Genomic DNA, 144,179 nt, shown 5'->3' on the forward strand with positions numbered 1-144,179 from the left:
TATAATACAGCACTGCCGCGGATGCTGTAGAATTCAGACTCATCGAAATGGAGCTGCAGCTCCCTCTCGCAATATTTTTTTTTTTTCCGGGGGACGGAAACCCCCCCTTCTAAATCCTGCGTTCGCCCCTGATGTGTGTGTTTGTGCTAGGGAATTTCAGACTGTAAGCTCCAATAGGGCAGGGACTGATGTGAGTGAGTTCTCTGTATAGCGCTGTGGAATTAGTTGTGCTATATAAATTGATGATGATGAAATGAGGTCTTAAGCCAAAAGCACTTTAAAGCATGTGCTTATGTATTTTGTCAGGCACTTACCCATTCAAGGTCACAAGTTCGTCTGCACAGCCGGCCAACAGAAATTCTCTGGAAGGTGTCCTAGGATTTCTATATATTATCCCTAAACAGGAAGCTGGGTCTTTTGGTTTCCTGTGCAGTTTCTGATACCCCCACCCTGCTAGGAATCTGAGAAATGTTGCTCGTTTAGCCAATCAAAGGTGCTAACGCTTGATTGCCCCCGAGACACTGCCCTTTCGAAGTAACATGACTCTTGGTCTTCCTGTATGGAGGACCCCTTGACCGACTTTTTATGGGCACGCCAATGTTCAGGAGGTGTGCAGTCACGCTGATGCCAGAATTTAGCGCCGGACAATTGTACAGACTAAGTCTTGGTACAGCGGTTAGAGGTCTGTCTCCCACTTTTGGTTTTAAGATTGGTTGTTAGCTGACTGTACTGCTCTCGTCGTCACCATAAATAATAAGACTGCAAATTTTAAAAATAAACCGCGACCTTCTGTTGCCAAACAGTAATAACGTCTCTGTGTCTTTATTTTGAGTGAAGTTTTGGTAGGACAAGGAGACTCCCCTCTTTATGATCTTCATTCCAAATAACACATAGGTAGAGTCCCTACCTACAGTCATTTGCCATTACCTGGAGCCGTGAGCCATATGCAGACCACAGCACAATAGGAATTAATCTGTCTAGTTCCCTTAAATAAAGCAGAACAGAAAGTTTCTATTCAGTTCTACTTTGGCACAATACAGCCCCCAGAGGTGTTTGGCTTCATGTAACAGAAAGCCTCAGTGGATTCCCTATTTGCTATATGGGGGGCAGAAAGTAGGGAGGATTTGTCGAGACATGGGCAAACTCATTAAACGTGTGTGAATTTGACATAAATCCATTGTATAAATACATTGTATATGTATCATACTTGCCAACTTATTGCCTCATTATGGCCCTACCTCCTGTGGTACATTGCCGCAATTGAGGTCTCCATCCTGCCCACTTCATTAGCAAGTGGGGAATGTGGTCTATTTTTCCATGAGTCTGGGAGAACTTCCTGGAATTCTGAGGTATTCCGAACAAGTGTGGTATATCTCCTAAACACTGCTGGAATGCATTGGAATAAGTCAAGATTCACAAACAAAAACGTACAGCTAGACAGGGCACGGCAAATGCTAAAATTAAAATTCAGGGGCGAGCAAAAAACAAACCAAGCAAAAAAAACAAAACAAAAACAAATTCCTTAGAAAGTACCTACGAGTCACAAGCGGAAATAAAAAAAGTCAATTTTATTTCAAAGTTTGCTTCTTATATTGAAGCACATATTAAAGCAACAGTACGATGTTCATAAAATATAAGTGTGATGCCGTAACATGTCAGAATACTGATATTTTGTATGTATACTAAAATAAGAATTCTTAAAATTGTACAAATAGATACATTAAAAATGACATAGAAATTGGGTGCGATTCTGGCACGTATTAGTTTAAGACGGGATTATAAGCAAAAAAGATTTACAAGAATCAGCAGTAACAAGTCTGATGCTCAAGAGACATTATAATTGTACATTTTACTGTACATACATTATATGAGTTGAAGCTGGCTGAATATTATATTGGGGTTTTTTTTATTTATTTTTTTCTTTTTTCTTTTCAAGTTTAAAAATGCACTACATATAAAGTGTCCATAGTTTAAGGCGACGTCACAGCTCGAGACTGTTATCCTTTCTAATCTGTGGAAGCTTTGTTTGACATAGGGCCGATGGTTACATTACGTAATTGTAATAACATCCCCCTAATCATCAAGTGTTTCCTGTTTTTATTCTTCCGCGTTATCGGCTGCATTTTACAAGTGGTTTTGTCCCAGATAACTGATAACTTTAACACAGGTTGTAAGGTTTTCACAGTATCCACCACCACTGCAAAAGTCCTTGTTTTGGAAGGAGTTCTATCTGTAAACCTTTTTATGGTCAGAGAAGCCTTTTTATTTTATTTTATTCTTTTCCTTTTAAAAAAAATACCTGTTAATGTTTTCTCTGGGTTTTTTGAGAACATGATAATAGTTCTTAAGGCCAAGTTTAGTGTTTTATCGTTAAGAATCGTCTTCGTAAGTGTCTTTGGAGCCATATAAGTCTGCTAGTTTCTTAAATCGAGGTCCCCAGTTTTGTAGATAATCGTAGTCCAGATCTGAATCGGTGGAGGCCGACTCTAAAGAGCTCAGAGACCCAGCCACGGAGCCTCGCCCTTCGTAGCCGTATATTTGAATGGAATCGTAGGGAGGCGCGGTAGGGTCGTTGTCGGCCTCGTGTATCCTTGTGTTAATGAAATCGTCAACGTCAACGCTGTTCGGAGCTGGTCTGATTCCGAGATCTCGCGGGGAGTACTGGTACTCCGGCTTGATATCTTTACGTGGAATAAACCCGTTGATCCCGTCAGGATTTTGTAAAGTGGCGATGTCGAAAGCCTCTGTGTCTTCCTCCCCTCCACCTTCATCATCGTAAGTTATTATATTCTCACGAATATCTTCCTCCTCAAAGACAATCAAGGGCTCCTTCTTCTCTCTCCGTAGCGCTACGAATAACACCACGATCACTGCAAGAAAAAAAAGAAAGATATATAAGACTTTTCTGCTGCACAGCTGGAAAGATCTCTGCAAGAAGCTAATCAATAACCTCTGGGGAATTTATAGGTACAAAAACTCTTTGACTACAATAAATAATTCATGGAAAAAGATTACATGATGAAATATAATGGACTACTTTGCTGAAAACATGGTGGTGTAAGATAGATAGATATATATGACACACACACACACACACATATATATATATATATATATATATATATATATATATATGTATATATATATTGTGAGTGAATGATGGCCATTCAAACAATATTTTTTAAGCTTTTAGCTAAATCCCACATATACTTTTTTTTCTTTAAATAGCAAGTAAAGAATCTTTTAAGCATGCAGCTTTTTTCTTAGCTGTCTTCCTACAAATCTTGATGTCCTTTTCAAAATCTCTCTGTAGGATACGGCTGCCAGTCACACACTCAGATTCTCAGCATGTTATGTGATGGCAGAGGGGTGGAGAAGGAGTGGAGGGGTTTACAAAGCAGGCTGAGCTCAGAGGGGAATTCCAAAAACCCTCTGCTCACTGCATCATGTGCCATGGCAGTTATATCACTCTGTGCAGAACTATAAATCATTAATAGCTTCCTGAAGAAACAAACAAATGGAAAATGGTAATTACCAAGCTCTTCTTACAGCCCGTCACAGTAATTTATGTTAAGAAAAACACCTAATTTTATCATTGGACTGCTGCTTAAACTTAGTTTATTTTTAGGCTGTTAACTTTCTTCCTGCACCTCGTATTATATATAGCACTTTATATCTCTTGCTCTTTACCGTTATTTTCACCATAGTCTTTACATCATCCCCACAGAGACACTGTGCTGGTAGGGGGAATCCACTTAGTAACTTGCAATATCAGAAAAGTACAAATTGTTTTAAACGCTTCATCATCAAAATTTGAAGTTACTATAATATGCAAAAGAATCCATAAATGCCACTTACCTAATAAAATGACAATGCAAGCCAGAATAGCGATCAACGCCCCTGTACTGAGTCCTGCGTTAAGTGACAGTGGTTCATCGTTGCAAGAGAGGACAGACTCGTCGGCGTTACAGCTGCAGATGCGGACGGTGAGAGTGTTGGTGCTACTCATTGGTGGGGTCCCGCCGTCACTTATTACAATGGGAAGCAAGTGCATTTTCTGTTTTTGACGGCTGAACGATACCCGCCCAACGTGAATGCTCGCCGTGTTATCTGTTGAAGATAAAGGAACAACATTTGTCTTGAGAGGAAAAAAAAAATCATGTTCAGTTTCCCATTTGGAGTGCAAAGTTTGGGGGCAATTTAAAATAAAACAGATCTATTTATGTAGATTGGTTAATCAGTGGAATTCTAAGACAAAAAGGTATATTTACTAAACTGCAGGTTTGAAAAAGTGGAGATGCTGCCTATAGCAACCAGTCAGATTCTAGGGGGGGGAATTCAATTGACCGCGGGTTTCTTATTTCCCACCGGGTTTTGAAAGGAAAAAATACCCGCGCGGGTTTTGACCCGCTAGCGCGACCGTTTTTAGCTACCGCCACGTAAAAAATTGTGCAATTCAATTCTAAAACAGATAAGCTAGCCCCCACGAGTTAATCATAGGTGCTTGCAAATTTTTGGGGGAGTGAAGGGAGGATTTAACGCGGTCATCTATAATAAAAAATAATGCATTGGCATACATTTGAATTGCATTACACAACCTTTCTATTTTATAATATGTACATATAGTTCTTTTTTTACTATATTTTTTTATTTAACTTTTTTTTTACTATACAATCATCTATACCATGACAAAACACATTAGTACATGCATATTAATACATATAACATACATACATATATTAATTAGTGCATTTATTATTTTTTTTACATGCTCTTTGTAAAATAAAATCACCCTTTTCATGTAATGCATTACTGATAAACATAATTTTTCTTTTTTTTTTACATTATTAGATGATTTCAAATAGTTTTCGTATGTTTTTAATTTTTTTGCACGGCCATGAGAGGTGTGAGATAAAACTGGACATTTGACAGTTTACCGCGCCAAGTTAAAAAACAATCGAATATCTTTTAACGCTTCTCCCTCCCTCCCTCTACTTTCAATGGATCTTCTACTTGTCTGCAATAGGACCGTTTGTGCAAAAAAACCGCTGCGTTAAAAATGCAATTGAATATCGGTTAAAGTTAACCCGCGCTAAAATGAGTGAAAACCGGAAATAGTTATTTCTCCCATTAATAAATACAATCATATTATGGGACATCACTGAAGGCAGCAGAAAATATCTTTCGATTAAAGGTCCTTTATTTTTCATGTATTCCGTTTCATCTGTCAAATATATTTAAAACCAAACAATAGCATGTTAAATAAAATGTTATGTGCATGCAGATGCCCAATTAAAACCTTTATAACACATCCAACTGCAAAAACAGTTAGCTCGGTCTAGAAACTTACATTTACATGCTCTGCGAGTTACCATTACTGCCTCCTACTAAGGCAATGGTGTTACTGGTCCCCGGAGTTACATAAACTGCATTTTCAGGAATGTGATTCAGAACTCAAGCACTACAGTTAAGTAGTGTTTAACGAGCGGGGTGAAATACCCTCAGTCCTAGATGATGGTGCACATGACATATATAGAATTATGAGCAAAGTGTATATTTAAGGGGGTTTCTTATAATTTTTTGCAATTACTATTAGTAGTAGTATCATTAGCTTTATTATTTAATTTATTGTTTCAATTTCAATTTTAAAAATGACAATTTATTGTTTACTGAAATGAAAACAATAAAAGGTTCTGTTGTTGTTAGCTTTCAACTTGTGCATAGTATCAACTCTGCTCCTCATCATAAGGTAAAATATATCTCCAGATCTACATATACTGTCCTTTTATTTTTGGGGTTTTAAAAATAAATCTTTAGGGTTAAACTTCCCCATTAGCTGGCAAAAGTGGATTATAAAAGTTATAATAGTACCCTGCTTCATCCTTGTGGGGTGGATTTATCAATCCTTCTAAAAAGGAAAAGTGGAGGTGTTGCCCCTAGCAACCAATCAGTTTCTAACATTCTAGAATGCGCTAGAACATGACAGCTAGAATCCGGTTGCTATAGGCAACACCTCTACTTTTCCTTTTCAGAAAGTTTGACAAATCTATCCTTAAGTTTGCTTAGGCCATAAAATCCCCCCCACTATACATCCAAATTTTAAGTCCCAAATAAGGTAAAACAGATAGAGGAACCTATTCCATGCAGTCCTGCTAATTTGAGTTCATCGGGAGTTTAAATCATGGGAGATAAGCTTTCTGAGTTAAAGATTTTGAGTCAAATAAAGGGATCGGTCATGGGAAAATCAGCACGCAGGGAATTCTGGGAATAATACCCAATAATTTACTCCTGCCAAAACTAATCTACTAAATCCAAGCGGGTATATTTACTAAACTGCAGGTTTAAAAAAGTAGAGATGTTGCCTATAGCAACCAATCAGATTCTAGCTGTCATTTATTTTGTACATTCTACAAAATGACAGCTAGAATCTGATTGGTTGCTATAGGCAACATCTCCGCTTTTTCAAACCCACAGTTTAGTAAATATACCCCTATATAGGGGTATAGTCATGCTCATATAGGTGTGCATTTTATCATTTCATATTAATTCTAACACGGGTACTTCAAACATTCAGCGTTTAACGTCTCCGTATCTAGTACTCTGCATAAAGAGGTTCTAGAGCGACACCTATAGGTTTTATACGCATCCCTCAATCAAATGTAATGTAAAACGTAATTTAATTTTTCTTAGACGTGTCCTTGTAAAACTAAGGTTTGGCCACTTTAAGAAAATGTGCGCACAGCTTTAAACATGCACGTCAAACCCAGTCGTTCACACTTCATGCATAAATATGCGTTTTGGACACAGAATCTGCTCGGAGGAAGGAAACATTTCAGCAATACAAACCTCTCTGGTCTCTTATGGTGAAATTTGCATTTGAATTTTCTGGTGGGAAACTGAAGTAAAAACGGAGTCCGTTTGCGGTGTCATCTTTATCTACAGCGGTTATTGTGAAAAAATTCTATAGAAAAAGAAATGAAAAGTGACTATTAGACATGGAAGGTTGTAAATATATAGTGATCAATAAAACAACTACCGTATGTGACTATTGGGTTTACTTTTCCGTGTTCGTCTACTATATACAGTATATGTTTTGTAATTCAAGTATCGATGGCTCAACACTCCTGTCACATGACTCATTGTGCTCGTGTTCCGTAATGGAATAGATTAAAGTCGGAGCGGTAGACCATGGCGGGATATGAGAAGACTACATTGCGTATTGAAACATATGTCTAACGATGATTCAGAGATCCACTGCTGTATAACACCTTGGATACACTAAATGTGTTTTTATATAGCGGTTTATTTGACTACACAATAATCCTGCATCAATTTGAAAGGTTTCAGCAAATCATAAGATATATATATAATACAAACTAATTTAGTAAATACAACAATACCTTGTTAATGGGTGCATTTTCACATACAAAAGCCTCATAGGGTTTGGGAAATTCTGGAGCATTGTCATTCCTGTCCAGAACTTTAATTTGTACAGGAACTGCATTTGCATAACCATTATGAGCTGTACAGAGGAGACAATCGGTATTAGTTTCAGGTGAAAGACAACAGAATCCATGTGTGAAATAGAAACGTTCTAGCCGACAAGATAAATTAGAGATTGATGAAAGATGAATCATTAGCACTAGGGGTAGATTTACTAAAATGGAAAAGTGGAGGTAATGCCCATAGCAACCATTTAGATTAGCTGTCATAGTCTAGAATGTACTGGATAAATAAAAGTTAGATTCTGACTTGTTGCTAGGCGCAACACCTCCACTTTTCCTTTTTAGAAGTTTTGCTAAGTGTACAACCAGGCCGATTATTGCAGTATCTGCAAAGATTATTTGTGTTTAGATGACTGTATGCTTTTGCTTTATACTAAGAGTACAGATGGAGTAGGTTATAGCTTGCAGAGCTGTCTATTTCAAACCAAAGGCCATTTGACAAATTATGTTGGTCAATAATAAAGCACAAGGAGTTTGAGATGAAATCTCAATAAATATTATTGAGTAGGCGGCCTTTGGCAAACAAGAGAAGGAAGGTGTTTAGTTACCAAAATTTAGGGTCTATGGGCTAGATTTACTAAACTGCGGTTTTGAAAAAGTGGAGATGTTGCATATAGCAACCAATCAGATTCTAGCTGTCATTTTGTAGAACGCACTAAATAAATGACAGCTAGAATCTGATTGGTTGCACAGAGGTGAGCATATAGCATAGGTTAGGACGAAATTATAAAGACTGAACTCTGAAGCTTTTCCATGTATTAAATTTAAAATTAATTTGAATCAAAATTGGGCTAAATTCAGCCAATTTGATGGAGGAAACTTCTAAATATCTTGATGCTTTTGAATGGACCTTTTCGAATCCGAAATCTGATTCGCCAGCCACTTGTGGGTGTTAATTCTGTCGTGAACATTCCCAAATCTCTCCTGTTCTGCTTAGTCTTCTCTGCTCTGCTATCCTACTATTATGAGGAAAGGTTAGCCAGTTTAGGCATGTTTACTTTAGAAATGAGGCGTCTAAGAGGAGATATGATTACTATGTACAAATACATTAAGGGTCAATACAGAGAACTTTCATGGGAACTTTTTACCCCAAGGACTATACACAGGACACACAGTCACCCCCTAAGGTTAGAGGTGAAGAAATTTCACAACCAGCAAAGGAAGGTGTTCTTTACAGTAAGGGCAGTCAGTGTGGAATTCACTGCCAGGGAAGGTTGTGATGGCAGATTCAATAGATATGTTTAAGAAAGGGTTAGACAATTTTTTAGCGGAAAAGTGTATCCAAAATTAAGGATAGTCCTGGATATAGGGTAAAAATAGGACTGCAATATTGGGTCTGGGGGAACTTTCACAATTGAAACAGATTGGCGGTTGCTTACTCTGGATCAATTTTTAAATATAAGTGAGGGATCGCAGGAGATCCAAAATAGGTTGAACATGATGGACTGGTGTCTTTTTTCAACCTCATCAACTATGTTACTATGTTACTCTCTAGCCACTAGTCTGCATTCTCATTCATCAAGCCCTATCCACTGTGCTCTGAATGACGGTTTTGGAAGATCCCAAATTGGGAGTTCCAAGGGTCACGTCCAGGGGGCATTATGACCCAATCTGTGTCATCATGGCCCCGCCCCATTGCACAATGGCAGGTCCCGCCCCCCACCCCCACTGCACAACAAGAGGGCCCGCCCACTTCAGAAGAAAGTGGTGCTGGATCTGGGAGTGTGGCATATTCTCTAGGACTCCAAGAGTACTCCTCAAAATCCGTGAGTCTCAAAGACATTCCATGAGTATAAGGAAGTATGAATTAAAGGCAAAACATACCTAAATATGTGTCACCCAAACAACTTGTCTTTTTGTATAATTAAGTCAGGTCAGACTATTCCACAAATCAATTCAAGCTAATCAATTCACTCATCTCTTATAAGTGATTTATTCCCAGACTTTGAATGCAGGAAATGCTACTTGGTACAGCTGTACACTTTACATTCCTGTCTGAAAAGGGACGCGGATAATAAATTCAGGCCATCTTGGGAATACGTACATGCTTCAGTTGCTATTACAGAGATGTTGTGCCAAGCCAGTTCCTCTCTATCCAAAGGCTTTGTGGTTTTGATGATACCGTCATCTTGGATGTTGAAATATCTGTCAAGGTCAGTGTTCCGATCGATGGAATACCTAAAGAGGATGGTCGCAGAGTAATTAGACAAGGAAATTACTAAGCAGGCTGATGCTCAAGTGTTAAGATATTAAAGATTAATTTGAGAGTAGTTTCCCAGCAGCAGGCATGGCAAAAATCAGAATATTAATGGAATCTATCAAACAAATTTTAAAAGGAAATTTAGCTTCATCATTTATTCATGTCTGCATGTAGGGAACATTTGCTACATCAGGATCTTCTTTCTTGGCTATTAATGAACAAAATAATAACGTAATGCCAAATACAAGATAGCGCAGGCGAGTCAATGAACTGTTGTTGTACTTAATGCTCTCTCTGCCAAGATAGTCGATGTTTGCACAGATGATCATCTATTGGCACTTGATTTAAAGGAGAACTCCATGTAAAAAGTGTAACGCCGCCCCCTAGTGTTAGAACAAGGTGCCTCATCTCCCATGATCCTACAGCTTGTGAGCCTAGAGGTGTTGAACCATAGATGGCTCAGTGCACGATTCTCAGTAATCAGCGGATGAGGGAAGCTAAGGCTAGGGATGGATTCACTCCATTCCACTGCACTTTCATGCCTTCCTGAAGTAAGCATCTATTACATTTTAGCCATTCCCGTGATGGGTGGAGCTATTGTTAAAATGGGAGGAGCTACAAAGTCAGACAATTTATGTGTGCAACTATTGGAGTTAACCCAAAGGAGTGAGGTTAGTGATTTATAGCAATGTAAGTATAACTGTGATGCAGAAGAGCAGGTTTCTTGATTGCAAAGACCAGACTCTGTCACGCATATAGTTAGATTTTATCGCTTTTCAAAAAAAAATTGTAGAGCTGTGCTCAATTAATTAAACAAGCCTACTATCAGCACCATTGCTTTGTGATGCAGCTTCAATTGGTATCAATATAGATATAACATTCTATATTTATTTTACAGTATGCTAGTTCTACTGGTTTCCGAGTTGTCTACGCAGCAGTGACCTCTGCAGGGTAAGGAGGGTACTGCACTGTGCTAAAAACATGTTACTGACATAGGCAAACCAAAGGGGGTTTCCTAGTGCCTGGAAACCCCCCTCCAAGACTGGGGCACTGTATAATTGAGGTGGCTGGAACCTGCTGCCACTTCACACAGCTCTGCTTGAAAAGGGAGAGCTGTGTGCACCAAACAGTAGTGCACGCAGCATTGCCCATGTATATTATGGGGATAGGAAGAGTTGGAGAGCAACCAAGCACTGTCTAAAATTATAGCCACGCCCCCATGCATGCTGGTCACGCCCACTGGTTTGGAAACCCCTCTACAAATCCTGCATTTGCCCCTGACTGAGAAGAACCAGAATGATAAATCTAATAAAAACGATGCTTTATATTCTAATCAAATAAATGACAATATCAGTTCATATTTAAATTTACACAAGATCTTTAAAAAAATATATTTCAATTTCTACCACCCTTTTAACATGTTATTTCTCCAATTAAGATAGACAATTATCACTATCAGATTAATGTCATCATGATAATGATAATTGCCACAACCTGGTTTATATGAATAAGAATCTTGTAAGAGCAACATATATAAAGCATATGAAAATCTTTGTATACAAAAGCAAATTTTTAAAGGGTGTTCCAATTTCATTTATTTCCTTGCAAATGCCCTCCTGCAGCTTTTACTGAATATATTGGGAGTTTTTTCTTTTTAAAGTTCTTTCGGTGCTTTTTAGCTGTCTTACTATGAGGTGGCTGAGATGTTTATATAGGTTGCCCTTTGATATGGTGTAGAACTGCTCTCTAGATAGAATTGCAATGTGTCATATCCAAGAGCAAATTAGAGAAACTCACAGATGTTATAAATAAAAGGCTAAGACACACACAAGGAAGCTAAAACTCTAAAGTAACATATGTAGCTTCAATATGTTAAAGTCATATTAAGGTGTAAAACATAGCTTTCTGAGTGCAAGTAAAACTTTATTAGTGTCTCTGAGCCACTTATTGGCTGTGAGAATCCACATTGTGGTTTATAGACATTTAACGGAGAGTTTTGCGGAATCTCTGTAATATCCCAATATAGCACTTTATAATTCTAATGTATCAACAATATTAATCACATTGAGCATGCGACGGAGCTATAGGCAATAGCAATAGTTTCCTGAATACGTAAGACGGAACTCAAGGGAAAAGAATATCTCCTAGGCATTGAAATGTCAGTAAAACATATCGAAGACCTTTCTGCAAAAATTAATTTCACGGCCATCGTATGGGGCGGGTCATTTATTAGACTGGGAACAAATGAAAACATTAATAAAGGGCTGTTTACATCCACAGAAGACACAGCCAACAGGCTGGAGAGATTTGTTACTGACAAACTCACACTTCAGTTAAAACTGGGAAAGAACTGAATTTTCTCAGACAAAAAAAAAAGACAAACGAAGAGTCTAAAAATGTTTAGGCCGCAAGACTGAAAACTCTTTAAACTTTACTTTTAAATTGGGAATTCCATTGAATTGTTTTCTGCTATAATATTTAAAAGATGTATGTCGTTTTAAATAAGATATTTTTTGTTTTGTGAAGATTCTGAAAGCTATCTGGAGCTTGGCCTCTACCCTTTCAGGTATCTCCATTTCACGTTCAGTCACCTCTGGCAATCAAGGCCAGCATTACATAGGCAAACCGAGGTGGGGGGGGGGTTTCCTAGTGCCTGGAAAACCCCCTTCAAGCCTGGCGCACTGTATAATTGAGGTGGCTGGACCCTGCTCCCGCTTCACACGGCTCTGCTTGAAAAGGGAGAGCTGCGTGCATCTAACAGTAGTGCACGCAGCATTGCCCATGTTTATTTGGGGATAGGAAGAGCTAGAGAGCAGCCAAGCACTGTCTAAAAATATAGCCACGCCCCCATGCATGCTGGTCACGCCCACTGACGGCGTGGTCTGGAAACCCCCCTCTACAAATCCTGCGTTTGCTCCTGCATTAGGACAATTAGGATACAGCATATAAGTATGCCAGGTATAGGTATGCCGACATCATCACTAAAGGCTGAGCTGTAGATGAGCTATAGACAGAGATACCTGCAGAACTTCTTGCTAAAAAAGTTGGCGCTAGATCAGGGTCACCATACAAAATATTTGTACGTTACATTTGATTTTATTTTTCATTAACGGTAAATGATTATTTCATTTGATGGTAAGTATAGTATAATACACTACTGAAGGATGTAAGAGGAAGTAAACAAAATAAAACAGGCATTTAAAATAAATGTAGTATATAATCAAACCTCCAAAAATAATAAATGAAGGAACAATAAATGAATGTAGCTTATATAGATTTGTTCTGCTTTATTCTGCTTTTATTTCTGGGAGTTGATCTTGCCTTAGAAGGGAGAACTATGTATAAGTTAAATGCAAACAAAATGATATGACTACATGTTCATATCAATTGCAAAATGGATATGTAAACTGAAAAAAAGAATAATGTTTACTCAACCCATGTATCTGCACCCTAGAGAAAGGTCATGCTTTAAAATTTACTTTTTTAAATGACCGTGCTCTATAGTTGCCTATTTTTGGGACCAAGGTGGATGATTAAATTTGCATAATCATGGCTCCGCCCCTGCCGCTCCAGGTCAAGATTTGCATCATTACTCATTGGGGCGGAGTCATGATGAAGTGAACTGCAGCGAATTACAGCATCACAGCTCCACCCACTTTGCATAAGGATTGAGCAGGATCTGTGAGAGTGGCTTACTCTCCCGGGAGTCCCGGACAAGCACCCAAAGTTCCAAAGTCTCACAGACATTGCAGAAGAGTATATGCCAAGCACATGAACACTCCACTTATGGATCATTGATCCCTATTACACACTCCATTTGTGCTCCGTTCACCGCAGGGTGAATGGAAGTAAGGTTCAGATGCGGCAATAATGGGATCAGGAGAGCTTTGGTTTTCATTTTCCTTCTCAACTTAGAACTTTGCAAATACTGCATTCTTATGTCTAGGAAGCAAAAGAACTTTGGAAAGTTTGAAATCTAGTTCTTGGAATCTCCTCAGATACTGAGGATCTGTCAGTTGCTATTGACAGGGCCGTCTCTTCCATAGGGCACGATGGGCAGGTGCCCGGGGGCCCTGCAGCCCAGGGGGCCCGTCAGAGGCAGCTAAAAAAAAAAAGTTCCTCAAAAAAAAGAAGAAGAAAATACTTACCTTGCTCTCAGCTGGCGATCCGGCTCCCTCCCTGGTCTCCTCCTCCATGCGGCGCTCGAAGTGCATGTCGGGCGTGACTTCATCTCGCCCGCCCGACATCCATTGCGGAGCGCAGCACGGAGGAGGAGACCAGGGAGGGAGCCGGATCGCCAGCTGACCGCAAGGTAAGTATTGTCTTCTTCTTTTTTTCAGGAACTTTTTTCTCTCGCTGCCTCTGATGGGACCCCCTGGGCTGCAGGGCCCATATATATAATCATTTTTTTTTTTATATATATATATAGGGGCCCCGGTGCACTGCTTTGCCCGGGGGCCCCAAATGTTGTTAAGAGGGCCCTGGCTATTGAAGTCTATGAATTTCTACCTTTGCGACCAGAGCCCATTTCTCAATTTGGCTGTGTATCAGTTTAACTGAGAATCATTTTGTTTGTGTACCAGATTGAATTTGACATGTTTTTAACTTGTGGTGATATATTGAATCCACACTTAATTTTACATGACACAACGGGAAAGGCAAAAATAGCATCAATATAATATTTTGCATGATTAATCACTATAGTGTCCTTGAACTTGGTTTCCCTGAACCAAAAATGAATCATTCATGGCCACATTATTGGTACCCCTTAAACATGACTGCCATATTTGGCACACGCATTTTTAAAGTCTCAGTTGCCCTCCACACCTTTGACGAACGAACATCAAGTCTGGTGCGTGAGTTATGGGCCCTAAGCTCCCCCACTCAGGAGCCACCACTGTGTCCCCCCAATTAAGTACTATTAGTAATAGTACTAATGACAAATCGCCTATACAACATACTTGCCAACTCTCCCGGAATGTCCGGGAGACTCCCGCATTTTGCGAGAGTCTCCCGGACTCCCGGGCGAGTGTGGCAATCTCCCGAATTCTGCCCACTTCACTAGGAAGTGCCCACTTCCTAGTGAAGTGGGCAGAATTAGATCCCAAACGCCGCGATTCCCGATGAATCGCGGCGTTTAGCCCCGCCCCCCGATGTCAAATGACGCAATTTGCGTCATGACGTCACAGGGGGCGGGGCCGGAATGACGCGATTTTGGCCGCCCCGCCCCCTCACGCCCCCCTCCACTGGCTGGCTCCCGGAAGAGAGCTGAAGAAAGTAGGTAAGTATGCTATACAAACACAATGGGGTAGATTTATCGAACATTTTAAAAAAGAAAAATGGAGGTGTTGCTCATAGCAACCAATCAGATTCTTGCTATCATTATTGAGTGTACTAGATAAATGAAAGCTAAAATCTGATTGGTTGCTATGGGCAACACCTCTACTTTTCCTTTTTAGACAGTTTGATAAATCTACCCCACTGTGAATTATATGCATTTTAACATATGATAAAAAAAATGCATTAGTACCAGTGGGAATGTATTCTATGGATTAGATAATTATAGAAATATGGTGCAGCTCTAGACTTAGTGGAGGCCCAGGAAAAATATATAATTAAATAGAGATGACAGCTACAATCTAATTGGTTGCAATGGGTTTCATCACTTTTCCTGTGCATCAGTTTTCCTAAATTCCCCAATAAATTTGAATACAACCCCCTGGTTATAGGCTTCTACATAATTGGCCTGAGTCATTAAGGAGAGCAAATCATAAATAAAGGAGTAACTTTGCACCTGGGCAAAACCACGTTGCATTGAAGGGGGAGGTAAATTTAAAATGTGGGGACAGATTTATAGTTGCGATAGAGCATGTCCTAGATCAACTTTAAATTTCAGTTTTTAAATAAAGCTATTGTGTATTTGTGTGCTAGATAAAAAAAACAGTCAGTATTTAACTTATGTGCAAAATGATAAACTACCGGTAATTAGCACCCCTTGCATTGTAACATGGTTTGTCCCGGAGAACATTTACTCCTTTTTTTGCCTTACTTTCCTCAATGGCTCAGGTCCATTATGTCTAAACCCAGCCCTCACTGCATAGTAAACATCTATTGGAAGTGTTATTTGGAGGAGGGGGGTTGTTAATTCATCCCATCTGATGTGTTTTTAACGATTTTTGTAAACACCACAAATGCGTGTTGTTTGTGCGTTAATACGTGTAATTGGATAATCAACCTCTGCTCCTGATTATCAATAGCCGGGCAGCCAAATACGCTCCAAATTCACCAAGGAATCCATTAATGAAACGGGAGTTGGGTTCGCTAATCTATAACCCCGTCAGTCTGTCTGCTGTGTCAGACCTAAGGTTAACAGCATCAATTTGAAAGATGTAATGTAGTGCATGTTGGCAGTCCTGTATAATCTCAATGGGACATTAAGTGCCTTTCATTTTCATTGTAAGCTCTAACTAAATGATACCAGCTTAACAATCTTGTGACTGAGTGTTTACATTTACTAAGCGGTTTAAGATTTAAGTACCGTGCAAAATACATTGGCTTCGGAGACAGAAGATTTTCTGGAGCAGCATCTTTCTGTTTGTCTGGGTGCATGTGTTATTTATTCATGGTTGCAACTGTGTTTTAATGATTCCAGGCTGCAGTTACTCTCAGCCCTAGTCTTTGCTCAATGCTGTCATAACAACTGTTAAAGTTATTGGCATGCGTATACTGGAGCGTGTCACGCTTATATGATCCATACAGGCAGGTGCGCAGGTTAAGAAGTTTATTCACTAGAGATTAATGCTATTTTAACAAGACAAAATCCAGTTATTTTTTTAAAGGGCATTTAAGTAGGGGTTAGCATTTTTAATGCTCTATTCGTTCATTGTACCCTGTTTTTTGAAGAGGATGAGATCACCGGAAAATTCACATTACCACAGACTATTTCAGCAGATGACTGTGCTGATCTTTGGGGGGCGAAGGAAGCCACAGACTGAGTTAGATCGCAGAATAAGCACAGTCCTCCAACAGGACCGACTATGGATGTGAGGCTTCTGTCAAACTTATAGGGGCAGATTTTGGCATCAAACGCACCTCTATCCGTACATGCAGCATGTCAACAATTAATTCACTACTGCCATTAAATCAGACGAAGAATGTTACAAAAAAAGTTAAAGGATTTATTTTGTTTATTTCTTTTAGAAATAACTATAGGTTACCCTACTCTGGAAGCCCCAGAAATACAATATATGGTCAGATCTCCAGCTGTCATCACCATGGAGCACTCTGAACGAACACAGTGATCAGTGCAAACCTATTCATAGTACTGACTGGACAGCGTGACAGGGGTGAGTATATTGGGAACGGCAGCTGGCATCGGGAATCCCCACAGTTAACCCGTTTTGGGTTTGATTTATTAAAAAATTATATATACTGTATATAAGTGTAGTTCTGTAATGTTTTGGAGATATAAGTCACTAAAAAGTATATGATGAGTTGAATTCTGATATATGCAGGTGACTTGACTCTGCCAATCATAATGATCAGTTTTGACAAGGCTATTACATTATAAAGATAATATAATACACAAGTAATGGTAATATGGAATATGATCAGAATTAATGACTAGTATTGATGCAATCACTTAGTCCAGTGGTTCCCAAACTTTCTCAGCTCGAGGCACCCTTAGGGTCACCATCATTTTTCCAAGGCACCCATAAGCAAAAATAATTACCGGTTAGTCCCGTTTTTTAAGTAATTGGGTCAAAATGACGTAAAATGTATTTAGACCCCTTCACCATCACATTGTGCCCCTTTATCATATCACTCTGTATCACCTTCGCCATCTCACACCCTGTGTCCCCCTCTTCGCCATCTCACACTCTGTGTCCCTCTTCATCAGCTCACACTCTGACCCCACCTTCAGCGTCTCTCTCTGTCCCCCTCCTTCAGCGTCTCTCTCTGTCCCCCCCCTTCAGCCTCTCTGAGTCCCCCCTTCATCCTCTCTCTGTCCCCTTTCAGCCTCTCTCTGTTCCCCTTCAGCCTCTCTCTGTTCCCCTTCAGCCTCTCTCTGTCCCCCTTCAGCGTCTCTCAGTGCCCCCCTTCAGCGTCTCTCAGTGCCCCCCTTCAGCGTCTCTCAGTGCCCCCATCAGAGTCTCTCAGTGCCCCCCATCAGAGTCTCTCAGTGTCCCCCTTCAGCCTCTCTGTGTCCCCCTTCAGTCTCTCTGTGTCCCCCTTCAGCCTCTCTCTGTGTCCCCCTTCAGCCTCTCTCTGTGTCCCCCTTCAGTGTCTCTCTGTCCCCTTCAGTGTCTCTGTGTCTCCCTTCAGTGTCTCTCTGTCCCCTTCAGCCTGTCTGTCTCCCTCTTCAGCGTCTCTCTGTCCCCTTCAGCGTCTCTTTGTCCCCTTCAGTGTCTCAGTGTCCCCCTTCAGCGTCTCTTTGTCCCCTTCAGTGTCTCAGTGTCCCCCTTCAGCCTGTCTGTGTCTCCCTTCAGTGCCTCTCTGTCCCCTTCAGCCTGTCTGTGTCTCCCTTCAGTGTCTCTCTGTCCCCTTCAGCCTATCTGTGTCTCCCTTCAGTGCCTCTCTGTCCCCTTCAGCCTGTCTGTGTCTCCCTTCAGTGCCTCTCTGTCCCCTCCAGCCTGTCTGTGTCTCCCTTCAGCGTCTCTCTGTCCCCTCCAGCCTGTCTGTGTCTCCCTTCAGTGCCTCTCTGTCCCCTTCAGCCTATCTGTGTCTCCCTTCAGTGCCTCTCTGTCCCCTTCAGCCTGTCTGTGTCTCCCTTCAGTGCCTCTCTGTCCCCTTCAGCCTGTCTGTGTCTCCCTTCAGTGTCTTTCTGTCCCCCTTCAGCCTGTCTCTCAGTGCCCTCCTTCACTTCCTTTACTTACCTTCTTCCCTGACGTCTTCTCTGCTGCAGCTCCTCACTGAGGCTGCCGGACATGATGACGTCACGCCCGGCAGTCAGTGAGGAGGAGGATCCGACGCTGGATGATGGGTAATTTTTTTTTTGTTTTTTTTTCTTGTTTTTTTTCTAGGGCAATCGCGGCACCCCTGTGACAGCGCCGCGGCACCCCAGGGAGCCGCGGCGCACAGTTTGGGAACCGCCGACTTAAGCTATTAATTAGAAATACTTATGTAATATTAGTGCTGATATAACCTCTACTGTAAACTATGGGGATATAAGAAGTCACCGGTGAGCTTGTTACCCTCTTAGACTGTGATCTTGTATGGTATTTGGTCTGGGAATCCTTGGTGATTTCTATTTTACTTATCAGTGGCGGAACTACCAACACTGCAGGGGATGCGGCTGCTACAAATCTCGGAGGTTATGGGGGCACGATAATACGGGGTCACCCTCACAAGGCCCTACTCCTAATCATGTTCAGGTCCAGACCATGGGTAGTAAAGACCCTCATCCCAATTTCACTGTCGATTCCAGCAACGCCATGTTCCACCCCCAATACCTATATAAATATAATTATTACCAAGGGTCCATTGACCTAATGATATAATCTATGGCAGCTTTTCACTGTATTAACAATAGTCATGTCTGTGTTTTACAGATGGTTTTCTCCTCTACATCACATCTGTACTAGGACAGTAATCATCATCATCACCATTTATTTATATAGCGCCACTAATTCCGCAGGGCTGTACAGAGAACTCACTCACATCAGTCCCTGCCCCATTGGGGCTTACAGTCTAAATTCCCTAACACACACACACACAGAAAAAGACTAGGGTTAATTTTGTTAGCAGCCAATTAACCTATCAGTATATTTATGGAATGTGGGAGGAAACCGGAGCACCAGGAGGTAACCCACGCAAACACGGGGATGACATACAAACTCCTCACAGATATGGCCATGGTCGGGAATTGAACTCATGACCCCAGTGCTGTAAGGCAGAAGTGCTAACCACTACGCCACAGTGCTGCCAATCTCACATCTGCACTAGGACGGTAATCTCTGAAAATTTTAATACAATCTCTTTGATTTGTACACATCTAATTACAGACATATTTCACATAGTAAACTATTTCACTTAAAAACATTTGAAATACTGGGGGTGGGGCAAAGAAATAAGAGGATCCCCACCTTATAGCAGTGCCGGCTGCATCGGGGTCTTTAGCGTGAACTCTTCCGACTATGGTGTCCGGTGGCGCATTCTCATACACTTCTAAAGTGTAACTTGGTTCCAGAAATATTGGCGGCTCATCCGCATCTTCTATTGAGATCTTCACAGTGGCAGTGTCCTTGAAAGGTCCTCTACTGAGGAATCGGGAATCTATGTGGACGTTAGCGGCCTCCACCTTCATACTGTAGAACTTCTTTGTTTCATAATCCACCGTCTACAGCAATAGAAAGTAAGACGTAATACACAGCACAGTAGGTTGCACAGCTAAAGTATGTTGTTAACACAGTTTACAGTAAGGTAACATGGATTATAACCATATAGACACATGACCACTGGGTACAATGAGGATAAATGTGTTTGAGTAATAAAATTTAACATCTTACTGGTTGAAATTAGCTACAGTCCATTTGTGATATTCGCAAGATGTTATTTAAACCCGTGAAGTGCACCCAGCACATGCACAAAGTGGTGGCGACCATTTTGTTATCTAGACAATATTCATGCAATTATTTAGGAACGAGTGACATCACTGAGGCAAGAAGTACATAGGAGTCGATTTATTATTGGGAGATAAGGTTAGGGTCTCTCCCAATGCATAAAGGGATCGGTGGTAATCGTTTTTACGATTACCACCGAAGTCGCACTGACGTTAAAATATCTTGACGGACACCTTAGTAGTCAGACTCATTTGCGGTCAGGATCCTGCGCCAATCGGACAATATTCCGCACAGAGAACGCGTACCCCACCCATATATACTAAACAATGGGGATGCCACATAATGTAACCAGCACAGAGAGCCTAACTAGATTTAGTTACTGGTTTATTTGGTGTAATGTTTTATATTCGTTCACCTTTCTAAGTTTCACAACTCCCTCCTGAGTTTGATAATCCGTTGTGATTTCAAATATTTCAGCCCCATCTCCATCAAGAATACGGTACTTTATTGAGGCGTTTTCTTCCAAGTCGGGATCTTTGGCTTTTAGTCGTCCAACCTCGTCTCCTGGAACGGATGCTTCGGACACTGACATGGGGTACGCACCTGTGTATATACATTTCAGATATTAAACACGGTCTGCAATACATCTTCACAGACATCCGTAAAACCAAGCATTTTGTATATCTCAGGTCTGTCAGCCATTTTATGGAAACGCTTTCACTTTGCTGAGGTAAAACTTCACAAAATGGCTGCCGTTGGGCTTGCACAACGCTGCCGGCGGCCATATTGTGGATGGCAATGTGGCTGTCAATGATGCATATATCAATTACGCTATATCTAAAAAGAACCACTCACTTTGGGGGAACTTTGGTGGGTTGTCATTGACGTCTGTCAGAGTTATTGTCACTTTGGTTGTCCCTGAGAGTCCTCCCATGTGCCCTCCCATGTCTTTCGCTTGGATCACAACGTGGTATTGCTCCTTGGCTTCCCTGTCCATGTTTGGAAGAGCCGTTCTAATGATTCCTGGGTTAATGATATAAACATTAATTAAGATGGTTATTATCATTTCGGTGAACACACTTTGCAAGACCTCTTCTGTCTTGACCACAACATTGACTGACAACCATTGTTTTGTATGTCACATGTCACATGACTAGATTCACGTGAAATAAACAATCATTGTCGCTTGTAGATTATTATTTGATAAATGGAACAACTAATTTATAAACACTTTTTCTAACCTTAAAACATCTTCTTTTGACAACTCAATTTCAATATAATTCACTGAACTGAACCATTGGATTAAGTTTTTGTTTCTTGCTTAGATCGCTCAGAGCAAATACTGTACACAAAATCATTTTAAAAATACGTATTTGTATATTTTCAACAGGCTTATTCTGCAAAACTACATTGTTTTCTTAATCAGAAATCATTCTGGACAAAACAAAATTGCCCAAATAAAAATCAGATTTTTAATTTGGGACCTGTACATAACAGAGTAACATAATAATAAGTGAATTTGAAAACCGTATGTTGACCGCCACTATTATTTGGTTCTTAGATCACCATGGTAACCAGGGATAAGAATACACACAAGACTAATCCACCAACACAGTGAATTACAGTACTTTTGTTCAATAGCTACAAAAGCTGGGCTTTATTGCAATTAGTATATAATGTAAAAATAATAGAATGGCTTAGATAAGACTGGTTGTTTATGTTAGTTTACAGAGAAGAACGAGTGCCAAATAGTTCTGAAATGGATCTTTATTTTTGTAAACCTTACTTTCCACTAGAGCAGAGTAAGAAATATTTCAAAGTTAATCTCTGCGTATTTAGGTAGTGTCAGACGAGCACTTGTCCTGCTTCCTGATTCACAAGCCCACATGCCTAATTTTTACAGCGTTTTGTCACAGCTGGAAAAGGGCAGAGCTTTCAGCACACACAGCTTTTAATGAGGGCTTAACGCCCTGTGTGACGAGGTCTGCTAAAATATCATGTAGTTCTCCATTGTGATGTGATCCTGCTCCCATTGCGACATGGCCACACCTCTGCTCCTGATCTGGATACTCACATTTTGGGAGGTAGGATGATGTGTATCTAGTGTAGAGTGGGGAAGTGTAGTGAGGTGAAGTTTTTGGGGCCAAACGTTACGTGTCTGTAGATTATGTGAATCCAGCCTAGCAACGCCCTATCCTAAGGCATAGTTGCCAACATTATGTAGCTGGCATCCGGGAGATCCTAGGGAGGGGGTGTGGTGGGAAGACGGGAGGGGGCAGTTCTTGTCATTTTGGCCCCGCCACCGTGACAAAATCGTAATTTTGACAGCCGCGACGGGAAGGATGCCGGAGACTTGTCTGTTCTCCCAAGAATCTGGGAAACCTACCCAGAATTTGGGAGTTTCCCAGACATTCCAGGAGACCTACCCGGAATTCGGGAGTTTCCCAGACATTCCAGGAGACCTACCTGGAATTCAGCAGTTTCCCAGACATTCCAGGAGACCTACCCGGAATTCGGATGTTTCCCAGACATTCCAGGAGACCTACCCAGAATTCAGGAGTTTCCCAGACATTCCAGGAGACCTACCTGGAATTCGGATGTTTCCCAGACATCCCAGGAGACCTACCCAGAATTCGGAAGTTTCCCAGACATTCCAGGAGACCTACCCAGAATTCTGGAGTTTCCCAGACATTTCAGGAGACCTACCCAGAATTCTAGAGTTTCCCAGACATTCCAGGAGACCTACCCGGAATTCGGGAGTTTCCCAGACATTCCAGGAGACCTACCTGGAATTCAGGAGTTTCCCAGACATTCCAGGAGACCTACCCGGAATTCGGATGTTTCCCAGACATTCCAGGAGACCTACCTGGAATTCGGATGTTCCCCAGACATTCCAGGAGACCTACCCAGAATTCTGGAGTTTCCCAGACATTCCAGGGGACCTACCCGGAATTCTGGAGTTTCCCAGACATTCCAGGAGACCTACCCGGAATTCGGGAGTTTCCCAGACATTCCAGGAGACCTACCTGGAATTCAGGAGTTTCCCAGACATTCCAGGAGACCTACCGGGAATTCGGATGTTTCCCAGACATTCCAGCTGACCTACCCGGAATTCGAATGTTTCCCAGACATTCCAGGAGACCTACCCGGAATTCGGATGTTTCCCAGACATTCCAGGAGACCTACCTGGAATTTGGAAGTTTCCCAGACATTCCAGGAGACCTACCCAGAATTCTGGAGTTTCCCAGACATTCCAGGAGACCTACCCAGAATTCTAGAGTTTCCCAGACATTCCAGGAGACCTACCCAGAATTCTAGAGTTTCCCAGTCATTCCAGGAGACCTACCCGGAGTGGGCAAGTATATGCAAAGCTGATACCAACAGCACCTAATCACTTTTCTTAATACAGTTTAACCCCACCCAGCCACCTTTGTGTTTTAATTTGTGCTCCTTTCCCATTCTAAACTCAGCTTGATTAGTGCAATTTGTCTTCCTCCGGTTCGGGGGCTGTGTAAATCAGTGCCAAGGAGAATGCACAATGAAGATATGTGCAATAGGGGAGGGCTGCGCAATGGGTTCGATCATCAATGTGGGTTCTGTGTTAATTTGCAGGATATGGTTGTCTGTATCATAAGGTAGGACTGTGCAAGGAGGGGGAGGGGTTTGTGGAAAGTAGCTGGCCGTAAGACCTGAGTTATTTAGTAGAGTCAGTATGAGGATGAGGTACTGGCACAATCGCACATAGAGGCACAGAGGGGATATGATCTGAGGAGGTGGGGAGCCCCAAAAGTGCCTCCCTGCCTAGAGCTCCAATTGGTTACATCCGTTCATTAATGCTTTAATTGCACCTATGCAATAAAACCTGTTGACTATCACACATTTCTACAACATGCATTGAACAGTATTTAAGGGTTATTTAACCTGAAAAATGTTATAATGGAATAAAAGGTTTTCCTAAACAAGGCTGTCAATGTAAATATTGGTAACTTGGAGAAGCTCATGGTGTAAGCGAGTTCAATCATTCCCCTGGTACTTGTTTATTGATCATCCATCTTACTGTTATGTGTAATATATTATTGTTATTATACCTAATTATTGTGGAAGCCCCCCGCCCCCCCCCCCCCCCCTCACACACACATATTTAAAAAAAGTGAAGGTGTTGCCTACAGCAACCAATCAGATTCTAGCTATCATTTATCGAACACATTCTAGAAAATGGTAGCTACAATCTGATTGGTTGCTCTGGACAATACCTCCACTTTTTCTTATTAGAATGTTTGCTAAATCTTCCCCTAAGAATCTGCAAATGCTTCCGGTTTGGTACTTAATTATTTTAACTGTAGTAAAATGACTGCAGCATGGAAGTGATTCACATAGTCTATTAATATAGATATAAGTGTTTCTTTACCTGTTTGTGCTTCCACTGAGAAATATGGTTGTCCTTCAAGAATGCTGTAGACGAGACGGGCACTGTTACCATATGTGGGGTCATCTGCATCTGACGCTGTGACCTGAATCACTGACGTACCTATAAGGTATATAGAAAGCATCTCATTATCCTTAACAACGATTCCTTTAACAGTATGAAGCAGTTTAATTAGTGTTGATAGGCTTTTCAGAACTATATATATATATATATATATATATATATATATATATATATATATATATATATATATTTATATATCATCCTCTTTAGTAACTAATTACAGTTATACACCTTCCCTAAGCACTTGGCACCCGTGAGCTTAAACATGCCTGATAGTGATTAAGACCATTGTCTCTCTTGGAAAAATCAATGCAAGTGCTGGCAATTGTATTACAATGTAAGCTGTAATTAGTTCAAAATGTAGCTGAGCGTTTAAGATCATAAAGTAATACTAGTAATTATGTAACAGGAGCCCAAAACCCATAAACATCTATTTTCTGTACTCAGTTCATGTTATGGTTACACGTCTCTCTTTTTTAGGTGGTTTGTAAAAGATTGCTGCAAATGGCCGCTGTTGGTCTGAACTCCACAAAACACGCTCTTCTTAAATGGGTTATATGACTACTTTTTACAGTTCTGTGGGAAAATGGTTAAATGCAATTATAGTCCAAATACTTCAGGACTGTCATACATAAATCCGTGATGTAGTTTCTGAAGTCAAAGGGCTAGATTTACTAAGCTGCGGGTTTGAAAAAGTGGAGATGTTGCCTATAGCAACCAATCAGATTCTAGCTTTCATTTATTTAGTACCTTCTACAAAATGATAGCTAGAATCTGATTGGTTGCTATAGGCAACATCCCCACTTTTTCAAACACGCAGCTTAGTAAATCTAGCCCAACGTGTTGTGTGTTTTGTTTTTTTTTAAAGATTTTGGTGCAGATTTATCAAACATTCTAAAAAGGAAAAGTGGAAGTGTTGCCCATAGCAACCAGATTCTAGCTATAAATTATTTAGTACATTCTAAAAAATGATAGCTAGAATCTGATTGGTTGCTATGGGCAACAATTCCACTTTCCCTTTTTAGAATGTTTGATAAATCCACCCCTTTAAATAAAAGCAACGAAGACAAACGAAAACATAGATTTCATATTCGAAGAATGCGATTAAAATACCCCTAAACCCCTAACTTCCCATTGACATTTTGTTTAAACGCCAGGCTTGTGTTTCAGTGTGCTGGTCATACCACTGAAAAATCCATGAAGATCGTTTCTGTTACCTATGAGACTGCAAGCCAACCATTCAACTTCAGCTTTTGTGCATTGTTCCCCCTTTCATTTTCTATTCAAGATAAATAACCTTTATTATATTATTTATTAATGCAAAGGCTGTGATGTCAAAATTGGGTCGTGCTAGTATATTTTTTTTCCTAAGTAGAAAGTTTTAAGGATATTTTTCAGGTACATTCACCTCTATTCATACTCCATCCCGTCCACTGCGATCGACCAATGATCGTCGCCTCTCTTCCCCTCTGATTACCTGTTCTCACGCACGTATCCAAGACTTTTCGAGCGTCGGCCATCTTTATTGGAACAAGCTCCCCCGCTCCATCAGAACATCCCCTAATCTGTCCAGTTTCAAACGGACATTAAAAACCCATCTTTTCTTAAAAGCCTTCCAGTCACCTGCTTAACCACCCACCTGTCGGCTACCTCTCCCTCTCTTCCTTTCTCCCCCCCTCCTCAACTCTGTCTCCGTTTCACCCTTGTGTCTCTGTCTGTCTACCCCTCCCTTTAGATTGTACGCTCCTTTGAGCAGGGCCATCTCTCCTCCTGTTTCCACCACTTTTAACTTCGCTCTCCAGCTACTCAGCCCATCTACTCTTGGACCTTCTGCCCTCCGACTCCTCTCGCTTCTCTCTGTTCCTCTCAGTGGTTCTTAACCTGCCATCCGAGCCCACCATTTTGGGCTCAGGTTACCAGCCTGTCCTGACTACCCCTCACCCTCTCTTTCTAGCTGTGCTTTGAGCTCCCAGGGTTATAGTGCTTACTGTTACTTGTACTGTGCTGTTTCACCTTGTACTTTACTATTGTTTGTCCGTGTACGGCGCTACGGACACTTTGTGGCGCCCTATAAATAAAAATTAATAATAATAATACATTTTCTTACAAATAGACTATTTATCCACTAGTGTAGTGATTTTGGAAATAGACCTACCCACACTGGACATCTCTGGCACATTCGCATGATAGTTCTCATTCAAGAATTCTGGCGGATTATCGTTTATATCCTGGACTTTCACGATAAATTCCGAAGGTGGCTCTAGTGGTTTATTTGTTTCCCGGTCGACCGCCTGTGCCGTTAGCGTGTACTGGGCTCTCTCTTCCCGGTCCAAGGTCTTGGTTGCGTGAATGTTTCCTGATTTGTCATCGATTACAAAAATGGTCCCAGCACCTTCCCCTGAGAGTATGTACTTAATCTTCCCGTCACCGGAGTCGACGTCTGAGTGAAGCTATAACAAGACACAAACATATGAATAAAACGGGTCATGAGGGGGAATCCGGTGAACGTTATAATCAGCACATTATTATTACATATCAATCAAACAATTTACATATATCTGCAGCAGATCATTACTACATAAATATTCGAATGCAAGCAGCTTTTAGGATTATTTCATTACATGGTGTAAGTTGCAAACACGTCATGTAACCCACAGTTGCCTAATCTCCCGGAATGTCCGGGAGACGCCTGAATTTTTGGGTCACTTCATTACTTAAATGATGGGGGCGGGGTTTAGGATGTTATTCACACCTTATGCCCGCCCCTTACTGTAATAGTTTAAGAATTGTGATGTAAGTTTAGCAACTGGAGCCAAATGAAGCAATTTGCAGAGCCCCCCCACACGCCCACCTCATCTCCTGGAGGCCAACTTGCCAATTATCATGTAACCCATTCCAGACATTATGTATCATCATCATCACCATTTATTTATATAGCGCCACTGATTCCGCAGCGCTGTACAGAAAACTCACTCACATCAGTCCCTGCCCCATTGGGGTTTACAGTCTAAATTCCCTAATATACACAGAAACAGACAAACAGAGAGACTAGGGTCATTTTTTTGATAGCAGCCAATTAACATAAAAGTATGTTTTTTGGAGTGTGGGAGGAAACCGGAGCACCCGGAGGAAACTCACACAAACACGGTGAGAACATACAAACTCTACACAGATAAGGCCATGGTCGGGAATTGAACTCATGACCCCAGTGCTGTGAGGCAGAAGTGCTAATTCACATCAGTCCGATTCCCCATTTGAGCTTCCTTACCAGACACACACACACACTAGGTTCCTTCTTGTCAAAAATCAATTCCCTTATAAGTATGTTATTGGACTGCCTGCAGATAGTGCCCTGGTCGGAATTGAATTCATGACCCATTGCATTGACTCAGATACGATAGCCACTGTGCCTTCATGTTGCAGAGTGGTTAGCATTTCTGCCTCAAAACATTCATTTAGAAGCATAAAGTTGTACCAAGCCTAAAAAAACGTAATATCTCAACAACGCCCTACAATTCTCATCAGCATCTAACCAATAGTCACTCCCTGATGTCAGGAAGAAAGCTACAGCGGAGTAAAGCGCTATGGATACAAAGCCTGTATTCTGTGCCACCATATGGGATGAATGTCAGATTGAAACTAAATGGGGTTCAGTAACTTTTAATGGCTTCTTTTCTGTTCCATCAATGATTATTTGTCTGTCCCTTTACATGCCATGAACTGAAGTCATTTTGATTGGAAAAAAAAGATTTATCTTACAGCTATGAAGGGATGGTTCATTCATTCATTTAATTCACTAGATGTTTGTACTGTTGGAATATGTTGGCAGAATATTATGTAGATAGAATATAATTACACTGGTATTTGTATATTTCGGTTACGTTTCGGGAATATGAAAAACCGTCCTCATGGACTGTTCATTAGATGCTTTTTGATGGCAGCGGGGGTTTGTTGCCAGCCTGTACAGTTAAACCTCTGTTTTTACACCTATTCTGTGATGGTTTGATGATTGGGGTGTTCCTGAAACATTGACCATGTATCACCTTTATTTCATAATAAACCTTTAGCACTTGGAATCGTGGTATTGACGTCAACTCTACTTCATACTTGTCTACTCTCCCGGAATTCCTGGGAAGTCCTCTCAGACTCCCAGAAGAATATGCAAAGCTCCCACATTTGCCGAAATTCACGGCAATGAATGGAGGGGGTGGGGCTTAATCACGTCATTAAGCCCCACCCCCTCCGTTCAATTTTTACAGTGGGGATGGAGCTATGGTGACGCGATAATGTCACCAAGTTGGCATGTATGCTCTACTTCTGCCAGGAGGAATGTCACACTGTAACATACTTGTCCACTCTCCCAGAATCTCCGGAAGGCTCCTGAAATTCGGAAGCAGGCAATCCATCGCATCACCACAGCTCTGCCCCTAATATAAAATGCAGAAATTCACTGCACTGAATTGCAGAGGGTGGGGCCTAATGGTGCAATCAGCTCATTAGCCCCGTCCCAATATTCACCTACCTGTAATAACATAGCAGGTATTTAAAATAAGTAAGTGTTACAAGCTATAACAAACAAATCTGAAAATAAAGCAGAAAGGAGCTGAGGGCCACAGGTGAAGGTACGAAGGACCACATGTGGCCCTTGGCCATCACTGCTGTAGAGTGTGAAACTGGCCAATCACAGGGTGATTTATTTTCTGTTTTGTTTCCAAATACCGCCTAATGTTATCTTAGCTGCTGTCCATCCAGCCTACATAAGGCCTCTATTGGTTCTAATGACTCCCTTCTCTAACCCCAAACTTTCTTGATTTACACGGGACAGTCACGATTCTGGACGACTGTCCCACCGTTCTAGGACGTTTGTCCTAACTGCTGATAATGTCGGGAGGAATGTCACAGGTTCTTGCAGCTGTGTTAGGTTATTTTTGGGAGGAAATGAAGGGGGGGTGGGGGTGCCTCAGAGGCTTTAAATAAACTGTACTTTAAAAGCTCCAGTTTAAATATCTTTTTCAGGGGCATTTAAACCCAGGCATGACAGCACATGGTGCCAACTGGACAAAGCTCAGTCGTTACTAGCTTATATTATATAGTTAGAATATCATCTTATTGTGGGTTAAATACCCATAGCAACCAATGAACACTTAGCTTTATTTGATCCAGTGCTAGTTAGGCAATGAAAGCAAGAGTCTAATTGGTTGATGTAAACTACTGTAGAATTGCACTTTTGTACTTTGTAAGTGAATATATCTCATAAGCAGGAGGAATAGTTTTCATGGTGATAACTTGGAACTGCACCTGGAATTCAGGGACATTTGGCGAATATGAACATGGTCAGTTCCTGCATAACTAGGGGACAAAACTGCAAAACTGGATTAACTAAATTACACCACCAATAAATCCTTGCCACTTTTGATGCAGGAAAGAAATGGTGGTAATGGTATTTACGATACTGTAAACACCGACAGTGATTGTATGTAAGTCATATTTGCCAACTCCCTGAAATAGGAGTGATCTCCCTCACTCCCTGAAGAGTCTGGCATTCTCCCTGATGCTGAGCCAGTACAAGAGGTGGTTGGCTTCGCCATCTGTGGCATGATGACACTGTTCAGAAATTGTGTCCTATGTCCATGTAATGATGCCTATGGAGGAGGCCATTTTCATGGAGACCAAGATTTAATGAAAGACTGACAGGTAAGACAACATGACTTCAGTAATGGAGACAGAAATATAAAAGACACTTCAGTCTCTAGAGATTCATTAGCTGCTTTTCTATAACAAATAGTTGCCTACTCTCCAGGAATGACCGGGAGACTCCCATAGGGCGGGGGAGAGCAGGGCAACCTCCCGGTTCTCGCCCCTGAAATAGATAAGTGACGGGGGGCAGGGCTTAATGACACAATATTGCGTCATCGTAGCCCAAAAGTTTAGGGGCGGGGTCAAAATGATGCGATTCATCAAGCCCTGCCCCTGCACGCACACCTCTCCCGGGATTTCCCTGAAGCCAACAAGGAAAAGTTGGCAAGTATGATGTAAGTACTACCTTTACGTTACTGGCTAGGGTTAGGCAGCGGGGTAGGGTTAGGGTTAGGCTGCGAGTTAGGATTAGGAATACAATTAACATTATCCTTCATGAAATGGGTCCGTGCGTTGCCGCTTTAAAAAAAAAATCCAACTCGCGGTTGCAAGTGAGGTCATTTGGAAGTGCCGCCCTCTCCTCACATCAGATCTGTGTCTGTTTAGAGGTAAGTAGGTATTTTTTACATGTCGCTGTATTCAGTACCGTAATAAATAATCATGTAGCTGTGAACACTGTCGGTGTTTACAGCATCGTAAATTCATACTACACCCGAAACCGTAAAAAACTCGGATTGATCCACTAAAAATCTGAACTTTTCCTGGGTTGCGATTAACAGGAATTCAACTATCGCCCATCCAAAGTTTTGATAGAGCCTCCCCTTAAAAACAGTACAACATGAGACCGAGAAAAATTATGTTTCAACAAGCCCATTTTACTGCATGCAAGATATTTTTGCTTATAAAAGCCATTTATATCGCATATAAACATTTACTGGCCGGAAATCATTTTGCTGATGAACATTTTACTGATCTCCAGCTGAGAATAAGCAACAAAACAATGAAAACTCAGATGTAAAGCGGTTTGGAACGGCTGAACATTGTATAAACAGTGCAATCTATTTATACTGACACGGTGGAGGATTGTGCAAGGCGTTGTATTGCAAATACATGTATTATTTATACAAGCACAAAAATCAACACGTGCACATTACGGGGTAGAGTTATCAAACATTCTAAAGTGGAAAAGTTGAAGTGTTGCCAATAGCAACCAATCAGGTAGCTATAATCTGATTGGTTACTATGGTAAAACCTCTACTTTTTCTTGTTAGAAGGTTGGATAAATCTACCCCTTTGTTTTCAATTGCTCTGTCCTGTATTAACGTCTTTGAAAAACTTCACTCGCTAATGCTGCTATTAAACATAAATATATATTTTGAAGTGCTCTAGAAGTTTCAATATATATTGACGATTCTAGCGTTAGTTTTCAAAACTAAACTTTGTCATGTAATGTTATAAATGTCTGTTTGCAGATTAGGGGCATAATTTATCAAAGGCTTAAAAGTCCCTTTGCCAGCAAAACAGGGCATTTAATCTGCATTGGAGCTTGTTTTAGCTCCTCCTTATATACTGATAAGGTGACCACCATGTTTTCGCTGGCGATGATCCAATTTCTGATGTTTTCCACTATCCCTATAGAGTTCAATAAGAGAGGAGATAACATATTAATTATCAACTGTCAAAATCCTAGGGGTATATTTACTAAAGTGCGGGTTTGAAAAAGTGGAGATGTTGCCTATAGCAACCAATCAGGTACTAGCTGTCATTTTGCAGAATGTACTAAATAAATAACAGCTACAATCTGATTGGTTGCTATAGGCAACATCTCCACTTTTTCAAACCCGCACTTTAGTAAATCTAGCCCCTAGTCTTTTTGCCTCTATACACTCCATGTTTTTCTCCAAAAATTAGCAACAGCTAAGCATAACATTTTTGGAATAAAGCACTTTTTTAATGCTGTACTTTTCCCCTTATTTTCCTTTCTGTTGAAAAAAACAAACAAACAGAAAGTTTATTAATTTAAGTTAATGAAAAAAATACGACATGTATATAATGTTGTTTATATGTTTCTGTGTATAATTTTTATTGTTTGTTTTTATAAAACACTATTTTAACTTTGTTTTTCCTATTAAAACTATTTTATAAATAACAGTTATGGAGAAGGTAGGGCAATACAAACAACTTGTTGAGCTACCAGATATCATCATCATCATTTATTTATATAACGCCACCCATTCCGCAGCGCTGTACAGAGAATATTTGTCATTCAAATGAATCACTGCCACATTGGAACTTACAGTCTAAATTCCCTAACATCCACACATACACATTAAGCTTAATATTGTCTGCTGCCAATTAACCTACTATTATGTTTTTAGAGTGTGGGAGGAAACTGGAGCACCCGGAGGAAACTCAAGCAAACACGGGGAGAACATACAAACTCCACACAGATAAGGCTCTAGTCAGGAGTTGATCTCATGACACCAGCAGTAATGCTAATCACTGTACCCACACCCTCTGAGACAATGTAAAATGCTTTGAGTCCCATTGGAAGAAACACTATATAAATAATTATTCATTATTATTCAAATATTTTCAAGGTCAACACAAAAAATGTGCAACATTATCATACACAGGGTCATCCACTGCTACTAGAGTCAAGACATTCTTTTCAAAGTCAATCCTACCTACCATTGGGGCAACGTTTGCCATAATTCATAATTAATTTAAACCATAATGAAGCTTAACCAAGCAGAGAGGGCTTAAGTGGTAGAAGGGTGATGAGCACACTTTTCACAAAGAGCCTCTTCAGATCTTCCCATCTCACTGCAAACCTAGATGCACTACTAGCTTTTGAGAGTAGACGTGTAGCTGGAAACGCGTTGGGTATACCATCTAGACACACCCGGTACAGAACTAAGCAATCCTGCACTGTGCAGCCCTTAATGAGTTTTTAATGCTACAGATATTTTGAGAAACATGTCTAGCTAAAAAGCAGGGGCAAAACAGGATTTGTAGAGGGGGGTTTCCACACCACGCCGCCAGTGGGCGTGATCAGCATGCATGAGGGCATGGCTATAATTTTAGACAGTGCTTGGCTTCTCTCCAACTCTTCCTATCCCCATAATATACATGGGCAATGCTACGTGCACTACTGTTAGGTGCACGCAGCTCTCCCTTTTTAAGCAGAGCTGTGTGAAGCGGGAGCAGGGTCCAACTACCTCAATTATACAGTGCCCCAGGCTTGGAGGGGGGTTTCCAGGCACTAGGAACCCCCCGCCCCCTCGGTTTGCCTATGAATAGCTACGAAGATTGTCTATGTCATCCTCTCTACTTCCATTTAGTAGACTTAAAATAAACATTTTATTAATTCCGGTAAATGACTGCCAAATGTGTGAAAAGCATTCACATGAATTTTTGGCATGTTTCAGCAGATGCCAGCAAATTAGACTAAAACAGTTAAGTGGGTAGACTCCCTTACCGGTGGAAAGCAGTTTAATTGACATACATTTAGCTGTCTGGCTGTCAACGGTATTCTCTGAAACGAATAAAATTGAATACTAAGCTAATCAGGAGTCAGACCACTGTTAATTAAGGCAGGTGAAAGAGATCCTAAATAGAGGGCAGATTTCTAGCGTGGTTAAATGTAGTTTATCAGGAAAGTTATGGACTAAATATTGCTTGAAAAGCACTAACAAGATGTAGGGTCCATCGTGAGCAGCTCATAGGTTCTGTAACCCATGATCATTGCTCTCAGCGACGATAACGCTAACGGCAGTATGGGTGAGAGGTATGATATATCATATGTATAGTAATGTACCATAGATATTATAATCCTTTAACTATTCCCCGAGCCAAACAAAGGTCGTCTCATAAATGGTTGACTATCCACTTGACCAAAATATCATTATAGATACATTTCTGCTAGATGAATGTAGATGAATATCATAGGGAAACCGAGGGGGGGGGGGGTTTCCAAGTGCCTGTAAACCCCCTCCGGGACCAGCCACTTTGCAGCTTGTGTGCAGATCGTTTCTGTCTGCACTGTTCACAGCCATCTCTCCCTAACAAGTATTGAAAGCAGCAAGAACAGGTAGGAGAGAGCAGGACAGTCTGTCAACTGTTCTGACACACTCAGTCAGGACTTTGTCCTGATTGTAGGGACAGTTGGGAGGTATGTCCCGCTTCACACGGCTCTACTCAAAAAGGGAGAGCTGTGTGTCCCTAACAGTAGTGCACGCAGCATTGCCCATGTAAATGATGGGGATAGGAAGAGTCGGAGAGCAGCCAAGCACTGTCTAAAATTATAGCCACGCCCCAAAGCATTCTGGCCACACCCACTGGCGGCGTGGCATGGAAACCCCTCTCAACAAATCCTGCATTTGCCTCTGAATATAGATGAATATTTCTGTAGCTGTAATGTCCCCACCTCTGATCTAGAAAACCACATTCATTGTTATCCAGATGAGGAAGGCTAGCAAACAATATGCTATATTTACTGTCAAATCATCTTACAAGTGATAAATATTAATCACGATGTAACTTTATAAAGAATATTATCAAGTAAAACTGAATTGTCTCAAATATAAGGAGAAAAAAGAAGTAAATTTAGAGCCAATAAAAATTACTCACAACATAGATTTAAAACGAACATAGACATGAATGAAAAAGGCCCTTGACCTAGTCATCATTTGGACATTGGGAATGAAGATTCGCTTTAAGATAACATCATGATTGTTTTCATCTATAGGTGGCACTTGTCCATTATCAACGATAGAACAATAAAATTTCAAGTCAACATTTTTCTGTCTATTTCAACGATTTGGAATTATAATGCAGACGTCATTTATAAAAGCACAAAATTGTTGGCGAACGCCACAGAAACAGCGTTGGTCTTTGTCACTCAATTTGCGCATGTGTTTAGAGTTGGGCGAAATGAGGGCGTTCCTGGGTGAGGACAGAGTAGATGCGTCTGTGGACTACTTCTGGGTAGCAGCGTGAAATGAGCCACAGTCAACCTCACCGCTATCCAAATATGACAAGCAACATGATATAAGTGGAATGGATCCTTATCAGTGAAAAGTTCTAAAAGGGTTATTCATGGGTCTGATTGAATGTAGAGGCCCAATACGACGATTAATAATGTGAAAATTTCTTTCCAGTAGAGGTCGATAGAAGCACAAGACCACCATACATGAGCAGAGCTGTGAGTGGTATTATATTCATTAAAATTCGAGGAAGAGCAAATGGGGGAAAAAAAGATCAGAACTGCATTTTTGTTTCAAGAGATAAATTGAAAAGTTCAGATATATTAATTGTGCACAACAAACACAGAGGAAGGAGCCATTTTGAAGAGGCAGTCTGTTCATTTAGTATGAATCAGTGACATCACAAAGAGAATTTGTCTCAGTGATTTCTATACCTCCCGTCTCTACTGATTTTGACACGACTGACCTCAAAGGGGGTGGGACTTGTGTGAAAATGGGTGGGGTTTCACACAAAAGTGGGTGTTTTGGGAGGTTCTGGGTGGGGTTTGTGTAGATTGCAGTTGATTGTTGGGAATTACGGTGGCGAGTGGCTTTAACAAACATTTGTAAATGTGTGCAACTAAGACTTTTGCATTTTTATCTACAGTAGAAATGGCAGATCTGTTGCTGGCTATACCAGTGTGCTGGGGGATCTCTCTGTGTGTTTGTTCCTTTCAGGATACTCCCAACCTTTCAAGCACCTGCTATAGCCTATAAATTGATTGAGCAGCCTCCAATTCTATATTTGTCTGAGAGGCATGTTGGTGTCAGTAGCTGAGAGGGGGTACTGGCGCTGAATTGCTGTTTGGAGGCTTCTGGGGTACCTCTTTGGTAAGTTAGCTCTCAATTTAAAAACACATATGTATGGCCCAAATATATGGGACTCTCACTGTTTAGAGTTAGGATCACCCTATTAGCAAAAGTGCCTTGGAGTGGTGGGTGGCTTTAACATACATTTGCAAATGTGTGCAACTAAGACTTTTGCTTTTTTATCTACAGTAGAAATGGCAGGTCTTTTGCTGGCTACAGCAGTGTGCTGGGGGTAAATTATGTGTGTTTGTTCCTTTCAGGAGAACCCCACCCTTTCAAGCACCTGCTATAGCCTTTAAATTGATTGAGCGGCTTCCACTTCTGTAGTTACGGTGATGTCACTGGTTCCTAGTGAATCGACAGGCTGCATTCACATGACTATTGGTTTAGGGAACAACATGGATGCCCCCACTTCATGTAAACAAGGGTGTAGTGTAAGCCTACTTGCCTACTCTTCCGGAATGACAGGATTGTGCATCATTAAGCCCCACCCCTACAATGAAATTTTTGGTTATTTCAATGTCACCACATCCTGTCACTTGACCTCTCCTCCCGGATCTTTGAAAACTGGACAAGTATGACTTTAAGATACGTGGTAAACAATCACTTGTTGTTGCTTTACATCTACGTCCATAGACATGTACTCCCATCTCGTAAGACCTTTGGATCCAAGTCAAACACAAGCTCACTGTACTAAGCCACAATTACTACAACGCACAAAACACACAATTATAACCAGAGGGGGCGCAATTATATAGGGGCCAGAAAAACATGACTGGTGGTGTTCTCCACAACGGAAAGAGAAAAGAGAATTCAAAAAAGGACTATACCTCCAATATGCAGAAACATACTACTTAATATAATTTTGATTTGCTCTATCATGACCTCCAACACTTTTCCACACTGCTGCTCAGCACCACTGAAATTATTAGGGATGTATTGGAAATCCATACATACAACAGAGAGGAAAGAAAGGATATCCATTTGAATAAAACTCTAAATTGAATATATGAAAGATGAGTATCGGCACAACACATGGACAAAGCAATATCAACTAAACATGTTTGCAAATCATCATGATAATTATTGTTATATTATTTATTGGTAATGACCATGATCAGTGTCTACAGCTGCTATCAGGCTGACGCTCGATACGGTGAAAGCAAAATAACATCATTAACCCTGCATGCAATAACACAGATTCTATTTGGCAGAACAGTGACACCTAGAGGTCTAAAGGTAATAATACACTACAATAAAAAAGGCTGTAGATGAGCTCATCATTTTTAACTATTTCTTTCAGACAATTATCCAAATGAGTTTGAGTATATTTACAAACATATATGCCATTAGTCTTCATTTTGTTATGGTCATAGTACAATGCCAAGTTGCTTTACATTATTGCCAAAGTAATCTGTTGGAAAAAGAACTTTAGCTTTTCATACAAAATGTATTGCTGTGACTTCACATACAGCTGTTTGCCTAAGCATCCCAAATGGCTATCACATAACCCAGAACATATTTATGAAAACTGGTGAACGGGAAAAAGGTACTGTAATCCAGCCCCATAAAGGAGTTTTCTGGTACTGTAAGCAAACATCTGATTGGCGATTATGGGTTACAACTCTTTTGTGCATCATTTTCATAAACTCCCCCATATGGACTCCATAACATGACATCACCCAGCCATTGTCATAGGACAAATGCCAAGCCCCCACACTCCCAGAATCCTTTGCTAATGTGTCAGTAGCAACCTGAAATACCTTAATAAATAAATGCCAAGTTCTTACCCGTCCAACGAGCACAGGATCTGGTCCAGTATATTCCTCTATTACGAAAAATTGATTCCATACCCATCCCCTCTTAGACCTATGTAAGACTTGTCCTTCCTTGCCCTTTTCATGGTGTCCGTGATATGATTGCCGCAGTTTACTGCTTCTTCTGGCTGTTGTGATGTGACTACAGTATGCAATGCCCAGGCATAGAAGAATCCCACGCAAACATAAGTCCTTCTTCATTTTTGGTAACGTTAATTCAACAGTCCTTGATCCCAAATCCAAGAACAAAAGCAAAACAGCAGGCTAATAACAATTCCAACACGTAAATGCTGTCCCGTAGATTATACCCATAACGCACTTCTCTTTTCTTTCCGATTATTCTTCGTTGACCCTGAATGAAAGACAAAAGACATGTCAATATTTTTTTAGGAGTTCAGAGGAACATTGGTTCGCAATGGAAAACTGAAGGCACATTATACGTTTTACTGCTTGACTTGAACCTGACCAAGTAATTTAAAGCTTTCTGACTCGTAATATATTAAAAAGAACAATCAATATCATTGGCGTGTTTGTTACCAGTAATATCAATAAGGTAAGGAATAATGTCCAAGGGATGGTAAGAAAGCAGGAGAGTCCCGATTTTAGAGCTCTGTCCTGCTGGCCTGACCAAGGACATGTTTGTTGGGGGAAGGAAGGTATCAAATGGGCAGTCCAATGGGGGCCCCCATCATGACATGCATATTCACACCCCCATCATTACAGGACCATGCGCCCACAGTCCCGCTGCCGGGGACAGATATGTTGATAGTATGTAGAAATAGTGTCATCATGCATCTCCCCCTACTGTGAGATGGTAATGAAACACAGCATTGTGAAGAGCGATGGTGGTAGCATGAATCACTTTGGGGTTTCCTCGAGGGCATAGGCAAACCCGAGGGGGGTTTCCTAGTGCCTGTAAACCCCCCTCCAAGCCTGGGGCACTGTATAATTGAGGCGGCTGGACCCTGCCCATGCTTCACACGGCTCTGCTTGAAAAGGGAGTTGCGTGCACCTAACAGTAGTGTACGCAGCATTGCCCATGTATACTATGGGGATAGGAAGAGCTGGAGAGCAGCCAAGCACTGTCTAAAATTATAGCCACGCCCCCATGCATGCTGGTCACGCCCACTGGCGGCGTGGTGTGGAAACCCCCCCTCTACAAATCCTACTGTCGACACTGGACAGTCATAAAGAGGAATGGAAGGGTAATTACAGAATTTAAATTCTGCCTATACAAAGCAGTTAGCTTAAATCTATTTGGAGTTCATTTTGAATACCTCAGTGTTATTTATTTTAGATGACCAGTTCAAAAAGTAGAATTACACTGTGCGCATAGGCAAGACGTATTTTTCTTAGAGGATAACTCAGAATCAGCAGTGGAAGTGAGGCTGACAACTAGTGCAAGTCCGTCTGCTCATTTTCAGAATTCTACAGGCAAAACAGCCTGGAGAACAGACTGAGGGGAAGGGGTTAGGGAGATCACTACATACAGGGAATACTATCTTCCAGGCCAGCAAGGGGCAAACTTGGAGATACAGTTTGGGGGCCACATGGTGCAACGCTGTAACCTTCGAAAGGCCCTCATATTACCTTTAATCTTATTAATAAAATAAAACAGTTAATCAAAGCAAGAGACACCTATCTGTAATAACACACCAGCAGGCAATTTAACTAAATCTTACAAATCTGACAATAAAGTAGTGAAGGGTTGGGGGCCATATTCGGCCGTAGGGCTGTCTGCTGCCCATCACTATTCTAGGCAGATTTGTTTACTTTCGTTGCCCTGAAAAACAACAGACTTACTGCATTGATACCGTCATTTCCACTAAACAGAACTTAGCTTAATTGCTGCTGAATCCAATAATCATGTACAAGCTTCCACGGAAGAAAGGGGCTGGCTGAGATGGGGAGCGGGCTGGCCCCCATCTGCATTTTTTTTTTTCTTTAAAATGTTCCTAATAGGCTGTTGAGCCGAGTCTCACCCTAAAATTAACTAGAGATGATCAGGCTCGGTTTCTCGAGAACTGAATGTACCCGAACTACGCAGATCTGAGTACCGACTGAGCGTGTTTTTTCGGATTTGAAAACGAGGCAAAATGTCATTGTGATGTCCTCGGATCTCGCGATTTTTGGATTCCTTTTTAAGCTCCAACATAACAGTGGGTGGGAGATTTGGCAAACCCCCATTTTTCTTTTCTGCCACTGCTGTGTGCCAATGTGTCCTAGGAACTGTCCTGTGTTTGTGTCATTGCTCTGTCGCTTACCATCCAGCCAGGTCGCTGCAGTATTTGTCCGAAAGTGTATGAAAATAATATTGTGATCTGTGAGGTGATCATAATTGACTGCAAATGACTTGCAATCAGTGTTATTGAGGTTTATAACAATGTAGGAACAAAAAAAGAGCAAAATTATGCGATTTTAGCATATTTTAGGATTTTTTTAAAAAAATCCAAAACCAAAACCAGAACACATGAGGGCGGTTTTGCCAAAACCAAAACCAAAACACATGAGGGCGGTTTTGCCAAAACCAAAATCAAAACACGAAGCTAATGCAGATCCAAAACCAAAACTAGTACACAGGGGGTCAGTGAGCATCTCTAAAATTAACCAGTCCTTCCCTGCTGGATGATATATTGGACTGAAACTGGAGTTCCCCTTTAACCCATGGAGAAGGGAAAAAAATATTTTGGCAAGAGCTATCCTTTCAATGTGGTTTTGCAGGCTCTTCTTGGTTTGAATCAATATCATGAACTTATTATATAATTAGACACTTCTCCTATCTGCATATATTTCCCCTCATTTGTTTGTACATCAAATAAGCTTCATTGACAACACAATAAATGGAAGCAGCTCTATAAACAAGGCAGGTACATTTTATGCAGACGCTAATGGGCTGAGTGTTAAGGCTCAGACATGTCGGGTGTCACTAAGAGGGTCAGCCTAATGCATGGATCCCACTTCCTTTTTGTTGGCGTTAATGCAATGAACAAACAAGCATGACAAGAGCCGTATTATGCATAAAATACTCAGGGAAAGAGAACTGTATAGATAACTCTCTCATGTGTAACAAGGATACGTGAGTTTCAAGCTCATAACAGAGTACGTCTATGTACACAGTGAACGTCCATCGTCCCTTCAATTCTACCTAGAATAATAATACTTACCAACAACAAGAAATTACATTTATTGCTTCCAGTTTCAAAGCAGATACCAGTCTAAGTAGTGTGAAAGATGACACATAAAAATGCATTCAGTGGGTAACAGTAACAGAGCAGTATCATATTGCTGAATAAAATGACATTAAATAATTTGGTGCTTGCCTTAGGGAAACTGCGCTGCCTATGGCGTGAAAATGTGGGCGGTGTAGATATTGGGTTGTACGTGCCCACCTGCCACCTTTATTAATAGATTGCGTTTTCTTTTAAGCTTTTTTTTTCTGTGATTTTGGGCCACGCATTTATATCAGACAGAGGTGCTTGTGACAGGATGGACCGCCTATGCCACCCTGTCTGTTGTGGCTTGAAGGTACTAGTGTGATCAGGTCAGATGAAAATCAGAAGAACAAGTTTCAAATACAAGCTAGTGCCTTTTATACATTTCAGACACGGCTATTTTTAGCATCAGGATGTATCCTATTTACACAAACACAGATTTACATGCATTTCAAGGTTAACAAAATTGACGCTTATCTATGAAATTCACTCTGGACAAAAAGCCACACAGTAACGGCCCCCTGCTGGGCCTTTGGCCAGAGCAGACATGACACTTCATCACACAACTTCCTTAGCACTTACTGCTATCAAGCTCACCATGCCTAATTGGAGGTTTCCACTAGCAACCTTATAAATCCCACACAATGACACTTCCATACTAAACACATCCCAATACACAAAAGACCTCCATCCACAAAGGCCTATTGTATTAGATATATACATCAAAAATAAGGCATATCTTTTAGTAAGGTCAAAACAGGAAAAACCCGTTTCTAGCCTGGTCTCAGAAATAACGATTTCCTATCTCAGAATATATACAATATAAAAAATAAGTGCATATGAAATTATATAAATAAGCACCCTGCGCTATTTCCTTTAAATAAATTAATACCATAAGTTATTTATAGGTGATCCAGTCAGTTTATTTCCGTTACAATGGCATACCACGCACCTCTGCTGAGCTCTACAGCTGTACCGTGAAAGCAGGTTTGCGTCGTATCCAAGGGTAACGAAAACAAGCAGTTCTACCGGATGATATAGATCAGTGATCGGAAATATGACCTAAAAAGACAATTTCACTAATTGAAAGTTATCTTTAAACATTATTTATGCACCCTTATATCTGATTGATGGAGCCCCTTGGGCACAGGGTGGGGGAGGGGGTCGGCAAATTTTAGCCCGGGGGCAAGACTCGATTTAGGAGCCTATTAGTAACATTTTAAAGGAAAAAAATGTAGGTAGCCCAGTGATCCAGGCCAAGGTAGCCCACTATAGAGAGGTACTGAGGGGCTGGGTATATAACATTGTTTTCGGATTTATTTAATTTTTCTTTTACTATATAGCACATTTGCTAAAAACGTTGGTTAATTTCTCAATTGCTTGAAGAATTATTATACGGTTTCTTTTAACAACCGCAACAATTCTTGTAAAAATTTATATTTCTGATCAATATCTAAACAGTGAGACATATATGTTTCGAGTCGAATGGGTATTCACATTTTCTGGGTTAAAACGTGTTTCTTATATAAAACGGACAATAGAAATCATTCACTGAGATAAATATTATTCGCATTTCGAATATACACAATCCGATTCCCCACGGCCATTCCACAGCTGCTAACTCCAACCTGATAGATTTAGCTATTGGGGTCAAGTTCCAAAAAGCTAGCTTGATAAATTGCTGGAGACAGCAAGTTCCCTTTGGGAATTTTGGGGACTGTGGTATTCCGTGTTATTTTACCGAAACCCGGAGACATCTCTGATCTCTCCTGCGTTAGTCTTTTCTTAAATAGCCACGATATGTAAATTTGCCAAAACCATGTGCTTTTTGCATGGTTTTAGGCTCGATAAATGGACCCCTGTGTATTTCATTCAACCTTTGCTGCAAAATATATGGAACCCTTCCTGGTGTGTAATAATTTTCGATGACAGAGAATGATGTAGCAATTTTATGCAAATTGGTGCAAAGAATAAAATGCAGTGTAGTTACAGCAACCAATCATATTTTGCCATTTACTAGCGCTGTTCAGAAGACGACAGCAAACGTATGTGTTATGCTACGGGTATATGTTATAATTGTCTCTCTATGTAACCTCACCTATAAGTGAGTTAGTGCCATCTCTAGCATGGCTTAAGGCTTCAGTGACATGCGGCTCTCCTACAGACGGTGCAAGGCATGCTGGGAATCATCGCTCCACAGAGTCTGAGAAGCCAAGCATTGGTCTCTTCTGCCTTATAGTGAGAATAAAAGTCAGATTTGCCCTCACCAGGTTTTCGGGGAACTCTGCAAGAATTCTACAACAGGGACTTTGTTAAATAACTCCACAATACACTTTAAATGCTCATTAAAATCATCATACTTTGTAGACGCATATTACAAGACCAGTACCCTTGAAATGCACATTAAATTCACCATATTAAACAAAGTCACTGAAGAGAACAGCACCCTCTAAATGCACATAAAATCACCATATTTAGCAAAGACGCCTTTGAAATAGCAGCTTAACAAAATGACTGTGGAATGCATCCACCATTTACAATGCTGATTTAATTGTCTATGTGTGACTAACACTAGTTTAAAGCTTGTGTTTCTTTTTCAGAATAATTTGAAGCAAGAAACTGTTTCATATACGTCCAATACAGAAACACAAGATGACAAATAAAGCTACTTCCAATTACTTCTGCTACTGAATAATTTATCTTTCACTAAAACATATCTCAAAACTCACTCAAAGCTTAAATGCACAGTAACCCAAATCAACCAAACAGACGTGTGCTTTAATCTTGTAGTATACAGATGAAAGCTAATTGCTGATTGGTAGTTATGAATGAGATAGATTTGTAATAGGATGCTATTGGTCTGTGCTGTCATTTCTCCCCGCCCACTACCGAGCTCGGATTGGGCTATAAATGGGTGAATGGAACACAATCCCTATTTGCTCTAACCATGCACACCACCATCGGTCCCTATGAAAGGCCATACTTGCCAACTCCCCCTGAATGTCAGGGAGACCCCCTGAAATAGGGGTGATCTCCCTCACTCCCTGAAGAGTCTGGCATTCTCCCTGATGCTGAGCCAGTACAAGACGTGGTTGGCTTCGCCATCTGTGGCATGATGACACAGTTCAGAAATTGTGTCCTATGTCCATGTATTGATGCCTATGGAGGTGGCCATTTTCATGGAGACCAAGATTTAATCAAAGACTGGCAGGTAAGACAACATGACTTCAGTAATGGAGACAGAAATGTAAAAGACACTTCAGTCTCTAGAGATTCATTAGCTTTTCTTTAACGTATAGTTGCCTACTCTTACTATTCGTCAAGCCTTGCCCTCGCACGCCCACCTCCCCCGGGATCTCCCTGAAGCCAACGAGGAAAAGTTGGCAAGTATTCGGAAGGCCCGTGTACCTTGTACCTGCTCTCTTCCTTCTAGGTGCCTCTGGATAACACCATATCTTGTTCAGTTAAGTGTTGAATGTTTTTCAGAACCCCCACATTTTCTATGCTAAATACCTTCCAAAATTCAAGGATATTTTTAATCAAAACCTGATCACCCCCCCCACCCACCAATCCACATACAGTGATCCTCCAAGCACACCTCAACAAAAACACACCCACAATTCAAAGATGCTGACTATTGTCAGCTAAGCCAGTGATGCCATTGGCTCCCAGGAAATTCATAGTCTGCCTTCATTGTGTGGGGTTAGAGGTGCACTTTAATTCATGCAATTCATTCATTGAATGGCTAAGGATAAACGCTTTTAAGTGGGGTTAGCAATAAAAATAAAATAAAATAAGATGTATATCTGTAAATTGGATTTTATCCTGTAAAGGACTGCAAATTTAAACATGAGGTGGTATAAATTATTATATATTTAATTATTGCCTAGTAGTTGCAGGCTCTTGTTTTCATTGGTTTGCTGTGAGATTTCATCCTCTCTTTAGTTCCTAGGCTGCATTTCTCCTCAGCGGTAGCCTGTTAATTAGGAGATGTTGTCTACAGAATGACGGGAAAAAAAAAAAGAAGACATTTTGGATGGGAAACTTAAATTAAAAGCACACTTTAATGTACTTGTTGGTCACAATGGAAACAGCTTCTTTCAACGATGGTTAAGAAGCTGACACACTGAAACGTAGAATAAATGAATCAGAAAATGGAATGCGTGAGGTGGTGAGAGGACAATAAAAGGAGTCGGTATAATGAGAAGAGGCTTATACTGCTATTTGGCCTGAACTGACTGTGCAAGGCCTGGCCAACCTGTAACTCTCCAGGTGTTATGAAACTACAAGCCCCAGCATGCTTTGCCAGTAAATAGCCAAAGCTTGTAGCTGGCAGAGTATACTGGGACTTGCAGGTTTACAACACATAGAGAGCGACAGGTTGACCTGGCTTCACCATTTCTTTTCACTTCGGTATTCACACGTCTCAGACAAAGGGGCCGGTGGATTTAGGCTTCACCTGCATAGGTTACGCCTGTGGTTTGTTAATCAAAAGCATAATAGGGTGGGTTAAGGATGTGCTCTGGGCTGACCTGGAATTTAACTCAATGTCAATAAATGACAACAGTACTGATTTTCCCAGGTCAATACTAGGTTTTCAGCATCCAAATGGGCCTAATCTTGAACGTCCAGAGACTAACAAATTTCAGGGAATTGTAGAGGACTCCCTAAAGAGGAGGGTACCATTCCAGATCCCGCCCACTTCCCTTGGGAGGTGGGGCTTTATGAAACGATTCTCTGCCATTTGTGTCATCGTGGTTCTACCCCCCCCCCCTGCTCTACAATGATGCCAATAGTGGTATTGCTGGAAAAAATATCGGCAAGTACGCTCTAGCCTATATATGTGTTTATTTGAGACTGATGAGCCTCCCTCTAAAATGAAAACAAGCCTCACAATTTGAGATTTATTTCACTAAGGTAATTGAGGATTTTTACGGATCAAAAAAAGGAATCTTACTAATGTTCTGACTTTTAGCACCCCTGCTATATATAACGGATAAATGTGCCCTTTACAATACCAGAAAACAAATGATTCTGGGAAACAAATGGAGGGCCGGTAGCCTGTCAATCAGGCAATTTGTAATCGTTTTGCACACACATAATGAAAGGCATCTGAGCAGTGCTTAAAATCCATAACAATGACCCCAAAACATCTTTCTGTAGAGCAATTCTTCTTCCAGAGGAGCATCCTGGCACGTCTCCAGAAGAAGATTGTCAGACTACATTGTGATGTAGAGAGTGATGGAAATTGCGGAAGATTTTTTCATTTGCTATTTTCGGTATTGGCTTTTTGAGATATTTCACTCTGGGGATTTGCATAAAAGCACACCTGTGCTCGGTATTTCTTTATACAGATCAATCAATTTAGCTCATCTTAATTCTAGTCTGTTCCTCATGGTACACCAACAGGGAAAGGTTATTATCTTTCTGAGTGCAGTACAGGCAATAGAATAAATGTAAGGCAAGCGGAATGCTAAATTCTAATTTTCTGCTGCTTCAGAACCTCTTCTAAAACAGAATGGCAGCTAATTGCCACTTTAAAGTGCAGTACTACTCATTTTGAAAAATACATTGAATGAAACATGTAGAGGGAGGGAGAAGGAGAGAGAGAGAGAAGGAGAGAGAGAGAAGGAGAGAGAAGAGAGAGAGAAAGAAAGAGAGAGAGAGAACGAGAGAGAGAGAGAACGAGAGAGAGAGAGAGATCGAGAGAGAACGAGAGATCGAGAGAGAACGAGAGAGAGAGAGAGAACGAGAGAGAGAGAACGAGAAGGAGAGAAGGAGAGAACGAGAGAGAGAGAACAAGAGAGAGAGAACAAGAGAGAAAGAAAGAGAGAGAAAGAAAGAGAGAGAAAGAGAGAGAGAGAGCAAGAGAGAGAGAACGAGAGAGAGAGAACGACAGAGAACAAGAGAGAGAGAGAACAAGAGAGAAAGAGAGAGAGAAAGAGAGAGAGAGAGAGCAACAAAACCTAAGTTGCTGTTTAGTAAACAAAATCTATTTTGTGCCACAAAATGTAATTGTTTCAGTACAAAACTGGATTTCTCGTATCAAATTGTATTATATTCTGCAATTAATAACTAAGTATAGATAAAATGAAGGCTTCCCATTACCATTCTATTGTTTCATTAAATAAATATAACCCTTACAGCAATTCATTGTTCAACTATTCTTTGTAATATCTATAAAGATCTCCATTGCTAGCATAGTGTTTGTACCCACAGAAGTGCAACAATTTATTGCAAGAGACCAAAGAAAATTTATGCTATGGAAAACCAACTGATCCAAAAAAAAATAGAAAGAGCAAGCAATTGGAAGTGCATTCATTCCTAAAGCTTAATATTTCAATAAATGCAACTCTTCAAAATATGTCACAAAGTTTATTGAATGAGGTCAGGATGTTGGATAAACATATGGATTTTTAAATAAAAATAAAACTTAAAAAAACAAACAAAGGGGATTCAATTTGTTAGAGAACGAAAAGTAACACTTCTGAATGACAATATATATTGTTCCAAATTGTTGCAATCAATAAATTGCTTAGAAATGGTAATATATTTGTGTTTACCTGCTAACCTATTATGACAAGGTGTTCCCGAGATAGCATGCAAATGTACAGCAAAGTGTTTTTACAATTTCTATCACCTCCGCCAAAAGGGTGAGAACATGACAGCTTATCAGAAGTGCACACTGCGTTCCAGTCATTACAGGTAGGTGTTTATGTCAAGATCCAATTTAAAATTAGATTGTATTGAACTGTTTTAAAGGATTAAAATAATGTATTGATGCTAAAGAGAGTCCATCCATTAAAATATAACTTCCAGGTTGGCTGTTACACAGGCAGCTACGTTGGTGGAAAATGTAGCCTTTCATTCATTATAGACCTATGACACCACAGTTCTATGACAAGATCCTAGTAGGGATGTTCACTGACCCCTGTGTTTTGGTTTTTGTTTTGGCAAAACCGCCCTCTTGTGTTTTGGTTTTGGATCTGTATTTTTTTTTTTACAAAAAATTGCTAAAATCACATTATATGGCTCTTTTTTTGTTTCTACATTATTACTAACCTCAAAAACATTAATTTCCAGTCATTTCAGTCAATTTTTGTCAAGTGACAAGAACACTGCTACCACTCCTGTTTCTGTGTGAGTAATGGCACTGAGCAATGGCCCTGGAGACTAGAGAGTGACAAGAACACTGCTACCCCTCCTGTTTCTGTGTGAGCAATGGCACTGAGCAATGTCACTGGAGAATGGAGAGCGACAAGAACACTGCTACCCCTCCTGTTTCTGTGTGAGCAATGGTGCTGGATCTCCTGGGGAGGGAGGTACTTATGGAATCCAAAACCTGCAAGATCCGATGATGCAACAATGATGTTTTGCCTCGATTCAGATCTGGCTTGGCTTGGTACTCGGATCTGCTATGTTCTGGGAGGTTCGGTTTTCGGAAAACTGAGCCTGAGCATCTCTAGGTCCTAGTGAATCGATAGGTTACATTTTCAAATATGAATTCAGACCACAAAATGATCACCCCCCAATGTGTGTGTCTCAACTGAGGTCATGGTTCAGTGATTTGACCATCTCATACCAAATTGAGAGATTATATTCTCAAATATTGTATCCCCCACATGCTACCAATACTAGGCTAATTCCTGGCATCATATAAACACACAATGCAAATTGGCCAATATTAAATTAGTTTTGCTTCTTTGGTTACGTTGAATTTCTGACTGTGCCAAAAACATACTGGTAGGTTAATTGGCTGCTATCAAAATTGACCCTAGTCCCTCTCTGTCTGTGTGTCTGTGTGTGAGTGTGTTTCTATATTAGGGAATTTAGACTGTAAGCTTCAGTGGGGCAGGGACTGATGTGAGTGAGTTCTCTGTACAGCACTGCGAAATTAGTGGCGCTATATAAATTGATGATGATGATGATGATGGGCCGTCATTACACTTTTTATCAGCAATGCCAACTGGTACCCATATGTTACAGGTAGAATAATATTAAAAACTTTCTCTCTGAGATTCTCTTTGATGTCTGCACACAATTTTTACTTTTAAAGTACATCAAACTTCCTCCTTTTCATCTCTGTAAAAATCACAGTGTTGCAATGAATACATTACTTTATAAAAGTGACATTTGATAAAATAAAATGATGATATATCATCATTGCTATTTCACATTCAATTTCAAACTAGATGTAACTCTAGAGGAAAAAGTAACTTACTTAATTAACCACTCCGCCAAATACCAGAAGTCGTCCAGTCACGGCTCTTAACACAAGAGACGTCAGCAGCACTAAACCACACAACACATATGTTCAGTATCTGGTGGTGAATGGTGTGAGGGTAATTGGACCCCAGTTTCGCTACTTGTAAGGTGAAGGGGTTCACAGGAAAATAATTAGTTTTATTAGTTTTATTTAGATATGTTGGCATTGTAGCTATTGTGGAATTACTGTACAGTGATATTTGACCACTAGGAGCTGTAGATAAACTAGAGATACAGCCAATTGTCTGTAATTCTAGCTTTACAGAAAAGTAATTGCAAACGTTCCTTTCCTTACAATGTGCAAGGGATTGGCTTACTGAACTATAGTGACTCTATATGCATCATTAGCAACTGAATACACTACTCGAAGTCCTATCTATTCAATTAATGCATACTTGCCCACTCTCCCCAGTGGCGGATCCATGGGGGGGCGATCGGGGCATTCGCCCCCCTAGAGGCAAAAAGCTAGGTCCCAGCCGCCAATAAAAACGGGATGGGCGCGGCTAAGGGCGAGCGTGGGGCGGGGCTAAATGTGGGCCAGCCAATCAGAGTGGTCCCAGCCGGCGACCACAACGGGAGGGGGCGGGGCCAATCGTGGGCGGAAGGCAGGGTTAACGCAGGCCAACCAATCAGAGGAAAGGAGAGGGCGTGATTATGCAAAATCGCCCACCCTAAACATAAAGTCTAGATCCACCCCTGACTCTCCCGGATTTCCGGGAGGCCCCGGAATTTTGGGGAGTCCTCCCGGACTCCTGGAAGAATAGGCAAAGCTCCCGCATTCGCCGAAATTCACGGCATTGAATGGAGGGGGGTGGGGCATATTTGCGTCATTAAGACCCGCCCCCACTATTCAATGCCGTGAATTTTGGCATTTTATAGTGGGGGCGGGGCTATGGTGACGCGACAATGTCACCACGCTCCCCTCCTACCCCTTGTCACAGGACTTCTTCCCTGGATCTCCCGGGGGAGAAATCTTAAAGGTCGTCATGTATGAATTAATGGCATTATCTTCGTAAAGCTGGCCTATAAATGTCTCTAAATAGCACTGACAGGGGCAGCAAGGTACCTAAAATTTTGAGAAAGACTATTTCTCTGTAAGTAACCCATATACTCCGAGAGGCCTAATCTCAGATGACACCATTGGCCTTTTGTTTTGTGTTGCTAGCCGGTTTTAAAAGCACCTCGTAATGGTGGGTATTATTTTGGAATAACTGATGTTAAATGGACAGTCCTATGCACAAAGCAGCAGCTGAATCCTGCATTGTACTCGCACGATAAAAAGATTACTGGGCCTGAAAATCACAGCGGCGAAAATCTCACAGCTTCTTAGACTTGTAACTGAAAGAGCCATTGTAACGTCACTACAAATCCCGCGCTCCCCAGACACTTCACAACTAAACCAACGGTCAATAGAATTTTTGTGTGGAACAAAACTCTCCTTGTCTATCAAAGGGCTTATCTGCTTAATTTACAAATGTCTTTTATTGTTCCCCATATAATTCCCTAGTAAAAAGCCGCGCTACATAGATTCGGTATCTGCCATAACTCGATGTATTTAAAGAATGTATGACTTTGGATAAGTGATCTACACTTATGTCTGACCTCTGTATAAGATCTTCAGTCCAACAATATTCTTATATTCTACTGTATTTCCATTGTACATACATCATATTCTTTAAAAAAAATAAATTATTGTTGATTGCATGTAAGGATAATTTTATTCCTCATGGGACTTTTTTAGAGGGGGTGTCACCTATTGGATAATCCACCTTAATATAATTACCAGCTCTATTAGCAAATAGAGTGTCCTCTTTGGGCCTGAAGAGTGTTACAGGTTCCCAGTGTGAAAACCACAGACAATAGTTGTAAATGCCAACAGAGTGTCTTTATTTAGAACACCGGTCACACAGGTAATACAGCTATCATAGGTTCATAGGTACAACAGGCAATGCTGGTTACATATTTGCAGACAGGAACAAAGCACTTGTCAATGCACAATAGGTGAGGTGCAGGCATCAGGAGACTGGATGGCACCAGGTTAGCCAGGAGGTAAGAGGAACTGGATGATCCATGGGAGAATCAGGCAAAAGGAGGGTCAAGCAAGCCAGGGGTCATAAGCCAGAGAATCCACAATATACCTAGGCGTATGGAATATGCGGAGTAAGGTCAAATGAAGCCGGGGTCTGGGTCACAAGATTAGGTGCAAAAAGTAGGAACAAAGCAGGAATCAAATGCCAGTAGAAAGTCAGGATCCAAGCAGGAGTATCACGGAAACCAGCAGCAACACAGAAAAAAGAACTGGAAAAGGCAGTCTTAAAAAGGCCAGCCACTAGTCTCCTATAAAGGTGCTTTTTGTAAAGTCGCTACTCTGTACTGTGAACATTTAGATGCTCTGATTGGTTATATTATGGCTTTGCCCCTCCCACTTCAACCTTACCTACATGTGGGCATGCAGGATTGGCTGAGCTGCTATCCAAGCCCCACCCACATAATATGTTTGTCCCCTTACTTGAAGAGTGAATACAGTGGGTGCTTTGACCCTATAAAAATTGACCCTGTTATGGAACTTGATGAGCAACCCCAAATTTTTTCACTTCTTATTTTGATAGCGGGTAATTTTAAATTGATATTAGAAGAACACTCTGAATATCTCAGCAATTTCATTGCATTCTCTTTGCAGACAAGCACACATCTGCAGCAAGCTTCTAATGAAAGCGATATACTACTCTGTGTAATAGATCTGCTGTTTGCAATCTTCAACAACCAGACCCAAATCTGTCAGGAATCTCAAGCAAGCGAAACAGCAGTTGCCCCAGTGACTCCATTTTAAGCGCTAAGGATTCATTACCTGTCATTTACTAAATAATCATCCTGTAAGACAAATGTCTCCATCACAGTAAGAACAATAATAATTTGCATCCTGCGTGTTGCCTTGTAATTCTATTCAGTCAGCAACCCGTAGCATTGTGCCAGCCTGTAATTTCTGGAGCTAGGAGTGTTATTTTTAAAAATAATAAGGGGTATACTTACTAAACTACAGGTTTGAAAAAGGGGAGATGTTGCCTATAGCAACCAAACAGATTCTAGCTGTCATTTATTTAGTGCATTCTATAAAAGGACAGCTAGAATCTGATTGGTTGCTATAGGCAACATCTCCATTTTTTTCAAACCCGCAGTTTACTAAATATACTCCATGGACTCATTTAGGCACTGTAAAAAAAATGTATACCCGCACTGCTTCGTTATATGTGCAAGTGGCATACCCCCCAACTAATTCCTGAACCTCAAAAGGGGTGTAGCTTCTGCAGAAATGGGTGGAGTTTCACCTAAGAGTGGGGGTTTTGGGCTAAAGGAGCAGACCACCAGAAAATCACTCTGCACATAGTTTTTAAAGATTGTGAACCACAAAAATGCGCAGGGGTGCAGATAAGGTCCATAAAAATGTTCTTGTGTGGAGAAAAAGGAGGTGTGTCCGTCTGGAAATCAGAGAACACTGTCCTAAACGCTCCTTCTTTATCTCTGAATCTCATTAAATAATTTAGTCTTGCAAAAAACAAATCTCATTTTTTGCACATGGGTGCAGCACTCAGCAGTGAACGTCCACCCCAATTCCCCAACACGTCCCATCAGACATTTGGAAACCCCCAGACACGGCAATCGCCAATTAGCATGAAACAAAAGTGTTTCAAGTGAATGAAGATATTGGGCCTGAGTCATTAAGGAGAGCAAAGCATAAAAAAGGAGTAACTTTGCACCTGGGCAAAACCATATTGCATTGGAGGGTCGGAGGTAAATTTAAAATGTGGGGACAGATTTATAGTTGGAGTAGGGCATGTCCTAGATCAACTTTAAATTTTAGTGTAAAGATAAAGCTATCAATTATTTGTGTGCTAGATGAAAAAACAGACAGTATTTAACTTATGTAAAAAATAATAAAACTCATTTGCACCCCTTGCATTGTAACATGGTTTGCCCCAGAGAACATTTACTCATTTTTTTTCCCCTTACTTTCCTCAATGACCCAGGACTCATTGACTTTATCTTAAAGGGCATTTTGAATATATTTGTTTTTAGGCTGATGATGTGTTACAGGGAAGGTGTAGATTCTCTTACCTCTCTGTCTGTATGTATTACCCAGTATTGTCTTATTAATGTTTGTTCCTAATTGTAAAGCGCTATGGAATCTGCTGGCGCTATATAAATAAATGTTGATGATGATGATTCCAGGCTTTCTATACCAAGGCATAATTGTTACTAGGCAAATTCCGAAATAGAGATATTTTATAAAATAAAAACAAGTCGTGGACATGAAAATTGCTATCCACCGAGCATGCACAGTCTCAAACCTGATCTTTGTGCTCCCAAACAATCTTCCCAACGCCTAGGCATACTCATGAGACAGACAGCGAGCTTTCAAGCATAGCTGCCTTGTCATTTTCAAATCAAATCACATTAAAAAAAAAAAAAAGGTGTTAGGATTAGAGTCAGAGTTTCATGAAAATGACACGTTCCTTGGGAGCGTTGCCGAGTATACCAGGTGGGTGGGAAGAGTTCTTGGGTACATGAAAAATCAGATCAAAGGGGACTCATACAAATTTGATAGAATATATATTTTTCATGCAAAAATAGTCCAGCCACTAAATGCAACGTCTAGGCATTTGTAAAGTTTGCCTGTGACATACAAACATTAAATTCACAGGGGCTGATTTTGAGTAATAGATCTCATGCATTGCTGTCACACCTGGTTTCACATCAAGAAGCCTCTTTGTCCTTCTGCCTATTCCTTGCCCTCTCCTAAGCAGCGTTAATGATCGGCAACATTCCGCATTGGTTCACTGCGCTACAGGTGGAGACCAGGTCAAATCACCACGGTAACAGCGATCCTAACTCCTCTCTGAATGACACTTAGCATCTCATTCATAAAGGAGTTAATGATGGACAGATGAGGTCAGTCACTGCGAATGCAGACGCTTAGATTGCAGGTGTTTATTTATAAAGCACACACATGCTCTGAGCTGCTGTACTGCAGAGAGATATAGTCATAATAAAATATGGCAAGAGCTGGGAATAATCAGTGACTGCAGTTAGTGCTTCCTTATTAAGGCAAAGCTGCGTTGGTGTTCCATTAAAATTCTGGATCTTCATGCAGTATGTTCATAGCTAGGTATAAAAATCTACAAGAATTTCCCCAAGAGATGGGTGAGGTGGGACACGGTTCCTTGTACATTTAAATATTAATAGAAATAGTGGACTGAAATATACAATTAATGTCACTCTTTTTTCACACTAATGTACATGTGCCGGAATAAGAATAATACAAGTTGGGCTTATCAGTTCGCCTTGGGGGTTGTCTTATGTCCGTATAGAGTGTAATAGAATAGTATTATAAACATGTCCAATGGTCACGTCATGTTAGCTAGGTGTAGTGTCCTATGGCATAGGCAAACCGGGAGGGGGGTTCCTAATGCCTGGAAACCCCCCTCCAAGCCTGGGGCACTGTATAATTGAGGTGGCTGGACCCTGCCCCCGCTTCACACGGTTCTGCTTCAAAAGAGAGAGCTGCGTGCACCTAACAGTAGTGCACGCAGCATTGCCCATGTATATTATGGGGATAGAGAGAGTGGGAGAGCAGCAAAGCACGCTCTAAAATTATAGCCTTGTTCCCATGCATGCTTGTCACGCCCCCACTGGCGGCGTGGTGTGGAAACCCCCTCTATAAATCCTGCGTTTGCCCCTGCTTCTATTATTAATTGATTTTAAGTCTTCTATATTTATGCAGAATATTCATTTGTTCTAACAACTCTTGACCAACAAGTCAGTTTATTAATCTGCTTTGTATTCTTTAATATAGTTTTTCCTATCACAAAAGATTGTAAGCTCATATGGTTAGGGGTCGGATTTATTGACCTCATGTTTTGTTCTATGTATTGTGTGTGGTTCTGTTTGGTGCCATATTTATACTTTGTAAGAACAAATAGTAATATTCTGCACAATAGGTTATTCTTACAATGCAGGAACAGCCTAAAATGCATTTATTTTATCCCTCCCGTTCCATAAAATTATTTACCACATAAACTGTACGTTTCCTGCCTCCCCTGCAGCACCGGTACATCACATCACCAGGCTAAGAGGTAATAACTAGCTGCAGTTACTTAGGACGGATCTGTCGCACTCTATCACACCACAAAATGGATTACAGTGTATTGAACATGTATTTCTGTATGTGACCAACAGACCGTATTAGCTTGTTTAATCCGTGGTTCAAACAGCATTACATGTGCTGCAAGTCAGAAAAACCAATCAGATATCTGCTGTCATTACTGCGCTACTACAGTGATCAAAATCAACATTATCCGGGCATACAGCTTAGTGCACGTAATATAGTATTTACCATTAAAATATTCAGAAATATGACATGAAATAAAATAAGTTTTAAAAATATTAATATTTATTATTATTATTAATAATAATAATAATAAATATTATAATAATAATAATAATAATAATAATAATAATAATAATAATAATAATAACGGATGTTATTATTATATAAATGTATTTTCATTAGAGATGCTCACTGACTCCCATGAACTTGTTTTGGTTTTGGATCTGGATTAGCTTCGTGTTTTGATTTTGGCAAAACCGCCCTCGTGCGTTTTAGTTTTGGATTTTTTAGAAAAAATCCTAAAATATGCTAAAATAACATAATTTTGCTCTTTTTTTGTTCCTACATTATTAATAACCTCACTAACACTAAATTCAAGTCATTTGCAGTCCATTTTGACCACGTCACTGATCACAATATTATTTTCATACACTTTCGGATAAATACTGCAGCGACCTGGCTGGATGGTAAGCGACAAAGCAATGACACAAACACACGGCAGTTCCTAGCGCATCTAGGACACATTGGCACACAGCAGTGGCAGAAAAGAAAAATGGGGGTCCGCCCTCCCTCCCACCCCCCGCTATGTAGGAGCTTAAAAAGAAATCCAAAACTTGCGAGATCCGAGATTCGATGACGTTTTGCCTTGTTTTCAAATCCGAGGGTGAGTGAAAGTACTGAGTTGGCTCGGTACTTGGATCCCCTAAGTTTGGGTGTGTTCGGTTCCCGAGGAACCGAGCCTGAGCATCTCTAATTTTCATCTAACCCTCAGTGACATAAGCAATGAGTGCTTAATGAATATTCTTGCACCTGGTGATTGTGTCATTAAAGTGATGGCACACTTCGATTGATCCAAGCAAGGCATCGCAAAAGTTAAGCAGCAAAATTCCTTTAGCAGGATATATGATAATGTAAGGGGAGAAGGAACTGAGCTCTCTTTAATGAGAGGGGAGCTAAATTTAAGATTATACTATGTACAAAGCTGGCATGATGCCACTAAAAAAGGTGCCCCAATCTGCACCATGCAGTAATAAACTGTGCCCCTGTTGGATGCAAAAAAACAGCACCCGCTAGTGGTGGGTTAAATACCAATTTTAAAATGAAAAAATTCTTCTTGACATAGCATTTAACCTTGTTTGATCTACGGCATTTCTACTGCTTTTAAAGTGGATCAAGATTTTTCTTAGTTTTTGTGTTGCTAGAGACTGTTAGCCAATGTATTACAGAAAAACTAATGTACTTTGCCAACTTCACCTGTGTGGAGTTTAAGTATGCTAAATTTGTAACGAGTATAAACCAATCAACAATCAGGAGAATATATCAAACAGTCCTCATTGCTGATGGGGAAAAATGTTCTCATCTTGCTTAAATCTCAAATACTATAATTAATATAAAGAAATTAAGCATGAAGAGGTCATTTAAGACATTCCTGGAAGGGAATGATACATCTTCCCCACATCATCCTCCTCTTCCAGTAACAGAAGATATCCTTTTATCACATAGGATATATAATAATTATATTAGCGTTTATTTGATGCTGTTGTCCGGGTGCACCTAAATACACTGTATCCGAACAGATAGGAAGCAAATTGTGTGCAAATTAAACTAAATACCATAAGGAGGATGGGATCACCGTTGCAATTGTTGTATCGCTAAAGACCTTAATGCAAATCCCTACGTGCAGTTTATTCGTGGAAAATAGATACAAACAGATGATACCTATCTATCCATCAGGAGAGAGGATGAGAGAACATTTACAGTAAAAGATCACTTATGCCTATATTAATACGAATTCAGGCAGCAAACTTCCAGTAAACTTCTATTAAATTATGCACCTAGGGCCGAAATCAATGAAATGGATTTCTCCTCCTGGTTGCGCTATTTGATTACATAAAGCACCTCTGAAAAACTTCTGCTTCCGTCAATCACTTGTAAAATCGCTTTCTGCAGAGGAAACTTTTCACAGCAGAGAGAAAAAAGGTCTTTGAATTGTGTCACTCAAATCAGGGATATGGCGGAAGAAGCCATAAATGAACACTTTCCATTGCAAGAACGATACAGGTGCCATATTTGTGTATAATAAATATCTTTCACGCAATATTCTGCAGCACTGTAAAAACATGTATTGTACTGAGACATACTACAAAACAGAACTTGAAAAGGCCCTGGTCATTAGAGCTCGCAATCTAAAATAAAATGTCCACAGTCCATCCAGAGCTGTAATCAGTTGCAAGGAGAACAGAACCTTAGCATTATTTTAAGTAGGAATCATTGATCCCTTAGAGAAAGTACATAACGCATTTGTACCACTTTATACATACTTGCCGGAATGTCCGGGAGACTCCCGAAATCCGGGTAGGTCTCCTGGACTTCCAGGAGAGCAGACAAGTCTCCTGCATCCTGAAATTTGCTAGCCAAAATAATGCAATTCGCTGTGAATTCGCATCACAAATGACACGATTGGCCGCGCCCCGCCCCTTCCCACCCTCTAGTCACACCTCCTGTCCGGGAACTCCCGGGCTTCACTTTTTAAAAGTAGGCAAGTATGACTTTATATAGATCCTTCCACTTATAATAATAGTTCATGCAAATTAACAATGTATTAGGGGTAGATATATCAAACATTCTAAGAAGGCAAAGGTGTTGCCCATAGCAACCAATCAGATTCTAGCTATTATTGATCTAGTACAGTCTAGAACAGTGATGGCTAACCTGTGACACTCCAGGTGTTGTAAAACTACAAGCCCCAGCATGCTTTGCCAGTAGATAACTAGCTGATAGCTGGAAAAGCATGCTGGGGCTTGTAGTTTCACAACATCTGGAGTGTCACATGTTAGCCATCACTGGTCTAGAACATGATAGTAAGAGTCTGATTGGTTGCTATGGGCAACACCTCCACTTCTCCTGTTTAGTTTGATAATTATACTCCTAAACTGTAAAATGTTAAGACTGAAAATCACCATGAGACAACCCTTCATTTTCCTTTAAGCTACAAACACCACAAAGCACTAAAAAAAGAATTGTAATACAAAGGGAGATATGGTTGATCTTTTAAACTTAGGAGAAAATTATTTTAAAGGACCTAGCTATTTCGTTATATACCTAGAAATTTGAAATAATAACATGAAAATAATGTTTCAGGTTCCCATGTCTAAAAATATATAAGTACTTTTCACGTTTTCGCTCATGTTACGTTATTACAGATTACACCACAAGCAACGACATTCCCATTTTCAATTGCAAAGATGGCTTGTGAATTTCTATCTTATATTTAGTGTCATAACAGCAAAATGAGTCATAAAGGGTACGAGAGAGAATCATTTTACTTTTGTATGGCAGCGGTTTTAATTAATATACAATTCCCCAAGATCTATGTCACGTAACCTGCTAAATTATGGAGAGCATGTGATATTCGCATTTTGATGTTTCGAATGTCATAAACCTATAAATCCGCTTACGCTGAAAATGCACCGTACAATAAAATGCTGAAATATGTTTGTAGCACATTTGGAACAAAATACAGTGTAGCGGAAGCTTATACTGTTATAATCCACATAAGTATAACAATAAAACAATTTACTAACTGCTTTGAAAAAATTCAGTCTTAAAGCTGCGATACATCAGATTAATTTCTGTTAACTTGGCTATAACAATAACGCCTGGGGGCACATATATTATTTGGAAATGGATTTCAAAGATTTTCCCCTCTCTTGTACTGAAATCATTTACTGCTGTCTGAAAATGTCCGTAGTTCCTAGTAGGAGAAGACCGGGGTACCCGTGTTTAACAGGAAGGGAAATTATTGAACACAGCCATTAATAATTAATCAGTTTTAATGAGTAGAGCATAAGAAGAAAACATGAATATAAAATAGCGAGGTTTATCTAATGTAGAACAGGGTTGGTCCAGCAAGCAGCCTTTGGGATCAGATTTGGACCGGCTTTTAAAATCAGAATAGGATTTTCCTAAGGAGCATACACCTCCTCAGGGGCAAACGCAGGATTTGTAGAGAGGGGTTTCCATGCCACACCGCTAGTGGGTGTGGCCAGCATGCTTCGGGGCGTGGCTATAATTTTAGACAGTGCTTGGCTGCTCTTCAACTCTTCCTATCCCCATCATATACACGGGCAATGCTGCATGCACTACTGTTAGGGGCACACAGCTCTCCCTTTTCGAGCAGAGCCGTGTGAAGCTGGACATACCTCCCAACTGTCCCTACAATCAGGACAAAGTCCTGACTGAGTGTATCAGAACAGATGACAGACTGTCCTGCTCTCTCCTGGTCCCAGCCACTTCAAGCATACAGTACCCCAGGCTGGGAGGGGGGTTTCCAGGCACAAGGAACCCTCCACCCCCTCAGTTTGTCTATGCTCCTCCAACAGCTAATAAAAAATACTTCATATATTATAATATATTTCATGGGGGGGGGTGAACACATTTTTTTTTTCATAGCATCCTGCCCACTTCACTAGGGAGTGGGCAGGATGCGGGACCTGCTCTCCCGGCAGTCCTACCCGCAATTTGGGAGTGGGCATGTATTGTGTGCAGATAACAAGTACACTTTAAACAGCATCAATACTTCAACCTATATTTATAGTGGAATCAAAAATTGTATTTATAGCTAAATATTAGGCAATAGTTCAATGTATACAGTATGTGTTTTACTCTTTACAATATTGTTTTAACAAAGCACACACCTTCTAGATATACGTACAGCGCCGGGCCCCAGATCTGCATCCATCACTGAGACTGTATGGAGCAGCCTGGGGAGGGCAGTGAAACTTGCATGTTTTAGGCAGCAGATAGGTGATGAACGGCCCTGAGCATGATACTATTAGCTCACAGACCATCTCTCAGCACTGGGGGGACAAGTATGTCCAAAAGCTGGGGTCTGGTAGCTCGCTTTGCCCGACGACAGAAATTCTTTTGAAGATTTAAATGAAAAAGATTTCTCTTTTGCAGATACATATCTAGTTTTTCATTCTCCTGTACTTCAGGCTCTGACTTTTTAGCGAGGAGTTGAACAATATTTTATTCTTTATTCAGATATGTTGAATACTCTTCAAAACGTAATCTGAAATGCAAGAGTCAGATACGTACAAAGCACAGACCTAGCAGGGGAGCTGTAGAACAAGGCACAGTGCATTTATTAGGAAGCTTGCGTCTCCTCTCTCTTCCTGATACATTACAGATAAAGTAATGATCTGGTCATTTTATTTGATATGTGGCTCTATCAATCCACTTTACAATCTGCCTTGGGAAAATATGAAAGTGTTGTATATATGGAACATATTAGAAACTGTGACAGAATGCATAATATTTGTAATTACATACAGTATGATCTAATGGGGGGCACTTTTATTACACACCCTACACTTTAGCCATATGGCCGGTTCCGAAGTAATGGCAGTGAGTAGGGCCCTATTAATTGACGTCATGACTCTGTGTTTTCGGAGAAAAAGTGTAAATAATTAGGGATGGTCCTGGTTAGCACTTTTGCCTCACAGCACTGGGGTCATGAGTTCGATTCCTGATCATGGCCTTGTCTGTGTGAAGTTTGTATGTTCTCCCCGTGTTTGCGTGGGTTTCCTCTGGGTGCTGCGGAATCAGCGGCGCTATACAAATAAATGGTGATGATGATGATGAATGGGGATGATAACGCAGAACGATGGAGGCTTGGTACTAGGTATAGCAGGTGCAGTTGTATATAAATAGAATAGTCTGTTCGTCAGATGAGCAGCTTAATATTACTCGCTATGTATATCACAGATGCGACCTTCTGTGACCTCTACACTGACTACTAGTGTTTCCATTAATGCCTGTGCACAGAGAACGCCATAAGGAAGAGAAAAGCAGCATTCTTAAGGGAGCGAATCTGCGCGTTGACATGTCTCGTTCCTATTGCGTCTCCCAGTGCTCCCCATCTGATGGGTCTGCAATGTATTCCAAATCCATTCATCTCATGTCAGCATACATTGCGCTTCAAAGCCTGGTATAAATAGCTGCATCGTAATAATACATCCCCAATTGTATAAAAAAAAATCTGCAGTAAAAATTAAAAGAGTTTCCTGCAGTCACTCGGAGAGAACTTTTATATTCCCTCGGCTGTGCAGGCTGCCTTGTAAATTTGGAAAGTTGCTTAGCAACGCATCCCGAACGTGCAGCTGTGATGTCTGTTAACAGGTGTTAGCCCAGGTTTCTCGTTTTAACCTCTTGTCTGCCGGAGTAGGGCTAGACAAGATATCACTGTGCAGGCCTCTCTAGCACATTTTATTTTTAAAGCCTGGGGTACGTTGTTTCTCCACCCAAGACAAAAAACAAAAAAGGTGCTGGAACAGAAAAGTGCACTAAAGTGAAGCCTCCTGGAATAAAAGACTACTGTGCTGCAAGGCTAGAAGGAACCACTTATCCCTGGTACTTCCTGGAGCTTCACCCAAGGGATTGGATGATCAGTTTACCCAAAAAGGGGTGACAGTGATGGTGCCAGAAAATGTAGGGGCCACACAACTTCCCCTAAGTCTGCAAGGCTGGAGTCTAAAAGGCATACCTCCCAACTGTCCCGATTTAGGTGAGACAGTCCCGATTTGAGGTCTTTGTCCTGCCAACCCAATCAGGATGTCCCGCAGGTGAGAAAGTTGGGAGGTATTCTGTTCACCGCTGCTTTGCACGGTGCACAAGGGAAGGTGTCTGTAGAGGAGGGGATGGGAGGAGAGAAATGGGCAACCTAGCACTAGGCACGCCCCTGAGGAGCCACGCCCCCATCATATGACCATAATCCATTGGTCCCACCCCCATGATTTTGAGGCTGTCTATTTCACACAGAACTATTCGGGACAGAGGTTTTCTGCTCAAATGTAGACCAATTTATAAACTCATTAAAGTGTTAAAGAGAGCTACTTAACTACCTAGGAACAGCATGCAAAGAGGCAAATTAACACAAAAGAGACGGCTTTGAGAAACGATATGCTCCAAATATCCATTGCCACAAATGGCATCAAGAAACCTTTCCCAGAATTCTCTTCTCCTGAACAGCAGCTGCTCATTTAAAACCACATTGGTCATATTGACAGAATTGCAAAGTGGTGATTGATGCACTATCACATTAAGCAAAACTGAGTCACTTCTTAAAAAAAGAGAAAACTTGGACTAAAATCCACAAGATAGAGAGACAGAAATGATTGTCGGCAAGAAAAATGCTATCGCTGCTATCTTACCCTTGAGAAAAGTGCATAAAAAAGGAAAAGTGAATACTATTAAGTTGGATAAAACACAGTGTTCAATAACTTTATGTGTGCATGCACAGAAAACAGTGGGGTACTTGTGCTATCTCCCAATAGGAGGCTAGTCTGCTCTATCTAAACCACTCACACCCCAAATTAATGTGCATTGTTTTTATTCTAAACTGGCACTTGATTTTCAGGGCTGAAAATCCTACTATTGCCAACATTTGAATGCAATTTCCAGGTAGATATTTTTGCTATCTTATCACATCTTGTGCAGTCTAGATAGACATCGGAACACTAAACTTTCACTACTTGACCTGAACTCTAAACAGTGACAGTGTAAGGTATTTTGGTATCCAAGACAAAGGGCTAGATTTACTATACTGCGGGTTTGAAAAAGTGGAGATGTTGCCTATAGCAGCCAATCAGATTCTAGCTGTCATTTATTTAATGCACTCTACAAAATAAAAGCTAGAATCTGATTGGTTGCTATAGGCAACATCTCCACTTTTCAAACCCGCAGTTTAGTAAATATACCCCAAAGACTGCAAACTGCACTCTTCACCTCCTGTCTCCATACATGAACATAGTATTAATCAATGTATGCTGCAGTAAAATTGCTATCACAACCAAATTGCATCCTTTTGCTGTTCGGATATACAGAAATGTATCTAACAAGTTATGGAAATATATTTAGGTAGTGGTGTCATAAAAACCTGGCTATGAAAACCATTCTGGGGTAAATGTAAGCTGCGAGTTTCCGTCGAGTTTGAAAAGTGGAGATGATGCCAATAGCGACCAATCGGATTCTAGTTATCGTTTTGTAGAATGTACTAAATAAATGATAACTACAATCTGATTGGTTGTTATAGACGACACCTCCACTTTTCAAACCCGCCGAAACTCGCATCTTGATACATTTACCCCATGATGTTGATTCTCTAGAGCAGCTCATTACGTTCGATGCTTGTGCAGTTGGCCCCCTAATTTTGTTACATCCACATGACCATGACTCAGAGAATGTTAACATATATCGCATAATTGCAATTAGTACAAATGCTTGTGGTCAATATTATTTATAAATATGTTTAATGTCATAGACAATAACTTCTAGGGACACGCTTCAAAATTCCTATCCATTTCTAAACTCTGCCTCTGGAATTTCAAAACAGTTTGGTAAATAACAAATTTTAAAATGATTTTCAGAGATGTCATCCTGTATTTTACATATTGTATATTTATGAAGATTACGTCTTTCTCACCCTTGTAGGTGAAAGCTCAGAAACTCTAGTATAACATGAATGAAGATTACTAACTTCAGGTCTGCTGATAATTGGATTTCACATCTTAACAACAAAGCTTAAACATGTTATTTTTTTTATACATATAAAGATACTGCAAATCACAAATGTATTATGTGGGGAAATAGTAATTTTCATGATTGGAACCCCGGGGGTTATGAGAAAAAAAACAAAAACTTGTAAATATTCCAGATCATAATGTCGCTACTCTTAAATTTTGAATGCACCTTTGTTTATGGCCTAGAAAGACATAACTTCGCTTTATACAAGAATGCCAAAGAAATGCGAAGAGGTCATTAACTTTAAAGAAAATCAAAGAAAAACACAAAAGGCGTGTTTGTGGTTTACTGACTCACCAGATGTACATTTATTTTAGTCAAAGGACCTGGGTCATTAAGGAAAGTAAGGCAGAGAAATAGGAGTAAATGTTCTCTGGGACAAACCATGTTACGATGCAGGGCAGGGGCGGATTGGCCATAGACCTTACAGGGAAGTTTCCCGGTAGGCCGATGGCCTAACGAGGCCACCTCAGATTTTCCCGGGGGGGCGCGTTTGGATGCGGCGGGGGGAGGCATGTACAGGAAAGCGATCTAAAACATTGGTGTTCAGTGGGGAGCAACAGGCAGCCAATTGCTAGGCTCCCATGGTGCTGTTCGGCAGACAGGAAGTCTGACTTCACTTCCTGTCTGCCTGATGTGAGAAGAGACGCTGCTCAGAGCAACTGAAGGTAAGTGAAGGGGGCTTAGTATACTATACTATACTAAGGGGGACTACCTATACTATGCTATACTAAGGGGGGCTGCCTATACTATACTAAGGGGGACTACCTATACTATACTAAGGGGTGCTGCCTATACTATACTATACTAAGAGGGGGCTGCCTATAGTATACTATACATTTGCCCTGCATGGCTTTAGAGATGACTCACTGTGTGTAAAGTCATCACATCTAGGTTTTCCTAATTGTTACTACAGCCAAATTCCTGTAGTTCTAAATCCTGCCTACTTTTGTGTTGGCCCCACCTACAGTTATTTTGGTCCCGCCGACATGAGGCCCCTTCAATAATTTTTTCCAGGGCCACTTTAAGTTCCCAATCCGCCCCTGATGTAGGGGGTGCAAATTAGTTTATTAATCTGCACATAAGTTATATACTGGCTGCTTTTTCATGTAGCACACAAATACTTGCTAGCTTTATTTTTACACTGAAATGTAAAAAATGATCTAGGACAGGTCCTAACCCAACTTTAAATCTGTCCCCACATTTTAAATTTACCTCCCCCTCCAATACAACATGGTTTTGGCCAGGTGCAAAATTACTCCTTTTTTATGCTTTGCTCTCCTTAAAGACTCGGGCCCAAAATCTCTATTTATTGACAGCATGTTAGGTGATGGCAATCATTCTCTTGAATAGTATTAAATCTGCATGCTTTACACATCTTATTGTGCATACTTGCTCTTTCTCTCCCGGACTCCCATAAGAGTAGGCAAACCTCCCGGATTCGCCAAAATTCACGGCATTGAATGGCAGGGACGGGGCTTAATCACGTCATTAAGCCTCACCCCCGCTATTGAATGCCATGAAATTCTCCATTTTAGGGTGGGGGTGGGGCTGTGGTGACGTGACATCTTCACCACGCCCCCTCCTTCCCCCTGTCACATGACTTCTCCCACGGTGATTTCTCGTGGGAGAAGTTTTGAAAGTTGCATTTATGCCTTTGTGCACCAGCTGTACTGTTACAACTTAGTGCAGTATGTGTGCTTGCTGCATTTTTAAATAACCCAGGTGCAGAAAAAGCGTAAGAACCCTTCACCTGTGTCCAGGGACCTGTCAGCTGCTTTTTTCAGCCAGAAAAGGGCTACGGGCAAATGCAACGTAAATTAGCAAACATCGTTCAGCATCCATTTCATCAGATGACCAGATATCTCCATCAGCAATTCAAAGTCCTATACACTGTATATTTCCCTTTAAAATTGTGTTAGCATGCCAAACGAGTGCTGCGTTACTGCAAATGCCACAGGCCACATATATGAAATCCTGCCTGGCTTATTGAACCCTTAATCTGTCAGCGTGGACAACACAATTTACAAGGCTGCTTTACCAGCGATGGTTCAGACTTTCTCTCCCCTCAAATGGACTTGATTTTTAGATCTGTTCTCTTCGTACCATAAGCATGGTACACATTCTGTATCCTCCCAGTTGCACTCACCAGTTGACACACTTCAACTAATACAAAAAAGGAACATGTAGTCCTAATGTCCCCTCACTCTCGTGATTAAATGAATGAAGGGGGAGATCTTAAAATGTTAGTAGCTATATAACCTATCTATATTAACCTACCTTCCTGGTGACCATTACAGACCACTAGGAGGTCTATGCATCAATGGAATGCGGTGCTCCTAAATATGCATCGCTGCAAACCGCAACGATGCATCTTTCTTGCACCGCACCAGGATTGTAATCCTTAGATGGCGTTATATGTCTGCGCAATGCAGAGCTTATCAAAGCTTTATGCATTGCAGAACATCGCAGTCCCCATAGTAATATTTGGGGACTGCGATGCTGAACGGTGTTTGCCTAAACGGGGGAGATTTCACAGAAATCGCCTACGATAGGCAGTTAATGCATGTCAACTTTACTTAAGAGATGCGGAAACAGTAGGGCCTTTTTACAGAGAGGTAAAAAAAAGGCCCTTCTCACAAGCCTACAATCTATTGGACAATAGTTTGATACACAAGGGTAAGTGCTACATCATATTGAATATTTGTCCGGCTGGAATGCAAAGGTTACAAAGTATTTAGTGGGCTGTATGATCAGTCACACAACTATGTTCGTCAGAGGGTTGTTGTCTTGTGTTAGCTGTGTAGAGAGTGGTAATAGGGTAACCTAGGGAGATTAAGAGGGTGGTTGAGGAATATTATAAGCTTGTCTGAAGAGGTGGGTTTTCAGAGAACGCTTGAAGGTTTGAAGACTAGAGGAAAGTCTTGTGGTGGGAAGGAGTGAATTCCATAAAGTAGGTGCACCCCGAAAAAAGTCCTGTAACCGAGAAAGGAAGTGATGAGACCAGAAGAGAGAGACGCAGATCTTGTGCAGAACAGAGGTGTCGAGCTGAGAGATATTTTGAGACAAGTGAGGAGTCGGTGCATTTTTGTTGATGGCCTTGTATGTTAGTAGAAGAATTAAGCATCTTAATTACTGTTTGTTTCTGCCCGGATCATTGTACTGAAAATGTATTTAGCATGAAAACAATACAGGGTCTATATATTTGAGTAATACAAGTACAGCCATCTCTTGGTTAAAACGTTATCAGATTAAAATAGAAAGAAAAAAAATCTGCCATTCTGGAATTTTTTCATATTTATACATAATCTTGATTATGTTCATTTCCACTACAGTGCGTTCCCCGTAAGCTATACAGCTGGGCCCATGTTTGAATAATTTGTAAAGGGTGGGTGCCCGCTGTTTGTTGTACATAAGCAAACAAGTGGTATGTAATAAAATAATGCAATAAGAAGTTTCTTGAAATCCACATTTTTGATTATCAAACAAAAAGGTCATATTAAAGTAGAGTAATGGGCAGGGGGAAAAATAGAGGGAAATGTAGAATATTATGCAAATGCCCAACCACAAGCTAAACCAAATGAATAAACTTTGTGCTCTTAACACTTTGATTACAGATTATTCAGACAATGTAATTTACAAAGTACGCTGCCTGATGAGTGCAATGAGAGGGAATTATGTAAATTTCAGCACATTAGATTGATTCGCTGGAAATGAAACCAGTTACACTTGATGTTTTCAGAAAGAGGCACAATTATTATGATTGAGAAACAGCAATGTTAATGAAGTGTGGTACTGTTAATCAATTCCTCCCTCAGTAGCAATAGCCCTGGATTGAGCACTTACAGCTGAGTTACTTTTCGGCAGGAAAACTGGGACGTCAAGTTTCCCTCCTATTAAACACTTGCACAGTCAATTAGTTGGGGGGGGGGGGGGGGGGTTGGGAGAGAGGGGGGCTTTCAGAGAAATTTCTAAAACAAAATTCTACCATTAAAAAATGATGATTGCTGTCAATTAAGGACTGAGGGGGTTCTAATAATGAACGCGCAGTTTCAGTAATTTAAAACAATATTCTGTTGGAAGATGGATAAATAGTAGAGATACTCGGATCAGTTCCTCTGTAACTTTTTTTTTTTTATTTTTCCTCGGTAACCGAACACATCCGAGGATCGAGTCGAGCCGGCTCCGTACTATTGCGCAACCTCGGAATTAAAAAACGAGGGAAAACGTCATTGTGACGTCGTCGGATCTCGAGAGTTTTGATTTCCTTTTTAAGATCCAAAATAACAGTTGGTCCCAAGGACTATTCCATCTTGCACCATTTTTCTTTTCTGCCACTGCTGTGTGCCAATGTGTCCTAGATGTGGTAGGAACTGCCGGGTGTTTGTGTCATTGTTCTGTCGCTTACCATCCAGCCAGGTCACTGCAGTATTTGTTTGAAAGTGTATGAAAATAATATTGTGACCTGTGAGGTGACCTAAATTGACTGCAAATTACTTAAAATTAGTGTTATTGTGGTTAATAATAATGTAGGAACAAAAAAAGAGCAAAATTAAGTGATTTAAGCATATTTCAGCAATTTTCCTAACCAATACAAAACCAAAACACACGAGGGCGGTTTTCCCAAAACCAAAACCAAAACATGAAGCAAATCCAGATCCAAAACCAGTTCACGGGGGTCAGAGAGCATCTCTAATAAATAGTTTGCCGATTGTACAGATCTCCAGTCTCACCTGGATACAGTGTTATTTATAAGAACAAACATAACCACACCCCTTACCCATACTTTCCAACTATCCTGATTTAGGTCCGATTTGAAGGTTCTGTCCCACCGTGCCGATTGGGGCAGTATTACCCAGCCGGCTGAAAATTAAATCCCGTTCACTGCTCTGATGTAAATTATCGTATATGTATGAATTTAATACTAACGCAAGACCAATGCAGAAACAGTACCAAAAACTATATAAAAAAAGTGTTCTTAAACATTAGTAAGTTTAAGAACACGAATAGTGTCACATTTTTCTCTATTATTATATTAATATTATTATAATTATTATTATGTGCACCAACAAAAAATACATCGCTAATTTAAACTTTTACAGGAAGAATATTAACTTTTTTTTAAATGAGCTTCCCAACCCTTTGCAGCGCCCCACAACGTTACGCCTGATACAGCTGCCTCAATTTGGATTATTATAGGCACAACTATGATTGCCCCAGAGCATCGCATACATTTTGATTGAAATTATATCAGATATATACTGTATATGCCATATTCTTTTCACCTGATTACTGTCCCTAAACCAAACACTGAAGGTGGGCAGCTGAAAACTGGGTGAATTTGATCTTTCTGTGCTATACTTAGGCTGTGTTATTGACATTGACTGTAGATTATTATGTTAGGGTCTGTATGGTTTCTTTGTAGAATCCCCATTAAAGTTAATACATTGGAATTTGATCAATCCTCGGCTGAATGTCATATAGATCATTGCGGTGCTGGTGTTTTTTTTCCATTACTTGTTGTACATTTGTCTTAACGCTCTTTCCCACAGATATGTTGTTGCTCGGGCATCGGATGCTAAAGTGGTTTCAAGATACAAATAGAAACATATCGGTAACATGTCTATGAGGCACTAATGGATGGCTCAAATTGAATACCGTTCATTAAACCATTATCTTGTGGTTCGAAACATTACTGGCAGGGATCAAAGCTAAAATAGTAGGAAATTATTAAGGGTAAATAATATTGTACCTTATTTTCTAAAAGAGAGGGGTGCACTGGAATGAATATAAATATATATATATATATATATATATATATATATATATATATATATATATATAGTTTGCTTTTACATGATCAATATTAGACATTTATTTCTCCAGTCCAAAGCCCTATAGCAGTGGTCAGGGAATAGGGGAAAATTACCCCAAATGGGGTAAAAATGAAATTCCTGGGGGTAATGCTGCAGATTCACATGCTGTCAGTTGGATTGTAGACCCCTTTAAATGTGAAATTGCTGTTGTACCAGAAGAGCCTCAAGGGTTGGCAGAGGCACTTCTTGAGCTTCAATGCAATAATGAAGCACGTATTGCATTTGAAAACAAAGCAGATCTGTCATATTTTTGGATGTCAACAGCTGCAAAGGCATTCAAAATTGCACATGAGGAGGCAGTCAAAAATTTGCTGCCTTTTGCAACAACCTACCTTTGCAAACAAGGATTTTCCACTCTAACGAACATAAAAACAAAGCAGAGAAATCGATTGGACGCTGAAGATTGTATCCAAATTGCTCTGACATCAAAATGCCCCAATATTGATGCTCTCGTATCAAAAATGAAGCAACATCATTTCTCCAAAACCTGACGTTTTGAAGTTGAAGCTTTCAAAGAAATTTTGAATAGATTCAATAAAATTTTGAATTCCAATAATTGATGATATATGATTTCCTTCCTTTCAAATCAAGGGGGTAATATCGGCGTATCTAAATATATTTTGGGGTAAAAGGTAAAAAGTTCCCTGACCCCTGCCTTATAGGAAGGAGAGATTCGATCCTATAAAAAGCATGTAAGTAACACAAGTGGTGGATATTCAATTAATATGGCACAGTGCAGATATGGCTCTTGTACGCATAAAACGTGCTTAACTTAATCATTCTCATTCTTTGCCATTTCCTGACAAAGACACGCCAAAAAAGTTAATGATAACATGTGGGGATCTTTTGTTCAACCATAAATCTTTAATGCCAGCTCCATTCTGTGAAGAGGATACGAGGATGGTCAATATTTAGCGACCTTTCACCTTCTAGAAATAAACATGGTGATGGAAATACATGATAAAGCGATTCGAGATTAAACACATCGGCTGGTTTCATTTCCTTTCTCAGAGTGAAACTCTTGGGATCAATATAATTTTTTGCTCAATCTTACAACGCAAAAAAAATTTGAATAGAGCAGAACCATGAACCTATAAAGTGATTCATGTATATGTTACATATTTTATCGCTATTCTTGTACTAAAAATGATTACTCCTATTTATTAAACCTTTATAGATTTAATTGTTCCTATACTTAGTTTATCAATGTCTTTTCCTCCTTGGGGGGGGGGGGGGGGTAAAAAAACTAATGTTGTTCTTTGTTAGCATCAAATCTGTGTGCCAATGTGTCCTAGATGTGCTAGGAACTGCCGTGTGTTTGTGTCATTGCTCTGTCGCTTACCATCCAGCCAGGTCGCTGCAGTATTTGTCAGAAAGTGTATAAAATTAATAAGGTGCCCTTTGAGGTGGTGAAAATTGACTGAAAATGGCAATTTAGTGTTATTGAGGTTAATAATAATGTAGGAACAAAAAAAGAGCAAAATTATGTGATTTCAGCATATTTTTGGATTTTTTCACAACAAATCCAAAACCAAAATACACAAGGTTGGTTTTGCCAAAACCAAAACCAAAACCAAAACACGAAGCTAATTCAGATCCAAAAACAAAACCAAAACCAGTTCACGGGGGTCAGTGAGCATATCTAGTTAATATAGTACTCCTATTCTATTAATACAGTGAGAAATAACTTTATTTACATCAGCATTTACTATTAATAATAATAAAATTAGTTACATTTTATTTAATTATTATTATTATTATTATTATACAGGCATTTGCTCATTTCTGTACTACATCTAGCACACATGACACTTTTAATAAATCAACTAAATTGTCAGGCCAAATTAAAACTAATAATTAAACCAGTTATAGTACTAAAAGGGCAACTACGGAAGCAACACATTGAGCAATGCATCTTGCGATTGAATGGAGACAGATGGTGGCACTTTTAAAATGAGTTAGTTGGCGATTGTAAATACGATGAGTCACATTAATTCACGGAGGGGCCTTCGGACTCAACGGGCCGCACGCAGAATCCGAATCTTCCCGTCTGGGTTTATAGGCCCATCGTTCTCCTGCAGCTGTGAGAGCAATCAAGTGGTCACACACTAAAATGGAGATTCTGCCTTGGCAGTTTTTTAAATTCGTTTTTGAAAAGGATTGCTATAAAAAGATGCCAAACGCGGCAGACAGTCTTTCAAAGAAAAGTGTCACAGGAAATATACAGCCACCAATTGACAAGGTGCAGGATGAAGGCTGTGTTCTACATGTGATAACAGCATCACCCCGTGTCTTTCATTGAAGGTCTGTTGGTAATTTAGAGAGAAAGGAGATGACAGGAGAATTAGACTCACAGGCTCATCTCAGTGCAGACCACCTACTCCAATACAGGCTTCACGCTCACCCAAGCCTGACCTCTCCTAAAATTGTTTAGTCTATAAGAGCTCTCTGCTCTTTTACAGATTCACAGAGACTTTATATTAGACAGATAGTTTACACTTCATGTTCTGTAAAGGCGACTGCATACATATAAAATAAACTCCCCGGCATATATTAATTCTCGCTTTTCTTTCTGCATCTTAAACCTCATACCCACAGAACGAGCCTGAGTCAAGTCCGAAGAACTTCAGCAGAACTCCCACCGTGTTCAAATCCAAGCTTATCTCAAGATGCGTTCCCATCTGAATCTACGGTCTACCTACACGGTATTTGCTCTATGTAGACACACATAAAAGACTGCAGAATACACACAAGTGTATGTGCAATACAAGGTCACATCAGAATGCCTACATTTATATTATAAAATAAATGAACAACTCTTAACGGTATAATGATTAATAAAAATATGGATTTAACTTTAAATTTTTAGATATTTGTCTTTTTACATTAAATACATAAAGATGCTTTTAATGCGTACCGGGGGCAAACGCAGCATTTGTAGAGTGGGGTTTCCACACCACGCCGCCAGTGGGCGTGACAAGCATGCATGGGGGGGCGTGGCTATTATTTTAGTGCTTGGTTGCTCTTCAACTCTTCCTATCCCAATATACTTTGTCAATGCTGTTACTACTGTTCACTACTGTTAGGTGCACACAGCTCTCTCTTTTCAAGCAGAGTCGTGTGAAGCGGGGGCAGGGTCCAGTCACCTCAATTATACAGTGTCCCAGGGCTTGGAGGGGGGTTTCCAGTCACTAGAAACCCCCCCCCCCCTCCCCTCGGTTTGTCTATGCGTACTGTTCATGCAATGCCTGTTTATGGTCTGGTTTACTTGCATACACATGTTCTGTGCTATCTAGTGGCGCGCATACGTGTAGTTTTTAAAACAAAGGCTATGTAATGACAGTCATCACTATCAGTCGGCACCTGCTTTGTAGCTGGGGCTAATGATACAGGTAAAAGAGGCATACTTAAAAGAAGTCAGGGACTTGAATCAGCTGCATCTGCGTCGGTATACCCTACTATACATTGCCTACGTAGTCCATCCCTTCTATCCCACCCGTTCCATCTTTCAAGTTGTAGGCAATCATATCATTTGCTTTCGGACATGAATTACATGTCCTAAAACTGAATGAGGAGCATTAGCTAGTTAAATCTATCATTGACAGGGCATGGCCAATTTGTCACGATCAGCACTCACCTGAGCCTGTGTGACGGGTGTGTGACAAAGGGTTAATCAAGAACAACCCACCTGGTCTGTCTAAAATGATTAAATCGTTCCCTATCTATGCCACACACAAGTTTTGCCTTACCAATTATGCCACTACCAAGGTTTTTTGTGAAGTGCTGACACTCTTTATTTAGGAAGCCTTCGGTTCTCCCTTAAAACTAATCTATCACAACTTACTTTAATCAAAGTTAATATAAACCACAAAGTTCTCCCCTATTTCAACTATGTAGCGTTTTGACCAATCTGTCGCGTGCATGGGCAGCATGGTGGCTTAGTGGCTCAGTGGTTAGCACTTCTGCCTCACAGCACTGGGGTCATATGAATTTGATTCCCGGCCATGGCATTATCTGTCTGGAGTTTGTATGTTCTCCCCGTGTTTGTGTGGGTTTCCTGTGGGTGCTCTGGTTTCCTAATTACATCCATTGCAATGTTTTATTAAATGGTATACGTTTATCATAAAAAAAAAATCCTTTTTATTTTAACTAAAGACATTTTTGCTAATGTACCTCTCTTTGTATTGCAGATGAATGAACACAATGACATAGTGAGAATAATAAAAACAAAAAACACTTTCCTTTTAATTCACGGTTACAACGCCAGATTAAAAAAAAAATGATGTTATTCAATATCTTCAAATAACCAATTAAGGCAAACTGGGAAGAATACATGAGTCATCAGATAAACAAGGTTATGAATCCACTGTTTAAAGAGTAAAATTATCTCTATTACTAATTTGAAATTGCAAGCAGGTGGAGAATATCATTTTTGAAAACAAACACAGGAGTGTTAAGTCAGTTAGTAGACAAACGAAGGCAGGGAATGATTCATTGTATAACATGCATTCCGACCAATAATAGAAGCTCTTAATACCAAACATTGAGTACATATTACAGATAAGACGTTAGGGAATGTATATGAGCACATTTCATTATAAAGTCAATTACAAACAAAGATATTTGCTCCTCCAAACACCTTCAATTTAATCAAGCCAGTTCAAGTCAACTGAAGCTTTGAATCACAATCAAATTTGCACTGAGATTGTGAATGTAATTTCTTTTCTCAGAGAATTACAACCAAAATATGAGCTAGATTAATTCCAGATCCTCTAATCTGATTACACCTCCGCTGTTACCATTTGCACCATTTCATCACGTCAGAAATGGAGCAAGCTGGACATTTTTTTGAACACAGTTTAAGAAAGAATTAATGTTGCTCGGTCTCTGTTTTTAAAGATATCTGACAGTAAAGATTTAACAGAGTACAGATTGATAGCGGTGTAGAGGGTAATATGATGTATGCGGACAATCTGTTTCACATCTCTTGTAGAGAGTGGCCTTGCGGACCCTTGGATAATGGGTAATTACTGCCGCAGGCACCTTGCATGACCTTGATCTATCCCTAAAAGAGAGGTGGCTATAGCAGTACAGTGTCACATCTCACCAGGAACCACACTTGGCAGCTGTGTTACAGCAGTCATTATTTCAGAAAACTCATCTCTTCGTTTCGATTCAAAAATTAAAGCTATATTAAGGCAACTTCTTGCCTAGCTTCATGTGTGAGATGAGTACGCAAACCACGGTGACCACCGAGCATACTTTAGAGGAGGGCACCACACATGTTTGAGCTCGCATGCTGATGCACACTTCACAGCGGCAGCCATTTTGTAGCAGTTTAAGTGACAATGTAGCCCATCACAGGGGCAAACGCAGGATTTGAAGAGGAGGGTTTCCACACCACGCCACCAGTGGGCGTGACCAGCATGCATGGGGGCGTGGCTATAATTTTAGACATTGCTTGGCTGCTCTCCAACTCTTCCTATCCCTATGATATAAATGGGCAATGTTGCGTGCACTACTGTTAGGTGCACACAGCTCTCCCTTTACAAGCAGAGCTGTGTGAAGCGGGAGCAGGATCCAGCCACCTCAATTATACAGTGCCTCGGGGGGGGGGGGGGGGGGGGGTTCCAGTCACTAAGAAACCCCCCTCGGTTTGCCTATGCATCAATTCACAGAGAATTAGTACCTCATGAATATCGGTTCCGACGTGCCGTGGTTGTCCCCTACAGCAAAGAGTACCACGGTAAAAAAAAAACTAAATCACTGAGCCATTAAATATTATGGTAACTTGGTCATTGACCATTGACAATATTTTGTCAGGGGAAATAGTACCACAGTAAATTATCAGAGCAATCATGGGGCGTCCTGTGCCTATTTTCATAAGGACTACCTTGGTACTTATTTGTAAAAGGACATCACACTAATGAACGGCATTCTATCGATATTGCTTGACTTCACAAAATGGATGCCACCTCTACGTGTAGATGACAGAAGCTCAATAAATAACTAATATGATAAGGTTTGAAAATACTACAAACTGTTCCTGGATTGGTTTAAAAAATAAAAAAAGAATCATTAATTATCAAAAATCTGAAGTAAATATTCAAATACTAATATCATACTTGCCAACTTAAGGCAAGAATGAATCCGGGAGCTGTTGAAGGAAGGTGGGTGTGCAGGGGCGGGGTTCCAAAAACCGCACCATTTTGACCCTGCCCCCGTGACGCAATGACGCAAAACGCGTCATTTTGCAGCAGGAGCGGGGTCGAACGCCCTGATTACTGGTGAATCGCGGCATTTTGGACCAAATTCTGCCCACTTCACTAGGAAGTGGGCAGATAAGGGAGATTGCCAGACTCTCCCAGGAGTCCGTGAGACTCACCCGAAATGCGGGAGTCTCCCGGATATTCCGGGAGAATTGGCAAGTATGACTAATATGTACAAAGAGAGATAGGAGATGGAAGAGAGATACAGGCTAGGTGCATTACATCATCCTTGTTTCCAAGATATCAAATAGCCAGAAAGATACTAACAATTTGTGAGGAAGGACTCACTTATCTTACATCTCAATAGACCTTACATAAAATGCAAAATAAAGCAACGGTCACAGCAGGGTGCTAAGAAATCCCCACTGGATAACATTCATTTGCAATCTCGAAGCCAGACGTTTAAAATAAATGTCTTGGGTGTATCCATAAAGACCTTTTTCAAATAAGCACTCTATCTATTAATCATCGCCATTTCCAGAAATCAGAAGCAACTAATGTCTATACGTATTTTCTATGATACCACAATGTTATAAAATAATGAGTGCCAGAGTAGATAAAATGCTGCAACAATTCATATCCCCAGCAGTTAAAATGTCATATTGTGTCAAACCAGAGTGAAGGGTTTTTGATTACATTAAGCCCTGTAGGTGTCATAGCCATGATATAGGTGAGGTTAAAAGGTACTTTATAGCCATATAAGTAAGAGTGAGATTGTCACTAGTTACGAAGTACAAACCTAGAGGATTTTTTTCAAGGGACGTTTTGACACAACCAATGAAATGTTTTCGTTCGTTAGTGCAAAGAAGCGCCGCTAAGTACTCATTAAAAGTTTCAGTGCAGACACTGTAGGTTTTCGAATAGACTTGGGGGGGGGGGGGTATATTTATCAAGCTGCGGGTTTACAAAAGCGGAGATGTTGCCCATAGCAACCAATCAGATTCTAGCTTGGAGACCATTTTTCTTGCGTTCGGTATCTCGTTTTACGACAGTTGTGACAGTGACTATACAAAGACCCCCAATCCTATGTTAATTTCTGTCAGTGTTTCAAGGGTAGGCCAGAAATGTATTTATACATTGTTCAATAAATATTATTATTAATATTAATTACCAATGGCTGTTAGAAAGATAGATCAATTCAATTGATCATCTTAAAAATGTACATTTTTCATAGTCATTAACCTAGTTTTTATTCAGATTTCGTTGACAGCCTAATCTCATTTGATTGGGAGTATTTTTAAATCTATTAATCACTGCCTCACTGGTTATGGTATGTGTTATAAATTTAATTGCTATATCCGATGTTTGTTACTGGACACACCGCATGAAATTCAGGGTAAAAGTAAAGTCAATAGTTGTTCATCATCAATATAGGTTATTTATTAAATGTTTATGAACGCAACACTTAAGAGTTTTGTAAATAAACAAGTCAATCAACCTTCAATAAATCTATACTAAGGCAATCTATATTAAAGAACATTTGGTAGTTATACCATAGTTTGCTACTCTCTCGGAATGTCTGGGAGACTCACGAATTTCTGTGAGTCCTCCCGCACTCCCAGGAGAGCAGGCAAAACTCCCGGTTGCTGGCCCTTTATCAAGCTAAACAGCAGGGGAACAGGGCTTATGACACGATTCACGACTCATCCTGGCCCCGCTCCTTGCTGTAATAGGCTATGCAGTGTGATGTCAGTGTAGGGGGTGGAGCCAATGTCGCAAATTGCTGAGCCCCGCCCCCACACAACCTTTTATAATAGAATCATTTATGATAGCTGTCAAACCTAGACTGAGACAGAGACTATGATACGCCCAAGCCATAATTGACATTACTTTTTGCCAAGTGCTTCAGCAGCAGCTTGTCTCTCTGTCCGATGTTCTGTCTTGGTCTACTTAAACACTTTTCTGTCTTTTCTTATGTACAATGCGCTAATTATCTGGGGATATATTTACTAAACTGTGTGTTTGAAAAAGTGCAGATGTTCCCTATAGCAACCAATCAGATTCTATCTGTCATTTTGTAGAATGTACTAAATAAATGATAACTAGAATCTGATTGGTTGCTATGGGCAAAATCTCGACTTTTTCAAACCCACAGTTTAGTAAATATACCCCCTGGTATCTAGGCCAATGGACTGTCACTCTTATGAATACCTTTGTGAGTCAATCTCTGCAATAATGATAAGCTACATAGTGCTTTTTCAGCAATGCAAAAACAAACAGTTTGCACTTTTTTTTAAAGGAGAAAACTGTAAAAAAAAAGCAAATCTCGCATATATTGTTTAGTGTTTTGTATCAAGTTCACTAGTAAAAATATTTCAAAACTTCAGGCAAAATGTAAAGAACATGCAAAATAATCTACCAAAAATGCAAAAGGATCCAGTACGCCTCCCGCTTCCTGCTATCTGAAGATGTCAGAGAAGCTGGTGGTCATTCATGAAGTAAAAAGATAAACGGATTAGTGAAACAAGCCAGGTATCCTGATTTGCAGTGTCACATGACTTACTTTGCACAACTGCTAGATGATGTGTTTTGATAGGTAGATTTTCTCTGGTAAATAGATCATACTTTTATTCAGTATTGATTAAAATTTAGCGAAATATGGGTTAAAAAGAATAAAAATACTCGCTATCTGTTTGTATATTCTCTATTAATGTTAGGACTTATGCTGGTAGAGGTAGTAGTATCGTAGCAGTATTTATTACTGCAAATGTGACCGCTACGCTACCACTATTGCTACTACTGCTTAGTATTCAATCTGGCACTGATTAGCAATACTACAGCCTAATTTTACATCAGGAGAATGTTAGCAAGGAGTGGCTATAAATAATAAGCACATTTGCTGTAATAAATACTGCTACGATACTACTACCTCTACCAGCATAAGTCCTAACATTAATAGAGAATATACAAACAGATAGCGAGTATTTTTATTCTTTTTAACCTATATTTCGCTAAATTTTAATCAATACTGAATAAAAGTTATATCTCAAAATTCAACATAATCATCTGAAAGTATTAGTGCACCTACAATATAACTTTCTTTTCTTTTTTTCTTCTTCTATAATATTAGTATTTAAAGTTTAGGTTGACATACAAATAAGATTACACATTTATTGGGGTTACATTTCCAGATGACAACTAGTGCGATAGAACCTTTCTCTTTTCAGTTCAAATAGATCATACTTGCCTACTTTCCGGCAGTGCAGTCCGGGAGAGAGGCGTGGCAAGAGGGAGGGGGAGGGGCCAAAATAGCGCGATTCACCGCAAATCTCGCTATTTTGGCCAGGGAATTGCAGGATGCAGGAGAATTGCCTGCTTTCCGGGGAGTCCGGGAGACCGACCTGGATTTCGGGAGTCTCCCGGACATTCCGGGAGAGTTGGCAAGTATGAAATAGAGTGATAAGAGAGGATGGAGGTCTTCCTATGGTTTATAGCTATTGCAATGTTAAGTTATTTAATACAATAACTATGGTGAAATAAGCAGCATTTGGGGAGAAATCAGTAAAGATTAAAATTAGAGACTAGAGAAGTAATGGCAAAATTTTGTGCGAAAATAGTTTTGCGATACAGCCTGAGTTCCGCTTTTGGTGTCATTTCTAATGTGCAAATACAAATGGGATGATGACAAGTCATTCTGCCCTGTGGGGTGCTTGGGTTAGGACTGGGTAAGAGTGGGAAGGTACGCTGACATGAGCAATGAAAGTAAAAATAAGCAGCTAGAATAAATATGTAAATGCTGTCGGTACTCACAGTACCTATACATTGCCGAATGTTGGTTTAATACACAGCTTGCTAAACAGTGCTTTTTTACAACTCTAGCAAACAGAGCATTCACTAGTCAAAAACACTTTCAGCCAGTGATAAAAATGTGAGAGCTAAGTGTAGCGATACAAAGGGGGGGAGAGGCAGCAAATATTTTGCTGTCAATAGACTCTGCATATTTTAATACATTTTCAGGAATCTGTTATCGGTATTAGCACTTGTTAAAGAGCCAGTAGCAAATAATGACAATTAGAAGGATAGAAGTGATCATCAAACCATTCTATACATCTATATAAACAGTGTCTGAAAGTACGCCTCTTTGTCAAACCTGCAGCGTACCCCAAACTGGCATGCACCACGTTGCAGCTTTTTCTATCGTAAGATGACGTATTTAACCCATTTCATGCTGCTCTGCTACATTAGGAAAGAACGGGTGTTTCTTTTAAATCAGTTTTATGCCTGCCTGCACAGTCACGTGGCTGTCTGCTGGAGGATTTGTAGTATGACTATGCTCATTCACTCCCACTGATCTACAAACTATGTTTACAGTGTACCTGACATTCTGCCCGGAGCGGAAGTCTGGGGGAGGGCGGAAGGGGGTGGGGTGCAGAGAATAGCGTCATTTTGGCCCCGTCCCAGTGATGAAATCGTCATTTTGTCGTGGGGGCGGGGACAAAATGACGAGATTCACAGTGAATCGCGTCATTGAGGCTCCCATCGGGCAGGCTGCTGGAGAATTGCCTGCTCTCCTGGGAGTCTGTGAGACCTACCCGGACATTTCGGGAGAATGGGCAAGTATGTGATAGGATGATTGCTAATGATTATTGGTTCATCTTACAATATGGCTGCCTCCACTGTGTGTACACTTTATGCAATAAAATTGTTACCTTAAACACTACCATTTATTTTTAAAAAAAGCTACTTTACGTCTCTAAAGTTATCAGAACATTCAAGTAGCATTTAGAAATCAGAGGGTTTAGAGTGGTTGCCACTTTAAATAGTCCTCCAAAAAATAAACATGGCCTAGTTAAAAATGTAACCGATTCCTGAATCAAGAGGTTCTAGATTCCAATCTCACCCTTTGTCCTTTAAGAAGCACTTTTTACATCCCACCAATCTTCAGAGCGTACGCTCTAGTTGTGCGTAGCGCATGCAAGGAAGGAATGCCTATCCTGAGTCATACTCCACCGGACGCCTTTCAAAGCTCCCCATACAAACACCTCCCCGGCATTGATTTCTTCCGCTTCAGCTCCGAATTCATTAAAATACTATTAACAGCCCTGATAAAATCTTGTGCTGATTCAGTTGATCGACTGCTTTTACTCTCAGAAAAAGAAGCAATGCAGCTTTTATTCAGCAACTAAATAGGAGCCGAGATGTGTTCCCCATGTTCAGCCACCATGATAGATAACCGTCCACCTCATATCCGCACGGCACAAAGACCCTTCTCCAAGACTAGGTGGGAAACAATTTTGGCTTTGCTCAACAGAAAGCCAATCATCCAAAGCTTAATTTACACCATAAATCAGACATTCGTTATCAATAGTCCAACTTGCACAAGATCAAAGAAAACTAATTGCTGATTGGTTGCTACATGTTATTGTTCATTTGCACTATGTTACTAAAGAACGCACACAAGTCATGTACATCACATGATCATATTTATTAAACAGATGCAAAAGCAAATGTGTGCAAAATTTCACTGCAATTTTGCCTATCTCTTGTTACTGCACATTTCTGTTATCTGCACCATATTAACCAGCTGATGACAGCCTTTATCCAATAGACACAGTGAGCAGTCCTGCCCATTCTTCCTGGCCGTATAATGGCGGCACAGAAAGCATGTGATGCGCACCAACCTACCAGTTAGTGTGGAGTCTGTACTAACTGCATGAAACCTTGTGCAAAGTACACATAGGGCCTCATTCATTAAGGGATCTATCTGCTGAATTTGATTCGTATGTAAAATCACTCTGCCCAGAAACGGGACATACACTAGAAACTCAACCATGTCTACAAAGTACACTTACTACAGGCTACAATTTTGGGGAGTGAATGCCGCAGGGAAGGGGGTCTTTGACCGTGGTCAGTTTACAGTAAGGGGTGCCAAATTCAAGAGCACGCAGCCACATCCAATCCAGCTTTGGGCATGGCAAAGTTATTAGGCTTTTCTGCCAGCTACAGGGCTAGTCTAAGTCCTCAGTACTAGTGATGACAGTCTCATATGCATGCTATAACATGTGTTTGCAATCAGGAACAATTGTAACAATTTATTTTGTGTTTAGTAGACATTAAGAACATCCTAATAAATGTATTTCATGGGGGGGCGGGGGGCTGCATTTTTTTTTTATCGTTTTATCATTAATGCCTTTATTATAAACTGGTAATATTATTTCTATGTTTTTTTGTTGGCGTTCTTTTGCACATTTATAATTCACACAGGCTTTGGCCGTATCGTGCAGTGTCTTGTGTAGACCTACGCCCGGATTCATCAGCGCACATATCTTGACATTGGTACTTTAAAGATTGTTTATAAAAACGTTTAACGTCTTAAAACAAAACTCACGTTGCGCTCAGTGTGCGTGCCTTGGTACATCAGACCCATAGGGGCATATTCAATTGTTGGCGGTATAGCCAAAATAACGGGCCGCACGCACTATTACCGTCATTACGGTAATTGTGCGCGTAAATACCGGTAATAGTTTTTCCGCGGCGGAAACCGCAGATAATTGAATATGCCCCATAGTGTCTTAACTACCATAAAATAAAATATATGAAATGTAATAGCCCTATCTGTCCTAACAAAAAAAATGTAGAACTCATTTAGATAGCGTTTGTTGTAAACAAAATAACGAAAATAATTGTTCTCGGTCATTATGGGGTCAGTCGCTACCAGTTATGAGGAGCTCTTTAGATAAAGGAAATAATTTATTACCATGACGAATGCCAACAAGAGGTCTCAATCTGTTTACCAAACGCAAGCACTAAACCAGGAAGAATCACCCGCAGCATTCTTGGAGAGTCTGATTAGCAGCATGGAATTGGTTAAAGAGCGTAAACTGTAAATCTAGAAAGCAGGAAAAAGGTTATATTGTATGAATTCCATGGTCTAATCCGTAGTTGGGAAGTGAAGTAAACTTAATGGGTAATTTCAGGAATTCTTATCAATGTTTTACGGTCATAGAATAATCTGTAGCAATTATGCTGTTCTGTAACTGAATAGAGCATATAACATACAAAAGGCCTCTCCGTCACATCTCCCGCAAGCACATGTATGTATGGGGTCATTATAGGCTTCAAACACATACCCATTTACATCATCATCACCATTTATTTATATAGCGCCACTGATTCCGCAGCGCTGTACAGAGCATCCTTGCCAACTATCCCTGAATGTCAGGGAGACTCCCTGAAATAGGGGTGATCTCCCTCACTCCCTGAAGAGTCTGGCATTCTCCCTGATGCTGAGCCAGTACAAGACGTGGTTGGCTTTTCAATCTGTGGCATGATGTCACAGTTCAGAAATTGTGTCCTATGTCCATTTATTGATGCCTATGGAGGTGGCCATTTTCATGGAGACCAAGATTTAATTAAAGACATGACTTCAGTAATGGAGACAGAAATGTAAAAGACACTTCAGTCTCTAGGGATTCAATGTCCGGGAGACTCCTGCATTTCTGGGAGATCTCCCTGGCGAGCAGGGCAACCTCCCGGTTCTAGCCCCCGCACTAGATAAGTGGAGGGGGCGGGGCTTAATGACACAAATATCGCGTCATCTTAGCCCACCCCCTGCTGTAATTAGCCAAAATTGTGACAATCATTTAGGGGACGGGGCCAAAATGATGCGATTCGTTAAAACCCGCCCTCGCATGCCCACCTCACCCGGGATCTCCCTGAAGCCAACGAAGAAAAGTTGGCAAGTATGGTACAGAGAACTCACTCACATCAGTCCCTGCCCCATTGGAGCTTACAGTCTAAATTCGCTAACATAGACACACAGACAGACAGAGAAAGACAGACTAGGGACAATTTTTGATAGCAGTCAATTAACCTACTAATATGTTTTTGGAGCGTGGGAGGAAACCGGAGCACCCGGAGGAAACCCACGCAAACACGGGAAGGACATACAAACTCCACACAGATAAGGCCATGGGCGGGAATTGAACTCATGACCCCAGTGCTGTGAGGCAGAAGTGCTAACCACTGAGCCACCATGCTGCCTATACTAGTATTAATATAGTTAGTCATTTTTTTTTTTAACAACTTCTAAAGTGGGTGAGGGGTACTAAAGTGTAAGGGCTCCATCTTTCGTTTGCAAACTATAAATTAAGGGGAACATCTATTTAATTGAAGGGAACTCTACAGTACAGACAGACAGCTACTCGGTGGCTGTGTTCATATTAAGGAGAATGCAGCCTATCAATTCCCTTGGAACTAGTGACATTGTTTAGGCACGAGGCACAGCACACAAAATATCTGCCTTCGCTATGACTAGGAGCAGGTAAACTTTAGTATAATGATCATGTGACTTATTTCAAGAGGGTCTATTTCCCAGTGACGTAACCGTAAGTAGCGACTATATCTAATCGGTCTATATTTATAGATACATGACAGAGATCTTGAAATCCCCATATGTTATTGAAAAAACTTGCAAAGCTCCATCAAGCCGCCAAAAAACGCTCTATACACGATATGCAGCTTGAATATTTTGAAACCAGTTCATCCAGTTATCCGTAATTAAATTACAGCACTAAAACTTCCCCAGTGCCAAATAAGGAAGACATAACAGCAGAGATGAAGAGAAGCTGGACAGCGGCAACGAGACTCAGGTCACAGCTTAAACTTGGGTCAAAAGTACAATGTGACTTTGAACCTGTCCGCTACAAACATTGATGTCACAATCAGGCCTCCTGGGGCTGTTTGTAGGGAAAATATATCACGGTTTTGCAGGACGGATCCAAAAGTGCAAAGCTCCAATAGGCCAATTGACCTTTACTAAGAGCTCAAATGTAAGGTTCTAAAGCAGCCCGAAGAATTTAATGTACCATTCATCATTAAAACTTTCTGTCAAACAATATTACTTGGGTGTTATACAGGTGTTAGACATAGGAAGTAGATGATTTTGTAGAACAGCAACTTATTTCATAAAACCTAGCGCTTATTTGCATCCTACTTGAGAACAGCTTTAGTCACAGAACCCACATTATCATCGTACCTGAGAACAACTTTAATCAAAGACCCCATGCTATCATCTTTACTTGAGAACAGCTCTAGTCTGGACCCCACATTGTCATCCTACTTGAGAACAGCTTTAAAGACCCCACAGTATCATCCTACTTGAGAACAGATTTAGTTTGAGACCCCACATTGTCATCCTACCTGAGAACAGCTTTAACGACCCCATGTTATAATCCTACTCAAGAACAGCTTTAACGACCCCATATTATAATCCTACTCAAGAACAGCTTTAACGACCCCATATTATAATCCTACTCAAGAACAGCTTTAAAGACCCCATATTATTATCCTACTCAAGAACAGCTTTAAAGACCCCATATTATAATCCTACTCAAGAACAGCTTTAAAGGCCCCATATTATAATCCTTCTCGAGAACAGTTTTAAAGGCCCCATATTATAATCCTTCTCAAGAACAGCTTTAAAGACCCCATATTATAATCCTACTAAAGAACAGCTTTAAAGGCCCCATATTATAATCCTACTCAATAACAGCTTTAACGACCCCATATTATTATCCTACTCAATTACAGCTTTAACGACCCCATATTATAATCCTACTCAAGAACAGCTTTAACGACCCCATATAATCATAATCCTACTCAAGAACAGTTTTAAAGACCCAATATTATAATCCTACTCAAGAACAGCTTTAAAGACCCCATATTATAATCCTACTCAAGTACAGCTTTATTGACCCCATATTATAAACCTACTCAAGAACAGCATTAAAAGCCCCATATAATAAACCTACTTGAGAACAGCTTTAAAGACCCCATAGTATAATCCTTATATCAAACTATACGACACTTGAGAGCAACTTTATTCAGAGCTTTTATGTTATTTGTATCGTAATTTCGTAATTGAGAACAATCTTGTTTTTTTCAAAATTAGTCAGTTATTTTCCCTTCCTACATGTAACATGTACATTTTAGGTTTTGCAGCGAAGTTAAGTAATCTAATAAAAAGACTAATCTGTTCAGTTATGTACAAAGAGAACTTCCAGCCTGAAACGGCTCAGGTACAGTTATGACGGTCAGGTAACAATAGGGAATAACGGCACGGCGATGGGTACAAGGATGGGCACATTGATGGGCCAGGCAAGCAGTTGCTTTTGGGCACATGGAGACTTGATATTACATGAGAACGCTAACATGTCACTTTCCTGATAAATGTATTCTTATTATGTATTTTTGTGCAAATTACACTGACACTTCTTTTGTTCTGTTTTCTAGATGTGATTTTAAATACCTGTTTTATTGTGTGTCTATAAGCAAAAGCACAGTAATACTTTAGTTTTCCTGTGTGTAATTATTGCTATCTGTTCTCATTCTGTACATCTGCCAATTTCTGTTGTTCTATAAATGCAGTGGTCAATATCTTTAGCAGTTTATTTAGGCTTGATGTAATTCACCGTATGTGTTCTCACTCTGTATATATATATATATATGTACATTTACCGCTTATTGTGCTCAATACGTTTGTTGTACAGTCCTCAAAATCTGTTTTTGTTATGTTTTAGACAAATCCACTTTAATAAATATCCTGTATGGTGGGTGTAATTCTTAGTATACTCTATCTCAGTATCTGTTTTAATTAGAGATGCTCACTGACCCCCGTTTTGGTTTTGGATCTGGATTAGCTTTGTATTTTGGTTTTGGCAAAACCGCCCTCGTGTGATTTGGTTTTGGTTTTATATTTTTTAGAAAAAATCCTAAAATATGCTAAAATCTCATAATTTTGCTCTTTTGTGGTTCCTACATTATTATTAACCTCAATAACACTAATTTCAAGTCATTTGCAGTCAATTTTGACCACCTCACAGGTCACATTATTATTTTCATACACTTTCGGACATATACTGCAGCGACCTGGCTGGATGGTAAGCGACAGAGCAATGACACAAACACACAGCAGTTCCCAGCACATCTAGGACACATTGGCACACAGCAGTGGCAGAAGAGAAAAATGGTGCAAGATGGAATTGTCCTTGGGCCCGCCCTCCCACCCTCCCATTGTCCTTGGGCCAGGGCCGTAACTAGGGCTGTGCGACAGGGGCGACCGCCCAGGGCGCAACGCTGAAGGGGGGCGCAATTTAGGAATATTTTAGGTTAATTTGATTAAGATTGAGGGCTAGGGGGGCGGCATTTGTCTTTCTCGCCCAGGGCACTAGAATTCTAAGTTACGGCTCTGCCTTGGGCCCACCCACCGTTATCTTGTGATCTTATAAATGAATCCAAAACTCGCAAGATCTTAGATCCGACGACGTAACAAGCAGTGGCAGAGAAGATAAATGGGGGTCCGGCCTCCCTTCCTCCCTCCGTGATGTTGAATCTTTAAAAGGAATTCAAAACTCGCGAGTTCCGAGATCCAACGAAGGTCACGATGACGTTTTGTCTCGTTTCATTTCCGAGGGTGTGCGACAGTACCGAGGCGGCTCGGCTCGTTACTCGGATCCCCTAAGTTCAGGTGTGTTCGGTTCTCAAGGAACCGAGCCTGAGCATCTCTAGTTTTAATCTTGTTCCCTAAATAAATTAACAAAGATCTGCAAAATAGGTTTCCTCCATTGGCAATACTGGGCTAATCTGCGGCCTTACCAGACAACTGACCAGGTGCCTGATTCTATGGGTCACCAGAATTGCTGATTTTGGTGCTCCTATACGTTAGTGGTCTGTCCTCTGCAGTGGGGGGCTCCACTTCCACTGCCAGTAAGCAATACTCTGTAGTTTAGCTCAGCATACATACTTACCAACTTTCTGAAGTTGGCTTCCGGGAGCCTGCCGGGGGAGGTGGGCGTGAGGGAGGCGGGGCGCCAAAATAGCATCATTATTTCCCGGAGAATCGGAGCATCTTGGACCAAATTCGGGAGATTACCACACTCTCCTGGGAGTCCGTGAGACTCACCCAAAATGCGGGAGTCTCCCGGACATTCCGGGAGAGTTGGCAAGTATGTCAACATATTGATCTGCAACCAAAACAAAATTTAACGAACTGGATATTCTTATTTAACAGTGTGCTGGATATGATGTGAATAGCTGCTTTTGCCCAACAGTATAGTATCCCTGGTAAGTGTATTCAAATATCAGGGCAACTCTGGCACGGCTGCTGAACTAAATCTCCCATAATGCTCAGCACTTATCATCGTTTATTTATATGGCGCCAATTCCGCAGCGCTGTACAGAGAATATTTCACAATCAATCCCTGCCCCATTGGAGCTTACAGTCTAAATCCCCCACCCCACCCCACACACACACACACATACACACACTAGTGTTAATTTTGTCATCAGCCAATTAACCTACAAGTATGTTTTTGGAGCATGGGAGGAAACTAGAGCACCAGGAGGAATCCCATGCAAACACGGGATGAACATACAAACTCCACACAGCTAAGGCCATGGTCGGGAATCAGACTCATGATCCCTGTGCCGAGAGGCGGAAGTGCTAACGCACTGAGCGCAACAGGAATTTGCTGGCGCTATATAAATAAATGTTGATGACGAGCCACTGTGCAGCACTCAGCCAAGACCCACGGCCCATAGGAGACGCAGCTGTGCTAAGAGTCCCCACACACGCCAATGTTTCACGATGTCCTGTAAACACGGCATACTATAAGGATACTGCCGGCATCAATTTTCAGCTCAAGCAAGCGACGTGTCACAGAAGATCACAGGCTTATCCCCCTGCGCTCTGTTTATTATACCATTACATTTTTGTTTTCACATTTTAAATTCACTACCTTCTCCAGACTGTAATTCAAAAGCGCTGTTAGGAACATGAAGATGGACAATAACTCTCCTTAAATCAGTGCTGCTGGTAGTGTTTACATCTCACCCTCGACTCCAGCTGCCAAACTCCGCAGACAATCTAAAGTCACAAGATTCCGCAAACTTTGAAGAGTACAGCAAGGTGCTAATATAATACCATAGGTAAGAAGAGCCACTGACTAGAGAAGATGTTAATCCTGACAAACTGCCTGCGCATTAGGCTGTGCCACAACTAGATTGAATTTTGTCTCCCCCGAGACTTTGTACATTGCTGGAGGTAACAAACCATCTTTTCATAGTGCCCTGAGATGCACACAGGCCACTGGCTGAGATTTATGAAAGAACATTACTGCCCTCTAGTGATTACTCTTATGTTCAAAAAGAATAATCGTCAGCTATTAAAGTTACTTCAGGCTCACTGAGGTGTCCGTGTTCATCCATGGATTTAATTCTCTTTGCCTCTTAAGTTAGTTTACATGCATTGCGTTGAAATGTTCCGCAGACACATCCAAAAGCCTTGCTGTTTTTTATTGAACGTATTTGTGTGGTGATTCACAAGACAGAGGTTAGGTCTGTCTTTATTGGCTATACTTTTACATGGTTAAACTGCCTAGATTGCTTCACATTCATTTTTATATTTAGGAAATTAGAAAGTCACATTGATTCTTGTTTTGGGGACTCAGAAAGAGCAAAGGGCTCACAGGAAAGGGTTAACGGAACATAGGGATCAATAGATCCTTTGATAACTAATGAGTGTTTACATGGCCATGCTTTAATGACGACAATCAGGGTCACCCGGCGTTGAGCGGGTCCCATTTTGCAATGTGTAGCAGTTTTTATATATTAGCAAGTTATTTGGCAAATAGACCACAAATTCAATTGAGAAAATGTTGCGTTGTCATTGTGTCGTATTGTGGTGAGGTTTCAGCGGCGCACGGAGGATTGTCGGGGGGGGGTTTCCCCCCGACGACCCCAAAAAAAACAAAAACGTTTCGCCAGCGCTGTCCTATACAGCAGCCGCGGCGCTGTCTAAGAAGCGTCTGCGGTGGTGCTGTATACAATACAGCACCGCCGCGGACGCTACTTTGACAGAGCCGCGGCTGCTGTATAGGACAGTGGCCACTTAGTTAGCGCAGGGGGGGGTTTCTAGAGAATCAGGAACCCCCCCTGCGTGCGCCACTAAGGTTTCCTTCCAGCAGTCAAACAATTGTTTACAACCCAAAAATGATGTTTTCAAAATTTGTTGCTCTGTCGCTTAGTCGCATTGTCACTATGTGCTCTAATAGGTTACTTTTTCAATACTAAATAGCTACATAACATTTGGCAGCTTTACTTTGAGAGCTGCGTAAGATATTCTTCTTTTAAATATATAAAGATTGTGCATGTGTTTGCTGACATCTATGAAAGCGATCAAATTTTAGAGAGCTGCACCCATTTTTCATATTGGATTGAGCTCAATATGTTCTGTAAATAACAAAATAGGATTTACTGTGAATGCAACGCTTGCCAAATCTGCCCGGCGGCTGTAATAGTGTCCACTCCTCTCGCTTCTGAGCGCTTGACCTGTCAACGTCCCACTTATGTCAACTGTCCACCCACGTGAATGGTAAGTTCATGGGGAAACGGTGACATCGTCTGGTCTGTCTGTTTGAAAAGTTTTACATGGGCCCGCTACAGGGACCCCGGCTCATCCAGTGAACAGCGCATACACAGTACAATTTAGTTTTTTTATATTAATTGACGGAACTCCACCCGAAATGAAATATTTAGTCTTGGCTGGAGTTATCCCTTATGTGTCCCTCTATGGCCATCAACATGTAGTACAGAAAAAATGTGGAATGTTTTTACTGTACTATTATTAGTTTATAACTGTTAGCCATATGTGATCTCAGCCTTCTGCAGATGAAAAGGTTTTTTCTTCTCACAAACCAAGACAACCATTTGTGTCAGTGTGGTAGAAACTATAAAATACAAATACTGTAATATTTATTATAACCGGAACCACTAACTTAATTTACAGCATCAAGTGGCCATTATTATTTTGCTGCCCACATGTCCTACTGACAGATACATTGGCTTTGTTTTTCCTTACCGTAGGGGAACCCCTGATAAAAGCTACAATACCCAATGATGCCAATGAAGTTTACTTTAGAGACCGCCATGGGGTATTCGCAAAATCATTAAACTATTTCCAAGGTCAATGATTCATCATCAGATATCATCAAGCTCCTGTAATCATCAAAAAAAAACTAAAGTAGTTTGTCTGATGATAGAAATCTGATTTAGTGATTACTTTATCATCACAACGTTTTGTTGGATTTGTATTATCCATTGATTAATTATATCAACCATTTCCTGTGCCCCCCCCCCCAGTCATCTTATTTAAATATACTGCCCTATACACATACTAAAGAATATTTAGAGTGAATCCAAGAAGATCATCCTTTTCGACTTGAGAAGACATCACTCAATGACTTGGATTGGGTATTCAAAGAAGTCTGGTCTATCTACTTGGGTATTCAAAGAAGTCTGGTCTATCTACTTGGGTATTCATAGAAGTCTCGTCTATCTACTTGGGAATTTATAGAAGTCTGGTCTATCTACGTGGGTGTTCACCCCACATTGCCCCTCCACTAGAGCTGCCTTACGTTCACCTGCTATTCAACAGAACAGAATGCAGCTGTCAAAGAACTTTAAGAAGTGATAATGGATCTCTATGTGGTTTGTAAGAATCCTTCACGCGGCCATATGGGGAATGTGATGGAATGCTCGACGGAACATAGGTCCAGTGTACAGGTCTTTTTCAGTCCATGCTTTGTCAAGTATCCATCCTGAATTGATGGCCATTAAAATGCAAATGTACCTGTCACCTACACACATTTTGGGGTTCACTAGGAAATAGTGATATTACCTTAAGATGTTCCACATAAATTACTGGCTTAGTGAATTGTTAAGCTGCCGCTAGTGAATATTGGTTCAGCCTAGATAATGTTTGCCTTCATTGTGTATAGGGGCTGGGTTCAGTTTTTGGGCGTACGGGGGCGGGGCTCCACAAATCGCATCATTTTGGCCCTGCCCCCTGTGACGTAATGACGCAAACGCATCATTTTAGCACGGGGGGAGGGCGGAGAATCGCATCATGGAGGCTTCAAATCTGCCCACTTCACTAGGAAGAGGGCAGATGCGGGAGAATTGTCAGCTCTCCTGGGAGTCCGGGAGACCTACCCAGAATTCAGGAGTCTCCCGGGCATTCCGGGAGAGTTGGCAAATATGCTTTAGACCCACCAAATTTTAGCAACATGTCAAAACAATGCCCTTGGGCTGATGAGAATAATATTGCTGATGATGATTATGAAGATGATGATGCTCTATGAAGCATAAAGTGTAGACTTTAATGTCCAGTTACAGAGCTGCCAACATTTTAAAATCATTTCTAAGCAGAGATTGTTGCTGGGATGATGCATCTAGCAAGACCTTGGAGAACTATAATTCTCTTCATGTCATGTTTACTGTAATTGATTATAATGTACTTTTTTGAATTTGAAACAGCCCTCTACAATACGTCATAAATTACAAGGCCTAGAGAAAAAGCACAGATCTAACGGAATAGAAACAGTTCTAACATGCACAAAGAAAATAATTTTGTTCTGCAGTTGGCTAATACTGCAACATTTTTAAAACCTAGTAACATACTTGCCAACTCTCCCGGAATTCCCGGGAGACTCCCGAATTTTGGGTAGGTCTCCCGGAGTCCTGGGAGAGCTGCCGATTCTCCCACATCTGCCCCCTTCCTAGTGAAGTGGGTAGATTTGAAGACTCCATGATGCGATTCTTCGGGAATCGCATCATTTTGTCTAGCCCCACCCCCCCCCCTGCTAAAATGATGCAATTGTGTCATGACATCACAGGGGCGGGGCCAAAATGACGCAATTCACGGAGCCCCGCCCCCTCACGACCACCTCTACACTGAGACTCCCGGAGGCCGTTTATTAAAGGTTGGCAACTATGCCTAGTACTCTCCCTGGTCATTGGGGACATTTGGCACTAGGTAGTTCTATAAGTTCCCAAAAGCCATGTTTCTATGTAGCTCAGTGGCTCAGTGGTCAGTGGCTCTCCAACCATTATATAACCACAACTTTCAGCATCCTTTGACAACTGTCAGTCAGCACACTGGGAGTGATTGGCATAATACCTAAAGAGCCACAAATTGTCAACCTCTAATCTACTTTTCTACTTTTCCTTGTAATCCAATTATGTGCAGAAACACCTCACACTCTCCTGCAGCGCTAATTAACGTAAACAGAGTTCACAAACACATTGCACACATCAAAAGGCCTTAAACGCAGTAAAAAAAACCTCACACAGTATAGATATAATTCACAGAATATCTGTGAAATGTTGCAGGTAAAAAAAAAGGAACAGAAAATAGGCTACGAACACCCAAACAAAATTTTGATCTCAAACTGGGGATAAGTTGTATTCTGTAGGAGAGTTCCTGTCTCTTTAACATAATGCCATGCTCCCTATTAATATTATTATTATTGTCTTTGATTTATACATTAGTAGTTATGAACATAAAGGGGTGCCTATAAAGTTGGACACAAATAGCGTATAATACGCTTTTCTACTTCTGCACATGCCCGGGAAGCACTAGTTACGTAGGCGCCCATATGTAGATTGAGTCTTGTTATGAACTTAAGGCCGCTGGCAGACCCTCCCGATTGAGAAGGCATTACGGAGGGGGTGTGTAAGGGCGTGTTGGAGCAAACGCGACCTATGTAGTCTGAGACTCAGACGCATAATCTCCTGTCATGATACAAGAAACTCGATCACTGGTGTAAGTTATGAACTGATAGTGATGATGTCTGGCTCATCATAACCGTCTTTTTTGGGATACAATTTACGTCTGTGTATTAGATCAAAATTACACTCTATATGAGGCCCAAAATGTCTCAAGTTAAAGGTACTTTAGGAACATCGACTGGCCTAATTACTGTTGGCCTAAATAGCTGATAATAATATTTTTTTTTCAATTCTGCAACCAAAGCCATCATTGATTTGTTTACTAAAAAAATTATTGCACTAGATGACAAGAGTTGTCTCTAAGGGGCCAATTCAATTAGCTGCGCATTCCTTAATAACCTCGCAGCTATACGGCCGCTAGGAAAAATAAACAATGCTTTTTTCATTACCATAATTTCCATTGTAGAAGCAGAAACATTCCTGCAAGGTTAGAGTGGAACCTTGGGGCTAGCTGAATCGGCCCCTGACAATGGACCCGTTTGTTGGGAACAACTATACAGTACAAGCCCGCTTATTCAAACTATTAGCTATCTATATCAACATCTATTCTTATTCTAGAGACCTTGGGGTAAATGTATCAAGCTGAGAGTTTTCTGGCGGGTTTGAAAAACCAATCAGATTCCAGGTATCATTTATTTAGTACATTCTACAAAATGATTGCTAGAATCTGATAGGTTGCTATAGGCAACATCTCCACTTTTCAAACCCGCCGGAAAACTCTCAGCTTGATACATTTGCCCCCTTGTGTTAGAAGGTATGGAAAAGGAGAATTACAAATATAGATAAATGAGATTATCATCATGTTCAGTGAATATGGCATACTGGGATTTGTGTTGTCCAATGTCCGCTTGGACTAATAAAATGCCCAAGACAAGCCTATAGGACCAGCAGCAAAGTGTCCATGTTGTTTTCAAATGTTGGCCGCTGTGCTATTTTGTATTAGTAAAAAAAAATATATAAACTGATATGTAAAATACTATTTTAGGCTCACAAAGCAACATGAGGCTTTGATTAGGGTTTGGAATGAAGGGATCGTGTACAAAGCGCCTGAAGATTGTGTAAAGATGTGAATATGCAAAAGGAACGAAAACATCAGGCAACCTGTGGGGGAATCATTACCAGATGTTCAAATACTGTAGCCGTAATCCCCCTCCTCCTCCTCCCCACAGCCCCCCTTCCAAACATACACCACCCCTCGCACTTCCCCCCCAGAAAAAGACCAGGGCTGCTTGTGGATTTACAGGGCACCCTGACAGCCATGAAAACAATTTGCCTTGCAGGAATTTTGTCTTGCTGCTCAGGCTGAAGTATTTCCAGATGAAAAAAAGACATTGTATCTGGCATATTGAAGGTATCAATGTGAAGGGACCAGTCAGGAAATGAATCCCGAATGCAGCAAAATAACAAACGGCATGTCACAAAGTGCCAAACGATGATTAAAATGTCCTAGATTTTCCATTTACATCTGCGCAAGCACTTTTCCTGCCACAGCGCTCTGTAAGTCGTTTAAGAAATGTAAAAGTGCCAAGGAGGGGCGAGATGGAGAACCAGTAAACAAACATTGGAAATAAAAAAGTAATATCTCTATCGCTTTTTTTCTTTCAGCTTTTTTCTTTCACCGCAGGCCTCTGAGCTGAGTGGGACTTAGGCGGGACCTAGGTGGGACTTACTGGCGCAAACCGCGCTGCGCCACTGAATGAATCATTGCCGCATACATATGGTCTCCTGCCTGACAATAAACCATTGTTCTCTTCCCCCCCCCCCCCCCCATAGTGGACACCAGTAAATCAAACAACAGAAATGTTCTGTGAAGTTGTAAAGATAATATACAGTTTGATAAATATTAAGGGCTAGATTTACTAAGCTGCGGGTTTGAAAAAAAATGGGGATATTGCCTATAGCAACCAATCAGATTCTAGCTGTCATTTTGTAGAAGGTACTAAATAAATGACAGCTAGAATCTGATTGGTTGCTATAGGCAACAACCCCACTTTTTCAAACATGCAGCTTAGTAAATCTAGCCCCTGGAGTCTAAAAACTTTGCTGAATTCTAAATATAACAAAAATAGTGTAAGATAATATACGCCCTAGGATATATATCACAAGGATGTTGCAAGTCACCGAGGATTGCTGGCCAAGTGCTTTTAAGGACACAGGAGTTGTCTGTGACTTGTAATACCCCTATAAGCCACAGAAGATTTAAATTCTTTATTAGACACTACAGGAAATATCCGGAATGAACGACATCCCTACTTATTGATTACACTAACATAACAAACGGAAAGGTTTAACTGTAAAAGTCACTCTAACTTTTTAACATACATATCAAGCAGTCGCTGAAGACCCCTCTGGTTGAACTATTGTTAGTAAAAAATTCTAAGCGTACATGTTATAAACCAATCAGTCTGTCCATATTTAAGGGCAAAGCAACTTTTTATGATATTTTTCAAGCAAGAGCACATGACAGCGTAGAGCACAGAAACCTACAAGGAATCCGTAAATATACAACCTTTTTTTGTTTTCGGGTAGACTTATTAAACACTGCTGAAACAATATTTTCTGTGCCAAATTGGCCTTTAACCTTAAACATACGTCTGGTACCAAATAAACACAGGCTGCATTGTATAGTCCGCTGGGATTGTTGTAGGTTGTTTAGGGGCCTAAACTTAATTGTTCAGTTGGATAAGTTTAAATGGAGCTCCCATTGGCTGAGCCCGCTAATTAGTCCCAGACGCAGACTAGGCACAAAGATCCTGGGTCTTCCCAAACAAAGCATTTTCTTTAAAAAAAAAAAAAAAACACATTTCTTGCCAACGTTCGCTTAACTATCTTTTTAAATGATCTGAAGCCATGGCACCAAATACAACACAAAACGGTATTGTTAAAATGAACGATAGACACATTTCAACAGCTGATAGCAAAATATGGAACTTAATTGCCCAAGAAAAAGGTTTGTCCAAATGAACTATTTTAAAAATACTGGGGTGACTTGACTGTAGGACATTAAAAGAAACGCCTATTAGCTAGATCTTTTTTTTTTCTTTCAAATGTTCACAAAATCTGCTGTGTAAAAAAAAAATGATCAAAAACATAACTAAAGCTAGTGATATATATATTTAATGGGCCATCGGTGTTTCAGGCCTGAAAGTTTTAAAGAAATTCAGAAATCCTTATGATAAGTGGAACATTCAGACAGCGGGGTCCCACTTTAAACTACAGTCTGCTTTTTTTTTAAAAAAAAAAAAATCTGTGTCTTTTTTTTGTAGAGCAGTTCACCTCTTTGTGCAAGAAGGGTTGGATTCTCTGCATGCAATCTTTCTGCAAAGTCTTATGTCTCTTAGTGGAGAGCTGACCGATGTTAAGGCTAATGTTTAATTTCTAAAGGCATGGACCAAACAGGTTCATTGAATTTATAAGTTAGGAAAAAATTAAAATAAATGCATTATATGTTCTTTTATTACAGAGTTTTTCATCACCAGATCTTTTATCTATAAATTTGCTACTAAAAATTGGAACTGCATAATCAGGAAAGCTTCAATCTGTCCTTTGTCCATTCTTAAGAGTGCAATCCTTAACTTATTTTATATCACTGATTACAATTTGCATTGGACAAGGCTTAGGTAAGCATTTTTCTTGTTGTACACCACTATGTCCTATGCTGGTGTTTTCTACATGAGTAGTCATACCATAGTGTAGACAGTGCCAATCAAGCTTTTTTCTACCTTAAAAAGATGCAAAATATTCTAGAAGTCACAAAATACCTGCACTCAATCCAGGAATATTGAACTATTTTAATGCAATATGTCCTGTTATCCTATAGACAGAACCTCACAGTCACTTTTTTCTTTAAGCCCAGCTTATGAGCACAATGTAATAAAATTTAAGTACTCTATTCTGCTGATGCCTCAAAGTGAGGTGATAGAGACGACCTGAATTTCCCTTCTCGTAAAAATTCAAAGACACTTCACAATCATCCACTCGTCTTGTATGTCCTCAGCGGGGAAAGAATTGATTTAGACACACTTTAGAATAGTAGCTGAGGACTTGCCTGTTTTAATTAAATACTAAGGTTATTTTATTGACGGAGTGCAACTGAGGAAGGGGAGTGTATCAGTAGTGTTGCAATTATAACATGCAATAAATATACATATATTGTTTAAAAAAAATAAAATTGCAATAGATAGGGAGTAAGGAAGATACCTCTCTTTCAACGGGCTGTTATTCTTTCTCACTGAACTGTTACATGATTAAATAATTCAAAAGAAAATCTATTCTTCATGGGAGATGCAGTTACGACAACAGTAATATCCTTGATCAACCGAAAGGCTATTCAACCAGAGGCTATGGGCAGCTTCACAATGCAGGGCAGCGATTCAACTACTAATAATATCTGCTAGACTGTATATAATAGATAGAGAGGGGGCACAGACATGCACTGAATCTGCAAGACTTCATACCCCAGAGGGGCTTGAGATGTAGATGGAGCCTGTAAGTCACAGCATCTTTCTTATTACCTAAGCTGAGATTAGATGCACTGAATTTTCTAACACACTGCGCTTCTTTAGAGGGTCTCCCCCCCTCCCCCCTACTGCAAAGAGTTTGTTAATAAAGATACCCTAAGGATGCATCCCTGTGCAGCCACAGGATGTGTTTGCAATTAAATATTTAGGGTACTATCCAAGAAATCAATGCAGCTGGGGAAGGTAGAATCATGTGCATGGTGAGGCATCGTCTCACCAAAGAAGGCTCTTTTCAGTCCATTTTCTATTGGAGCATTAACACTTTGGATGCCAAAAGGGTAGAAGGCCTAAAACACTGAGGGCTGAGCAATTAAAGAGTTAATGATCCTGGTATGCTCCCCCCGCCTCTCCCTGCCCAACCATAACCCCAACACAACCCCCTTCCCCCCAATAAGGCTTATAATAACACAGATATTAGATACATTTAACCCAGTCTGTGCCAACGGGGGTCTCTACAGTCCCCCCTGACACAGAAGGAGTTGTGCATGCACAGTTTTACAGAACTCTATCTGTTTAACCATTTCACAGCGCAAGCTGGAGTTTATTTGCAAACAACTAGTCATTTTTTTTAGCCCCTTTTGAGACAGAGGGAAAAGCAATCGCGCATTGCTGTTACCCCCCCTGCCAGAAGAAAGGTGACAGGGTCTGTGCCATCAATCAGACAGATGCACTGGAATGCCTCCTGGCACCCGGGTGTTTAAAACTGAACCAAGTGAATGGAAAGAGGATTTTTTTTTATACTCCAGATTATCCCCAGTTATGTCCTCTTCTTGCACATCTCATCCCCCAATCAGTCACCTCCGCCAGACGCAAAGGTCCAAAGAGCTCTGTGCCAAGAAGATGCGCTCAAAAAAATACATAAAGGAATAACTAAAACAAACAAAAATAAGGGCCAAGTAAAATAAAACACAAGCAATATTTGTGATTGGAAACCAAAATGCCAAACAGCAGCCATAAGATCCTTCCTATGTGGGAAGTAGGGATGGAAAGGTACCCAGAGCTCCAGTGTGGCTCATAGGAGCTCAGAGGATCGGCTTGGTGGACAAACAGTTGCTCCTAGCCCAACCTGGCTCTTTTTAATTTTTAACATTCCTCCAGGAGTAGAAATATCTCTAGTCTCCTTCCCCGTGGAACTGCCAGCTGCACCAGATCCCCCGGTGGCTTTCAGGAGGAACACGCAACTCGCAAGAGGACAGAGATGCAAAAATAGACAGGGAGACAAGACAGAGATCCCTTCTGGGTGTGAAGGGGAGCCCAGGTTCCTTACCTTGGTGGCTTCTTCAGATGGTACTAGAGAGAAATAATAAGGTCCCAGTCACATGGAGACGTTGTGGAGGTCCAACAGCATCTTAAAGTCCTGGACACTCCAGCCCAGCAAGGAGATCCGAGTGGAGCTTTGAGCTTCTGGCAAGGAATGCAACACAGAGAGAAGAGAGAGAGAGGGAGAGAGAGAGAGAGGGAGGGGGCAGGCTAGGGCTCAGAGCAAGCTGCTGACGGAGAGAAGGAGAGGGGGCCAGTGAGAACACAATCACATGAATAATTGCAAGAGGCAGGGGTCTCAGCCTCTCTCCAGACTTGTGAAGATGAGGAGTGTTGTCCATCAGAGGTGACCCTCAACCCTTCTCTGCGTCTCGCTCACTGATGCTATCTGAGAGATGCTATCATCTTGGATAAAGTCAGGCAAAGACCGGATTGATGCAAAGCAGATTGCATAGCAATGGGAACATATGGAGGAAAAAGAGGGGGGGTGTACTCAGCACCCATGTGAGCAACACCCCGTTCCAGAGGGGGGGACTTTATGGCATCTTGGGGAGTCAGGATAAACTGTGGGTGGAATGCCTGTTTGCTTTCATTACATCCAAAGGGGGATTTAGATTTGCATAAAATATGCATTCATTTGGAGGGGATGGATAGAAGGAGAATGATGCGGGGGGGGTGAGGGGGGGTAATCTGCCAAAAAAACTGTAAAAAGTGTTGAGTTCAAGAGCTGTGGGAGGCTGGGCTAAGACAGGTCAAAATCACTAAGAATGCATAGAAGCTGCAGCCAGAGAGATTCACAGTTTAGACACTGTGTACACTGATCAATAGACAACTAGACTATTTGGGCTAGTGGATCTATACAGGCAGTCCAAGATATATGCAAATGTGTATTTTCCCATTCATAAAACTGCAGCAAAAACATTTTTTTTGTCATTTAATTTCCCTAAAAAGTACATGCATTTACTATACACCCTTTATGTTTGGCAGAGTCATTTAGAACAATTTAATCAGGCTGTGTTTTTATTTTGATAGGCTGCTACCTTTCAGCTGAGTAATGGGTTAATCAGTACTTTCAGCCCCCTCAGGATTAAGTTGTGCACTTTTTAACTTAGTTACCATACAGGAGTACAGTGGAAATGTGTCAGTCCTGCCTGAAAACAGTTAAACAAATCCTATTATTGTTTGTGATGACACAGAGCTCAGTTCCTCCTCACATTCGATTGTTAGTTCTTTGGGTTAGTAGATGGCGTTTTTCTCTGGAGCAGGAAATGCTGGGCTTGTGTGGTTGGCACAGTCTACGCCGTTCTGGGTTTCCTGATGGGGAGTAATCATTCCAAGATTAATCTTTGACGCAGGCCTCGGTATGAATGGAGATATTTACCAATGTGTCCCAGCTGCGTGAGTGAGGCAATGCATAAAGATCTCAGAACTGCAGGGTGTTTTTCCTGGGCAAGTCTGGTGCTTTTGTTTAGAGACCTTCTGCAGATCGGAGGCCGGCTTGGTTTGCCACAATTAATAGCCAGGGCCTGATTTACTTACAGTACAGTGAACATGAATTGTGTTCATACCTTCCATCTCTTTCAGACGCTTCTCTGTTTTCCCATAAATACATCATTTGTAACAAGCGCAGCCTATTGCATTGTTTTATTCTGAACAAATGAGGTTTTCTTGAGGTAAACCCAGGCATAATCTTTCTCACCAATGAAGACATGTTCCTCAGAGGATAGGTGAACTTTGAATTCTGCAGCATAAACACCTCTGTGCCTATCTCAGGGGGCCAAATGTGTCGCCTCAGCTTGGTTTTGGGGTCACTTGTTTTCTCTCCATTTCCTGCCAGAACATGAGAAGAACACCAAGGACTCACCTAATTCTCCTAATAATCATTTTACTGGTTTAGGGTAATGAAAATATTAAATTTCATTAGTTCAAGAAGTTTATGTAAGAAAATAAGACTAACATACAGAATTTTTTTAGTGTGTACAACACTTGTAAAACCACTATATTTAGCAATTATTAAATAAAGGACACATTCTAACATTATTATATTTATCAACAGCTCCGCTTTTGGACGAGGGTACCTCTTGCATGCCACGCCCCGCTTTACTTCTAAATTAATGATATAAAACTGCACACGGATACCTTCACAATATAAGGCTCACTTAAGGGACCTATTTATCATCATTCAGTTTTTTTCGTTGAAACTTTTCAATCCTTATCTCCTTGCATAGGCAAAACGAGGAGGGGTTTCCTGGTGCCTGGAAACCCCCTCCAAGCCTGGGGCACTGTATAATTGAGGTGGCTGGACCCTGCTCCCGCTTCACACGACTCTGCTTGAAAAGGGAGAGCTGTGAGCACAGTAGTGCACGCAGCATTGCCCATGTATATTATGGGGATAAGAAGAGTTGGAGAGCAGCCAATTACTGTCTAAAATTATAGCCACGCCACCATGTATGTTTGTCACGCCCACTGCCTTGATAAGGATTAAAAGTATCCGGCTACCTACCAAAAAAGATCTCAGGGACAGCAGTGCCGATAACCTGCTGTCCCTGAGAAGTGACTCACCTGTTCATCGCAGTCTCTTCTCATCTGAAGAAAACTGCGCTGAACTTCTCTTTTGTTGGTAGTGCGCATGCGCCCACCAAAAACTTGGTGCATGCGCACTAACATCCTGGATGTCAAGAAGGTGAGTCATGTGACAGGCAGGGATCACATGATCCCTCCACAGATGTGCTGTCCAGCTGTGCTCTTCAGAGCAAAGCTGACAGCTGCAATAGATTTCAGTTATGTTGATGTACGCCAGCTTCAGATGGCGTACAATAACGTAGAAAAAGAGAAAGTTTTCACAGGGCACACTTTAATACATAGCGTAACTGAGCACTCCACCTAGACTGTGATGGGGAGTGCTCAGAAAAACGCTAATAGGTGCAAATCTGAGATATCTGGTGCGATGCTACAATAATACATAGTGGCAGCGGCGGATTGGGAACTTAAAGTGGCCCTGGAAAAAAATCTTAAAGTGGCCTCGTGTGGGCGGGACCAAATCAACTGTAGGTGGGCCAACACAAAAGTAGGCGGGATTTAGAACTACTAGGATATGGTTGTAGTTACATTTAGGAAAACCTAGATGTGATGATTTAATAAACATTGGGTCATTACTAAGGCAATGCAGGGGAAACACTGCCTGTCCTGTGTTATACAAATACATGAATCCTTTTGCATTATCTGCGACTGGTTTATACCTCTGTATTCAAACTTGTTGCCTACCAACACATCCTTCCAATATTCCTTTCATAGAAACATATTTTACTTTGTTTAATAAGTTTATCTATTATGAAACATGTTGGCACAATCATATCTGATCAGTTTGCAAGAGTAGCATATGAGCACCTCACGCACTGATGCATCTTCCCCTGACATCATGAGCTGCAAACTACCAGTAAAATCTGGTGATATACTAAATGCAAAGGAGGCAGGATTAATGATATTATCAGTGCAATGGGGGCTGGCCATATGTTCAAGTGATCTGAGAATAGGATCAGTGCAAGGTAAAAGGCAGGAATGGAAACCACTAAAGTATGACCAGCTGGAATAAGGCTCTTGGGGGGGCCTGGGGCACTTTAAACAGGGGGGTTATCATATTGGATACATTTTAGACAAATACACAAGCAAAGCTGTGTGCACTACTGTTAGTTGCACGCAGCTCTGCCTTCAGGTGAAGTGGGACATACCTCCCGACGGGGGCGGACCCAGACATTTGCCCTACCCGGGGCGATTTTAGGGCAGGGCGATTTAGGTCCCGCCCCTTTTCTGTGTTCTAAGGCTGCCGGCGGCTGCACAGTATGTGCAGGTCCGTTCAGCAGTGAAAGTGTGCTGTCCCGCTGCTCTGATTGTGTTTAAAACACAATCAGAGCAGCTGGGCAGCATACTGTCACTGCTGAACGGACCTGCACAGTGTGCAGCTGTCGGCAGCAAGCCCCTGGTAGGGGGGGGACGATCGCCCCGATCGCCCCCTCTGGATCCGCCACTGCCTCCCGACCTCCCCGCCCCAATGCCGTCACATTCACACATTACATAGCCACATGCCCCCCTGCCATCAAATCCACACATTACATAGCCATGTTTTCCCCTGCCATCTCACACACACACATTATATAGCCATATGCTCCCCTGCGCTCACACATTACATTTAGAGGCCCCCCTACACCAACATTATATTACTTTTAGAGGCCCCTCTAGAAAAATATTACATTACATTTAGAGTGCCCCTACAAACACATTACATTTAGATTTAGAGGCCCCCCTAGACAAACATTATATTACATTTAGAGGCCCCCTACACACAAATATTAATTACATTTACACACACACACACACACACACTTCCAGCCGCGCTTCTCAGCACACATGGGACGGCACCTGTCATGTGGTGCGCGTCCCATGTGACCTCTGCAGCCACACATAGAGGACTGAGGTATCGCATTCGCAGTTACTAGGGGGAAGGTGGCTGGTCCCAGGGAAGGGTTAGCCACCAACTATACTACGGGGTCAGCATCTCGGACTGGTTGGGGTTGCTCCCTCCTCTGCCCCCCCCCCCCCCCATTAGGCATAGTTTCCGGTTGCCAGGACTAAGCAGATCCGGGTGCCCAGTGATTCAAAGAAAAAAAATGAATGGACAAAAAAAAAAAAAAAGTAGCCTATGGACGGCCTCATTAGGCCATCGGCCTACCGGGAAAATTCCCTGTAAGGTCTATGGCCAATCCGCCCCTGCATAGTGGCTTACCGAAGAAGTTGTTTTCAGGGATTTAACAGGGGGGGGGGGTAACTTTGATAAATAGGCCCCTTACAAACTACAAACAAGGTGGATCCATACTGCTTCTTTATGTGGGAACTTATTTGTCTGCCAGATGTATTTCTTGGTTCTCAGACCTGCCTCCACAAAATCAAAGTCTTCTCCTAGTTTTATAGGTTTGTAGATACATTTGAACGCAGACTTGTTAACTTTCTAGACCTCCCCCGTCCCTGCTGCCCAATGCCACGTTTTGGGTCATGGCGCAGCGCGGGGTAGTGCCACGATGACATGATTGGCAGGGAAGTGGACCGTTTTCACTACATGTGTCATTTTTATTAATATTATTATTATTATTATCGTAGATTTGTAAGGCGGTACAGTGCCGTACAGTAGGGAAAACAGTATATACATTAAACAGGGACATAAAAGGTAGACAAAATAAATGCGGATATGAAAAGAAAGGGTATGAAGGACCCTGCTCATTAGAGAACTTACATTCTAAGTGGAAGAGGGTGCAACTGAGACAAGAGGAGCGAGTGTGGCTCAGAGTGGAGATTGGGACATTTGTGAGGGTGCATAAGTGTGAATAGTGTAATCCGGGATAAGGTCACCCCTAATACAAGAGATGGGTTTTCAAAGAGCGTCTAAAGGCTGTGGGAAAGTCTGACTGAGCGTGGTAGGGAATTCCATAAGTGGGGAGCAGCACAGGAGAAGTCTTGTAGGCGGGAGGGAGAGGTGGTTACCAGAGACGAGACAAGAGACAGGTCAGAGGTAGATCTAAGAGGGCGGGAGGGAGAGTATTTTGATATGAGATTTGGGATGTATGAAGGGGTGGTGTTGTTGAGGGCTTTGTAGTCTTTTATATATTTCATAGTTTTTATTACATTGGTTGAAATGCGCCTTGAAATATGTTTTCCCCTAAAAGTGCTCCTGTAAGTTGCAAAAGGTTTCCTGTTAAAAGTAAACGGCCACTACTTTTTTACAGGGGTCATTTAAATAACCGTAAAACTTAATGCCTTTTGCGGGGAGGAGAATGCTGTGCGAACCCCCTGCAAATAAGCATTATACCTTAAATGCGCCTTCTTCACCCTTTTAACATATTTACTCTCATCCTGCAAAGCAAAATCTTATGTTTGCATCTTGGTGCAAAAGTAGGCGTATTTCTGCTCCGAGCCCACTCGTAGGAGGGGGATGCTCCTCATCCACTATGCTGCGCTCAGCAGAAGATAATACATTGTGCGACCCCGCAGTCGCCGCCTTTCTTTTGACTTCAGATCCACGTCCTTCCATGTAAAAACGGGTGCATTTACGCAAGAATGACGTCACAAAACAGGTTTGTGCCGCAGTTTTGCACTTTCTGAAATTTACTTTAAAATTGTTAAAATAGAGTTTGACTCTTGTTTTTCAGCGTTAATTGACCCCAAAAAAACTAAAAGGTAATCTTCAGAAGGACTGCTAAACCCCCACATTAAAGTTTTCATGTATGAACCTAACATACTGTACATTGTTCAGTGTTACTCTGACATTCCACCATAACTGTATTAATTACTAAAATTTTCTAGAGTCTTACCTCACCCCTCCATTACAGAAGCTACTCCTGCATCTTTAAGGTCAAATAGCTGAGAATGCAGTCATTTCAGCTGCCCCAAATCACTGGGCCTCCTTTACGAAGTGCCCTGGGCATACTTGCCAACTCTCCCAGGATGTCCAGGAGACTCCTGAATTTCGGGTAGGTCTCCCGGACTCCCAGTAGAGTAGGGCAGTCTCCCGCATCTGTCCTCTTCCTAGTGAATTGGGCAGGATTTGAAGCCGCCATGACTCGATTCTCATGGAATTGCGTAATTTTGGCCCTCGCCCTCGTGGTAAAATGACCCGGTTGCATCATTGCATGGCAGTGGCGGGGCCACAAAATGTGATTCGCAGAGCCCCGCCCCCACACGTCCACCTCCCCCTCTGGATATCCTGGAGGCCAACTTTGCACAGTTTCATTGTTCTCTACAATTTTTCATGTGTATATAAACTGCTATTGGGTCACATTTAGAGTCAGGTGCCAGCTAAAAGCTGCCACTAAGAAGTGGCCAGATTTAGAGCCAAAATGACATCATTCTCATGAAATCGCGGCATTTTGGCCTGGACCCCCGCTGTAAACTGACGTGTTTGCGTCATTACGTTGCAGTGGCGGGGCCAAAATTACGCGATTCGCCAAGCCCGACCCACGCATGCCCACCAACCCCCTGCATCTCCCGGATGCCAACTTCCTGAAGTTGGCAAGTATGGCACTGGGACCCTTTAAAAGTATAGGATGAGATGCTTTGCCACTGTGTATTAATTTTCAAACCCCTACTGCGCTTTTTTGCAGAGCAAGTCTGCAAGAATCACTCAGAGAAGCACCTCCCACCTAACACGATAACCTCCTGCTGCACAGGTGTAAAAGGAAGCTCGGTGGGTATAGTTTGTTACACGTAAATGCTTCAGCCACTGGTACATAAAAGATAATCATGAGGCTTCTCTGTAGAAATAGGTAGTAATTCAGTGTGCCCCAATGTAACTAGGTGCCCATTGCAGCTGCTTTGTAGAAGTTGTCTCATGTTGGGTTCTATTTAGATGTAGATATGAGAAAAGCTCTCTAAAAACACAGCACAGCAATCATTGACAGTGCTCAGATTTCCCGTCCACGCGTAAATCAGTGTAAACCACAAATCAGAGCAAAACGCAAAGAAAGTATTTGTATGACTTTCTAGCCTTTTACCAGGTAGAGAGGACCCTGATTGTGAGAGCTTACATTCTAGAGGGAGGGGTGGTGAGGGACAGTAGGACCAACTGGGAGAAAATGGAGATGGCAGGTGAAGGAAGAGGAGGTGATGGATAAGATGGTCAGGAGGTGGAAGGATAGGCGAGCTTGAAAAGGTGAGTTTTGAGTGAGCGTTTGAAGGACTGAAGGTTGGGGGACAGCGTGGCGGGGTAGAGAGTTCCACATCCACTTTCAGCTCGCTCTGAGCAATGTAGTATAAAGCTTCACTGAATTACCACCTGTAATACAGACAGCTACCATGTCCCCAGAGTCTCCTGACTAATATAAGCTATAAATTGAAAAACACAGTGCTTAATGTAATGAATGGGGTAGTACGAACATGGTAGGAGGTTGGAACTTTTTGTGAAATTTACCCTTTTGCATAGGGCGCCTCTAATGATGTTTCCTCCTCTCTGCACTTAAAGGGCCACTTTAACCTTGCGGAGGGGAATATGAACGAGGGAGGCGCGCACTGGGAGGACCGCCATGGTCTGTCCACCTTAAACCAATACTTGCAAAGTGATCATCTGAGTGAATCCTAAACCCCACAATGTACAAATAGCCGCACGTACCACAACGTGACATCAGCCTAAATATAAAACAATAAACCGCTCATAACGTGAAAAGGGTAGCTTATTGGATTTCAACGGCGATTCTGTAAAAAGTTATTTTTGGACTCTTGTTAAAAATCACATAATGTTTAGACCGTTATTGCTTTCTCTATGCCTCTATACATGAAAGCTATTCATTCTACACAATTGTATATGAAATTAGTCAAATCCCCTGGGTGCTGTTTACTAAAATCCGCAAAGCAGTAAATCTTAGAAACCTTGAAAAGAGCAGTCAACATCTTTATCATTAACGTCCCTTTGGTTCTTCAGAAGTGAAAGGGTTGACGCGTTATCCGTCAAATCAGGGCTGCCCCACCAATTTCATCATCCCATCTCTCTGGTATAATAAAAAATACATGTACGTAAACAAGCTTCTCCGTTCCCATCCTGGCTCATCAAGGACTGCGTTTCTAAAGCAGATTGGTTAATAAGGATAGGATATGTCTTACAGCACAGGGCAGGCGGGAATCATGGCCTGCTGTCTCCGTCTGATTGATATATATTGATGTTACACTGAGGTCAGCCCTTGATGAGCTGAAGGATGGGAAGATACCCAGGGAGAGCTGAAGCCTCTTTCACTAAGGAAGCATTTATCTTCTGTGGTCCATCGAGAACCTCAAGCACACGCCATGGTAGGGGGCTTCCAATCTAAAGGGGCTGTGGATATTGATTGATGTACTGGTTTTGGTGACAGCAGTTAACAACTTTGCTGGTATTGTTCTGATATATTCAGTGTGGTTTTGCGTAGTGTTTCCATACAGACCTCAATGAAACATTTGCATATTAGTTATTAATTACATATATGAGATGTTTTATAAAGATATAAAATCCAGAACATAAGGAAGGTAATTAAGTACTGCTGCCTGGTGATGGAGCCATACAAACAGATATGCATGAAGAAAGATTGGAGAATTTCCTAAACTCCCTAGGTGAGGTACCACGAAATTCTACTGCGCAAAGGGAAAGTGATTCATTCATCATCATCATCATCAGTTATTTATATAGCACCATTAATTCCACAGCGCTGTACAGAGAACTCATTCACATCAGTCCCTGCCCCATTGGAGCTTACAGTCTAAATTCCCTAACACATACAGACAGAATAGGGTCAATTTAGATAGCGGCCAATTAACCTACCAGTATGTGGGAGGAAACCGGAGCACCCAGAGGAAACCCACGCAAACACAGGGAAAACAAACAAACTCCACACAGTTCATGGTCGGGAATCGAACTCATGACCCCAGTGCTGTAAGGCAGAAGTGCTAACCACTGAGCCACCGTGCTGCCCCAGAAAACAAATACAATTTCTGTAATTCTTTGAGTCATTATTATTAGTCTTTATTCATATAGCACTAACATATTATGCAGCACTGTACAGAGAATGATTACACATTCACATCAGTCCCCCAGTTTAAAATCTAATAATCCTACCTATCCTATCCAGACACAATATAGGACCAGATTAGTAAGCAGACAATTATCTGCCAGTGTGTTTTGCATGATAGGAGGAACCTACATAGACATGGTGAGCAGGGCCGCCATCAGGTGGGTACTGTTGTACCGGGCCCGGGCTCACCAGGGGGCCCGGTACAACAGCTTAGCACAGACTTACCTGGGGCCCGCCGCTGGTCTCCGCTATTCTGTCTTCAGCCTGGCTGTCACCATGACAGCCAGGCACCAGGATCCGATCGCAGGGGTGGAGGATTCATTCCCCCTGCGATCATGTGCTCTGCCTGTGACAGATCACATGTAAGTATGTGTTGCTCATGGGGGGGGCGCTTATGGGGGGGGGGGGGGCCCGGGTGGCACGGGGGCCCGTACTGGGCCCGATTTTTTCTGAAGGCGGCCCTGATGGTGAGAACACACTAACTCCAGCCTGGTTGGATTCAAACCCACGCCCCCCCTGTGCTGTGAAGCATTGATGCTATACAGTGTGCCACCGTGGTTACCCGACTTTAAATAATAATAATTAAAAGAAAGGGGTCGATTTAGCAAACATTCTAAAAAGGAATCAGCTTGCAACTATCATTTTCTTATTAAGATCAGGGGTAAAAGTGGGGGTGTATACGGTGATACATCATACTGCCACTTCTCCTACTGCCTTCATTGTCAAACTATAATATTCCATTCATTTACGTTCCCATTACATATTTCATACTGCCACTTCTAAATTTCCATACCGTCCCTTTTAAATTTCCACTTTCGACCACTGATTAGGATTATTGTTTTGCACACCAGGGTGTAGAAGTGTCCATCCTTCTAAAAGGGAAAAATGGAGGTGTTGACCATAGCAACCAATCAGATTTTAGCTATCATTTTCTAGAATGTAGCAGATAAATTATACTTGCCTGCTCTCCTGGAATTTCTAGGGTGCTCCCGAATTTTGGGGAGTTGGCATCCTCCTGGCACGTTGTGAGGGGGAGGCTTAATCGCATCATCAAGCCCCGCCTGTAATGGCGTGAATTTTGCTGTTACATAGCAGGGGGTGGGCCCATGGTGTCACCACACCCCCTCCTGCATTAGTCACATGACCTCCCATCTGGGACCTCCTGGAGGATAAATGAGAGCTAGAATCTGATTGGTTGCTATGGGCAACACCTCCACTTTTTCTTTTTACAAGATAGCTAATGTGCCTGGTCTTTGTATTGCCCATACTATGATAGAGCAGCTATTTCTGAGTCTCCCTAAGTGCAGAGGAGTGTAGAAAAGCCTCCACTCTCTGTTTCCCACTGGAAGCAGAGAAGTGCCTGCGGCCAATTACGGCAGCTTGCATATTGATCCCTGAATTAATAAACAATTAGTTATCACTACCTCTGCTTTCTGTAAAAAGTGATACACTGCAAGTTCTCCTCATTAGCGCGCCACAATCAGAATGAATGACTGCGGAGGATACACCAGATACGGTGTGATTTTCTGCTCTCATCAGAGACAGATTGAGAAATAATTTAATAACACGTAATAACGATATATTTACATTTCATTTAAAAAAAGTAAGAAGTGTATACAGTGACTGGCATCTCTTGTAAGATATTTATATCAGGCTAGTGGTAGTCTGACTGAGAACTCTTACACTTATGGAACTGCGAGACCTCATCTTCTGAAGAATCGCTTAGGAATCGTGGGATATTTTCTCCTCAATCCAATCATGGGTTTCTCACCATCAGATGCCTGTAATATAACACCCTCATGCAACTTTTACCAACACATTGCTGTTATGTTTATGGCATACTTGCCAACCTTATGTTGGCTGGGTCCGGGAGTTCCTGGAGGGCAGGAGGGGTGTATTGGTGGAGGGGGCGGGGCTTCGGGATTTGTGGCATTTTGGCCCCGCCCCCGGTTACGTAATGCCTGTTTTGGGTCTTTTTACAGTGTAAAGCATTACAGCACTGGGGGCGGGGCCAAAATGAAGTGAATCGCAAATCCCCGCCCCCTCCGCACGTACATCCCGGCTCTAATTTTATTGCAGTTGGCCGATGGGCCAGATGCGGGAGATTTGCCAGCTCTCCCGGGAGTCCGTGAGACTGACCCGAATTTCGGGAGTCTCCTGGACATTCCGGGAGAGTTGACAAATATGGTTTATGGCTTCCTTCCATGCTTTTCAGCAATTTATAGAATAAAAGAGAGGTGTTTATTTCCAGTGCGACAGACAGCTGTGCTCTGTGTCTATTTTGTATCCGATGCCGAAAACATGCTGCGACCGTGACAGGAGTCTCTATTAATAGTTAAAGCTGCCCCAAAAATTCAGAATACAACTCTCTAAATTAGTAATGGAGCTTGCCCATAAATTCATAATCCCGCCAATTAATTTTACTAGAATAAAAAAACTACAAAAACATTGTCCTGATTCGCATAACATTTCCATTGGCAAAAATAGGCACATGGGGCCTATTCAATGAAGACAGCAAATTGTGGTTACGCGCGGCTGCAAACTTCCCGTTACCACAACTTTGCGGATTTCCCTTCGCTCCCCGTAGGGTTTGCAAAGGGAAATCTGCGATGTTACGGTACCGTATTGGCACTTTATGTGCGCAGTCTTGCGTAACCGCCATCTGCCGTCTTAACTGAATATGCCCCATAATCACGCCCCTCATTTACTCTGATTGGCTGGCCCGCGTTTAGCTCTGCCTTCCGCTCACGATTGGGCCCGCCCCCCCCATTTTGATCAGCGGCTGGGACCACTCTGATTGGCTCACCCGCATTTAGCCCTGTCTTCCGCTCGCGATTGGCCCTGCCCCCTCCCGTTTTGATCGGCGGCTGGGACCTGTTTTAAAGGTAGGCTTTCTGCTACTAGAGGGGGTGAATGCCCCGATCGCCCCCCCTTGATCCGTCACTGCCCTAAATACAGGTAGGTCTCCCAAGAAAATAGGGCATTTTCCCGCATCTGCCCACTTCCTAGTGATGTGGGCAGGATCTGAAGCCTCCGTGACAAGATTCTCAGAGATTGCGTGATTTTGCCCCCCACCCCCGTGGTAAAATGACCTGTTTGCATCATTGCATAGAGGGGCAGGGCCACATGACGGGATTTGCTGAGCCCCGCCCCCACACGTCCACCTTCCCCTCTTGATGTCCCGGAGGCCAAGTTTTATTATTCTCTACAATTTTTCATGTGTATATAAACTCCTAATGGGCCTCATTTAGCATCAGGTGCCAGCTAAAAGGTGCAGATTTGCACACGGACAACCCAGGGAAATATTGCATGCTCTTGCATGTAGCACACAAATGTTTTGAAGTTATAGTGTGATTTCTGACTACTTAAAAAAAAAAATGTAATGCCTATTTTTTTTTTTTTTTACAATTTCTTTCATGCATCCCCCATAGATCAGCTTCAGTTTCATGTAGAACAAGGCTGTCTCTCACAAACGCAGCAGGGACCCCAGTGATGTAGTCAATGCTCTTTACCAGCTACGGAATTCAGCAGACTGCATATTCATCTTAACCGAGTGTTCTATTCTCTATCAGGGAAGTTCCGCTATCTATAATAAAGGTTTGCACTTTGCATAAAGTTTCCACATGGACACATAAGATTTTAAGGAAATGGCATATTGCTAAATTCTGGCTAAATAATACCTTTGCATCTGCGCCTAAACATACAGTAGATTTAAAACAAAAATGTAGGGATTGTACAGGGGCCGGTATGATGGGTTAGTGGGAGTGAGATTATGTAAGGAAATTATGGCATTCGGAACACAAACAAAATTATTCTGCAGCAATAACAGACTGAGTAAAGTAAACATCATGGGCCTGATTCATTAAGGATCTTAACTTAAGAAACTTCTTATTTCAGTCTCCTGGACAAAACCATGTTACAATGCAAGGGGTGCAAATTAGTATTCTGTTTTGCACATAAGTTAAATACTGACTGTTTTTTCATGTAGCACAGTTCAGAAGACTGTAATAAGAAGTTTCTGAAGTTAAGATCCTTAATGAATCAGGCCCCAGGTTCTATCACTTCTCCAGCATCATTCAAGAAATTGAAATCTGAGTGATTGTTAAACAGACCCTTTAATTCGTACCCCCATTCTCATAAACTCCCCCTGTTGTCCTGTATCTTTAAATATTACGCTGATATTTGCATTCTGAAATAATATATGTAGACCAATTTTGTAACATGGTTTTGTCCAGGAGACTGAAATAAGAAGTTTCTTAAGTTAAGATCCTTAATGAATCAGGTCCCATATGTTAGGATTGTCCCAGTTTTCCATTTCAGAATTATAGGAATTCTGTGCATCCATTGCTGGAACAACCAATTCCCCAATATTTAGCTACCAATCAGAGCTTATTCCTGTCCGCCTATCTGTGTAGAGATTGACTGTCACTTAAGATAAGATGAGCAAGACAGTGGTCGGCCATCCTATATCATTGTACTAATGGCGCTTAGCTAAATATAGCCCTGCACATATATAAATACTGCATTTTTAAGTTTTATGTTGTATTGGAGCTAGAGTAAACAGTTAAAATAATGTAATCAGATCCTTATCAGCTGTTATTTTAGGAGATTGTGCTCTTATCTATCCCTAGGTGACACTCTTGTATGTAGGAGATCATTTGATGATCAAAAGCTACTGGTGCCCAATGCAGGATCTAAAAGTTTCCCATCTGCTGTATGTATGTATGTATGTATGTATGTATGTATGTGACCATCAGCCAATAGGGATTAAGGGGTTAATGTCAAGTTGGTCGCAAAATGGAAATTAGGCTAGATACACACTGGAGCGTTTTCGTCCAATAATCGGGCAAATCAGCCGACATTCCACCGTTCGGTCGGAAGTCGGGTTAGTTTGTATAGTGACACGATCGAAAGTCGTTCCAAAGTGTCGATTTTCGGCTCATTTGGTTGGTCGTACTGTTTAATATTTTCCTCCCAATCACCGACCGATCATGTAGTGTGTATGCACTCATGCTCATGATCTCCATAGAGTTTAGAGTCGGGCTCTTTTCAGCCGATGTTAGCAATAAATGTCCCGGTGAATAAGAGAAGCTAACGAAATTCGTTAGGACATGTGGATAGCTATAACAAGGCGGTTTTAATCAGTGTGACAATAATGAATGAATGAATGAATATTGTGCTGTCATTCTCTGAAGACTAGAGGACCAGATGAAGGACCAGATGAAGAGTATAGACCTGAAGGTAAATCGGGTCAGTGTGTACGCATGAACCGTCAGACTGATCAGACCTTCAGTTGTAAGTACAATCGTTTGAGAGAACACGTTGGTCGGAAAATTCTTCAGTTAGTATAAAGGGCTCACTGTGTATGTCCCCATAAACCTCACATCACCCTTTAAAATTCTAAACATTTGCATGCAAATAAACACACGGAGACTTGGATAAGTTATTAAAAAATGCCAGAACTTTTATTATGAGTTTAATTTAGCTAAACCTATGGTGGCGGAGAAAGGGCACTGCGAAACAGCTCTCAAGCTGGTAACACTATAACACAAGTGGACTGGCGCAAACCGCCGTACGTCCACAACCACAGGGGAACAAATCCCGTCATAACTTGCGCTGAGTTGGCGTCAGAGTGACTGCCCCTTTAAAACTCACGCTGCCCTCCCTCACCGAGCCGGACAGGGACCCTCCTCACCGAAGGACCAAAAAGGAGTTACTGGCAGGGCCGGATTTACCGCTAGGCAACCTAGGGCACAGCTGAGGGGGACAGGAGTAATTTTAAAAAAAATGAAAAAAAAAAAAAAATTCGGCCCCTCCCCCGACTCACGCGGGGGGGGGGGGGGGGAGGAATGTGTGGCGAGTCGGGGGAGGGGGGGGGGTCGGGTGCCGCGAATCGGGGGAGGGGGGGGGTCGGGTGCCGCGAATCGGGTCCCGGCAGCCTCTTCTCCTCTCAGTGTCTCAGTGATAGAGAGAGGAGGAGAGGCTGCCGGGACCGACGAGCGATCACGTGACTCTTTCTTTTTTTTTTTACATCTGGACTGACGGAGGAGGAGCAGCGTGCAATAGAAAGGTAAGTAAAACAAGGGACAGAAGTGGTGATGGTAAAGGGGCACAGAAGTGGGGATGGTGATGGGCACAGAGGTGGTGAAGGGCACAGAGATGGTGATTGGCACAGAAGTGGTGATGGTGATTGGCACAGAAGTGGTGATGGGCACAGAGGTGGTGATGGTGAAGGGCACAGAGGTGGTGATGGTGAAGGGCACAGAGGTGGTGATGGTGAAGGGGCACAGAATTGGTGATGGTGATTGGCACAGAGGTGGTGATGGTGATTGGCACAGAGGTGGTGATGGTGATTGGCACAGAGGTGGTGATGGTGATTGGCACAGAGGTGGTGATGGTGAAGGGCACAGAGGTGGTGATGGTGAAGAGGCACAGAGGTGGTGATGGGCACAGAGGTGGTGATGGTGAAGAGGCACAGAGGTGGTGATGGTGATTGGCACAGAAGTGGTGATGGTGAAGGGCACAGAGGTGGTGATGGTGAAGAGGCACAGAGGTGGTGATGGTGATTGGCACAGAAGTGGTGATGGTGAAGGGCACAGAGGTGGTAATGGGCACAGAGGTGGTGATGGTGATTGGCACAGAGGTGGTGATGGTGATGGGCACAGAGGTGATGGTGAAAGGGCACATGTGATATTGTGAAGGGACAAAAGTGACAATGAAGGGGCACAGTGTGATGATAGAGGGACAAAAGTGACAAGAGCACATACTTGGATTTATGCGTATTATTTTTGCAAACAACTTAAGTAAGTATTTCTGCCCTGACTTCAATATTTATTATGTTGTTTTGACCCAACTACTTAAAAAACGGGACTGCTTGGTAATTATTTAGGGGTGCCTTTTTCTGCAGCAGGGTGGCCTTGCTCTTTTCACATATTAGGTACGCCCCAAAAGATGCAAGCCACGCCCTCACCTCCTTTGGCAGCGAGCTGTCGCTGCGCGGCGGCACATGCTTTCATATCTACTTAACTATAGGGGTATATGGTAGGCATGCGGCGGCACATGCTTTCACTTCTACGTAACTATAGGGGTATATGGTAGGCTGCAAAAATATAGTGCTATGGATTGTTTCAGGGAGGGGGCCCAAAAACAGTATCCTGCCTAGGGCCCTATGAGGTCTTAATTCCGGCTCTGGTTACTGGTGCCACCTAGGGGACAGTGACCTACGACCAACTACCTGTGCGCCCACAAATCAGCCGCTGAACGCAGTGCCTTCCTACCGCAACATTAACCCAGAAATGCACACATCGAGGAGTGGGTGGGTGGGATCTTGTGCTGTGGAATGAGGCAGCCGAGGAAGTGCAGCCTACTATATGAATCAAGGTTCCTCCCCCTGGAGCTCCCATTGGTCGGGCACAACCCAATGTTAACACCTTCAGGTTAGTGTTCAGCTTATTACAAACCCTGTCACCCTTTAAGTGCGTTCGTCCCATGAAGCCTCACTTGTCACAAAGGGCTCACTGTGTATGTCCCCATAAACCTCACATCACCCTTTAAAATTCTAAACATTTGCATGCAAATAAACACACAGAGACTTGGATAAGTTATTTAAAAATGCCAGAACTTTTATTATGAGTTTAAATTTAACTAAACCTATGGTGGCGGAGAAAGGGCACTGCGAAACAGCTTTTAAGCTGGTAACACTATAACACAAGTGGACTGGCGCAAACCGCCGTACGTCCACAACCACAGGGTTCCCTTCATAACTTGCGCTGAGTTGGCGTCAGAGTAACTGCCCCTTTAAAACTCACGCTGCCCTCCCTCACCGAGCCGGACAGGGACACTCCTCACCGAAGGACCAAAAAAGAGTTACTGGTGCCACCTAGGGGACAGTGACCAATGACCAACTACCTGTGTGCCCACAAATCAGCCGCTGAACGCAGTGCCTTTCTACCCCGCTGCGCCCCACAGACGCCGCAGCCCGCCACCAACTAAATGAAACACACCGAAACTCCCCCGCAAATCCTATCTACAAAAAACCCCATACCTTCCTCCGTTAGATGTACGCCGTCCCATCTAAAAAGATGAGGTGACTCCACCCCCAAGCCCGGGTGATCTATAATTATACCTTCTAAGGACCGTACTACCTTCCGAATGGCGCTATTACCCTTCCTGACCATAACAGTCATCTTTTTTAAGGGGATATTTGTTCTCCATGCCAGCCGGGGGATTAATGCTGACCAACCAATGATGATATCTGGCCAAGCCTCGTGAATTCGCCTTAGGTCAGGCTTGTCCAACCTGCGGCCCTCCAGATGTTGCGAAACTACAAGTCCCAGCATGCTTTGCCAGTAGACAACCAGTTGATAGCTGGAAGGGCATGCTGGGACTTGTAGTTTCACAACATCTGGAGGGCCGCAGGTTGGACAGGCCTGCCTTAGGTCTTCCCAAATCTCAATAATAAGATCTAGTGACTTTCCTTTTCCCAAATCGTTGCCACCTGCATGCACTATCAGGACATTTGGTGGGCCCTGATGTTGAATAAGCCTCCCCAACCATGGCATAAGATCAGACCAGCCTAAACCTCTTCTGCCCAACCATCTTATTATGGCGTCCTCGTGATTCGGGATAACATTAGACCTGGGATGGCCAGCGGCCCAGAAAACAAATGAATAACCGATAATCCACACCATCTTAGCTGGAGCACTCTCACCTGGAAGCAGAAAACCGGTGTTAAAAACATACCACCTTATTTGGAAGATAGGTTAGGCTTAGCATAAAGCACAAGACGGATAGAATGGTGGAAATAACTAGGTCCACGGGGGAGGATTAGGGAAGAGAGACACATACGGGGAGCAGGCCACCCAGGCGAAGGTAAACAACACCCGGAAAAGCCCCGACAGCACACCACTAATCAGGACTTACGCCCAGTGAAACCCGGGTGAAAATCCCTTCGCACCCCCGCTCCAAACCGACGAGCGGAAAAGCCCAGGGTAGCCCACCAAATGGAGGGAGAAGATGGGGTGGGGGAGGGAAGTGGGGGTGGGTTGGAGAACCAGAAAAGCATGAGAAAAATTCATCATCAAAATTCAACATTGTCAATCCTGACATAAGATTTATAAGCCGTGGATTTCCAACGGCCTATGGCTTTTATGGTCTCGGTAGAGGAACCAGCCAAGGCAGCGGATGTGGCCGCCCTGATCCTAAACGAATGCGTCCCGTACATTGAGCTGTCCAGATTTAGGGACTGCAGGGTCCGTTTCAAAATGGCCGCAAATTGATATTTCGTCAGTGGCATACCGTTACAGTGACATAAAAACAAGCAGGCCTGAGGTCTGACCCTCATCAACTGTGACACTAATTTAACCGGGCAAATATTACTATTTGGCTGCTTAGTTAACTGCACCCATGATCCCTTGCCACTCTGATCAGTCTTAGATCTAATTATTTTACAGGCCACAACCCCCTCGCACAGGCTAACATGCTCTGCCCTCAAACCAGACTCTTGATGTCCCCTGGACCTAGCTACCAATTCAGAAACCCGAAAAGCTCCGAAAAATGCCATGGAGAACGCGGTGCTAAATAAGAGCCTCTCGTATTCGTCAACTGCGACTAAACCCAGATTCCCTATCAACTTGTCCAGAATGTTGGTGGTGATTGGTAAACGCGCATCAACGTGCAAGGGTCGTGCCCTAGCCCACCCCTTTAAGGCCTTGCTGATCATAAAACCCTTGGTGACATCTGGGTAACCTTGCAGCCTTGCCATGAACGATATCCCCGCCAGAGTAGATGCCATGGCTCTAGATTCCTCATTGGAGTACCTTTCCCACATGAAGGCTAACATAGCGTGACGCTGACCTAACTCAGACAGATCTTTTTGCTTGCTGTACAGTGACCACAGTCTCCATGCTGACTGATATGTCCTCAGGGTGGAGGGAGCTACCGCTTGTTCCACGAGCCCTCTTATACCGGCTTGATGATCTGCCAAACACAAGAGGGACACGGGATACCAACACTGTCCGCCTGGGGAGCCAGACTGCGGAACTTGCTGCATTGGAAGCGAGACAACGCATCGGCTAACCCATTCTGCACCCCCGGAACATGTCTAGCCCTAAACGAAATATCATGCTGCAGACAGCGCAAAACTAGGTGACGCAGCAGGGATATGGCATGATGCGCCGAGGCACTCTGTTTATTGATCGACTGGACCACCCCCAAATTGTCGTACCAAAATACTATGCGTTTCCCCCGCAACGCAGGCAAGTTCTTGGTAATCCCCAGCCTATGCCACTACAGCTGGCCGGACCGTGCACCAGTGCCCATCCAGGTAAGCCCCAAAGCCGCATGCTCCGGAAGCATCCGTAAAAAGGTTGATATTAAAGTTCGTTACGGGTGGTGACGGCCAAATTCGACTGCCGTTGAACTCCCTGAGAAAGATGAGCCATATTTGCAAATCCTCCCTGATCACCATGGATAGCCGCACGGCCGCATGCGGCCTGCTTCTACCCGCGGTGGCTCTCTGAAGTTTTCTGCAGAAGACCCTACCCATGGGAATCACACGACAGGCAAAATTGAACCTCCCTAACAGGGATTGAACCTGCCTTAGTGAACTAGAGCTGGAGCCTAACACCTCCACAATGGACTCGTACATCTTTGACACCTTATCAGCTGGAAGCCTACATATACCCGCTGCTGTGTCAATCTCAATTCCGAGGAATGAGAGACACGTGGCTGGGCCCTCCGTCTTGTCCGCGGCAATGGGAACGCCTAGCACCCTGAACAAAGCCTCTGTGGAAAACAGCATATCTTGACAACCCGTGGAATCAGATGGTCCGATAACCAAAAAGTCATCGAGATAATGTGCGATCCACTGACACCCCATTCCCGCCTGAATGCACCAATGCAAGAAGCCGCTAAACTTCTCGAATAGCGCACAGGATATCGAACAACCCATAGGAAGACAGCGATCGATATAGTATCCACCACGATGCCGAAAACCCATGTATTGAAACGAATCCGGGTGAAGGGGCAATAACCTGAAAGCCGACTCGATATCAATTTTAGCTAACAGGGAACCCCTACCACATTCCTGCACCAGTGCTAGCGCAGACTGAAATGACTGATAACTAACCGAGCTCAGAGTGGTGTCTATCGCATTGTTAACGGATTGGCCAGCGGGGTATGACAAATGCTGTATCAGTCTGAATTTCCCCGCTGCCTTCTTGGGAACACCCCCTACCGGGGACAAAATCAGGTTGGGAATGGGAGGAAGCCGGAATGGGCCAATCATATGACCCAAAGCGACCTCCTTCCCTATTTTCTCGTCTAGCACCTCCGGGAGAGCGAGGGCTGACTTCAAATTAACTGGCGCTGCCGTTGAGATGCTGCCCTGAACTGGAGTCTAAATCCTAGATGAAAGCCGTCGTGAAGGAGGGAAGCGGTGTCTCTATCCTCAAACCAAGCAAGCCATTTGTCCAGCTCCGCTAAATTAATTGGCAATGGACCCTTGACTCGGCACAGCCGGATTTGCGCTTCTTCCCCTACCCCCACTTCCTCGGGCCCTTGCACATTCGGAGGCTGGATGCTGTCCGCCGCATGATGTGCATTGGTGTTTAAATCTGCAGGATTACCCTCGCTGACAGGAGCCTGCATTGAAATTGTAGCACCTTCCTTTCATGGGGAGGGCCGTTTGCGCCCTCCCCGGCCCTTGAAACCGCCTGCCTGAGCTGCCCTCTGCCACCTGGTTGCTCGGCCTCATCAGTTCAAGTCAGGTGTCTATATCCTTCGACCCTAAGGGAAATCTCTCGCATCCACTCATACGCTTTCTGAAAAGCTCATCATATGCCCTCCAAATGACCGGACCGTCTTTCACATACATCCCGTTAATCAGGTACATGTAACGACTATTAGCTGTTCAGTGTCTCCTGCCTCGGCTGTCTGCTTACCGCATTTTCCTAGCAACCAGGACTCTAGCAATCTAATCAATTTCCTAGGTCTATCCTCAGAGTCAGATGACCCGCTGCTAGTGGAGAGAACGGGGGACCCCAACAGCTGTATTTTATGTGCATTAACGGAAATGGACTCACCCCCGGTAGCGGGATTCCCGGCTTCGGCAGCCGACTCCACCTCCCTTGCTGGCACAACCTGGCCCCCTGAAGACCCCGGTGTCGACTCCTTGCCGCCTCTGGACGTCCTCTGATCCCGTGACTCAGACCCGGAACGGCCACCGATGTCGACCCTTGATCCACTATTCGCCGGCTCTGAAATAGAAATAGGAGCAGTAAGCTGTGGTCTGGGTAAATAGTCTAAGCGCTGCCGCGTTGAGCCAAGCCTGTCGCCGCCATGCTCCTGAGCTGGAGCGGAATGATGGGCCGGACTGGGGAACCACCCAACCTCCTCCCGCCTAGAAATGACAGGACTCGCGTGTCGCGGCGAACCCCACCCGTAACCCCTAGGGCAGACTGGGTCGCTATGGGACGGGGACCGGATGGAAAACTGGCCCATGCTAGCATGATGGTAATCGAAGATTAAGCCGTCCCCCTCGGGGCTACGAATGCCAAAAACCAGCCCCCCAACTGTACTGTCCGCCCCGTAATCCCATTGTTTCCGCCATGACTCCCTCGCCGGTGGTGATAGGCTGTAACGGGGTAGGAGAGGCCTCACAGACAATTCCCTTCTCCCAAAACTGTCAGCGATACCGCTGTCAAAGGCGTCCGTCCCAGTGGAAACTCGCTCCCGAGGGGTCCGTGGCGCCGGATACCATTGTGTCGTGGGCCGACTATACCCGCCCCTGGACAACCGAGGATCTGCGCCATATTGGGACCCCCATGCCGAGCCCCTCCCACTGTGGGGCAGAAAGGGGCTAGGCGGAAAGTGTAACTGATGCGGGGCTGGAGGATTGTCAATACGTGATCCCCCCGCGCGATAGGATGGGGGGGTAATGGGGCACTGGGTGAAGGGCATGTGCCTCTGTGCCCCTGCTACTGGGCTGGTGGCCATACTAACTACATACCCCCCTGCGCTGCCCTCCAGAAGAAAACCGCCAGGCCCATGCCCCTGGCTGAGACTCACAGTCTCCTGGGCAGACCTACTGGTCCCCCTTCCCACCCTCCCCCCTCCCGCTGCTCTGGAGGCAGCTGAAACGGCCACCTGGCGCGAAACCGCTGGCCGCCCCCTCTGACCGCTGGAAGTGGCGGGGATATGTCCCGCCGATGCGCGGGCAAGAATGGGAAGGGAGGATGGTGGGGGGTACACGGGCTGGCCACGGGGGATGGAGCTGCCCGGGGAGCCCAGCGGGAAGGCAATATGGCGGGCGGGACGAGCGGGGGAGGGGGACCTGAGGCGCGCCGGCCGGAAGGTAGTGCGTTTGGGGCGAGGCATGACAAGGGACAGGAGGATGGTGTAGAGGGGGAAAGGGAGAAAAAATGGAGGGAGAGAAGTAATGGGGAGGTGAAGGAAAAGATGGAGATGGAAGAGCAAGTGGAGGAAAGGAGGCGGATGAAACAGGCAAAAGGCTAGTAGAAAATGAGAAGGTGAGAAGAAAAAAGGAGAAACAAGACAAAGGCAAGAAAAACAGTAACAATAAATGGAACTACTTATCCGATTTAGCTGTTGCAGGTTCTCCCACTGATCTTGTGCTGTGGAATGAGTCAGCCCAGGAAGTGCAGCCTACTATCTCAATCAAGGTTCCTCCCCCTGGAGCTCCCATTGGTCGGGCCCAACCCAATGTTAACCCCTTCAGGTTAGTGTTCAGCTTATAACAAACCCTGTCACCCTTTAAGTGCGTTCGTCCCATGAAGCCTCACTTGTCATTAAACAAAAAAAATGAACACAAAAAATTAGTGTATTTACACCCATATGCAGAACAGTACACATGTTGAGATGTGTTTGCCTCCGCATCAGCAGTATTTGGACCGGGTTTAAGTCATCATCAGTGACTATTTGCACCTGCCCTATAGTAGATGTAAAATAAATGCCTCCCTACAGGCAAGTATGCGTGTTTCTGCATGAGCCACATTTGCATAAACACACCGTTACCGTACTCAGCCAGCCCCTTCCATCCCGCATCCCGCCCCTTGCCTCCCCTATCCCGCCCCTTCCCTCCCCTATCCCGCCTCTCCAAGTGCAGGCTGAAGTAAGTACTAGAATAGCGCATGTCTGAATAGGCACATATCCGTGTGCCCACTTTCTGGGCGTGCGCAGAGCGTTTTCACTCAAGATACGCTATGTAAACCGGCGTACGTCCCACTCTGCCCCTAAGTGATCTGTCGAGTGAAATGTGCCAGTGTGGGTGTATGCCTGTATGCCCGTCCCCCACCTGACTCTGTGTTAGACCTATTTTTGGAGGCAAAGGTGCAGCCATTTTCTTCTGTACAATTATTTGTGGTGTCAGTAAACAGGACAGGATTTGCACCTGATCCACAGCAAAGATCTTATTCAGAATTCAACCCCGAGCGAAAATTAATTTTGAATAACCAACAGAGAGCTACCTCTGTCTCACTGTTTACAGGTGTTTCTGGAAATTTGGAAACCCTTCTTGTTAATGCTGGTGAAATCTACACATACAGGGACAAACGCAGGATTTGTAGAGGGGGGTTTCCACACCACGCCACCAGTGGGCGTGACCAGCATGCCTGGGGGCGTGGCTATAATATTAGACAGTGCTTGGCTGCTTTCCAACTCTTCCTATTCCTATAATATACATGGGCAATGCTGCGTGCACTACTGTTACTACTCCCTTTTCAAGCAGAGCTGTGTGAAGCGGGGGCAGGGTGCAGCTACTTCAATTATACAGTGCCCCAGGCTTGGAGGGGGGTTTCCAGGTATTTGGAAACTCCCCCTCGGTTTGCCTATGACATAGTACACACATTATACATGCCACCAAATGCGCTTGCGTCATTCTCACTCGGACTAGAATTATAACCTAGTAATCATAATAAAGTAAGACTTTCTCTTCTAACACAACTACATTATTTGCCAATGTCTAAATTCCCAAGAATTTATTGGAACATGCAGAAATACCTTTACAATATAACAACAGAGAACGGATAAACAGCTTATTTTTTTTTACCCACGCAGCTTAGAGCTTCCTCGTTCCTCAAAGTGGATTTCTCCGCTTTCTTCTTTAAAAAAAACAAAAAACAGTTTATTGTGAGATGCTGCTAATGTACATATATTACAATACACTGCTTAAACCGTTCAATTATACTCACAGGGGCTGTGTAGCAGTCATCAACCATTCTTTCAGAAGCAAGAAAGCAAATTGCAGTATAGCAACTACAAAAGAGCGAAAAAGAAAAAGTCCATTTACAGAGAATTTGTCTTCTTAAGACATCTGTGTTAATGATGTTTACTTAAAGATTTCCTTTTCTCCGTATTATGATGAATTTTAACTGATGGTGTTATATGTTCTATTTAGATATTATGCAGTATTATTAAAAGTCGTACTTTTTTTAAGTTCCTCTGGGAAAACGCGGTTTTTCTTTTTCATGAAAAATATTTATTTCCCTGTTTATGTTGGTGTATGGATACATGTTGAAATTCTTAGGGGCCTTTAAAAAGCTCTATATCTGTCAGTATCTACCAATGGATTAATGCTGGTGATAACAGTGCTATAAATAGCCATTTATTTATATAGCGCCACCTATTGTGCAGTACCATATAGATAATATTTTTCATTCAGGTAGAAGAGGAAATGACATTGCCATTCTCTATCATCATCATCATCATCATCACCACTAGTTATTTCTATAGCGCCACTAGTTCAGCAGCGCTGTACAGAGCACTCATTCACATCGGTCCCTGCCCCATTGGAGCTTACAGTCTAAATTCCTTAACACACACACAGAGACTAGGGTCAATTTGATAGCAGCCAATTAACCTACTAGCATGTTTTTCTAGTGTGGGAGGAAACTGGAGCACCCGGAGGAAACCCACGCAAACACGGGAAGAACATACAAACTCCACACAGATAAAGCCATAGTCGGGAATCAAACTCATGACCCCATTGCTGTGAGGCAGAAGTGCTAACCACTAATCCACCGTGTTGCTCGTATGGGTACAAGTTAAGAAAAAAACAATTAACATAGGGAGATGAATAACAATTTTATTTGCGAAAAGAATAGTGGAAAGTTCTCTGATGGTTAACCATGGTCGTGGTGGCCCATGCAAGTGGCCCTACAGTACAGTAGACAGAGATCAGTGGCCAATCTTCAAAGGTGCATTTCAGACAGTAGCACAGGCACATGGCATTAAGGAGACCCTGGGCTAGATTTACTAAACGGCGGGTTTGAAAAAGTGCAGATGTTGCCTATAGCAACCAATCAGGTTCTAGTTGTCATTTTGTAGAATGCACTAAATAAATGAAAGCTAGAATCTGGTTGGTTGCTATAGGCAACATCTCCACTTTTTCAAACCCGCAGTTTAGTAAATATATGGCCCCTGTCTTTTCCTATCCAATCTCAGTGTTGAAAGCATGTCCTTGACAAAACAGACTAAATTTATGGCGAGGTGCTTCCTGTATATCCCAACAAACTTGGAGAGATGATATTGCTGTTTATTGCAAGACACATGAAACAAGACTGACGTTGCATATATTAAAACACACCTGGATAGATAAATCAAAACTTCTAAAAAGAAAAGTGGAGGTGTTGCCCATAGCTACCAATCAGAATCCAGCTATCATTTATCTAGTACATTCTAGAAAACAATAGCTAGAATCTGATTGGTTGCTATGGGCAACACCTCACTTATCTTTTAAAGAAGGTTTGATAAATCTACCCCTTGGGGTATGAAACGTTCTGGATGCTCCAATGAAAATGATACCCCGAAAAGTGTTTATAAATCAATATTTAACCAGTGGTCGAAGTTGGGGTGTCTACGATCGTATGCTTAACGCCACTTGTCTTACTGCAAAACTATAAAATTCCATTCACTAAAGCTGGGTACACACTACACTGTTTTCGTCCAATAATCGGCTCAAACAGCTGACAAATGACCGCTCGTTCAAAAGTCGGATCAGTGTGAGCAGTGACAGGATGGTCGAAAGTCTGCCCAAATGGACGATTGTCGCCTCATTTGGTTGGTCGTACCGTTTAATATTTTCGTTGCAATCTCGTTTGCGCTGTGTAGTGTGTATAAACTTCCGACCGATCCACAACAGTGAGTACGAAATTACAGTCATTGCTCACGACAACATGGTTGTAAAAAGTCGCTAAAGGGACGTCCGCTCTTCCCTTCCTAAACAAGGCTAGTGTGTATGCAGTCCATGGACCGAGCGATCGGTCCATCGATTGCATGTAAAATCGCTCGGCATAAAAAGTTGGTCGAAATTTCTGTAGTGTGTACCCAGCTTTAGTCTCCATACTGCCAGTCTCTTACATTTCCACTTTGAACACTGACTGTGACTGTTTCTGTGAGTAATATGGCACAAAGAATGTGGAGTGGGGGTCCTTGGTTTAAGATTATCCAGGCTACGAATTTCTGTAGACCACTGGCATGGATCCATGGAGCCTCATTCATAATTTGTCATTTTTAGCTATGATGTGTCAACATAGGTACATAAAGAAATGTATTGGAGGAAAACAAACTTTGTGGGACTAAACCCAAAAGTGATGTTTTCGTATTTGACACATGAAAGCAAAATCGAAAACGATGTTATTCAAAATTTATTTTTTTGTAGTATTCTTCTTACCCCGATTCATAAACAGCCTTATAATGCAATCTCTAATGTTCCAACCTATTACTGATCATAATTAATGTTTCTGGGTATCTTAAGCCCAATGTTGTTTTAGTGATGTTTCTAACTCTACAGCAATAGTTTACTTACAAAACAATGATTTAATTTTAAACCATGGGATGTTGCTGATTACAGATTAGCCAAAATCACCAGGGGGGGTGCCGATAAGAAACTAGTTTAGTTTGTGTTTATTCTATGGAGCAGATGCCAGTAACTTCAGCCCCTACATTCAGACAGCCAAACTACACAGGTGCCGTAGGCTTATGCAAATACAGCGCTAGCTGTGATTATTGTACATACACTGATAGGTAAGAGGACAATTGTAAGTTACTGGCATCATTTAAACAACCAATTTTGTTGCTATAGTTAAAACTATAATTTACATTTTATATTCATTTTGCAGTTATAGCAAATTTTAACCCTCGCCGGGGCTCCGTGCCAAATTGTTCCTCAGCAGGACCCAACATTTTTGCATTTTCGCATTATGACAATGTTGCCAGAAATAATGTTTTCAGGATTTTTTTTTCCACTATTTAAATAAACATTATGGGACTGATTCATTAAGGAAAGTAAAGCAAAAAAAAACATAGGAAAAATACTGGTTATTTTTCATTTAGGGCGCAAATACTTGAATACAAATACTTTATTTTTACACTAACATTTAAAGTTGATCTAGGACATGCCGTACCCCAACTATAAATCTGTCCCCGCATTCTAAATTAACCTCTCCCTCCAATGCAACATGGTTTTGCCGAGGTTAAAAGTTACTCATTTTCTTTGCTTTACTTTCCTTAATGGTACCATGGTCGAGTAAAAATATTTTTAGCTTATGTGCATTATACAGAGGAAAAAAAATACAATATTTTGATTATTCTTCCCTTGGCTAGTTTCACAAGATGAATTCAAACCACTAAATAAAAATATTTTATCACGTGGCTCGTAAAGTTTACAAGGAATACCAAATATGGGAAAATAGGGAAAAATAGTGTTTAAAAATGAAACCGTATTCAGGGTTCAATCAGTCCAAATTAACTTGTACTTGAAATCGAATAAAACAAGGGGGCGCTTCCATAGTGTAAAACGGTTTCCAAAATGTATTCACAACAGATTAAGACAAATTCACACGTATCAGAGATCAAGTGTTTGCGAGCGTAAATCAATGAAAGCGGTATTTTCTCTATTGATCCAAAAAGCTGCTGTTGGCACACTCCGCCCGGTATATCGTAAAATAAACTTTGTTGTAAGCAAAGCCCTCTACGCGTTTCACCACCGACTTCGTTGGAGGGATATACGGTAATGTGTTGTCCCTTATGGAGAGGAGGGTCAGGAAGGGGGGAGGGGTTCACATGCACATAGTGGAAAGTGAAAAATTAGGCTAAATACTATTGTGAAACTACAAGTACCAGCAAGCCCTTGAGCTGATGCTTGTAGAACCATAAACGTATATATGCCAACTGTCAAGGGGAAGAAGTCATGTAACATGGGTTAGGAGGAGGGCGTGGTGACATTGTCGCGTCACCATAGCCCCACCCCCACTATAAAAAGCAGAATTTCATGGCATTGAATTGAGGGTGCGGAACTTAATGATGTGATTAAGGCCCGCCCCCTCCATTCACTGGCGTGAATTTCGGCAAATGCGGAAGCTTTGCCTACTCTTCCGGGAGTCCGTGAGGACTCCCTGAAATTCGGGAGCCTCCCGGGAATTCCGGGAGAGTAGGCAAGTATGCGTAAACCTCTGTGCCAGTGGTTGATATAGTTCTACAACAGCACCTAATGGAACACACACACAAAGCATTTTAGTTAAAATAAAATCTTATTGGAATGTTATTTCTTTTTTTCATGAAGTAGTCCACAGGGCTATACAATAAAAGAAAAAACATAAACGCAAATTGCTCCTAGCTGAGCCGCTTCTAAATAAACTTAAATGATCCACAGGAGTCAATGTATGATCAGCCAATCAGAGCGGACTTCCCACGCGCCAACCAGTCAGGCCCAAACCGCTCTGATTGGCAGAACACGTACTGACCCCTTCATTCATTCTTGTCGTAAGTCACAAGAGTTTGGCTCAGCTCTGTCTATATGATTCCATTACCTATAAAAGTACCTTTTAAAGGCAATAAAAGTCTTATGTCTGATACCTTAACCTCTTTTACCTTCTTCATCTTATCACTATAACCTTGAAGTAATGACACGAGACCTGAAATAGGGCACAAATAAATGATTTATTCATAAACATGGTGGAGGTGAAATAAGCAGTCAGACCGACGTGTGCCAGGCAAAACCCAACTGTCCTAGCATATCCTTAGGACTACACACTGGGGATCAACCAAACCCCTGGGTTCAAGTGGGGGACCAACCAATCAAACCCCGGGCGCACATATCTACCTGGGCGGGGCACCACATCCTGAATCTACCGAACCCGCCCCTCCTCTGGGCTATACGGGAAGCAACCACAGGGCAGCCCACAAGGGCGGTGCCAAAAAACCGAGACTAATACCCGATTCACTCGAAGAGAGGCGGGTTCACCATGCCCAATACCGTATATGTGCGCCCAAACCACTGGCCGTCGACTGTACTGCTTCCCCGGCCATAACTCCATCCGTCTTCACTGAGAAACATACTGCCACCAACGCTGATATCCATCAACAGAGCATCCAGTCGCATCCTTTTCTCATCAAACGTAACAGGGAGGATGAGTGGGCAGCTTCCAAATCTGCCAAGGACTAAGCAAACTCCGCCCCTCCAACTTATAGTCCTAAACCCCTCCCCTATGACACCAGATGGGCGTACCACAAAGATTAACATTTAACACTCCAGAGAATAGTTCAGTTAAAGATACAGCAAAGCTTTTATTATCCTTCGCTCCTGTGCAGATCTCAGTTCTTATTCTAAGAATTGCTCAGCTACATACCGTATGCTCATCCAGTCCTGATCCGTTGCAAATCTAGATATTTGTAACAGATTGCAAGTTATTAGAGGCTTTGGAAGTTATGTGAAGAGAGTTGTTTACTTGTTTAGGTAAGAAGGGAGATAATTCAACTTAATATGTTGTTTGTTTTAGACTTTACATCAGCTGTTAGGTCTGACGGTGCCATTAATTCAGAAACAACAGGATGAAAAGTACTCGTTTTCGTTGCTAGGAGACATTCCTGCATCCTGTAAAACTTCCATAGGCAAAAAGTTTTGCGACTCAAAAATTGATCTGCATTATATCAGAACTGGAAAGTGTAACAGAGGGCAGGAATTGGCCTGAGAGAATATAAACACATAGGTTGTAACATGTGAAGAAAAGGAACTGATCTTGGCAAGAGTTAACATTACAGACACTGTTATCATCATCATCATCGTCACTATTTATTTATATAGCGCCACTAATACCTCAGCACTGTACAGAGAACTCACTCACATCAGTCCCTGCCCCATTGGAGCTTACAATCTAAATTTCCTAACATACACACACAGACAGACAGAGAGATACTAGAGTCAATTTTGATAGCAGCCAATTAACTTAGCAGTATGTTTTTGGAGTGTGGGAGGAAACCGGAGCACCCGGAGGAAAACCACTCTTTTGAGTTTGTATGTTCTCCCCGTGTTTGCCTGGGTTTCCTCCAGGTGCTCTGGTTTCCTCCCACACTCCAAAAACATACTGGTAGGTGAATTGGCTGCTATCAAATTGACCCTAGTGTCTCTCTCTCTCCCTGTCTGTGTTCTCTGTCCATGTTAGGGAATTTAGACTGTAAGCCCCAATGGGGCAGGGACTGATGTGAGTGAGCTCTCTGTACAGCGCTGCGGAATTAGTGGCGCTATATAAATAAATGGTGATGATGATAGTGTATCTTTATCCAAAAAAACGGACATTAAAACAGACAATGCCTTTACATTTCCCTTCCTGCACATATCCCAAATATTGAGGTTATTTGTCCATTTAACGTTTATTCACCAGTGTCCATTAAACTGCTCACTTTTCTGACACATCTGGCTAGAAAGTGATCAGCATCAAGTAGTGTATTTTTGTTTGTTCTTCTTTAAAACTTGACCTGGTCTTTTTTCACCCTTTAGCGATGTCAGCTAAAGTTTTAGATCAAAGGTCTCGCTGAACGGAATTGAAAAGTTTTAGCTGTGTTGTCAAGCTTCATTTATCCGGTAGCACAATGTACTGTCTGGGATACAGGTCTCCCATGAGTCATTTCACATTACGTGTGTCCGTCATAACTGGTCTAAAGTCTACATCGTAAAATGATGATCTCTGGTTCCTCACAGTGTGAGGTAACTCGCTATGAAATTCACACTCATAACTCACTGCAGGCTATTCCCCATAGTCATTTAAAGCATTAACTACAAAAAAAGGAATTATTCCCCTTATAAAATGATACACCCCTATAAGCACTTAGAGGTATATTTACTACAAGTTAACCCGTGCATGATACTCATGCATTCTAGTCAAATCAAGCTACTTAATGTATTAAAAAGGTTCTTGTCATGCATTTGGGCCATAGCCCAGGCCTCAACCACCAACCACTCCCCACTGTCACCCCCGGCAACCACCAACCACTCCCCACTGTCACCCCCGGCAACCACCAACCACTCCCACCCCTGGCAACTACCAACCACTCCCCACTGTCATCCCTGGCAACCACCAACCACTCCCAACTGTCATTTCTCCTTCAAGAAATATATATATATTTTTTTTAAATCTTTATAAACACTTTTAACAATTAACAAATTAAATTAACAAATTAAAAACATCTTAGTATACCAAATGTCAGCCCTTTCTGAATTTTTTTTTCCACACACACTAAGAATTTAGTAAGTCAGTGTATAACTCCGCCCAGCAGGTGGCGCTGCAGCTTGGTTTTATTTTTTCCACACACACACACACACACAGACAGACTAACACACGCCACTAGACATTTATATATTAGAAACTGCGCGTTTACTAAACTGCGCCTTTGAAAAAGTGGAGATGTTGCCTATAGCAACCAATCAGATTCTAGGGCCTGATTCATTAACGATCTTAACTTAAGAAACTTCTTATTTCAGTCTCCTGGACAAAACCATGTTACAATGCAAGGGGTGCAAATTAGTATTCTGTTTTGCACATAAGTTAAATACTGACTGTTTTTTCATGTAGCACACAAATACTTGATAGCTTATTTGTACACTGACATTTAAAGTTGATATTTGTGTGCTACATGAAAAAAGAGTCAGTATTTAACTTATGTGCAAAACAGAATACTAAGTATTCAGTAAAACCAATTGGAAAAGGAACCGACTTCCCTTGAAGCCGACGCTGGAGATCTCCGATTGGATCACCAGGCTGACAGCACCTTATTCCGACTGGAGAAGTGTTCGGCACTGCAACTTGATGTCATCGCGATGTCTGTCAATATAAATTTAAATCGGCAATGTGGGGACCCCTAAAGTTAAGTGTTTAAACATTACTGCTTTAAATTTCTATTGACAGACGGCGCGATGACATCAAGCAGCAGTGCCGAACACTTCTCCAATCGGGATAAGGTGCTGTCAGCCTGGTGATCCAATCGGAGATCTCCAGTGTTGGGTTCAAGGTAAGTCTGTTTATTTTCCAATCGGTTTTGCAGAAATTCTGATTTTCTTTTTAGGGTTGTCGATGTCGGACGATTTCCAATGCTTCAAATGCCCCTCTGTAAATAAAGGAATGTGCAGGACCTGATTATTGAATACAGGTAACAGACCAAACAAACAAGCGAGATGCAGGCAGACATTGCCAACATTGCATTTGTCCGATCCGGTATTTTAGCGTTTGCCCAGTGAATGAACCGGTCTACAGGTGAAGAGCAGTTTCTTACAGGTAGCGTTGAACCATTTTTAACTCCCTTCATGAACTGTTGCGCTTTGGCGCACAGACCAATTTTCTCATTTTCTCTGAGTCTCTTTCACATGGAATAACGCTTTTAATTTGTAATCTACCTAAGTGTAGTCTTTCTGCTTTTTCAAGTCAATTTGAATTTTTTTAGGAGCGCTTAGGGAAAAATATATATTTTTGTGAATTTGGGTATTACTAAAACAATGAACAAAAATACTAAAACAAAACGTCATGGTTTTCATCCTTTGTTTTTTCTCGCGCAGTTAGTGTAACCTCAGAAATGTATTGGCAGCATTATAATATGACTTTTACCGTTTATAAGGACATATAATGTGTGTTATTTATTACAGATCATGCTATGCTGAACACAGTGCAGGAGCGATCTATCAGCCGGGAGCCACCCACTGCGGTTCCCAGACATTAGAAATGAACTTGCGGCGATCAGTGACGTGTCCAAGGGGTGCTTGGAGAAAAACCACCTGGTGAACACAGGGAGTGCTCAGCGTGAGATATAGTCACATTCTGTTGATCTAAGCGTTAAAGAATTAAGCGGAGATTCCATGCTTTCCTGTGATAGATTTCTTATTAGTTTAGCTGTAGGTGACTTGGAATGTTTGAATTGCATTAGACTCTACTCGATCTGTTAAACATGAGTATTAATTTCATTAAGTAAAGATGAAAAAATGTGATGACATTTTTAATTATTCAACCCGGCAACAAAAGGTGAGATGGAAAAATAATGGACATGTAACACGCGTGTTTTACATGCGTCCCTTCATGTTTAAAACAAGACCATGAAGATCTGCCAAAGGTTTGAAAAATATTAAAATGCTTAACGGCTGATATGTCTCACTCCACTTAAACCTCTTAATAACTTATTTAACTTCTTTGAATAATTGACATGAGACATAATTGTGGCAATAATAAAAGGAGTTTATTTGCAAACCAATATGGTGGGAAAGAAAAGAGCAGTCCGTACGACACACGCCAGGCAACCAGGATATGCCAGCATTTAACCCATGGGACATCTGCAAACAGGGGTGGTTAACCAAACAGCACCCCGGGCGCACATATCTACCTTACCGGGACACTCAATCCCGGGCAATTCTGGGCTGAAAGGAACGCGACAACAAGCAGACCCACAGGGGGCTATGTGGACCAGGACTATAGCCAACTCATCAAAGGGAGGCGGGTTCAGCGTGCCCACTACCGTAATGTGCGCCTCAACCACTGGCCGCCAACGGCACTGCATTTACCGGCTACACGCCATCCAGGACCTCCACCATCGAACGCCAGTAACTGGCAACAAGTAACCAGAGAACAGACCGACAAGCCATAGCGGGCAAGGAGGTCCAGCCAAACCAGGGAACGTGGGTGGGCAACGTGCCAAATCTCCAAAGGATAATTCACTCTCTATCCCAGGGGCAAACGCAGTATTTGTAGAGGAGGGTTTCCACACCACGCCACCAGTGGGCGTGAACAGCGTGCATGGGGGCTTGGGGTTTCCAGGCACTAGGAACCCACCCCCCTTGGTTTGCCTATGCACCCATCACTTCTATAGACTATTGCTTAGCCCTCCCCTATGACATCAGATGGGAGTAAACATCCCCAGTTAAACTTTTAACCTTAGAGGGATAACTTTAGGAATCAGGAGATAGGAGAGGATTATTGGAGACAATCAAAAGAATGCCTATATTGGCAAAGTAACTCTGCAAACTGGTATATTGGTTCATTTATCAAGGCCCTGCAACAGGAAGGTTATTAAGCAGTCATCTCTCAGTGTTTCCATCAGTTAGATTTCCAAGCAGGGCCTTATCTGTGAGCAATTTGTGTGGATTTCCTCTGAGTGCTCCGGTTCCTACCAAAAAAAAACATACTGGTAGATTACATGGCTGCTAATAAAAAATGAACACTAGTCTGTATGTGTGTTGGTGAATTTAGACTTTTAGTTCCAACAGGGCAAGAACAAATGTTTTATTGTTCAGATTTTCACAGGAAGTGATAATTTGATTTCCCGATATTCTTACTAGTAAAATCAGGCTCATGGACATTTAAATAATTAAGGGATCCACCAATGTGTTTTAAGCTTTAAAGACTTCTTTGCCCGAAAGAGGGCAAATGTGACTTAAATTTACCTTAAAGTGAATGTACAACTTCAATTGAAATGTCCTAATGAAAATCCCTATATCATATAAAAGGATTTATTTACTTCTAGCTTTGTAACCAAGTGCACAAAAAAGTTTCTTTGAACGTACATCGGTCTGTCTTTGTAAGAGCTGATTGTACTTTGTTTACATTTATAAATGGAAAAGGGAGTTGGGTCTGTTTCAAAATCCAGCATGCATGAAACGTTTCATGCACAAAGAACATTCCTTAGTCAGATGTGCACTACATACTACTATTGCCTGGGTTAATAACCCTTAGGGTCTACATAATTTTTTGAAGGCACCCCTAAGCCAAAATAATTACCAATTAGTCCCCTGCCTTGCTTACCACTGGCCCCGGCCGAGGCACCCCTGTGAGATCGCCGAGGCACCCCAGGGAGCCTAGGCACACAGTTTGGGAACCACTGGGTTAAGGTATTCAAGGCCCCCCCAGTGCCCAGTGGGCAACAGCCAAGAGCCTAGCTGATAGCTGATAGAGATCAAACCATGGAATATTCCCACAGAAAACAAAGTTGGCAACAGTTCCAAGTTTTCAGGGTAGTCAAAGGTTTTATGGCTTTATCCCTGGAACTCCGTGTTCTTGGAAATGTCCCTATTCCTCAATATTGAGTGACTGAACAGTATAATGTATCCTACTTTGTATATGAAATGTAGCTTCTAAGCTTTATTCTTTTCCTCTTGACCTTATTATTTATTCATTATTAAATAACGATATTAAAATACAAAAAAAATTACATTATAATCATATTTAGTGAAGACGTAATTAGCGGGTAATAGGCCACCAAGACCATACCGCGTGTGTTTAAATTTATCTGTCCAGCAGCATAGTATTCATGGAAATTATATTAAAATGTTGAAAACTATGAAACAATAGACAGCGGGCTAATACAAAATGATCTGGCACTTGTAATAAACGCTAGTAACATAGTGGTTATCTCGGTCAATAAGAGTTGGAAATATGACTAGGCATATGCTGGAGACAAATTGGCTCAAATCTGACATCAGCAACCGCCTAGTTTGGAAGTTTATCACAGCGTCTGACATATATTTTTCCATTTGTAAAATTAAAAATGTCCAAATTCAAAATATATATATATCATTATATAAATATATACTTATTAATTTAGAAATGCAAAAAAAAAATGTATATATATATATATATAAAAGAAATGTGTGTATATATATATATATATATATATATATATATATATATATACATATATATATATACACACACACATTTCTTTTTTTTTGCATTGCTAAATTAATGAATAGCTTTTCTGTTTCATGATATGGGCAGCACGGTGGCTTAGTGGTTAGCACTTCTGCCTCACAGAACTGGAGTCATGAGTTCGATTCCTGACCATGGCTTTATCTTTGTGGAGTTTGTATGTTCTTCCTGTGTTTGCGTGGGATTCCTCCAGGTGCTCTGATTTCCTCCCACATTCCAAAAACCTACTAGTAGGTTAATTGGCTGCTTTCAAATTGACCTTTTTCTCTCTTGGTCTGTGTGTATGTTAGGGAATTTAGGCTGTAAGCCCCTATAGGGCAGGGACTGATGTGAGTGAGCTCTCTGTACAGCGCTGCGGAATTAGTGGCGCTATATGAAATAGTTGATGATAATGATGATGAGGATAGTTCAGCTTTGTGATAGTAGTTATTTGAAAGAGGTTACAAGAAACAACTTCTTCCCCATTGCTTGGAATATGTAAAAAAATACCCTGAACATTCTCTCACATTCTGCAGACCAACATCATTTGTTGGAAATAGAACTGTTGGGATCAGTTTAGACACATATGGGAAGAAATTATAAGAGAAGGTTGAAATATGGCACTTTAGCTGTAGTTGTACTATATCTCCCATGATGCTCTGCAAACATCTGCCTGTCTTAGCTTAATGGAAGATCTTTTTCAACAACAGCTAAAATGTGAAGGCTACCCAGCTAAAATGGCTTCCTTTATTAATTTTACTTCATCAGTAATTAATTAATCACTGCACCTAATGGTATTGCCTTCATTTTTCACTGCTTACTAAGCTTCTTGATTAAACACACCAAGGAAAACATAACCATTTGTCACAGAGTCGTCAAACATACATTTCATTAATTAAAATAGTTATTCTTACGCATAGTGCGATTGCGTGTGTCAGATGTCAATATTTTTCTGTCATTTCTGACAATTTAGTTAATTTATCCTGATTTTGAATACTGCAGTAAATACGGTACTGCGCACATCTTTAGCTGCGCTGAGCATGATGTATAGTGTTCTAGTGACAGGTAAGTCAGCTAGTAGACAAACTGCATTGGTGGGGGCGTCCTTTATGGGCGGGGCCTGCGCTATCACTAGTCAACCCATAGCAGTATCCTATGTTACTTATTCAGTGTATTCCCTGCAGCACCCCCATACTAAGTGCAGGTTGCTGATGTCTACTGCACCCCAGTCATGGGTTGGAGTCTGAGTGCTACACCCTCAGACTGACACAGAGGAGCAAAAGGTGCCAGATCCTCAGGTGGGCCCAATGACTTAGTGGATCTGTATATGGGATGCTTATCACAAGAAAAGTATTAAAAATGGCTTTATTGCATACAAATCTCCCGCATCCCGCTACTGGCACCCCAAAATGACGCGATTTGCGGTGAATTGCCTCATTTTGGCCCTTGCGACAAAACAGCGTTTTCGTCACAGGGGGGCGGGGCCACAATGACGCATTTGGATGCGCCCCTCTCCCGGAAAGAGCAATGAAAATGTAGGCAAGTATGCTTTATTGACTTCAGATATTACAAAATACTTAACCATATAGGGCAGATTATTGTATATTTATGGTACAAGATACTTGCGTGCTACATAACATATACTATGTACAACAAGTCATACATAAAGAATTCATCATATGTCCTGTCTCAGGTCTAGAGGTGGATGGACAGAGGACAGACCTGAGACGCAAGGTAGAGCTGACTGTGAGAGCTTTCATTCTATAGAGTGTGGGAAGGGTAAAGGGAGACATTAGGATCAATTGTGGCAGTTTAGTTTGGGGAATGGACGCTCAGATGGTGAATCGTCATCATCAGCTATTTATATAGCGCCACTAATTCCGCAGCGCTGTACAGAGAACTCACTCACATCAGCCCCTGCCCAATTGGGGCTTATGGTCTTAATTCCCTAACACACACACACATAGACAGACAGACACATAGACTAGGGTCAATTTGTTAGCAAACAATTAACCTACTAGTATGTTTTTGTAGTGTGGGAGGAAACCAGACCACCCGGAGGAAACCCACGCAAACACGGGGAGAACATACAAACTCCTCACAGATAAGGCCATGGTCGGGAATTGAACTCATGACCCCAGTGCTATAAGGCAGAAGTGCTAACTACTTAGCCACCATGCCACCATGTTTAGGCTTAGTGGGTTAGGTGGAGAGCAGAGGAGCGGAGGCTAAACAGCCCAAGTTGCCGGAGGTTAGAAGCCCTAGTTGTAGCCCTGGGAAACAACTGGAACAATGATGGCTATGTGTGAATTAAACCTACAGGCACTGATTGATAAGGCTCATTTGGGTCTGAAATTGAGAGATATTCTCCTTAACGAGATAGGGTTGTTATATGGTAACAAAGTTTTGTGGCATCTACTATCCTCATAACTCAAAATATTCCTGATCAAAAAATCAGATTAGGCCATGCCCCCAATCTGTCAAAACCACGCCCAATCCAACCTTGCCCTGCCCATTTCTGTACCACTATGCCCATTTAATGGTGTGCCGCAAACCCATTTTGACCTCTGAAAATTGGGACTGTTAGCAGGTATGTATCTTTATATTTGACAATAAGAAATGCATTCATCATCATCACCATTTATTTATATATATCCTTATAGCGACTAGAATAAAATAAATGTAAATACTAAAGGATTCAAAAGCTGTTTTCATAAAATATAACTTATGTATTGTGCTAAATGTTCACAGAAAACCAAAGTAAATATAACTCTGTCTGTTCTGTAACTTTAGTAAGTAAAGTGACCTTCAAGGAATCCACTGCATCGTGTGGTGATTGCTTGTTTGGATTGTTAGATTTTTTTTGCGGGTTGCAAAAGCATTGGCAGAATGTCTTTCAATTCCCCCCCCCCCCCCCCCCACTATAATAGTAAACAGCTTGCTCAGTTCATACATTGAATTTCACCTCTTTTAGGTTTTTGATCTTATTTTCTGCTAACAAAGAATGTCCTTTTGTTCTATTGATACAAACTGGTTTAGCTGGCTCCACAGAAAGAGCTATAGCCAGCAAACACTGTGACATTACTAGATTGTATACTGTGGACCGCTTAATGGATGGACACATAAAGCAGGAAAAGATGGACATTCTGATGAAATAGCTTGTAGGGCAAGTGAGATTCCTCTACAGACCGTGTCCTGGGACCCTCGGAGAAGGCAACCTTTGACCTCTAACAAAGCTGCACAAAGACTAGCCCCTGGACATACAGCACAGGAGCCAGATCTGTCAGACTTGTAGAATCTCTTTCACAAAATATAGTGTGTGTTTCTGTTGCATTATTCAACGGACTACATGAAGTAATCAGGTCTTATTGGGTAGCTGGTGTCCTATATTTCTAAAGATGGTAATAGACTTGTATTAGGATCATGTCCAGATGTTAATCATATTCGGGGGGGGGGTGTTCCACCCTCCCCTGGGTCCAAAATTATGTATGTGGCACAGAACAATGCCTCTTAGCTTCCCATTGTATATAGTTAACCAGTGGTCTAGTAGAGACGGCTGCAGTGGGAGTACCAGGAGGTGTTAGACCATCGCTTCTCCAGTTGAGAGTCCGACTAGGAGACCAAGTGCCACAGATTAGTTTTGTAATCTCTGGCTGCCAACACTTTTGGCCTGTGTCCCCTAGATCTGGCTTGCAAACACCAATGTCAAAAACCTGGGAGTAAGGTTGGGCGTGAGATCTACATGTCCCAGCTCATGGATACTATTGGTGCTCTATTTTCTAACTGTGACTACTGCAGCAATCGAGGGAGGATCCAACAATGTTGAGTTGCCGATTCTCCAGTCCCGAGTCCTAGTAGGCCAATGTCCGTCGAGGCCAAGTGTCACAGCAGAGCTACGTTAAATGTCCAGGCTGACTTTTATGGATAGATAAGGTGGTCAGCCTGATTTATTTAAGGGGATGGAGCAGAGCCATCTTAACGCAGGGGCACGCTGGGCAGTTGCGTGGGGGTCCCACATTGGGGCCCCATAGTCTTGCCAACTTTACAGTATATTATTCCGGGAGATATATTCAGTACATTCAAACCCTCTTTATGAAAACCTTTAGGTGGACTAATCACTTGAATATCAGCTGTTATCTAATTTCGTACTGTGTCATCTCCATCGGTATGAACCACCAACTGAGTACCATTTTTATGTTGAATTTCTTGCTTTTTAACTTCAAGCATCATGTTACAGTGTCCAAACATTTATGCGGATTAATCTCTGCCATACAGCATGTCCTTTAATGTAGAAACACTGATTTTGTTGGAGGTACCAATAAATATAAGCTTCATTTTATCAAAAAAAATAATTTTTAAACCTGTGAGTGGTTGTGTAGGTAGGGTTCAAGTGCACTTCTTTGCCTGGGGGCCTATAATCCTGTTAAGACGTCCTTGGATGGAGGCTGATCTACCCCACATCTGCATAAAAAAAATTGTATAAAAGGATGACTAGTGGCCAATGTAAACTGCTATATTGATGTGGTATATGTACATGCACATGTAACAGTTCTAATAAACTCTACTTAAGCAGCAGCTTTGCCAGCTAACCAGCAGTCACAGAAAGCGGTCAGTGCAGATTCAGGCAGAGCAACCGACAAAGAGGTGCTGCAGCAGCTACATATTACCCAAGAAGTGTGAATGGTTCCAGATGAAAGTGAAGGGGAAATGTTAATCAGCCTGAGGATAGAGAGCAGCAGGAGAATAGCAGAGTGAGAAATCTTGCTATGCAGCTGGCAAGTATCAGCTCTTGAGACAAGATAAGCATGAGATAAGGTGGGATGATGAATGGACTGTCCTTTGACAAATGATTGTGAGTTACCCAGAAACTGTCTATACTGTGATAAGAGCAGCACTGGAGTCATCTGGAAACTATGTATATATAATGTAAATATATTACAAATAATTTATTCACAATCAGAAGATCACGTGCTGTTCATTATTTCCATCAACCGTGTTGGCGGACTTCTTCCTCAAATATACTACACTTGTTTCATCTTGATCACATACGGCATGTGCGGGTCCTTCAGTTTGCCCACATTGACTGATATATACCCTGGAATGACAGAGACTGAGCTATGGCTGGGAATTCAGCCTAAGTGTCTCACCGGGTATGTGTCATTAAGGACATCCTACAACAACATTGGTTAGATACACTGCCAAGTAGAGTGTATCTAGCTTACTTGTTCTGTGTCTCTTACCCATTCAGAAGAGCAGGGGCTATTTGGGGACAAGGGAATGGCACCAACCACTTATCGACGTTCATGAGAAAACTAGACGGTGTGGGAGCCCAATACTTAGGCTATTGGATAGATTTATCAAACCTTCTGTGGTGGTGTCCCTAGCAACCAATCAGATTCTAGCTATCATTTTCCAGAGTGCAATAGATAAATGATAGCTAGAATCTTATTGGTTGCTATAGGCAACACCTCCACTTTTCCGTTCTACCACTATATCACAGCAATCATATTTACTATGTGAAAAAAAGTCTTGTTTTCTCCAGAAATGAACAAGCTCGTACATATTTATATATTTTTTTCAGAAGCTCAACAGCAATATTGTGAAAACCTTTGTGTATGCATACACATAAAGTAATATTAGTATTAGCACTCTAGCTGAAAAAACATATTGATCTGTGATGCAGGATTTCATCATACTTTTTCAAGAAACATGTTAACAAATTGGTGTGGTAACATTTGACCTTGCCATTGACTTGCATCCGCCCTTTGCACTTGTAAGCTGGCGTGAGATCTATAGAGTAGGGAAACAGGATTCGCCTTCAGATTTTATATGACCCAGGCTCAACCAAAAATGCATAAATACATCAACATATTGACATTGCTAAAGTGAATTTGACTTTAGCAAAATTGGTCTACATATATTATTTCAGAATGCAAATATCAGCGTAATATTTAAAGATACAGGACAACAGGGGGAGTTTATGAGAATGGGGGTACGAATTAAAGGGTCTGTTTAACAATCACTCAGATTTCAATTTCTTGAATGATGCTAGAGAAGTGATAGAACCTGGGGCCTGATTCATTAAGGATCTTAACTTCAGAAACTTCTTATTACAGTCTTCTGAACAAAACCATGTTACAATGCAAGGGGTGCAAATGAGTTTTCTGTTTTGCACATAAGTTAAATACTGACTGTTCTTTCATGTAGCACACAAATATCAACTTTAAATTTCAGTGTACAAATAAGCTATCAAGTATTTGTGTGCTACATGAAAAAACAGTCAGTATTTAACTTATGTGCAAAACAGAATACTAATTTGCACCCCTTGCATTGTAACATGGTTTTGTCCAGGAGACTGAAATAAGAAGTTTCTTAAGTTAAGATCCTTAATGAATCAGACCCCAGATCTTTTGCAATATTGGACAGCAGTTACCTATACACCAGTGTTCATACATGTCCCTTAATATTTTATTTCAGGGTTTACTCACTAAACGCCAGATCGAAGTGCGCTGGCACGTGTTACATTGTGATTACTTCAATATATTATATCCTGCCTCAAAGTAAAGGGGATTAAGGGAAATGAAAATGTATAGCATAAAGGGCAACTATCGGAGACAAAAATCACCCAAACTAATATTAACTTTATTACGGCAAAAAGATAAATACACTTTTCACTTTGTTCATTATGTAATATCTGAAATGGAAAAAAAAGATTGCAATCAAATTATATTCAAATGTCTATCCTCATAACATACCTGTGTCTAGAATTCTGGGTCCTATCGGTGCCACATTTTATAAAAATCTGTCACCACCAACTGCCTAGTGAGAAATTTAAAGCCAGCTGGGATTAGTTTTTCTATTTTGCAATAACTGTTCTTAAATCTATATATTTTCTGTCTGTAGGGAGCCGAGGGAGGGAGGGGAGGGGAGAAGGGTTGAGGGGATGGGAGGAGGGGGAGAGGAGGGGGCAGCGAGGGGACGGGAGGAGGGGGGGCGAGGGGAAGGGGGGGTGAGGGCAAGGATTGTTACTTACTACATTTTCTGATGAATAGGAAGTAGAAAAAGGTGTTCTTGGCTCTTTTAATATTGATTTGGTAAATTAAGCCAGAAAGATGGTACCACAATATTTTAAGAGACTTTCTGAAAATACAATCCTGAGGGAAAGCGATGTTTGCACGTGTATTGCAGAAATGCACCCAATTTTCTGCAAGAGGCTTACAGGAAAAAATAACAACAAAGCTCCAAACAGCGCTAATATCAAAAAGCATAAGTTAATCAATAATTAATATAGCATAAAAATCACAGATCGGCTTAAAATGTACTTTCAATAAATAACAAAATTTAAAAACATAAAAAGACAACAACACATAACAAAACATCATCATCATCATCATCATCATTTATTTATATAGCGCCACTGATTCCGCAGCGATGTACAGAGAACTCATTCACATCTGTCCCTGCCCCATTGGAGCTTACAGTCTAAATTCCCTAATATAGACACACACTCACACAGACAGACAGACAGACAGGTAGAGACTAGGGTCAATTTTTGATAGCAGCCAATTAACCTACTAGTATGTTTTTGGAGTGTGGGAGGAAACCGGAGCACCCGGAGGAAACCCACGCAAACACAGGGAGAACATACAAACTCCACACAGA

At 41.7% G+C, this 144,179-nt stretch overlaps 1 protein-coding gene across 1 annotated transcript; it reads right to left on the reverse strand.

Annotated features, from left to right (window-relative positions):
- Window positions 1-1,553: 1,553 nt before the first annotated feature.
- Window positions 1,554-100,318, reverse strand: CDH11 (cadherin 11). Its single transcript, XM_075189001.1, has 12 exons — window positions 99,993-100,318; window positions 38,021-38,399; window positions 26,912-27,206; window positions 24,676-24,795; window positions 21,123-21,290; window positions 20,683-20,870; window positions 19,791-20,044; window positions 9,550-9,683; window positions 7,401-7,522; window positions 6,847-6,961; window positions 3,859-4,110; window positions 1,554-2,870 (listed from the first exon to the last, which is right to left on the reverse strand). Exons 2-12 carry the CDS (start codon window positions 38,246-38,248, stop codon window positions 2,371-2,373), a joined length of 2,376 nt encoding a protein of 791 aa, XP_075045102.1. The 5' UTR covers window positions 38,249-38,399; window positions 99,993-100,318; the 3' UTR covers window positions 1,554-2,370.
- Window positions 100,319-144,179: the final 43,861 nt, after the last annotated feature.

This window comes from Mixophyes fleayi, chromosome 10, assembly GCF_038048845.1.
Source record: "Mixophyes fleayi isolate aMixFle1 chromosome 10, aMixFle1.hap1, whole genome shotgun sequence".
NCBI lineage: Eukaryota > Metazoa > Chordata > Amphibia > Anura > Limnodynastidae > Mixophyes > Mixophyes fleayi.

Bases quoted from the DNA above. Each gene is read 5' to 3' on its own strand.
- CDH11 (XM_075189001.1), bottom strand. From the start codon at position 38,248: ATGAAGAAGGACTTATGTTTGCGTGGGATTCTTCTATGCCTGGGCATT. The intron at 6,962-7,400 runs GTATTGTTGTAT...CTTTTTCTATAG, and splicing joins AAAATGCACCCATTAACAAG to AATTTTTTCACAATAACCGC. The intron at 4,111-6,846 runs GTTTGTATTGCT...TATCTTCAACAG, and splicing joins CACCATAAGAGACCAGAGAG to ATAACACGGCGAGCATTCAC.